This window comes from Aethalodelphis obliquidens, unplaced genomic scaffold, assembly GCF_003676395.1.
Source record: "Aethalodelphis obliquidens isolate GAN/ISIS:26980383/991018 unplaced genomic scaffold, ASM367639v1 scaffold5, whole genome shotgun sequence".
Taxonomy (NCBI): Eukaryota; Metazoa; Chordata; class Mammalia; order Artiodactyla; family Delphinidae; genus Aethalodelphis; species Aethalodelphis obliquidens.
The window spans coordinates 64,101,666-64,245,844 of NW_020837949.1; the positions used below are offsets into that span (position 1 = coordinate 64,101,666).

The 144,179-nt window shown below is 36.4% G+C and overlaps 1 protein-coding gene and 1 pseudogene across 2 annotated transcripts; both read right to left on the reverse strand.

Annotated features, from left to right (window-relative positions):
- Nucleotides 1-6,056: 6,056 nt before the first annotated feature.
- On the reverse strand, nt 6,057-106,572 carry THSD7A (thrombospondin type 1 domain containing 7A). The gene is made up of 20 exons (XM_027102791.1): nt 106,365-106,572; nt 95,619-95,853; nt 90,795-90,910; nt 75,468-75,600; nt 73,615-73,718; nt 62,259-62,453; nt 60,526-60,789; nt 44,073-44,251; nt 41,448-41,453; nt 39,684-39,817; nt 35,329-35,482; nt 32,057-32,201; nt 30,576-30,691; nt 27,025-27,142; nt 26,403-26,548; nt 25,813-25,987; nt 18,419-18,592; nt 14,229-14,324; nt 7,993-8,080; nt 6,057-7,294 (listed from the first exon to the last, which is right to left on the reverse strand). The coding sequence occupies exons 1-20, from the start codon at nt 106,570-106,572 to the stop codon at nt 7,210-7,212; spliced, it is 2,871 nt and encodes a 956-aa protein (XP_026958592.1). The 3' UTR covers nt 6,057-7,209.
- On the reverse strand, nt 52,742-53,207 carry LOC113618421 (60S ribosomal protein L22 pseudogene; annotated as a pseudogene). Its single transcript, XR_003432011.1, has one exon. The product of XR_003432011.1 is annotated as a 60S ribosomal protein L22 pseudogene (transcript).
- Nucleotides 106,573-144,179: the final 37,607 nt, after the last annotated feature.

Consider the following 144,179-nt stretch of genomic DNA (forward strand, 5'->3'; position numbering starts at 1 on the left):
AAACACAACCACCATCCAAAAAGATACATAATATAAGGTGCCATAAAGGAAACTAAAGAAGAGCAGGAGGATAGAAAAGTGACAGAGGGAGTCAATGCCTGAGGCCTGGCAACTTCTCAGATGAGGTGGCATTTGAGCAGAGACCTGCATGAAGTAAGGGAGCTGCCAGGCCTATATCAATGGGAAGAGTGTTCCAGGTAGAGATAACAGTAAGACCAGTGCTCTAAGGAAAGTGTGTGGTTTTAATAGAAGATTGGGTTCCAACTTCATCACCTCCGTGTGACATTGGCCTCAAGGGTTAGCATGAGAGGGGAGGTGAGCATGCTCAGAAATAGCAGAGAGCTGGGGGCAGTGAAGTGGCAGGGGCCCTTGTAAGAGCATCTCTGCCTGGGATGACAAACTAGATTGTGGATAAATAAAATTCAGAAATTTTTCTTTACCAAAAAATTTAAATTTAATTGATGGCCTAAAATTAACCACTTTGTTATCACCAAAATTGCCATTTGAAAATGATATGTAATAGAGGACCAAATCCAATAGACAACACATACAGGAAAAGATAAAAGTTGCTCAAATTTGCTAGTCAGCAAGGAAATGAAAACAATGAGAGGGATTGATGTTTTGTTTTAGCCTGGACTGAGTGTTTTTCATAACTCAAATTGTGACCAAAGAGCTATGGGATTTGCAATAGGGTTGCCAAGGGGAGGACAAAGGACATTTTAGTGTGTTTGAAACAGTAATAGGAAAAGAAATGAAGCTGTTTTCTTATTGTATCTACCAAATTTAGCCCGTTTGTCTCTCTCTGTTCTCCTTTTCTACCCCTGTCCCCATCATATTCAGATTATATGATCAAGGAGAAAAATATGGCCGGATATATATCAGATTGTTGACTTGAGTTACCTTGGCAGGGAGATGCTATGGAGGAATGTGGAAAGGGGGAGGGGGAGTGATCTGAAGAAAAAAAAGAAAAAAGACTGCAACATCAGAAAGTCTGACTGCATGTAAGCATTTTTGTATGTACATACTGTTTTCAGAGTAATTGACACCGACAAGACCTGTAAATTGTAGTGTGTGTTGGCTTTTCTTTGGAGTATGTTCAGAGTTTAATGAAGGGAATCACTAGGGACTCAGACCAGCAAAATGTAGACCAGTTGTGTTTGTATTTGTGTTTGCAGGACATAAATTAGAGATGCAAAATAAAAAATGAAGTTAGTAATTGACTATGAATGTCCACATACATATAAAGAAATATGTGGGTTATTTAAAAAATTTTCATCTAGGTTGAGCTGTAATGAACAATACAGAAAATAAGGAGACTGCAGATCACAGGTTTTTCAACAAGCGTTTGAGGCTAGCTGTATATTTTGAGCGGTTCATACACTGTGTTTAACAGGTTCCTTGCTCATTAGTTATATTTTAGCAAACAGCGATTTCAGAAAATGTTTTAGTTGCAAGCTACCCTAGAAGTAATTTAATTTGTGCATCTCTTCCTGAATTTGTTAATGTGTGAATCTTAATTTTGGGAATGAAGGGGATCTTAATTTGTTAATGTGTGAGCTTCTGCCTTGTTTTTTAGGATTGGTCTTTTACTGGTAGACATAGGGAAAATGGACAGGGAGAGGCTCGCCTTCTGACTGAGGGGGAAAGAAGAGCTGCACCGTATTCTAGAGTATCTTATGATCCTCTGCTATTTAGTCTTTTTTAATTTACTGGAAACCAAGAGTTCCTTTGTCCAGGATGATTAATCTGTGGCCGCTGCAGACTTTTAAAGTAAAGGTTTGCATCTCTCAAACTTTCTCAATTGGAATTGCAAAAAAAAAAAAAAAAAAAGACCCAGGAAAGTGCAGTACAGTAGTAAAAAGATTTGGTTTTCCACTGAAAAAAAAATTTACCCACATTTGAGCAGCAAATGGTGCAAATTAAAACACAGATACACATGAGTAGAATGAAAATGATTTCCGTGTTTATGTTTATCACCAACATAGTTATTTACAAATAACCCATATGAAAATGTAAAAAAGCATATTACATCTTCACATGCCATCTATATTAACTGAATAAAGCTTAGTGACATTATTTGCAAATCTGTAGTTAATTGTACATAGACATTTTGTGTGTTAAAAAAGAAATGTACATAATTTAAAATAAATTACATTACACAATTTACAAAGTAATATTAACAAAAACTTCTTAGACAGCTGCCTCCTTACTTAAAATGTTAATAAATACTCAGGTAATTAACCAAAAAACATATTTAGGGGATTATAATTTATAGAAAGACATTGCAAATTTAATAAAGTTATATTTTACAATGACAGATACTGATCGCTTCAAATCTTTGTACTAGAAATAGGCAGGAAAAAGCATCAGGAAGGAAATCTTAATGTTTCCTTTGAAAAAATAAACATAGAGTCCTGAAAAATAGTTGGGAAAAGCTCACTGAGGGTTCAAGGTAGGTAATCTAGAAACTATTGTTTAAAAAAAAAAATCTACAAAACACAAGACTGACACCCAGTGATAGTTTAAATAGACTAGAGGTTTTTGATCACTGGAAACATGACTCTCACAAGCTAAATGTCTTCATATAACTGCCATTTTAAGATCTGCCTTGGTAGAAGCACGAAAACATAAAACTACAAAATTAACTCTATCCATTTAGCATTTGTTTTACTCATTTCATAATGTAGACATAACCATTTCTCAGTTTCCCTGCTAGATACAGAATTATATCACACTGGAAAACATCCTTTTTATAAAGAGTCATGTCTGCTGGGCCCACACTCCAGTTTCAGACACCTGAAATCCTGCTCTGCACTCTCAGCCACCTGAGGGCAGGACCAGAAGGGACAGGCAGAAGTTTCAGTTCTCACATCTTAATTAGACCCAGGAAAGATCACTGCCTGACGTGATTCCTCACAGATTTGTTCATGGACTGCTCTCCTTTCAATACCCTCAAGCTTAGAGTGGAAATAGAACAAGAAACATATTTGAATTTGGTAATATTTTTACAATTAGTGAGACCCTGGATCATTTGGGAAGCCTGATCCTTGCAAATCTGTTCAAACCTGGATTCAGCCTAAGAATAGGCTCTTCTTTCTGTAAGTTTTGAAAGGTGCAGGCTTCCCTCGCTGTCTTGTAGACTAGCACGTGAACAAAGGCACGAGGGGAAGATTGGTGGAGGGGGATAGTACTGGGTAGGACTAAATCTAAGGTAGGAATTGACATTTTTACAGAAAACGTCTATTTTTTTTTTTTGGCATGTCCTCCACAGCTTTTCTTTTTTACTCATGTCTTTGACCAGTACATTCTGTTTACATCAACCTGTTCACACTCTAAATGACACTTTGACTCCAATAGGAAAGACATACAGGTATTCACTGCTTTTTTTTTCTTATTAAAAATGTAGGCATGTTTAGCAGAAGGTGGTTCTGAGGGAAGCAGACAAGATTAGTTGTAGATAAGAGAGCAGAGTAGACAGAGACCAGGCACTGAACATCATCATAAAGGAGAAGGATATACAGGGAGTTAGAGGAGGTTAAAATAAAAATTGAGAGGTGTTACTTGCCACTATGACCACTGCCACCTGCCTGAGGGTAGAGGAGCCATATAGCCAAAGCTGCCAGCATGGCCCGAGACATGGACATTACATAAGGAAAAATACTAACCGTGTTGAACACTACATCTGGAGTGAAGGGTGATGTGTGTGTCATTTTCACTCATTAAGCATTTTTCCTTGTTTTGAATGTCTTAGATATATATGTAAACAAAAGCCATTACTAATATTTTACAGTGCCTAGTAGAGTGTCTTACATGTGATAATTCAATAAATATTTGTCTTGTTATAGGTACTTGTGCTTTGTTATAATTAAAAACATGCTTTTATGCACTCCTTTTTAAATTAGCTTTAAGCTACACCAGAGTCCTCAAAAAGGCTTTGAAATAAGGATTGTGGTCAATTTCCTAGATTAGATATTGATGAATGAGCAAACCACCCTCTTTCAAGAGAGATCAGTTATGCCACTTCTGTGTCATTTAAGTGGAAACAGGCCAACAAAATAGCATAATACTGTGTCAGTATTTTTCATTTCTTTTTTTAAAACCAAGCAAACCTTCGTACTTACAGAACAGTAATTCTTAATCTTTGTGGGCTCACAGACCATTTTGGTAAGTCAAAAGTGTCAATAGACAAGTTACTACTACATTGCCCTCCTGAATTCTTCAAATGAACAGGAGGAATAAGGTTTTGATGAAATTCCAGTAAAGTACTTAACTCATTATTGACTCATGCCAGGAACAAAAATAAGGCCATTTTCATGTTATAAACATGAATATAGTAACCTTCATTTGTCCAAAATAGTCAGCTATCTACATTCTCCTCTTTGTACCTTTCTAACAAGAGGCCATCCAGTATTTATTTATCCTAATGAGGAACTTCCAGTATGCTCCCTAGTGTTAGATCACATTGAACCTAGCGTCCTTCATATCTGTAAAAGGTAATCAATTTATGAATAAAATCATCTTGTATTTTCATGACATTTTATAATGTTGATCTATTCATTTAATTTTAACAATATAGGTAGGATGATACTGATCTACTTTCTGAATTAATGACTTTTAAATGATCGTAAGTATAGCATTAGTAGCAACAATATTTTATTCTAGTCAACAATTTCAAGGGTATTGGGTATGGCATGCATTTCATAAGACTGTCAGCGAAACTCTTTAAGTAACTGCAACGGACTATTTCTCAACCATTGTGGACAAATGGAGTTCATTTTATTCAAAGAGATCAACTTGAGGATTATCTGGAAGACCCCTGAGTACATATATTGACAATCACAGTTTTAGGGTGACAATATTATTTTTGTCTTCCTCTTTAATAAGACAGATGAAATGGAATTGTTTTTATGCTTTTCCTTGTTCAAATCCTTGGTTTAAGGTAAAATTCTCATTTTCCTGACATCATGTTTGCTTAGAAATGATTTACATGTTGCTTAATACAGTGAATGTTGAATAAGGAATTAGTGCTTACCACATTTAATGCTTATCGAAATATGTAGAAATCTGTTTATTTGAGGGACAACGACATTCCAATCTGTCTTTTGTAATCTTTGCAAATACTCTAGCAAACAGTAGGGGGAGTTCAAACTCTAGTATGAAGGTAAGATACCTTCTAGTCCAAACCACTTGTATAGCAACACAGCTATGTTTAAGACAGAATAGCTTGTGATGCTATTTTTTAAAGACCTGAAAACGTAACGTCCTTCCGTCTCCCAAAGGTTGTCACAATAAATGTTGCCTGAAAAATGGTATCGCTTTTTAATGGCACCTTTTGAATTTTCCTTTCATACGAAAGAAACCAGCCGAGTTAGATATCATTTTACTGTGCCATTCCCAGGGCTATATCTGTGAAAAATATAGCTACTTCCAATACAGTGATAAGTTGAATGACCGTTTTTCATTTCTGAAATTAAACACTGACCGCAGTCTGAGGGTAAATGAATGAAAGCTCAGGATGACACAATGGAGAGTGAGTTAGCACTGAAAAAACTTCTAGACCAGGGACCAGCCAAACCACAACAAATGTGGTCTGCTCACTTCTTTTAAAGGAAGTTTTACTGGAAAACATCCATGCTCATTCTTTTATGTACTGTACTGTGTATTGTCTATGGCTGCGTTCTCACAACGGCAGAATGGAGAAGTTGCAACATAGACCTGGCTGAAAATCTTTACCATCTGACCTTTTACAGAAAAAGTGTGCCACCCTTGGTCTAGATATTTAATGAAGCCCTGGACAAAATATTTATTCTTCTCTTTTAAAAATTCTAGTTTTTGATATCATACATTAAAAAGACTCGCTTCAAATTTTACTGGTGAGAAAGACAAAACAATGGATTTTGAAATACATTCCATCTGAAACTAGGAAAACAAATCAGGGAGAAAGAAAAAATCAACACACAATTTTGATTTCCTTTAGTTACAAAAATCACAAACACATTTTTTTCCATCTGCTCAAAATTAAAAAGACAACCAGCTCCTTTTTTTCTTTTCTTTTCTTTTTTTAACAAAGATAACAAGTATAAAAATCTAGTCATAAACAGCCTTCAAAGTACAATTAAAAACCAACTAGAGGGATCCATCTTTTGGAGGGTTAGTGAGTTCGGGATTTAAACACTTAAATTACCGCCATGTTGTTGATTTCACAATGGCTGCAGTGATGAGGAAGTGTGCAGCAGATGTAATAGCTAATTCCATTCTGTCGCCATCCCAACTGAACTTTACTCTCTTTAGGACACAAGAACTTGTAAATGTCTCCTTGACACTCTGAGCACAGATGTCTTCATCCCATATGAAAAGAGGCAGTTTCTATGGCAATACTGGTTAAGTGCCTATCATGCTGCACTAATATAGTGCAAAAATGTGCCTTCCATATAGCAAAAAAGATGCAGGCAACCAGTTTGAAAATTAGAGAAAGTAGAAACATACTGTATTAACACAAGCAAATTAGTTTTCCAGACAATAACCACTATAAAATACTGAACTTGAGGACTCTTCTAAGGTACTAGTACCTGTCCAGCATTTGTAGTTTGGAGAGAGACAAGAATTAAGTCTTATAAAAGGGTCTTTGCCTCTGAAATGCAGGTCAATGAAACTATCATCAATCACCAGGATGCTGAATTTATTCAGTGGGTTTTCTGCTCAGTTTAGAGTTTATCTTTATTCACCGTTAAAATTGCTTATTAACAAGTACATAATCTGACATAATGTGTATCATCAATTGAGTATACATGTTGTTATGTTTGACTATAGTAGTGTAGAGATCTTGGTATAAACTCTTCATGCGAAAATGTTACTATGGTTAACTGCAGACAGAGGCTTGCATCAGGCATCCTAACTGGCCAATCCCACCACCGTATTTTTAGAGATGAAAGTGAATTATCAGTTGGTAGATTTCAGAAAGATCACATGAAACTCTCAGAATGCAGCATGTATTCAACTATATCTCCTAGAATTCTCAAGGCTGATGGTTTCTATGTAAGTGGTACTGTCTTGATATCTCCAGTGACACTGTGATTTTTCACTCTTAATGATGATCTTTTAAGAAGTTACAATGTATTTTAATCCATACAGTTTGAATAGCTTTGTGACCTCTGGATATCTACAGCAAAGGTAGAAAGCTGAGACTGGTTGTTGCAGGATAAGTTACGTTTACATGTCTGCATCTCCATCGTAGGCTAAGGTTAAAGGTTTCAGTCGGTTGTTTTGCCTTCTTTGGGGTTTCTTTGGCTTTTTGCTGTAAAGAAAAAAAAATCATTAAAATTGGGAGAAAGAAAATATTCAATTGCAATTTTTATTGTTTTAAATGAAAAAACTGGAAACACTGGTAAACCTAAATTGCTTAATTGCCTACACTGCCTAAATTCAACCTTAAAATTTGATTTTCTGGTTTTTTAATTTCTGTTTTATGCTCTGAATAAACTTGAAACAGAACCCTTCAAATATTTTATTATCCTGTAAAAGATGAATTGTTTAAATGGAATTCCTCTAGTACTAACAATGGAAATAATGTTATAGTATAATCATTTATATTTGTCCATAAACTTTTATAAATAACACAATTTATAATTAATAAATGTTTTAAGAGATAGTTGAATTGGGTATTACCATAATATCTTCCTCAGTAGTAATTCAATATAAAAATCTACAGTTCATCATAAGTATACAAAGTAATGTTTGCTTATAGAACCAAGGAGAACACACTTGAGAAGATGACCTGGGGCAGCTCTGGCTCATCTTCAGAAATTAAACGTATCACATTTGGTAGTTTTTAGATTATCTAAGACTAAAGCCATGCTTATTCAGAAATTCAGATGAACACTAATGTGGAATACTTATTTGAGACATTAGATTGCTGTTCTTGGTTATGGCCAGTTGAAAGTGTTTGCTCTGAAATAGAGATCCCCTTAGATTTTGAAATATTTAAACACTCACCAAGCTAGATATATCATGGAGACAATGAAGATGAGTAACACAAATGCCCCAGCTGCTACACCATAAACCCAGGTCTTTAGTCTCCCATCTAAGAAGAATGGATATTAGTCATTAATTTACATTAGTCTGGTATATATATGACAGTCTTTAACCACAACCAATGACCAGTCACATATGACCAAGTCCTTTCAAAACTCAAAATGAATTATTGCTTAGGCATAATTAATGATTAATGCAAAGCTGCTATAGTGAGTTAGATGGTCCTTCATTAAAGATAAATTATCAATGAAAATTGAATTGAAAAGCAATGAAGTTTGAATTCAAGTTCAGATTTCAAGGTAACAGGTCTACATTTCTGCTGCTTATCTGAATTTTCTTTTAAACCCAATATATGTGTAATGCTAATATAAACATTTTCTTCTGATTTTCATTCTATCTTTAGAATGGCAATTGTGAGAAAAGAAGAAAAAATAATGCAATTTCAAGAAAGTCCTACAACTTTGAGTTGATGCTGACAGGTATCTCAATGTAAACTTTGTCATTTAAATATTTTTTCCAGATGAATTGATAGTAAATATATTTAACATTTTTGGAATTAATAATCCTTTATCTAGTTTATTCTTAGAGTGTGCTTTAAAACTGATTTGACAATATCCTTTGTAAAAACAGCCAAGTTTGATTAACATATAAAAGGATCTCTAAATGAATTTTTTCTACCTTTTCTATTGTATGGAATCAGGACAGGAATTTTTCTTTTTTTCCAGTTTTATGATAGGAACTTTTAAAATTTGGTTTTCTGGTCTCATTCACTTTGAACTTCTCTGTTTTATATTCTGAATAAACTTCAAATGAGTGATACTATTAATGACTTTGCCTAACCTAACTTGATCCTCACACCAACATATATTTTCTGTTGCACACATACAGCTAAACATATGATTTTAGAATTAAAATTATAGATTGGGCAAACTGACTCCACAGAGACTCTGGTTTATGCAATATTTGGAAGGCATCAAAAGCAAATTAGTACTATGAATTTTTTTTTTTTTTTTTTTTTTGCCTAGAGCTGGATCAATTAGGGGTTCACTTGCTGGAAATAAACTAAGTTTATATTCTAAATACCCCCTTTTTTTTTTTTCTCAATTCTAAAGATTTATAAAATTTGAGTCTGGGTTCAAAATCGAAAGAGCTCTATTGGGTTTATTTGCCCTGAGAGAAATTCAACAAATATTTTTGGGTTTTTCATAAACCAAGAGCAAGGTCTAACTGTATGTTCTTAAAACATATATTAAACATATATTTCCTATATATAGGAAAACTATATATTAAATGAAAAATGACAATAATAATATTCTCTCTTTAAAAATCAGTTTTGATGTGCGGAGATCTGCTTGGATTTTTGGTCAGGGTCGAGACTGCAAATGGCCATTTGCTGGTCCGCTGTCCTGGACACTGAGAGGAAGAGTTTCCCATGCTTACAGAAACAGGTCAGCTTCATATTTAACCACATCATCACAGGGATGATGTGGTTAAATATGAATCACCCAAATATTGAACATACTTAAAAAAAAAAATTCTCAATAGTGATTCACCAGTAAGGGAAAGTGTTTTGACTAAATGCATTAAAAATGTGCTGGCTATGCAAATCGCTTCCTTCCTTTCTCATGTTTCTAACGGAGTCAGGAAGTAGTTTATGCCTGGCTTTGCCTGGAGATTTCCTTCGGTCATGAACTAGTCATCCCTCTAGGGTGTGAGAAATGATCTTAGTTACCATATAGCTCTTGCAGCACATTTTTAAGCACCAGCTTAGTTCTAGGGCTAAGCATATGGTTGAATCAACGGCAGAGAGAAAATGTACAGAGTAAGGATAGCATCTGATGAGGCTTCAAGCTTTTGTCTGTATGGGCTTCAAGTCCATTACTAGATACATTACGAGCTGTCTGTTGAATATGACAGGTGTCTGGTCAGTCTCCAAGTTTAGACTGTCCCATCTAGACAGGAAGGCTCCATCCCTGCCCCCGTTTATCTGGTGCTAGTATAGATTCTGAGTGTTTGAGTGTGCCAGCTCTAAGGGCTGGTAGAAATTGGTCTGGCTGCCAAGTATCTCCTGCATTGCTGATCTTCCTGTTTAAGGTTCAAATATTTAACACTCTGTGGCGAAATGGAAAATTCTTTAATGTCTTTATAGTTTTATTTGTTCGAGTTCTGAATGACAACACCTTTCTCCTAATATTTTCATTGTTAGATTTCTTTGTTCAATGTGAAAATAATTACACTTCTAAATTTAGGACTGAAATTAAAATAAATAATATCAATCCTAAAATTTTTCTCAGAAGTACTCATTTTTCTGAATTTTCAGCATGAGTGCTTTTTTCATAATAGTAGAAAATTATAATAATTTATGGCAGTATCAACATAAATGACTATACATAAAATAATTAACTCATATGAAAATGCTTGCTCGTTTTTTTAATCCTTTGGCATTGGTTAAATATATAGCTAAAGAATTCTACATCAACACTGTCTAGTCACTTCACCTGGCCCAAATGGCTGTAGAAACCAGGTCCTTCCCCGTCCTGCTGGGTTACTGGAGGGTTGGGTTGGATGTACTGCCCGACTGGTTTTCACATCTCCTCTTTTGTCCTCCACAGTGGGTATCACCACCACGGGGATAAGTGTGCATTGCTCAAGTGTACCATTGGAAGACATGACTTCAGTGTACCCTTCTTCACAACTGCACATCCTCGTCTGCAGGAGAACAAGACTTATACTGCACATGCAAGGTGATCTTTATAAGCATAACAGACCTGACTTGAAGAGCAGGCTTTAAAGAAATATTGTTCTGGGAATTTACTTCATGTAATTTCTGTCATAACTACGTAAAAAAGAACACACTTTTTGTCCCTTTACAGACTTATTGTAACAGTAGAGGCAAGTGCATTCAGAATTGTTTATAGTGATAAAAGGAGAGGTCCCAAAATAGAATTTTTATGCCTCAAGACATGCTTTTCTGGGGTTGGGGAATGGACTGTACCAGAGGCAGTGGGGTGACAAATGATGAAGCTGGCTTGCCTACTCTAATGAATTCACACATACCTCGCTACAGTACGAGTGGGGTTGACTACACGGTGGATTACAAGACCTGTCAGCATCAGGCTGGCGCACCACCAAGCAGCCCCCTGCAGAACAGAAAATCATATTTTGACAAGTAGCATCTCTTGCAATGATTAAAAATACATCATTGTTGTAGACTTGTCTTTGAATCCTGAACCACCTTGGGAATCCCACAGACTTTTCTGAGGGCAGCTGACTGAAATATTTGGTTGACCTTGACCACTGTATTTAGGATCTCGAGGCTCTTCTTATTCAGAGGAGACAGCATAGTACCTGCCACTCAGCAGGTGCTCGATAAGCACCTGTTGAATGGATGATTTTATAGTTGCTACTCTGAAAACACTAATTGCCTGCAAGCTATTTATCATAGTTTCTGAGACCAAGTCCAGCACTAAAAAGCAGATTTAATATTCTTTTAAAATTCTTTCTTGGTTATTCAGATAAATAGTTTTCATGTTAAGATGTCCCTTTAATTCATGTGACTATCTTGTATATGTATTTTTCTTTCTTTTTTTTTTTTTTTTTTTTGCGGTACGCGGGCCTCTCACTGTTGTGGCCTCTCCCGCTGCGGAGCACACACAAGCTCCGGACGCGCAGGCTCAGTGGCCATGGCTTACGGGCCCAGCCGTTCTGCGGCATGTGGGATCCTCCCGGACCAGGGCACGAACCCACGTCCCCCGCACCGGCAGGCGGGCTCTCAACCACTGCGCCATCAGGGAAGCCCTGTACATGTATTTTTTATAATACGTATTTCTTTTTGAGAAAATCACTAATTCAGGATATTTTTAGGGTATAAGAAAACAAAGGCAGCTATAAGTGTATGTCTGCACTGTTGTTTTAACTTGTCATTGCAGCTCTCTGTTTAGTCCTCTTCTTTCTTCCTTCAAGTACAGTACCAGGTGTGCTGAAGTTGTTATAATGAAGTTTCAAGACAAGAACAGATGTCATACAGAAACAGTATTGGTGGCATGGAAAGAACTGATAGTTTCAAACCATACTTGTTCAACTTAGAATTTTAGCAAAGCAAGATTTTTCCTTTATTTGTGGAATTGATGATCCTCTTGGAATCTAATCAAAGGTACCTATTAATTCCTTGCCTTATCTCTCTATATTATAAACAAAATATTCACAGAAAAATTGTTATGGAAAAGCAGTTAGTCATTGCAAGGCAGTTGCAGTTACATGGCCATATTGAAGTTATCATCATTAAACATATGAAGACAAAGTAAAGCAGCATCTTGAGTTTCTTATAAGGACAACTATTCATAAAATTAAAGCAATCAATCAAGCCAGATAATATACTTTACATGCTTGTCTATTTCTCATAAAGAATCTCATCTCTCCTAAAAGATGGAAGAAGAATGCATACAGAGTTTATCACAAATCAATCATTTACACATTTTTTTTGGGGGGGTATAAAACAGCATTAGAAGGGAATAAATACATGGGATACTTATATAGAAAAGAAATTGAAAATATGATTTCTACAGGTAAGTCTTTTAAAATTTGACTTACCTTTGCATTGGGGAATAGCCCTAATTTCAGTCTGAAAAGAGCTTTTAACATGTAGAAGAAAAGGCAGACAACTATTATTTGCATCCATATTTGGGGGAAAAAAAAACACTGAAAACTGATAGGGTCCTCTGGGGAAGCTGTAAAATACCCTCTGAAGAGTTTAAAGAAGAATGTAGACATTCATTTTCAACAGCTGAGTTGAGTGGACACCTCTATAATGCCTTTGGGTTCAAAGCCTATGCTTCTCTTCCCAGAACTCTGTCTCCCCCTGTTGCCTCAGAGAGTGGTGTGCTTGGAACAGATTTTTCTTCCAGAAAATAACAGTGTGAGAGAGCAAAGCGTTTCTTGGTAGGTGTCTTTTCTTTGTTATAGATGTATCCACTGGGAGTTGCTATTATCAAGTGTTTCTTAACACAGATTTCTCACGTCTAAAATCTTTTCTTCACAAGAATACAATCTGACATCCTGCTCTAGCTTTCATAAGGAAGAAATTAGTAATTAGGTTTCAATAAATCCAGGTAATTTAAAATTCAATATAAAAATTTATGCTTTCCAAAAAGCATATCGACCCCTGCTATCTTACTGTAGATATTACAGTTAAATTTATAAATGGACATTACTCAGAGGCAACAAAATGCACATTACTTTTTCTCCCTGCCAGAGGGTCAAAACAATGGCAGCAAGTCAGCAGGTCCCCCTGAACAGTTAACTGTCAATACTCAGGCTGCTGCTATGCCATGGATATTCCTCGATTAGATCTCTACAAATACATTGTTTAAGAAGAGACATTAGATCTTTGGGTACATGGGCCTGAGGCTGAGGTTCTGTTCTGACCCTGGTTTCTTTGTAGAAAATTTGCAGGGTGGTTCACTCCATCTCTGGAGCCAGTTTTCTTCCCTCTTCAAAGGGTCTTTGGGATCCCTTGCATTTACTGGAGTCAGATAAGGAAACTTCAGTAACTGTAGATTAGAGTAGATCTTGGGGGTATACTTGGGTCAAAGGAGATTCAAAAAAAGTTTTCATTTGGATTTCTTCTTTCAATGTACAATGATTTTTGACTTGGGACAGAGTAGGTAGATTGGCTACTCATATGCTCTGGGCTTGAGTTTTACCAATAGGTCTTCTATATTAATTAATAAAAAACTATAAATCATAGATTCCTGAATTTAAGCAAAATATTTGGATTTGTGTCATCATATTCTCTTGGCAATATTTTTGGACTGCATGTATATTGCCTTTAAGGCACAGAAACAGAGTCAACAAAATATTGACTTTCTTAGCATGTAAGAAGTAAGTTATTAATATATAAGATTTCTAGGAAAAACAATCTGAGAATTATTTACTTATAATCATTTATTAGAATTAGACAGTATTTTAAGTAAATTATAGCAGCAATGTCTAAAATGGCTGGGTGAGGGAGAATTTAATTGAAACATTAAACAGTAAAATAATTTGTCATTGGTCATTAGGTGCACAGCTCAGGTGTCGTGAACCCAACCACGTGTGGAATACTCAAAGAATATCTTTGTTTTCTTAAGTATTTTCTTTAACCAATTACATGTGTGTTACAGTAAGACTTTCAAAGAACAAAGAAATGGGAGGTTTACCTGTTACATTTATACCATCTGATCTCTGACACCAGACTGTTCGGGAAGAGCCCTTCCAAGCACTAGCCATCCATTTATACTCGTAACACTGTCCATCTGCAGGAACACAATAAACATTAACAGAGGCATTCTATAGGCCAGTGGAACAATCATGGAGATAGGGTATTAATAAAATATTTATAAACAATTGGAAAGGGATGAGAAGTCCATCCTGAATGATTCAAATGTCAAGTTATTATCCAGAAGTTGCCATATAGATGTTACAAAATTCCAGATACATACCTAAATTCCAACTAATTTTCTATGTCTGCTGTCATACTATCTAATGTGAACCTGGATTTTCAATTTAATTTTATGTTTATTTGAAGTATTATAAAATATCCAACATACAGACAAGGACAGAGAATAATTTAAAAAATATTCAATTACCCATCATCCAATTTTAACTAATATTACCATTTAGTCATATTTGCTTTATTTTTGGTTGTTGATGAGTAAAAAAAGTAACAAACTTGAAGTTCTATTATATTGCTTCCTGATCTGATCTCCCTCTTTGTTTCTCCAGCAATACCCAGTCTTCTGAAGTAGATACATGCATTTCTGTGGCACGTTTTTAATTCTTTTAATATAAATAGAATGTAAGTATAAATACATACAACCTATAAATTATTTATAGAATTATTTTTAGGTTTTTTTTTTTTGGTCTGTGTTGGGTCTTCGTTGCTGCACGTGGGCTTTCTCTAGTTGTGGTAAACAGGGGCTACTCTTCATTGCAGTGCGCAGGCTTCTCTTGTTGCAGAGCACAGGCTCTAGGCATGTGGGCTTCAGTAGTTGCAGAGCGTGGGCTCAGTAGTTGTGGCGCACGGGCTTAGCTGCTCTGCAGCATGTGGGATCTTCCCGAACCCCAGGGGTCGAACCCATATCCCCTGCATTGACAGGCGGATTCTTAACCACCGTGCCACCAGGGAAGTCCTTTAGGCAGTCTTAAAATTTAAAAAGTATCATACTGATACCTATGATACATACATCTTTTTGAAACTTAATAGTCAATGTTATATGTAACATAAAATGTTATAAATCAAATATTTCTATGTGATTTTTTTAATGCAGACATAGTCAATTTATTTTAACTGCTACATAGAATTCCATGGTACTATCTACTACAATTTATTTAGCTATTTCCTCTATGGGTGGACTTTTAGGTTGTTTTCAACTTATGCTATTATAACAGTGCCTCAGTGGTCAGTCTTGTGCAAGTCTCCTGGTGCTTCTTCAAGGTAAATATTTAGAAGGGAAATTTCTGGGTATCATTGTAGGGATAGCTGAAACTTTACTAAATACAGCTTATTCTTTTCTTTAAAAGGTGACAGTTTATATACCCACCAGCACTGAATAAGAGTTACTATTACTCTAAACCTCACAAACATTTATAAATTCCAGATTTAAATTTCTTGTCAGTCTTGTGGGTGTGGAAAGCTATCCTGTCATTTTTAACTTGTAGTTGATTACCAAAGCTATTAAACAGTGAGAAAAATGTTTTGGGGCATTTAGATTTCCTCTTGTGAATTGCTTATGTATATCTTCTGGCTCCCCCCACCCCTTTTTTTCTACTGAAATCTATGCCTTTTCATATTGGGTTATGGGAATTTTTTATTCTAGAATAACAATTCTCAAATTATGGTCCAGGGACCAGGGAAGACTTTGACATTCTTTCAGAGTATGTGTGTGATGATTTTCCCCTTTAACTACACACCTGGGTAAGTAAGGCTGGATTTTCTTCATATACATAAACTAAACTAAGATGGCAATAGACTGAATGCAGAAGCACAGAAGAGAAGCCAGCTGTCTTCTGTTAAGCCAGATGTTAAGCCAGAGATTTGAAAAAGTGTAAAACGAGACAATGACTGTCATTAAAGTTATTTTCTTTTTGTTTTGGAAAACAGTTATTTTTCAGGAAATATTTATGGTAACAAATTGATTTATGATTGTTTTAAATAAATTATCAAATATTTTAAAACATCAGTTGTCATTTTTTAATATGAAAAATTTTGATATATATAACTCACAGAGAAAAGCAGTTTGGGGTGCTCAGCAATTTTACAAGTATGAAATTGTCTTGGAATGCTGAAAAGATTTAGGATAGTTGTTCTAGACACTAATTCCTTAAAGTTGACTTCACAAATATCTTTTCTAAGCCTGTGGCTTGTCTGGTAACTTTGTTTATGATCTATTTTACAGTGTAGAAGATTCAAATTTTGATTTAAAAGAATTTTTGTTTTTCATTTTTGTTTGTGATTTTGGTGTTGTATTGGGGAGATTTTCGTCATCTTTTTTTTCTACCCAACTTTGTTTTATTTCTTAAAATTTCACAATAAATGGGAGTTGTCTGTTTCTTTAAATTTTAATGAAACTCATAATTAAAGCCATTTAGGTTTTAGTGTTTGTGCATGTGTGAGAATATTTGATAGACCTGTGTTTTTAATAGTTGCAGAATCTATGGTTTAGCTTCTCTATTACTCTTGCTAGATAACATTCTAAATTGTTGTCAAGTTTTTACATTTATTAGCAAAATTTTTTCATAGAATTATATTTTTAAACACTATCTTATTAGTAGTAGTAATTTTGTCCTTGTTTTTTCTTCATTGATTTTGCATGAGGTGGTCTATTTTGTTAGTTTGGTCAAAAAAACAAGCTATTGGCTTTGTTGATTATCTTGTTTATTTGTTTTCTATCTCATTGAATTTGTATTTATCAGGACTGTATACACTCTATTAGGACTGTATACACTCTATTTCCCTTTTTTTTTTTTAAATTGGGTTGAAAGTCTAGCTCTTTTTATTTATTTATTTTAATTTAATTTTATTTTATTTTTTTGCGGTACGCGGGCCTCTCAGTGTTGTGGCCTCTCCTGTTGCGGAGCACAGGCTCGGGACGCGCAGGCTCAGCGGCCATGGCTCACGGGCCCAGCTGCTCCGCGGCATGTGGGATCTTCCCGGACCGGGGCACGAACCTGTGTCCCCTGCATCAGCAGGCAGACTCTCAACCACTGTGCCACCAGGGAAGCCTGAAAGTCTAGCTCTTATTAAACTTTTCTCCCTCCTATATAAGAATGTAAAGCATCCTGCATTAACATTTGATATGTAATGCTCTAGAAATGTAGCTTTCGGTTTTCACTTCTGTGTGGGCATGGGGAGAATTTCTTGGCAATTTTTACTGATTCCTAATTTTATTTCATTGTCATTTCAGGGTAAACAATTATTTTTCTTTTCTTGGGAATTATTTCATTTACTGTAACCTCTGACCTTTCTCTCCTTTACCTACCCAGGAATATGAAATGTTTTATCTGGTTGGTAAATTTGGGAAGACTTAACTAAGAAGGTAGATAATTCTATAATTCTTGGGTTAAGGCATCTAGCTCAATTGGCTTTCATTCTAAGCATTGTTCTCCAACATTCTAAGCTTTCTTCAACTTTTCAGCAATATAGATGTTATTTTGGCTCTTATTTGCTAATATATGTCATACTCAGTTGCTTCAGAACACAAGCAGGAATGAGAGGGTTGTTTGTTGAGCAAGACATTCTCCACTAGATAACAATTCTTTTTTTTTTCATTTAGATTTCTTCTGTGTTCCCAAACTAGAACATTTTAATGCTCTGTGGTTCTTGTGAATGTCATCTATTGCTTATATTGGGTGCATGGCTCTATGTGTATGTACACATATACACACAGACATATAAAGATGTATTTTTATATATGCTGTATGTCAAATTTAGACTAATCCTTACCAATACTTAGATTTATCAATTTATCAATTTCTGAGAATATAGTAAAATATCTCATTTTGCTGTTGCTTTGTAATTTTTCTTTCTCTCTTTTGATTTAAATAAATTGAGGATATTCTTACATTCACACATCATCAGGGTTGCTACAGGTGTACAAATAACTTGCTCCTAATCATCTCAGCCTTCTTTAGCTCATAAAACTTGGAAATATTTTTACAATATTTCATTTATGAAGGGTGGCAAGACTTTTAGTCTCTAAATATTTAGAATTCAGAGTCATACCCTGAATTCTCACCTTTAAGTGATATCTTAGCAAATTTGCTTATTCAACAGAAAATTTTATATCTTATACTTTTGCTTATCAACACAAAACTAAAATAAATAGATTTTATGAATGGTAGCACTCACCATCACATGATTTTGTTTCTAACGTCTGCTCTGGGCACAGATGTTGATTCTCTAGCTCTTGTATAATCACTGCTCTGGAACGGACCTGTATTCCACCAAAACCTAGGTCCTCACCATTCACACAGGTCAGCTGACACATGCTCCAGGAAGACCACTCCTTCAAATAACAGTCACCTGCAAAACACAAGTTTGTAGTTTATACCCATAAAGAATAGCCAGCCAGATTATCATTTTATGTTTAACCCGACTGAGCAGTGTTTTTAGGTATGCCAGTCATTCATGATATTTGTAAGATTTGTATAAGTATTTAATATTTGCAAGTTTGTATGTGGTTTTGTAAGTTTGTATTAATAGTAAGATTTGTATAAGTATTTAATATTTGCAAGTTTGTATGTGGTTTTGTAAGTTTGTATTAATAGTGTTATTTTCTGAGTGGATGTTACTGAGTATAGCATATGTGCTGCTTAATGATATCAAAGGTAAACTATGGTTTGAAGGAACTTGTCCATCATGATTTCCCTTAAGTGACAACAATACTTGATTAAAACCTGCTACTATCACCCTTGTCATTATCATCATAAAACGGTTTATTAAGCACTTGGTACTATTAAAAGAAAATCGAAATATACACAGGACTTGTCTTCTAGGCGTTCAAAATTTCCAAGAGCTTGAAGTCCAAGGCTGAGAAAGCTGGTATTTATGCTTGGTTTCTGTTTCTTACCAAAGTTGTGGAGGTGGGACAGCTAACCAAGCAGCTGCAGTAGTGGCAATAATGCACACAGTGTCCTCTGATCTACACCTTCAGTCAGCTTCCTCCCTTTTTTTCAATTATGTATTGAAGAGTAATATACATGCGAAATGATGACACATTATAGATGCACAGATAGCTGAATGTTCACAGTCTGATTAAATACCCATGTAGCCAACCTCCAAATCAAGCAACAGAGCATTCTCAGAATCTCAGAAACCCTCCTCATGCTCTACATGGAATAGAACCGTATGTCCTTTTTTAATGTCTGCTTTCTTTCACTCATTTATGTCTTGAGAACCATCACATATTTATGTTGCTCTAACTTGCTCATTTTTACTGCTGTGCTTTATTTATAAACATACCACTATTTACATTTCGATTCTACTGTGGGTGGGCATGTGGAGAGTTGTAAATTTTTCCTATTATGAATACCGCTGCTGTGAACATTTTAGTATGCATCTTTTGGTGAACTTATATATGCATTTATTTTGAGTATATAACTAGAAAATAGTTACAGTTATATAGGAATTGTTGGGCCGTAGTATATCACGTGTTCATCTTCAACCATTTTCAGAACAGGGAAGATTTAATGAAATACACCTTTCTCGTATACTCATTCATTCTTCAGGACTGACTGCTTGGTGATACTGTTCAGAGGATGCAGTACATTTTCATAAACACAAATCCATAAGGGATTCTTATCACTTTAATTATTCCAGCCATATCACATGAATAATTTATATTGCCTTATATTATACTGAAGATATCTAACGTTAGCACAAAGTTACCTGGAGATCTGATTAATGAAAAAACTTCTTGTGCCAGGATTAAGAAATCCTGGAAAGACATGAATTACTGACTAACAGATACATGTATAATACTCAAGTGGAGTGATCTTTGTACACCTTTACTATAGTGTGTCATTATTACTCTGTCTAATGTCATCCTAAAATGAAGAAAATTCTAGTAAATTTTGGAAGTGCTAAGGAAAAAAGAAACTAAGAATTTTTAAGTAGTTAAAGAAAATTTTATAAATATTTATATCCCCTAGGAAATGCTACTTTAGGCTTACTCAGTTTTTAATTATGCAAGATAGAGAAACTGTCAATATGAATGTAGTGTAACGTCACCTCAGTGACTGCAAACTACATGGAAGTAAAATATACCTTTTTACTAATAGGCTTTATCTCTGTGCTTGTATCACTTGACAGTGTATTTTGACACAAAACTCAATAAATCTTTTAATGGTAGTCTGTGGATTATATAATTATCACTCCAGAATAATCCATGTCAAGCTTCAAAGATTTAATAACAGCAAATAAGTGTGAAGCACTGACTTGTACTAAATATATTTTTATATTTTGACCATATAAAACATTGTAATAATAAAACTACACTCTGCCTACCAAAGATATTAAGTGTCTGAAATGCATTTCCTACTTCAGTATTCTACTCTTTAAAGCTTATAAGCTCACATGCTACTAGCTTTCAAAAGCCATCATTGGAGAAAACTAGCAAGAGAGGAATGAAAATGAATAGATTGTAATTTACAAGAGAAGACCAGCCTCCTCCTGGATTTGTAATTGCTTTAATTAAAATGGTGAATTGCCTGTTCTATGCTACTATGGGATCTTGCAGTTTTTCTTCACATCGTTTACCACAGATTTCTTTTTTTTAATCTTATTTTATATTGGAGTATGGTTGATAAACAATGATGTGTTAGTTATAGGAATACAGCAAAGTGATTCAGTTGTACCCATACAAGTATCCATTCTTTTGCAAATTTTCTCATTTAGGTTATTACAGAATATTGAGCGAAGTTCCCTATGCTATACAGTAGGTCCTTGTTGGTTATCTATAGCAGTGTGTACATGTCAATCCCAAACTCCCAATCTGTCCCTCCCTGCCTTTCTCCCTGGTAGCCATAAGTTTGTTCTCTAAGTCTGTGTTTCTGTCTTGTAAATAAGTTCATTATTATTTTTTTTAGATTCTGCATATAAGTGATATCATATGATATTTCTCTTTCTCTGTCTGACTTACTTCACTTAGTATGATAATCTCTAGGTCCATCCATGTTGCTGCAAATGGCATTATTTCATTCTTTTTAATGGCTGAGTAATATTCCATTGTATATATGTACCACATTTTCTTTATCTGTTCCTCTGTCAATGGACATTTAGTTTGCTTCCATGTCTTGGCTATTGTCAACAGCACTGCAATGAACATCAGGTGCATGTATCCTTTTGAACCACAGTTTACTCTGGATATATACCCAAGAGTGGGATTGCTGGGTCATATGGTAGCTCTATTCTTAGTTTTTTAAGGAACCTCCATACTGTTCTCCATAGTGGTTGTATCAATTTACAATCCCACCAACAGGAAGGTAGGAGGGTTCCCTTTTCTCCACACCCTCTCCAGCATTTATTGTTCGTAGATTTTTTGATGATGGCCATTCTGACTGGTGTGAGGTGACATCTCACTGTAGTTTTGATTTGCATTTCTGTAATACTTAACAATGTTCAGCATCTTTTCATGTGCCTTCTGCCCATCTGTAGGTCTTCTTTGGAGAAATGTCTATTTAGGTCTTCCACCCATTTTTTGATTCTGTTGCGTGTTTTTTTGATTTTGAGCTCCACGAGCTGTTTGTAAGTTTTGGAGATTAATCCCTTGTCAGTCACATTGTTTGCAAATATTTTCTCCCATTCTGTGGGTTGTCTTTTCATTTTGTTCATGGGTTCCTTTGCTGTGCAAAAGCCTCTAAGTTTAATTAGGTCCCATTTGTTTATTTTTGTTTTTATTTCCATTACTCTAGGAGATAGATCAAAAGAGATTTTGCTGTGATTCATGTTAGAGTGTTCTGCTTATGTTTTCCTCTAAGTTTTTAGTATTCTGTCTTACATTTAATTTTCTTAATTTTATTACAGAATTAAGAAAATTCTTAATTTTCTTTTTTTGCAATATCTTTGTCTTGTTTTGGTAACAGGCTGATGGTGGCCTTGTAGAATGAGCTTGGGAGTGTTCCTTCCTCTACAAGATTTTGGAAGAGTTTCAGAAGTGTAGGTTTAACTCTTCTCTACATGTTTGATAGAATTGGCCTGTGAAGTCATCTGGTCCTGGATTTTTGTTTGTTGGAAGTTTTTTCATCACAGTTTCAATTTCAGTGCTTGTGATTAGTCTGTTCATATTTTCTATTTCTTCCTGGTTCAGTCTTGGGAGATTGTACCTTTCTAAGAATTTGTCCATTTCTTCCAGGTTGTCCATTTTATTGACATAGAGTTGCTTGTAGTAGTCTCTTACGATCCTGTATATTTCTGTGGTGTCCATTTAACTTCTTTTTCATTTCTAATTTTATTGATCAGATTCTTTTCCCTTTTTTTCTTGATGACTCTGGCTAACGGTTTATCAATTTTGTTTATCTTCTCAAAGAACTGGCTTTTAGTTTTATTGATCTTTGCTATTGTTTTCTTTGTTTCTATTTCATTTATTTCTGCTCTGATCTTTGTGATTTCTTCTACTAACTTTGGGTTTGTTCTTCTTTCTTTAGTTGCTTTAGGTATAAGGTTAGGTTGTTCATTTGAGATTTTTCTTGTTTCCTGAGGTAAGACTGTATTGCTATAAACTTTCCTCTTAGAACTGCTTTTGCTGTGTCCCATAGGTTTTGGATCATTGTGTTTTTATTGTCATTTGTCTGTAGGTATTTCTTGATTTCTTCAGTAATTCATTGGTTATTTAGTAACATACTGTTTAGCCTCCACATGTTTCTGTTTTTTACAGTTTTTTTTACTGTAACTGATTTCTAATCTCATAGCGTGTGGTCGGAAAAATTTCAATTTTCTTAAATTTACTAAGGCTTGATTTGTGACCCAAGATGTGGTCTATCCTGGAGAATGTTTCATGTTCACTTGAGAAGGAAGTGTATTCTGCTGCTTTCGGATGGAATATCCTATAAATACCAATTAAGTCTATCTGGTCTAATGTGTCATTTAAGGCTTGTGTTTCCTTATTAATTTTCTGTCTGGATGATCTGTCCATTGGTGTAACTGGGGTGTTAAAGTCCTCCACTATTATTTTGTTACCGTTGATTTCCCCTTTTATGGCTGTTAGCATTTGCCTTATATATTGAGGTGCTCCTATGTTGGGTGCATAAATATTTACAATTGTTACATCTTCTTCTTGGATTGATCCCTCGATCATTATGTAGTGTCCTTCTTTGTCTCTTTTAATAGTCTTTATTTTAAAGTCTATTTTTTCTGATATGAGTATTGCTACTCCAGCTTTCTTTTGATTTCCATTTGCATGGAATATCTTTTTCCATCCCTTCACTTTCAGTCTGTATGTGTCCCTCGGTCTGAAGTGGTTTGGATTAAATGCTGTGACCAGAAGACATAGACGGACCGAATGGATATAAAAACAAGACCCAAATATATGCTGTCTGTAGAGACCCAGCCATAAAAAGAACAAAATAATGCGATTTGCAGTGACATGGACAGACCTAGAGATTCGTCATACTGAGTGAAGTAAGTCAGAAAAAGACGAATATATGATATTGCTTATATGTGGAATCTAAAAAAATGGTACAAATGAACCTATTTACAAAACAGAAATAGTCACAGATAACACACTACTATATATAAAATAGATAAGTAATACGAACTTACTGTGTAGCACAGTAACTCTACTCAATGCTCTGTACTGACCTATATGGGAATAGAATCTAAAAAAGAGTGGATATATGTATATGTTTAACTGACTCAGTTTGCTGTACAGCAGAAACTAGCAAAACATTGTAAATCAACTATACTCTAATAAAAATTAAAAAAAAAAAGAGAAAAAAAGCCAGTATGGCACTGGCACAAAAACAAAACTATTGATCAACGGAATAGGATAGAAACCCCAGAAATAAACCACCTATGGTCAACTAAGGTATGACAAAGGAGTCAAGGATATACAATGGAGAAAAGACAGCCTCTTCAATAAGTGGTGCTGGGTAAACCAGACAGCTATGTGTAAATGAATAAAATTAGAACATTCTCAAATACCATACACAAAAATAAACTCAAAATGGATTAAATGTAAGACCAGACACTATAAAACGCTTAGAGGAAAACATAGGCAGAACACTCTACGACATAAATCACAGCAAGATCCTTTCTGACCCACCTCCTAGAGTAATGGAAATAAAAACAAAAATAAACAAATGGTACCTAATGAAACTTCAAAGCTTTTGCACAGCAAAGGAAGCCATCGACAAAACGAAAAGACAACCCACAGAATGGGAGAAAATAATTTGCAAACAATGCAACTGACAAGGTCATCTCCAAAATATACAAACAGCTCATGCAGCTCAATATCAAACAAACAAACGAACACCCCCACCCAAAACAACAACAACAGAATTAAAGAATGGGCAGAAGATTTAAATAAGACATTTCTCCAAAGAAGACATAAAGGTGACCAAGAAGCACACGAAAAGATGCTCCACATTGCTAATTATTAGAGAAATGAACTTCAAAACCATTCCTGGGCATATATCCAGAGAAAACCATAATCCGTAAAGATACATGCACCCAAATGTTCATTGCAGCACAAATATCATAATAATATCACTTATATGTGGAATCTAAAAAAATGATACAAATGAAGTTATCTACAAAACAGACTCACAGATGTCAAAAATTTATGGTTATCAAAGGAAAAAGGTGAGGGGGGGAGGGATAAATTAGAAGTTTGGGATTAACATATACATAGTACCATATATAAAATAGATAACAAAGACCTACTGTACAGCACAGGGAACTCTACTTATATTTTGTAATAATCTATATGGGAAAAGAATCTGAAAAAGACCATATATACACACACACACACACACACACATCTGAATCACTATGCCGTACACCTGAAACACAATATTGCCAATCAACTACACTCCAATATAAAATGAAAATTTAAAAAGATAGGCAATTCACTTCCAACCTTGTTCTTTTCTAGCCCACCAATACACTGTTGCCCCTATATCTTTCTTAAGGCCACAGGGTCATGCTTGACACTGAGGTTATTTTGACCTTCTATCTACCCTAAAGTCCTCTGCATCAAGCCCAAATTCCTAATCATTAACTTATCACTTCCTGCTATTTATTTCTAAACTGCTTGATATACGTTTGCTTTCTACATTTTCCTGCTTGTACCTCTGTGTCCAACACTGAATCAGAATTTCTTTCATTCAAAATTTTCTTCCATAATACTATTTTTTCTCACTCTTGAATGGTAATTTATCTAGGGGTAGAATTTTAGCTATTATATCTAATAGCTAATATATTTTAGCTAATATATCTAGGGGTAGAATTTTCATACTCTCCCTGTCAAGCATGAGCCTAAGGCCTTAATTTTCATTCTTTGCAGAAGTTAAAACTCGAGGGGGGTGAGTGTCAACAGAGGCCACGTAGGAGAACTGGACTTCACCCCCACCTGGCAGTAAGGAGCAGTGCCCCCCTTCATCCACGCTACAGTGTCTAGCTGTTGGCACAGATATTACTGAAAGAGAAGACTGTTGACATCTCTTAAACTTATACACGCAACCCCTTCTCCACCCTGGTCCTGGTAAGGAATGGCCAAAGTACGAATTCTGTTTTGCTGTTGTTACCTGGGCAAGGCTGGGTGCAGGTTTCCTCAAGAACCACTTTTTTATTACCATCTATAATGGGTTCGATATCAGTACAGAATTCTTCATCCACTACCTTGCTGAAATCATCAGCTGACCCATCACTCACTACACAAGAAATATTCCTTGTTCTGGTCCCTTCGCCACACTGGGCATCCTGAAATGGAGGAAAAAATAATTAGGAAAAAAAAATAATTCATTGGTTAGCTTATCGCTTACAGTCATCTCTGCACCATTGATTTTGATTTATGAGCAGTTAAAGGAACATTTGAAACCCTAGGGAAGAGGTCCTTTAGGGCAGTAGCTATAAAGCATAGCATGAACAATTTATTTGTTTTCTAGCCAAAGACAGGCAAATAAATTTTCATTAAAATGAATCAGTCTCCAAATGGTTTTAAAATACAGGACAGGGAGTGCTTGTTATCGAAACTAATTAAACAGTTATGAAATGGCAAGGTACCTAAAATCTTTAACAGAAAACATGCTATCTGTAAGCTCTGCAAATATTTCTGAAACCAAGTCTCTCCAGATAAAGAATACACACTTCCGTACAACTTTTTGAGATTGGTTACCTGCACTTGGCATGCAGACCACTGGCTGTATTGCCACCGATAACAGGGCTTCACTGGGCAAGGCTTAGACTGTTCCATCAGGGCAGGGCATGGTCTTCCATCACCCTGAAAGGGCTGGGTTACTGTTCTTCTTCGGATCATTTTTCCTTTAAGAGATACAAAGTGGTGCAACCTCAGTGATACACTACAATTGTGCAAGCATATATCTTTTTTTTTTTTTTTTTTTTTTGGTGGTATGCGGGCCTCTCACTGCTGTGGCCTCTCCCGCTGCAGAGCACAGGCTCCAGACGTGCAGGCTCAGCGGCCATGGCTCACAGGCCCAGCCGCTCCACGGCATGCGGGATCCTCCCGGACCGGAGCACGAACCCGCATCCCCTGCATCGGCAGGCGGACTCCCAACTACCGCGCCACCAGGGAAGCCCAAGCACATATCTTACTGGGAGAAGGCGTCAAAGACATTTCTTCCGAAATTAGAGGAACAAGTAAGGCTTAGATGTTTTGGAAAGAAAGATACCCTGATTCAACCTTTCTGCAGATTATTTGATATGACTTAAAGCAAGAGGGACATTTTATTTCATATTCCTTGATCATCAGTCTAATGCCAAATAAAGCACAAACAAACCTGTGAGGCCACATGTTTGAGAACATTCTGACCAAGGAGACCAGTCAGAAAGCTGACAGTTCACAGGACATTCCACCATGCAGGACGTGTTCATCTGCCAGTTCTTCTCCAGGCCGAGCTGAAAGGATAGAGGTAGATCTATTTGTACTGACAGGAAGGCATGACCACAGTGCAGTGTTGATGGAAGGAAGAAGGAAGGGCAAGATTGGAGCGGGGATGAGAGGAGAGGAGAGGAGAGGAAGAATAAGCAATATGCATAATAAAATAAAAAGATGTCTGCAGGACAAAGACCCAAACTGTTAAAAATATAAAGTGGCTCAATCCAGGAGAGTGGGAGCAAAAAGAACAGGATGAACAGAGGAGCCCATTTACTCAATATACTTATATATATATATATAGTTGAATTTTTTATATAAAAAGTGAAAAAAGGAAGATTTAATCTCCAAATTAGTTGAATTTCCCTAAAGGAGGAATAAATAGGTGGAAGCACAAATATTTTCTATTAGTTAAAAAGCAAGAATATCATCACTATACAAATATATAATTGTATTTGGGGGATATTTATTTTTACATGTGCATGTCAAACTGAAAAAAGAGCGAGGTTAAAGACCAATTGCCACTCAAAACCAAAAATATAATGTACTAAAATAATATAAAATAGTTTTAAAGTAAGCTACCTCTCTCAAAAGGAGGGGTGGGTCACTAGAATTTTTATTATGAATATTTTATATACATTTATTATTTTTTAAAAAAGATTTTCTCTTCCAGAACTGATCTCAGGAGCTAACTGTGGTGTAATTGTTATTTTGGCATTAGTCTCTCATCAGATAATAATGTTGTGCATTTTACTGCATTAAGTAGCATTACTTAAGTATTCTACGTTTAAAATGAAGGATGAGATTTCAAACTCATCCACTGTATATTCAAACATTTAAAAAGTCAAAGGTACAAAGTGGCACTGAAATAGAAAAAATAAGGCTTCTTAGGAAAGTGCAATTTTTTAAATTAGTCATCCTTGGGGATTTTCAAGACCTTTTTTATTTCTGCATGAAAGTAAGTTTATAGTGTCTAATTTATAGAGCAGAAAATGGCAAAAGAAAGTTTTTCTGAAATGTTATGTTGCGGTTCAAGTAGAACTCTTGGCTCTAAGTTATGCACTGAGAGAGGATCAGATCGACGATTTATGTACCAGATCCCTCTGTAAACACTCTCATTATATTCTCCATCAGTAGTACTTGACAAAGCTGAGTATTTGGTATGAAAACTTTTACCATATCACTTAATTTAAAATTAAATTAAATCACTTATAATCACTGGAGATTAGAAGTTTTAAGGTGATACGATAAAAATGATGTGTTAAATTTAAGGTACCTAATAGTTTCATGGAGAAAGGTTTTGAATCACAGAATTCAACTACTACTGGTTTATTTATTTTGCTAGAGGGTTAAAAAGGATGTCTGTTTACAGATACTTTGGGTACCCAGTAGTAAGACATTTCAATTCTGTACTATTTTTTCTCTTAAATTTGTTGTAGCTTCTTTTTCTCCTCTCTCTGTATCTATCTATCTATCTATCTATCTATCTACCCTATCATCTATCTAATCTATCATTTATCTAAACATATGTTCAGGGATAAAAGAATAGGAAAGGAGAAACCAGTTATTAGGTATCTGGTGAATTAATGTCTGAAAAACATCAAAGACAAAAGTGCTATATAAATGCTGGATGGATTTAACCCTAATTTTCCTCTTTGTTGGACAGTAATGCCATTTTTCTTTTGGGCTGTTAGAGAAACAGCAAGAGTTAGCTACTGCTATTACACTCAATTCAGGGTTTGCACATGTATTAGTAGGTAGGCAATCTCCTGTTAAAAAAGATAGCCAGCTTTTCTCAGGGCTGTTATTTAAGTCTACTGCTTTTTTAGGGTGGATAAAATGGGATATGAGTTGTTTAATCCAATTCCTGCAGAGAGTAGCACTGCTCTCCCTGAACACAGGGTTTACTAAAATGTTATGATTTGAACCCCTGTCATCACAGTATTCAAACATTATAATATTTGTACATAAAAGTAAATTTATCTAGGCTCCTGGATACTTAAAATTATTTCTCAGGTTTTTATCCACTTTATTTCACTTAAGAAATAAAAGGCCCTATTTATATCTTTGTCCTGTAGTCATGAGATATTTAAAAACTGGTCTTGTATGATTTGGGTTTAGCCTTCTAAAAGCTCTCAGAGCTATTAATAGTTATCTCATTCTGACCCAGGAGGACACTTACATGTGCATTTGCAAAAAAAGAGACATATTAAGCAAGTAGAGGTAGACCACAGAAAGCTCTCCAGCCTGTATATAACTATAATAACATTCATTAATAATAATGTTATTTTTATAATGGTCACATCACTTCAATGTTATTAGTTTCAAAGCCAGACTGATTCAGGTATAAAATTTCTGATGAAATCTAAAGCAGTAATTGACTAAGTTATGTTATAAGATGACAGAGCAATTTATTAACTAAACAATTTGTTTTCAGCACACTTGGGAGCTCTGTTCCCATGGACAGAGATACAGATAGTTAAATTAGGTCCACATGATAATATCAAAGATATCAAATGGATTAAAATACTTCCATCTTGAGTTTTCCCTTAGGAGTTTGAATAATTTACCACGAGCTTATAATATCCCCTAGAATGTGTAGACAGACGTCATGGTCCCAAGTCTACTGAACCCTAATGAGGTTATAAGTTCCTCCCGGGTGTTGCAGGTCTGTGGAGGCTGTTGCTTATCTTGGTTCATGTTTAACCCAGTGGCCTCGGATGCAGGAGGAGTCAAAATCTGTCAGGAATGTGAGTGCCCTTTTGGTCTGGAAACCAGACAAAATAATCAAAACCCAAAGCGTAGCTTCATGAATACTACCGAAGGACAACAACTATGTTTTCTCGCGTTTCCTAAGGTCATATTAGAAATGATAACATTACTTTTGTAAATTGGAGAATTAACAGTTACAATTCTCTGTACCTAAAAGACACTGATGGCAGACTCTATTCCTTTGTTTGAACTTCAAGCTCTCTCTTATCCAGACCTGAGTCTTAGACTCTCACAGCTGGGTATTAGGTCCTAATATCAAAATCTGCTACCAAACCACATGTGATCAGTGTTTTGCAACAGAGAGAATAAATGATGGCTCTTGGCAGGTGTCCCAGGCAACACAAAATTCATATGAAATTACAAAAGATGATGAGTAGTCTGATTAAGATTTATTGCCTTTATTCACCTTGATTACTTATTGTTCCCCGAGCATTTCTTTCACAATAGGCTAATTAGCATACCTTTGGGCTCCAAGCAGAACAAAATACAGGAAATTATGTGTAGAAATCAGTAGTGTTGGACAGTGTCTCTTTTCAAGAGAGTGTTTAGCAGCCTCTGAATAGTGCCGAAAACATCTGCTGGCAACGAGCTGCATAAAGCGCTGGTCAGGTCACTTGGCTCAGCATGAATTGAAATTATTAGGGAAGAATTTACTCGCAAAGACATAACAAAGCATCCCCTCACCTCTTCACAATATTTCAGGTTAACCGACTTGCCATCACTTCGAACACAATCCAGCATCCTCGTTTTCATGCCATTTCCACAAACTGCCTTCTCACTCAGCTGGCACGTACTCCAGTCTGGAAGGAAGGGAGCATATCAGAACAGAAGGCTATGCATGAACCGGATTTCAAATGAAACTCGGATGACCTGAATCCCATATTTAATTCACAACTGCTTCCTAAGCCCCGCAATCAATCATCCCACACGCAGAGCGTATGGGCCCAGGCTTTGAACATATCTGGAGTCAAATGGAAATGCTGGCGTTGCACATCGCTACAGGGACTATTCCTGAGGCAGATGTCTCCCTGACAATCTTGCTAGCTAGCTGTTTGGTGATACTGTAGAAATGGCTGTGGCCTGCAGATCAAATGTCATTTAAAAACTTTTCTCCTAACGAAAGTAGAAATTTACATTTCAACATTTTTGTTTAAGCAAAATAATCATAATTTTAATGGCTCGTACTTTAGGTAGTTATATCCAAATAAACCTGTCTTTCACTTACTGTCCGTACTGTAGAATACTGTAAAATGTACGCTTATTTATTTCAAAATCACTTTGGCCATATTTATTTAATTCCCTTTATTATACGTCTTTTGCAAAATAATTCTTTCTTTCCAGGGTAACGTAGCATGCCCCAGAGAACTGTGATTTCATTGTGTCATGAAAGGAAACTGAAAAGAAAAACCAAAAGAAGCAAAAAGTCAATCTGACTGCTGTGTGTCACTGTACAGTCTCTGGGGTTTATTTTGGTGTGAAAATTACTTGGGAAAAATTCCAGAGTAAGCTTCAGTGTTGCCCTAAGTCATACAAACCATGAAAGTCTTCTTTCCTAGAGTATACGCCTTGATGGTGTGAGATGAGGGTTTGGGAAAGAAATGGAATTTAGATTAAGCCTTTTTTTTCTAAAAAAACCCTCATCTATCTTTTTTCTCCTATACCTTTGATAATATTTATATCTCTGAAATGTTTATATTCTCTTCACGCACTTCTTGGCAAGCTTAAGATTGCTGATGTCTTTACAGCAGACTAATCATGCCTATGAACTGCCCCCACGGAAAGAACTGTTGTCCCAGTATTCACAGTGATTAAACACATTCTGAAGAAGAAAGACATCTTTCAATAAACTGATACCCATGGGAAGATATACCTTTTATGTGCACCTTCTGAAAGTGGGAGGGTGGCTTAAATAGGAACCCTTAGACTATTCTCCGTCTGCCTTAAGAGCTAATGTTTGCGTGATCATTTCATTCTCTATTTTGATGTTTATGAAAAATAAGGCAGATAAATATTTCTTTCAGTTAATACGGAATTATTTCTGGGAGAGGAAGCAGCATGTCCAAAAGGCACGCAGATGGAGTTGACCAACACTTCCGGAAATGCTGCTGAGCTGACAGACGTGGGATTTGGCCTTTAACTCTATAAGGAGATGACTATTCACATACCTGTTACATTATAATCATAGTGGAAGCAGTTTTTGTTCAGGTTACAGGGTTCCTTCTCAACAGCATCAGGGCAGGCTCTTCCTTCATCAGCAGGTTGTCTGATGGGATCAGCTGACCTTTGCCGGAAACTGTTTTGATTGCAAGGCTGACAAAGAATAATATAACTCCTCAGAAAGGTGAATACTCAGCCACACAAGAGCTAATGTATTAGGGAGAGCACTGGAGCAAGAGCTAGAACCTTTGGGACACTGGCTAACTTAAACAATCTCATAGCACCTCACTTTCTTCATTTATAAAATCAAGGTGCTGGATGAGTTTCTGATGTTCCAGCTAGCTCTAAGATGCTGGGAACAGGGAATGTTGTCTGCCATTCCAGTACACAAAGAATGTTGCCTGCTGTCTCAGTTCTACAATGATCAAGGCACCAGCCACTGCAGCTGCTGCAGGTGATGTGCCCTAAGCCAAACAGGATGGAAGAAAAGAGGTAGCATTCTGTGCTTTGGATACTGACCCAAGACAGTTAAGATACATGTCTAAGGAATGATTTCAATGAGCCCAGATTCTTGCATCTTCCTATACACAGGAAAGCACTAAAGTCATTAACTAGAGATGTCTGTTTTAGTGATTAGCAGTAATCTTTTGATGTCTGACTGTATGTTCTTTCCCAGCAAAAAACTCCTGTTTATCCTGGCTCCTCCTTTACCTTTTCAGAGCAGTTCCTCAGAGCTATCTAAAAGGTTGTCTCCCAGGCTATAATCCTCAGTAAGATCCCCGAATAAAGCTTAACTTGCAACTTTTAAGCTGTGTGTGTTTCTTCAGTCGACAGTGCTTAAGGGATGTGTCTAACCTGAAAAGGTGTCTGCACCCCCTTGTTTATTGCAGCACTAGTTACAATAGCCAGGATATGGAAAAAACCGAAGTGTCCGTCAATGGATGAATGGATAAATAAGTTGTAGTATAGTTATACAGTGGAATATTATTCAGCCATAAAAAATGAGGATTTCTGCAATTTGTGACAACATGGATAGACCCTGAAGGCATTACGCTAAGTGAAATGTCAGACAGAGATAAACAAATACTGTATGATCTCACTTATATGTGCAATCTAAAAAACAAAAGAAAAAACAAAACTCATAGAAAAAGAGATCTGACTTACAGTTACCAGAAGTGGGGGTAGGAGAGAAGGGAGAATTGGAGGAAAGTGGTCAAAAGGTACACATTTCCAGTTATAAGATAATAAGTAGTAGGGATGTAATGTACAACACGATGACTGTAGCTAACACTGCTGTATGTTATACAGGAAAGTTGTTAAGAGACTAAATCTTAACAGTTCTCATCACAAGCAGAAAATTCTTTTCCTTTATTCTTCTTTCTTTTCATCATACCTATTTGAGAAGATGGATGCTACTGAACCTATTGCGGTAATCATTTCACAATATATGTAGATCAAACCATCATGCTATATGCCTTAAACATACAATGATGTCTGTCAATTATTTCTCAGTAAAACTGGGAGAAGAAGAGCCTATGTGTCGAATATTAATAGATACATCACATCATCCATACACAAACACATACATATGGTCATATTAATTACTGTAGAATACTAATAACTAACAATACTAATAATACTAATACTAATAACTACTAATAACTAATACAGAAATTATAATCTATCTGTTTATCTAATAGAGTTGACAGGACCTGAAAAATGGTTTTAAGGGTGAACTTTAAATAACTAGTTATATACAACCTTTATTTTCCTAATGTGTACACATATATGCACACAAACACAACTTAGCATGAATTAAAAAGACTGGTTGCCATTCTCCTACTGGTACAGTGTTGTTTTGAAAACATTTGGTTACTAAGATCAGAAACAGTAACTTCAAATCTGATGCTATGGAATTAAATAGAATAGAAAATCATTTGCATATGCTTGTGAAACAGCTGATTTTTTTTTTTTTTTCCTTCGGTTCGCGGGCCCCTCACTGTTGTGGCCTCTCCCGTTGCAGAGCACAGGCTCCGGACGCGCAGGCTCAGCGGCCATGGCTCACCGGACCAGCCGCTCCGCGGCATGTGGGATTCTCCCGGACCGGGGCACGAACCCTTGTTCCCTGCATCAGCAGGTGGACTCTCAACCACAGCGCCACCAGGGAAGCCCGAAACAGATGATGCTTAATTGCAATTTAACCTGTATCCAAGTCAACTGCCAGCCCTGTTTTGTTCCTGCTCTATCAGTTGGCTGCTAATCAGCATCTTTAATAATGTTAACACTGAAATAGAAAATTAATTTCTCCTTGAAAACATGTATCTGTCCCATATTATATTTCAGCAAATTAATTCCACATTAGATGTATCTTTTCCATGATTCGATGCCATTCTGAAGTGTGCAGCTTTACAAAGGTACACAAGGGTAAGCCAAATTTCCCACATCATCAGCCAGTTCTGTTTCAAGTGACTCTCCTCCCAGGGTCCCATGGAAGAGGCCCTATGGGCTGCTGAAATCTAGAAGCTTTGTGTGATTGGAAACTCTCAGCTGGCTTTCCAGGCCCAAAGAGGCTCAAGAGTCAGTGTGTGGAAAGAGATTCACTGATGCACAGCTCTCTTCTTTCTATTCCCTTTCTTACCAGGATCTTCTGCGTTTTAGTGTCAATACTCCTGCTGCCATACCCCTACCGTGTGAAAGACTATTCCTACAATTTTAAATGGATTGGGCAAAAAGCAAGGGATGATAATAACCTGACACCATTAAAGTATTTTTACTAGATTTTCATTCTTTTTCCCTTTACCTGGAGGGAATCATTATCACCACTGCAGTTTTTAACATGCTGTGAATTCATAAGCAAATGTAAAGGCATTTTGGGACTTCCCTGGTGGTGCAGTGGTTAAGAATCCACCTGCCAATGCAGGGGACACGGGTTCAATCCCTGGTCTGGGAAGATCCCACATGCCGCGGAGCGTCTAAGCCCTTGTGCCACAACTATTGAGCCTGCGCTGTAGATCCCACGAGCCACAACTATTGAAGCCTGTGCTGGGTTTAGGAGGACGGTGGAGGAGCATAAAGCTTGCAAGAGGTTGAGCTGTTTCAGTGTGAGTCCAAACATTGCTGATTTTAAATGGCACAGTCATAAGAATGAAGTAGCCAAAAATACGCCTTGCTTTGGTAACTAATTTAGTAACCAAGCTATTATTTTCTTAATAATATTTTTAAAGCTTTAGTGGTAAGGAATTAAGCAAATTCTACATTAATAAATGGTTAATTGTCTCACCAAAGTGCATCGGGTCCACGGACCCCATTCAGTTATCACACAATCCTCGGGACATGGTAATTTGCACTCTCTAGAGCCCAGAGGCATCTCTTCTGGGTCACAGAGGTAATCCTCTACATGGTCAGAAGGGCCATCCGCCGTGTTCTGCATGCATCTAGAAGAAAACATACCTATCAGTGAAGGAACTGGGACAACTGAACAATGGCCAACCCGTAAGGTACAAGGTTTTTCATAAGACATCACCATGGAGATGGGGGATGGGAAGCTTTGCATTTAATGAATAAAATTCTCCAAACATAAAGACGTAAAAGGATCTCTGCCTCCCATACCTAGTTGTATAGCTAATGATTTAAAAATCTATGCTTGCATGTATCATAATCTTTTAAAGTTATAGCCACTGTGTATACACTCTGTGTACATAAACTATGTGTCTTCCTCTTAAAGGAGAGGGTCATTTACACCCATATGTGATGCAGAAACTAATGAGTTCACCGAAGATATTCATAGATGGGTTACAATTTTGGAATATAATGCATGTTTTTCTTCTGAGGAAAATGGTGAATTCCATGGAGAAGGCAGATTCATATATGACGGAAGACAAGGCACACTGAAATCTCCTAGGGAGAGATTTCAGTAAGTGGTTTTGAGAAAGTAACTGATGGCATTTATCAAGTTGTTTTGTCATTTCAAAAGTAATTTTCGCTTCCCATCTGCTGATAACCTTAAAAGAAAGGCAGAAGTGAAGAGACAGTCATAAGAATAATAGCACAAATTCTCTAAACGTGGTTGCTGGGATCTTCCTATATCTTGACCTTTTTTATTCTTAGTTTTCCTTTTAACAGAACAAATTCAAACATTTTATTACATTTCATTCTATTGTAAGCAGTCATAAAGGGCTCCTTAGTCATCTCTTGGGAATCTAATTAATGTGGCTAGTACCAGACTTAACTTTTACTGTAGTTAATAATCTCTCAAGGCACTTTTCGAATAGAAGAGAAAAACTTTATCCCTCATTTGTAACTCAGAGAAGGTCAACCAAATTAATAGGTTTGGGAAGAGAACTGCATTGCAGGAGATGAAAAGGAAGGCTTGAGCTCTTAAGCCTCTCAAACCCACTGCAATGTTTTAAACTGTTGGTTGCATTACATTACCAATTATATCTGGAATGTCAACTTTTCTCAGGGATTTACGATCAGTAGGGACATTGCATCTTCACAAATCTCCTCTGCAGAATCACGTTTCTATACAGCGCTGCTAATTTTAAGAGAAATGTGGTTTTCCTGTGGAACGCATTCAAAGACTGGAAAACTAAGCTGTTGGTTATGTCTTAACTGGGTTTGTAAGCTGGAAAAATAGCCACACAAATACCCACCTCTGCATTTTTTTTGATACTGAATAAATACATAAAAGGTAATCACAAAAATATGCAAATGTAGACAGACATTTACATAGTTTCATTGTTGAAGGAAAAAAATAAATTATAAATTTCTCTGGGAGAATTTTAGTTTCCCAGGAAAAAAGTTCTAGCTTCAGTGGCATTTTAAAAATGTTCTGTTGACGGCAGCTAGGAGAGGACAGAGCAGACGGGACAGTTCAGTCTCCAAAGTTGGATTTGCTAAGAAAAGATTACATTAATGTGAGGCCCTGACATGATGTACAAGGATTAACTTGCAAAATTACCTATTGATTCAAAGTTAAGGACAGATGTTCAATACTCTATTAAGTAGTTATGTGCATAAAACTTTGTTTTCAAAGGTATTTCTTTTCCTTCGATTTTTACTATACAGGTAATAGATTCATTTTAGGAAAATCACAAGAAATAATACAAATTCACTACATTCTATCAGAGATAACCACTCTTAACAGACTACTATATTTAAACATATATTTTCATTTCATTAAACAGGAGCAAACTTCACCTACTATCTGTACCATTTAGGAAAAACATCAACAATACATTATAAAAATCTTTTTGTGTTATTAACTGTGTTTCTAAGACATAATTTTTAATGATTACATTTGAATTCCATCTTTTGAATGTGCCACAATTGCTAAAAAACCCTTCTTGTTGACATTCAGATTATGTTTTATTTATTTGAGTTACTATTAATGATACTTTTATCACTGCAGAATAGAATAAATATTTGGATCAAGTCTTGAGCCCAAAGGGAAGCACTTTAAGTTCATTTGCTTTCTTCAAATTCCTGGCCTTTTCTCCTTTCCATAGGAGAAGGGATTATGCTGTGAGAATACTGAACTATTTTAGAAAACCACCACCAAGTTGGAGGCCAAGGGTGGGCCCAGATGCCCACCACAGTTGTAGCAATAAGGGGGTGCATTGCCTGCAGAAAATTCAAAAGCAACAATAGAAATAACCAAATCTGTTTGGTTTTTATTATCATCATGTGCTGGCAATTCTACAAAAATGTTAGTGAAAAAATATTCCTTCCCAGCAGGAATTACACAGTCTTTACTATTTACTATTTACTACTATTACACAGTCTTTGATGTCACACCATCCTAAAAGAGAAAGAATGAGATATTTTGAAACCTGCCCTCTTATAGACTCTTCTGTCCTGAAATGTCACCCAATGCTTGCATCTAACAGGACATTTGACCTTAATTAGCAGAGGGTAAGGTTTGGGAGGTATACTACTGAATCAAGAAAGAAACATTATTACACAATCAGAAATTCCAATCAATACTGATCTTCTATTTTCTCTGTTTGCATTAAAAATGTTTACTGGAAAAATAAGTTGCCTAGAAAAGTCACTGTGTTTAAGATGTGTTTGGAAATGTTGAGAATACCTATTCACAAAGCAAAAAGAAGCAACATATACACAGCCGAAGGGAAAGCCGAAAGAAGTTCATTATTATAATTTTTTTAATAACAAAAAACACAACCTGATCAAATTTTTAATATAAGAAAAATATTTTTATATTTAAAAGAGAAATTTTAAATTTGGCAGAAGATTGGTAGAAAACAGAATCTCTGTCTTTTTCTTCCCTGTTTCCCTATTAACTCATTACCTCCACCCCACCTCATCCACCTTTAAAAGTTACTCCGTAAAATAACTTGAGAGTTCAGATGGGCTTTTGAAAAAAGAGAGAGAGACTATTTTTACTGGAAGAAATGTTTTACATAGTGTGCCAAGGTTTTATGATATAAACGTTAACTTGTTCTACTTTCCTATTGAAACAGATTAAGAAATAGGAATCTTAAATTCATGAAAAATTATGTCATGAGTGAGAATGGGATTCTTCACAACAGTTGTTGTCAGGTTTGGGATGTTTTTATGTTTTTCTTTACTGTGTGTCACTCAGCAGAGTTAGAAGAAACTGGTTGTAGTTAAAGAGTGACAAGAGACTTGAGTTTGAATGCCACTGTCACTTTACTAGGTGTGTGCTCTCAGCACACTACTTAGTAAGTACTTCTGAATCTACTCTGTAAAGTGGAGATAATAAAGCCTCATATACTTGTTTCCCAGGTTTGAGACCCTTAAGGATCATATGTAGATGGTGTAGGGATAAGTTAATGAGTTAATTTAATTGTATTACAATTATTACAATAATTTAATTGTATTAGGTTTTAGGGAAGTTCTGTGAATACGACAGGGTCTCAGTTTGGAGAAACAGGATTTAATAAAGGGGACAGACATGTAGATGGATCTTTCAAAACAGTGAGGGGTATGTGGGGTATTACAGAACAAGGCTGCTCAGTAGAGCTTTCTATGACAATGTAAATACTGTGCTGTCTCACAGAATTGCCACTAGCCACCTCTGGCTATCGAGCACTTAGAATGTGTCTAGTGTGACTGAGGAAATGCATTTTATTTAATTTTAATAGATTTAAAGTGAAATAGTCACACGTGGCTAGTGGCTGCCCTACCGGACAGTGTGGTTCAGAAAACAAATGAGAGGCACTAGCCAGCGGGGAGGTTTAGGGAAGGCTTCCTAGAGCAGATGAGAGTATTCAAAAGATAGCCAGTTTGATACAAAGGATAAAGAGTTTACAAAAGATTATCACTAAGATACAGTTAGAAATGTATTTGACCTTTAAGGAAGAAGTTACTGGGGTTGGAAAATCTGCATTCATTCACCTCGCATTCAATATGCAGCCCTTTCCCTGCAAGAGTACCTTGAAGCAAAGCTTCCTAAAATCAGAAGGCAGAGGATGAAACACTGCTGCTGGAAGCAGATCCCCTTAGAGCTTTCTATGAACACAGACTCCATAAAAATAAAACTGAAGACAATTTCATTCAGGAGATTGGGAGGAGGGCAAGCTCATGTTGGCACATGAGAAATCGGGAGGTGGCTGTGCCTTTGCTTCTCTGTGTAACTAGGCTTGGCCTTACCTCACTTTTCGGGTTTGCACGCCCTCTCCACAGTTGTCCCGCATGTTCACAAAGGTCACCTTGCAGATGCTCCATGGCTCTGTAACCCATACGTACTGGCTGCAGTCACTGTGGCAAGGGACGACCTCATACACCTGAAACACACACGGTTCTCAATGACCTCACCTCACGGAACCCCATGAGGTAAGTGGGAACACTTCATATCACAGTTATCATGATATTCTTGTTTAGCTACTCTGAAGCCTTTCCTTTACTGTTCATTATTCTAAAACAGGAATATAGAGGATCTCTTGAGAGTTCTAGCAGTGAAGGGTACGGCTGTGTTGTATTGTGCTGCTCCTCTATCACATTGCAGCTGGAGATTGGACCTCATGGACCACATCAGACACATTCCATACTTTCCTAGACTGACCCTTACCACATAGCATTGTAATTTCCTGGGCCATATGTCCTGTTCACAGTTTCATTTGTCTTCAGTACTTAGCCCAGGATGCTTGCTCATATATCAGGCATTCTATAGAGATTTGTTGAGTAAGATGAATAAATGAATAAAAGAATTAATGAATTAAGTAAGCATATAAAAGTAGCTGTTTTCAAATAAGTTTAATTTGGCCTGTTTTCCAAATAAGTATGTATACCAATAAGAATTTTGTGTGTGTGTTCCATATATGAAACTAAATTAGAAGATAAATAATATGAAATAAAGCTATCTTAAAACTAACTAAACCTTGGAAGCAAGGTCTGAAATTGGTCTCATATTACACAGGTACAAAGCGGTGAGGGCCACATAAAACAAAGCAAATTGTCTCTGCTCTGGTGCCCAGAAAGGCTTGCAGCCCCAGGTCTGGGGTGGTGTGCTTGGCTGTTTCAGGATTTTTAGCACAATGAACCAATTATGCTCTTTTCTCAATGAGAAAGAAGAATGACTAAATAAATGAAAAAAAGGACCATAATCCACTGCAACAGAGCTGACTCAACCATTAAAGAAAAATGTCTCTCTTAAAATCATTTCAAAGTCTATGATAACTCTTATTTCCTATTTTACATACACACACACACAAACTACATGAATATTTCATATAACTATTTAATTCCAGAAAATATAAATAGTCCTCTGGAGCCATTCTTTTGTGCAAATTTTAGTTTTACTAAACATCCAAGTAAAGTGAATAAAGTGGACCTATTCCACATAGGAATAAAAAGTGTGTACTGTTGGAGTGAGAATCTGTAATTACTGTCATAAGTTATCACCTTCACGTTGGGTGCTGTATTAAAATAGGACTAAATACTATTTTAGTATTTAGTAAAATATTACCCTACAAGTTGTGGAGAAGGGAACAACTGAAGGGAAAATGCCACCTTTCCTAATCCTTTGATGGCTTTCATTTTAATCTCCTACACTGGAGTGAATACAAATCAGTTCAGAGCCACCTCCTGCTACCGCTTTGAGCCCACCTGCACCTCTGCCTCTCCGAGAAGCATGCGACCATTAACAGGAGGGGTCATTGCCTTTTCAAGGGTGGTGAATTATGCTTGCTCTCCACTATCCCTGTACCTTAGGCCCTGATAGTGAAATGAGAAAACACATGTAATATGCTAGGAAAACAAAGGGAATAGCTGCAGAAGAAAAATTTTATGGAAAACATGTTTTCCCCTATAAAAGATAAGAGAAATAGCAGGAAAAGAAATACATTCTCTGATGTCAGGAGTAAAATGAAAACAAACAGCACTCTATTATGAACGATGAGGTTTAAAAGTTCTTACCTGGGCCTGGAGTAGTGTTCACCAGGAATGAAGAAAAGAGAGAGAAACAAAGATAAATTAAACAAAGATAAGTATATTTGATGAGAAGAACTCATGTTCTAAGTTTCAAATATTACCCATATATAAAAGGTGGGGGTTTTTTTGGTAAATGATTAGAACATCTTTCTTAGACCTTAAAAGAGAAAATCCAATTCCTTATTACTGTTTAAAATTAAGATACACAAATGAGTACTGCAAACAGCAAGTTAAGGAAAGGATTTGATGGGCAGGATGAAGAAATCAAACTGAGTAGACATCAAAATACGTATCATGGGGAATCAATATATGACTGCAAATATCTTGTGGTTCAAATTGTGAGTGGACTATCTATAGATTGATTGACTGACTGATATATTGATTTTAATCCATCCATCCACCCATATTTCTGAGGAAATGGGGATTTGCTTTCTCAACTGGAAAATGGAACCTCAGAGATCATTTCCAAGGCAAAGTACGACTTAATTACTGAGGAACGTATAACTGCAGTAAAAATCTATATGATTTACAGTTTTCAACACTTACACAAACCTTTGCATATTCTTTACTTTCCTAACATTTTACTAACAAATAAATCCCTAGAAGTTTCTATTTTTTAATGTAGAACATTTGTGCTCAAAGTCAAAGATTCAGGAATCTGTTATTTCTTGTTTTAGCTTTGATTTTTCCATTGTTGATGTCTCAATATACCACCAGTAGGCTGATAACAAATACTCAGATGTCCTTATCATACTCTGCATTAGATTATATCAGAGTGACAGAGAAATGGCTTAGGTTGAAGAGTTTTTAAGCAAGGACAACTTGGTACAACCAATTTGAACTTCTTCAAATTCACTATTTAAAAAATGCTAAGGCAAACATAGCTCATTTTAATTTTAAAATCTGGCTGTTCACATACACACTAAAGGTATGAAAATGTGTAGAATTTATTTGAATCATGGATAAAAATTTATTAAAATTTAAATTTACTATTGGAAATTCAAGATTTCAAAACTTGCAGAATAATATTCTTTTGTATTATAAACATTACATTTCCGTTATTCTGTTTAATCGGGGTCATGCATTTTCTTCTTTGGAAATATTCATTAGGACAGAGAAACTCGATTACCAGTAGATGGCAGCAGTGCAGTATATTATTCACCTTCAGTTGTATTTAAGGGCAAGTTCAGCAATTTTTCTTTGGGGGGAAAAAATCAACATTCTTTTGGCGTCCTTTCTATGCAATTTAATTCTCCACTTTCTTGGCCCTTAATCGATTTATTCAAAAGTTATTTTTATTTTCTCTATAATTTACTTTTATTGTGATGAACAAATTTAGATTAATTTGGGAAGGCAAACGTATGGGTAATTTGGGGATTAGAAAATCTGTGTGTGTATGAGACATACCTACATATTTCAGGTTAGTTCATACATATGAATTGGTTCATTTGTGACTTAAATTTAAACATACCTCTTAATACCTACACATATTGTGTGAAATTCACTCTTTGTTAATTCACATGTAGGCCAAACATGGCAATAACTGTCTGATGAATCTTATATTACATTAAACTAGTCACAATTCTCCCCATTGGACATTTTATTTCCAATGGAACATGAGTAACAGCTATGAACTGCCGCTAACAAGGTGTGTATCCGAAGTCAAAGATCCACATAAGACTGAAAAGGCCAATCACCAAACTGATAGATTAACATACGGTTACTTTGATGCCATTTTTATATTTCTTTTTTCTTTTTTTAAAATTTATTTATTTTATTTATATATGTTTATTTTTGGTTGCGTTGGGTCTTTGTTGCTGTGCGTGGGCTTTCTCTAGCCGCAGTGAGCGGGGGCTACTCTTCGTGGCGGCGCAAGGGCTTCTCATTGCGGTGACTTCTCTTGTTGCAGAGCGTGGAATCTAGGTGCACTGGCTTCAGTAGTTGTGGCATGCGGGCTCAGTAGTTGTGGCTTGCGGACTCTAGAGCATAGGCTCAGTAGTTGTGGCGCATGGGCTTAGTTGCTCCACGGCATGTGGGATCTTCCTGGACCAGGGCTCGAACCCGTGTCCCCTGCATTGGCAGGCGGATTCTTAAGCACTGCGCCACCAGGAAGTCCAGTATATTTCTTTTTTCTTAACATATTTCATATTGATCAAACTTAAGTAAATGTACAGAATATATTTCCCAATTTTAGACCCAAACCCATACACTTTCTTTGATTTTAATTTATGTACTTGGTAACTGAGATGTCTTTTCTGAGAGTCTAGCGGATCTATCAGAAAAAGACAATCTTGATCTCAGTGCACAAATTATTGTATAATAACAGATTAAATACCTTAACAGTATTTCAAAAGTAGATTTCATTTTTATTTCCATTGAATTATATTAATATGCATATACATATAATACAATGCACTAAATAAATCTCTTGAGAATACAGAGATCATCTATCTGATTTGGGATTTTAATAATTTACTCAGGCATTCTAAAGATAAAGTGGGTCAAATTTCTTATTCAGGGTCTATTATTTATTCTTCTCTATTTTGGATTAAAAAAAGATTATCGTGCACCTAGAAAATATTTTACAATATTCCCAATGGTAGAAAATACCTGGTTGACATGGTCCAGTTTCGGGCATGGTCTTCCTCCATTATAGGGTTTTTCACGCAGCCATTTAGACCGAACCTTCACGCCACTCCCACAGGACTTGCTGCAGCGTGACCAATTGGACCACTCACTGAGCTTGCAGTCTGAGGGGCAGGGGATGATGCAGGCCTCTTCAATGTAACCTGAGTGGAGGAAAATGAGACAAGAGCCATCTCGTCCACATGTCACTTGCCTATTACTACCCACCATTCTAGCTCATTTAGAAGGTCCAAGTTTGACTTGACAGCAACATGCAAATGCAGAGATGTCTCTGTCGTTAGGGACTCAAATTAAATTCTGCAGGAAAATAACACATACATACAGTCACTCTGTTAAAATAACAGCTGAGCAGCTGTCATATGATCTGCTTAGGATTCACGCTCACCATATTTCAACATTTCTGACTTCCTGACAGCTCGTGTTTAATTGACAATAACCTGTCTGCTGCCATATCATTCTCATGTGGCCAGACTGATACATTAAAAAAATTTTAACAGTTTTCTGTAAAATCCTATCTGTTAATGTCACACAAGTTCAAGTGGCTGAGTCCATGCAACATTCTTCCTCAAGAAGAAAGCCAGACCCTCTCAACCAATATTCAGAAGGAACCATTTAACTTAGCACCTTATGGTTCCCCTTCATTGAAAATCAAGTCTGAGGAAGAAAAATGAAGGATGTTAAATAAACAATGCCTCATATTTTTATAGTGCTGTCAATTTCAAAGCACCTTCATACCTTGTATTCATTTGATTCTCTTGCAGATATTATAAACGTATTGGGCATGTACTGATGCTCTACTGGACAGATAAGAAAACAAATACAGAGAGATAACTGACAAGTGCAAGGTCACACAGTAAGAGATAGGGATAGGATTTCTGAGGTCTAGTCTAGTACTCATTCCATCAAATCTCACAATTAACTTAAGAGTCTACAGATTTAGAGAAATGGGAGCATTTTCCTTGACATTTCCTTGACATTGGCATTCCTTGACATTCCTTGACATTGGCATTTCACAGTATCAGTTTATCACTGTTGTTCTCAAGGTAAGTAAGTGGAAAGAGCAAAATTCCTCTGGTCAAGAGTCGAATGTTGTCGTCTGTCATACTATGGGGAGTGGTTGTTCTTGAAACAAGAAAACACTCTGCTCTTACCATTTTACATCAACATCAAAGATTCGATTTTGAAAATCATTATAATGTAAACAACTTATACTAGGAACTCTAGGTAGATTTTTTAAAATTTTATTGAGACACAATTTATACACTATAAAAATCAGCTCACGTTCTGGTCTTTAATAGAGTCTGAGTTATGCAACCATGACCACCATCTAGTTTCAGAACATTTTCATTACCACAGAAAGAAACCCTATACCTATTAGCAGTCATTTCCCATTTTCCCCTCCCTGGCAACCACTAATCTACTTTATATCTCTAAGAATTCACCTATTGTTAACAATTTATAAAATGAAATCAAATATTATGTTTTATGATTGGCTTCTTTCATTTAATGTAATGTTTTCTGGATTTTTCTATGGTATAGCATGTGTTAGTACTTCATTCCTTTTTATTGACCAAATAGCATTCCATTGTATAGATATATCATATTTTTTTATCCTTTCATCAGCTGATGGACATTTTAGTTGTTTCCACATTTTGTATATTATGAATAATGCTGTGAATATTTGTGTACAAGTCTCTGTATGGACAAGCTTTCAATTCTCTTGGGTATATATCTTGGAGTGTATTTAACTTTTTGTAGAAGTACCAAACCGTTTTCCAAAGTGACTGTGCCATTTTACGATTACACTAGCAAGGTATGAGTGTTCCAATTCCTACGCTTGTCAAAACTTATTATGTCTTTTTTATTTTAGTGTCCTTTGAAGAAAAAAAGTTTTAAATGTTAATGAATTCCAATTTATCTATTTTTACTTCGGTTGCTTGTGCTTTGATGTCCTATCTAGGAAACCATTATCTAATCCAAGGACGTAAAGATTTACACCCATTTTTTTCTTCTAAGAGTTTTATAGTTTTAGTTCTTATATTTAAGTATATGCTTCATTCTGAGTTATTTTTGTATATGTTAAAACATAGGCAGTCCAATTTCATTCCTTTGTATGTGATTCCCAAGTTACCCCAGGCCCATTTGTGGAAAATACTATTTTTTCTACAGTGAATTGTTTTTGTACCCTTGTTGATAATCAGTTGACTATAAATGTAAGGGTTTATATCTGGTTTCTAACTATCACTCCACTGATCTCTATACCAGCACCACACAGTCTTGATTACTGTCACTTTGTAGTACGTTTTGAAATCAGGAAGTCTGAGTCCTCCTTTGTTCTTTTTCTTCCAAGAAAGTTTTGGGTCCCTTACATTTCCACATATATCTTTGAATCAGCTTGTCAATTTTTGCCCCAAATGGCAGATTTTGATAGGAATTGTGTTGAATAGTTTGATCAATTTGGGAGTATTGCTATCTTAACAATCCAGGTACATGGAATTTCTTTCCATTTATTTAGGTATTCTTTATTATTAGGTATTCTATATATTAGGTATTCATTATTTAGGTATTCTCTGTTTTGTAGTGTTTAGTGTATGTCTTGCACTTCTTTTCTTAAACTTATTCCTAAGTATTTTATTCTTTTTATTCTAGACAGATTTAAAAGAGAGCCAACAAATACTGATTTCTTTTATTACAGTGAAATAAGACCACCTAAAAACCAGTATGACAGATCTAATCTATAAGCTTGTGCCCAAAGTGTCCTGACTTGATACAGTGTTAAAAAGCTAGCCAACTTACTACATAGTATATCCTAGCCTTGCTTTATAAATTACCTGGAACACATGTTAAAAGTACAGGTTTCTGGCAACCCCAGACATTACAATACAGTTCCTTTGGGATAGTGCCTGATTTTTGGAAATTAATATATTTTCTTGTGTTTATTCATCACTCCCTCTCTTTTTAATTGAAAATTTTCTTATTAAGTTAATTGTAGACACATATATTTGTAAGACATAATATAGAGAGGTCCCCTGCATACTTTCCCCAGTTTCCTACAATGGTAACTAAAGTATAATTTCAACCCAGATACTGAGATTGATACAATCCATTGAGTTTATTCAAGTTTCACCAGTTTTACTTGTACTTATTCGTGTGTGTGTGTGTGTGTGTGTGTGTGTATGTGTGTGTACAGGACTGAAATTAAGGAACTCTGTTGTAAGACACAGGAAGAATCAGCAAAATCTGGGTGAGAAGTAGTTTTCTGGTATATTTCTCTCTATATTATCTTCTATATTTTTGTCAAATATACACATCACCTGTTTTAAACTTATTGTAGTCTCGATACACAAAAGTGTATCTTTCAAAAGTATAAAGTTCACTGAACACATGCATGAAACCCACACTACTCCAGAACCCTCTTTTGTGTTGCCTTCCAATCACTACCTCTTCTCACATGGGCAACTACTACCCTGATTTCTTACAATCTAGAACTGTTTTACTTTAAAAAAATTTATGTAAATGGAATCATACAGCACATACCCATGTGTGCTAGCCTTCTTTCACCCTACGTTGTGATGTGAGATTCATCCATAATGTTGCATGCTGTTGAAGATTATTCATTCTAATTAATGTATATAGTACTCTACTGTGTGACTATATTATGGTTTTTTAATTCATTCTATTGTTTGTGAGCATTTGAGTATTTTTCAATGGCAAGCTATTATCAACTGTACTGCTATGAACATTCTAGAACATGTCTCTTGGTGAACATACATATGCATTTCTGTTAGGCATATTCCTAGGAGTGAATTTGATGCCTCAGGGGATACGCATATTATATCAGCAAATTGTAAGTATAAAAGAAAACTTTTTAAAAGATGGGATCATGAATTTGGTATGAAGAGCAGGATGCAATGAAAGAATGCTCAAAAGTGGGAATTAGTCTCAGAGAATCTTCAAGGGGGCAGATGTGTCAGCCGGGGCTTTGCCAGCTGTGAGATACTGAAGACAGAAAGAAGATGTTAATGTTGAGTTTTGAATGTACTTCTGATATTGAAGAAGACTTTTGGAGTATTGATAATAATCAGAGGGAAGTCCAACAGAGAACTGAAAAAGTACTTTACAATAGTGTTTACCAAAATTTTGAAAAGCATAACTGTTCTTCAAACAGATTACCATGACCTACTTAAAGCTCATACTTTGACTTTAAGTATGGTTTGAGGTGGGAAAACAAGCCCAGCTCACTATTTTGAGTTAAAATATGGAGAAAAACATTCTCCTTTTCAATCAACACAGCCAGTAAATAAATCTATAAAGTGTGCGACACTTAAAAATGTAACTCCTGATAGGGCCAGTAATAATTTGTGTTTCATAGGAATAGTTTAAGAAATGGAATCAAACTGTACAAATGTCTAAAGTCACTTCCCAATGAATGCCATCTGTAACCAGATTATTTAATGTTTGTAAAAGACAATGAATTAAGAAGAAATCCCAACTATTTCCAAATATTATCAATAGCTTAGTTAAAGGACACTAGTATTTCAAAGGTAATAAATTATTGAAATATTTCTAGAATTGCATTTTCCACCTTGCTAAAGATCAAAATGACTGCAAAAGTAAACCTCTAACCTTTTTGTTATTCAGTAATTATAGTTGAAAATAGAATCACATGAGTTTTCATGTCACTACTTCAGAGTAACAGATAAATGGAAATTCTTTCTTTCCATCTTATCTGTTGAAGTATTACGGCATTGGTGAAATATGTCATGTCTGACTTTAGTCTGATTCACACTGTATTTTCAAGTAAGCAGATATAAAATTTATATGTTGGATCTTCCAATAGAGTATTCCAGAGGACGTCTCTCAAATAAAACTCAATCTATTAAATTGTTGAAAGATACAAATTAGGCACTGAGATAAAGACAAAACTGCAAAAGAGTATAATGCTTAGCATTCCATTTTAATCTTCTAGTGTGTAACAACATTCAATAATTGCCTGTCATGTTTATCTAGTACAATTAAAACCCTTAATGCTACTAGTGAACTGCTAGATAAGCATTCCCCTGTCTTCTCTGCTAAGATCATTTGTGAGGGCAATTAACACCAAACAATCATGGGGGATAGAAGACAGAAGCATTTGAAGCGTTTTAAGGCTAAATAAACTGCTGGCATCTTGTAGCAATTTATGGCTCCTGAGGAATGCTGGAATAAAATAAACGACTTCACAATTAGGGTGTTAAAACTTTAGTAGCAGGCTTCCCTGGTGGCGCAGTGGTTGAGAGTCCGCCTGCCGATGCAGGGGATACGGGTTCGTGCCCCTGTCCGGGAGGATCCCACATGCCGCGGAGCGGCTGGGCCCGTGAGCCATGGCCGCTGAGCCTGCGCATCCGGAGCCTGTGCTCCGCAACAGGAGAGGCCACAACAGTGAGAGGACCGCGTACCGCAAAAAAAAAAAAAAAAAAAAAAAACCTTTAGTAGCTCAATACTGAACCTGACACATGGAAAAATCAAACTCGTGGCTTCTGATTGTATTTTTTGTATCTATATCTATTCTGATGGCTGCTTTCAGGTTGAAATGAATACAGAACACTAGCAGGCTTTATGTGGCAACCAGAGGACTTACTGCCTTTGACATATATCCAGTCAGCTCATTCATTTGAATTATAAATGTGCAGATAAAGTAGCTTTCAGCAACCCTGACGATTACTATATTGTGCTGTAGAAAGGTGCACTGTTGATAGATTAAAGAATTCATTTTGAAAGCACGTGGAAAATATTGGTTGGTTCTGATTTACAGCTGTGTGAATGAGCAACGCTGGCACTCTATCTGAAACATCTAGATTAATCTCAAAAGAGACCTGAAAAATCTCTCCTACTTAAATGTGTGTTATATGCACATGACTGCAATCGTGAATGAGAACACTTAGCTAGAACTTTATCTACTGTGGTCCCTGTGGATTTGAAAATACTGAAAAATATCATTTAAAAATATTTTCAAAATGAACAGAATATTCTTTTGTATATATATTAAGAACTGATAACTTGAAAAGCTACTGAAACTAAACTACTCTGTATATATCCAAACTCCTATAATTGACTGTTCTACCCAGATTCTTATATTCAATGTATGAAAAGTTATGAATCAACACTGGGCAATCAAAATTTTCATAGTGAAGTGTTCAGGTAAATTTATGTAACCGCAATGAAATGCTATTTCATTTATATTTATTTGTTTTATATATATATGAAGGCATATCTCTTCATATCTGCGAAATACAGATTTTCTCAGAACATTTCAACATTGTTTTTTTTTTAATAATTTTATTTATTTTTTTACTTTTGGCTGCATTGGGTCTTCATTGCTGCATGCAGGCTTTCTCCAGTTGTGGTGAGCGGGGGCTGTTCTTCAATGTCGTGCATGGGCTTCTCATTGTGGTGGCTTCTCCCATTGCAGAGCACAGGCTCTAGGTGCACAGGCTTCAGTAGTTGTGGCATGAGAGATCGGTAGTTGTGGCTCACGGGCTCTAGAGCGTAGGCTCAGTAGTTGTGGCACATGGGCTTAGTTGCTCCGTCGCATGTGTGATCTTCTCGGACCAGGGCTCGAACCTGCGTCCCCTGCATTGTCAGGTGGATTCTTAACCACTGCGCCACCAGGGAAGCCCTCAACGTTAGTTTTAATTGCTGTGGGATTTTGTAGCTGTTGCTATTCCAATACTGGGAGATTACCCAATGACTAGGCACCTTCAGATTCAGGTAGCATACCTATGTACGAGTTCACCATCAAGGCCATTTCTTATAGCAAACTCTAAAACTCTCTGCTGTATAACAAAGACTTTGGCTGGTCTGTTTCCCTGATTCCTGGGAGGCAGCCTCGAAGCCCTGAAATTTCCTGAGTGAGAGGAGTATCTTTGTTATTCTTGTTGGGCCTCTTGGACTACATGTGAAATTATGATAAGAAGATGTCTAAGGAAGGGGTATGATTATACCACCAAACCAAAGACCAACCATGTGTTTAAAAGGTTGGGACTTTAAGCCACTTGATATCCTCCCGAACTCTGGGGAGAGGGGATTGAGTTCAACTGTGTGGTCAATGATTCAACTGATGCCTACATAATATGACCCCCCAGAAAGCTCTGGATACAAAAGCTCAGCCTGGTAAAGCACAACCATGGGCCAAGAGGGTGATGCCTCCTAGCTCCATGGGGAGACAACATGGACGCCTTGTGTTTGGGACCTTCCCAGCCCTCGTCTATGTGTCTCTTCTATCAGCTGGTTCTGATTTTTATCCTTTTGCTATAATAAAACTGCAATTGTAATGGTGCTTTCCTGAGTTCTCTGAATCGTCCCAGTGAATTGTTGAACCTGAGGGGGTAGTGGGAATCCCCAAATCTGTAGCCAGCTGGTCAGAAGTGAGGTTGACGTGGGGACCCTGAAAGTGCACAGCTAGTGTCTGAAGTGAGAGCAGTCTTGTAGAGGACTGAGCCCCCTAACCTGTGAAGTTTGGCCCAAATCCAGGTGGTTAGTGTCAGAATTGCATTCTACTTTCAGATGTATATTTTATTAAAAAAGGAAGTAAACTTATTTATGAAAGAGCCCGTATCTATAGTTTACTTATTCAACCAAATTAAAACTTTGGGAATAATTACATACATTAAGGCATTTATGGACGTTTCACCCCAAATTTAACATTTATAACTTTAACTAATATTAAAATATTAACTAATATTAAAAATCAGAAAAACGTTCTAAGAACCCACTTTGGAAGTAGGGCTTTGTCAGCAATATAAACATCATATTTGATGGAGTGTTCAGATTATGGAATAACGGGAAATAAATTAACTTTGAAATTTAGTAGAGTGATTTTTTTTTAACTTGATCCAATGCAGGGCACTGTTCTTTCAGTCAACAAGAATCATATACTGACACTGAAGTATTTCCAAAGGATAATCTTTAAACACTAGTTTGCTGGATTCTAGTAAGTGTTAAACATAATTTTTATAAAAAGCATTCTGTGGTCAAATAAGTTGGAAAATTGTTGAGTTAAGCAGGTCTCTTCACCCCGAGCTTTCCTTCTTTTTTTTTTTTTTTCTGATATGAACTGTGAATCTCTAGGAGACTGACTCAGACACTGCAGTCTATGCTTATTAACTTTTTCCTATAGCATCTCACTGGACCAGTGAGAAAAAGATCAACAGATCATCATGATATGTTGTAATTATAATGCATTAAAACTGGATTCATGTTTTGAGCTGTACAGAGTTTTAATGTTTAATCGGGCCTTTTATGTCCATTTCCAGATATGGAAAAAAATGCAAAAGTCAACAAAACCCCCAAACTTAAGAAAGTTTCTTTTTAAATTATTTTATACCTTAAAGTTTTAAAGCATTAAAGGTCAAACCTATGGCAAACGGAGAGGAAACTTATGCCGATAAACTTCCTGACATTTTTTTAATGACTATTTTAAAAGACCATTTTGTTTTCTGTAAATTAACTAAAATCTCCTGTAAGGGCTAAATTGGCCTTCAATGCGACTACGAAGAAATGGGATAAACATGAAGAGTAACTACAAGTACAGATCTTCCTTTCAAATTTAACTTTAAAATGTCCACAGATGTGTTGGTGTGCTCTCAGGTTACTTTTGTTTGTTTGTTTCCTAAATTTTATTTAAGAATTCATACAAAATACTCCAGATAACTGAGTTTAAATCCTCATCGTCCTCCTCTTCTTCATCTTGATTAATCTGGAAGTAACGTAATTCGTAACTTTCTTTGCTGTTAGCAACTACGCGTAACCAATCACGGAGATTCTTCTTCAAATATTTTTTGGTGAGATATTTCAAATACCTTTTGGAAAAAGGCACCTCGGAAGTTACAGTGATCTTGCTTTTGCTTCTTTCGATTGTTACAATACCTCCTCCGAGATTCCCAGCTTTTCCATTCACTTTGATTCTTTCCTGAAGAAACTGCTCAAAATTGGCCGCATCCACGATTCCATCTTCTACAGGATGGGTACAGTCAAGAGTAAACTTCAGGACCTGCTTCTTTTTTTTGCCCCCCTTCACCACAAGCTTTTTCACTGGCGCCATCGCCGCAGCGGAGGCAGAAAAGGGTCAGGTTACTTTTTGAGCCCATTGATATGGCTTATGTCTAATATATAGTGCCTTCTTCATGCATTTACCAAAGAAAATTCCTTATGCATAAGCTTTACTCACTACATGACCATTCTGATGATGCTTTGAAGTAGAAAAAGACCTATGTTTTAAGACCTATGTTTTAAGAATGAGACTAAACTCAACTAATGGGACAGAGAGCTTTACAATTATTTTGGATTGCAGGACATTAATGTAACAGGAATCTATATGAGGGTCAGTATCTTTATGAATTATGAAACCTTGTAACACAAGTAATGAACAACTCTGTGATTATATCAATAACATTATCATAGATATCAGCAAGATTACCACTCCTAGCCATTTCACTAAAATTATTGTTATCCTTCCTTTAAGGCATTAAGGGGAAAACGGGGTCAGAGACCAACAGAAAGGATGTGGAGTAAAACATAATAGCAGAACTTGTTGATAAAGGCAAAGATAAACAAATTTTTTTGTTGCTGTTGCAAATAATGAATTGTTCTTGGCAGTTAAATTTATTTTAAGCAGTGAAACACTTTCTTCCTAAAAAGCTGGAAACCCAGTAGGTGTATGGGATATTCTGGAGGCTATGTTTGACAGCCTGGCCTGAGGGGCTCCATGGAGCCCAGTTTGAAAACCTTGTAAGTAAGTAACAGATGAGTTGAGGTCTCGGTGACATGGAGCACACAGAATCAAATGATAACACCAGATGTTTTTCCATCACACACGACACGATGGTAGCTGCAGGAAAATTTCCAAGGAAAGTCTCCCTCATCACCTCTATAGTCCCCCTTCAGGGATCCTGTCAGAAAATAATGCTGGTATCCACACCTTATTTAAATTCGACCCTAGACACCTGCTTTCTTTTTGTACCCACATATCCACAGTAGCCCCTTCTTTATTTCCCTGGTTCTTTAAACTTGCAACTGCTACTTCAGGAAAAGTCTGTTCCTCACTCCCTGCCTGTCTTTTACATTTGAAAGGAAAAAGATCTCAATTGTGAATGATGACTGCAAAAGCAACACTAGCTTCATCTGTACTATCAAATGAAAGATTTAAATTCTGAAATGAATTAGACATTAAAAAAAAAAACCACCAACTGAAAAAGCTTTTCAGAGAAATCAGAAGTCCATTTCAGCTTATTTACAAAACTCTATTGCCTTTTCTCCCTGGTTTAATCAAACATGCTCTTCCTCAAATACAAGCATCCACTACGATAGGGCACAATTTCTCACTCAATTTTGTTTCTAATTAACCTCTAATATTAAACTTATATCATCTTCTATAAAATCCCATTACAAAAAGGAATACATTCCAGGTATATTATGGTTGAGTGGTCATGTAGGTTATCCTCAGAATCTACTCTCCTCATATTCATAATTATTTTTATCAGATGTACCCTGAGTTCCACAATGTCTTAAAAGTACATGCTCTTGAACTAAAATCTACTTGTAGACTGAGTACTCTCTGAATTTTAAAAAATTCAGTTGGGCACTTGTACCACAAATACACCCAGGATGTATTCCTTTTCTAAGTTTTGTTGATGGTCTTTTTTTGTTCCTGTAAATTCTAATAGAAAAAAAACCCCACACCTGTGGCATGTATACTAGAATTTATGACCGAATAAGGCAGCATCTGGTATTTACAGTTCCTTACAACATCAAGGGATATCATTTAAACATGATACCTGCTTTAAAATCATCCACATCATAACTTTGGGAGGCTGGTGAAATAGGATGTAGATCGCTTAGGCTATTAGGCAGTAATGTTAAATGCTGCCATATAAGGGTCAGCTATAGTTATAATATGAAAATATTTTATTAAAAAGCTTTTGTTTCACTTGTAAAATTTGTAGAGCTTTCTTTTTATCGTAATACTTAGTGCTGTAGTGCAAACTACCTATGAAACAACCTGTAAGAAAGACTTTGAGTGCCAGCAAGGGTTTTACAAAATATCAAGTTTTAACGGGCATACTTTGAATCCTACAGATGCTTAGAAAACCAACTGATAAAGCCATTCATTAATGTTCAGATGGTTCTCTGTAATATCATTCATAAACATACTAGGCAAAGAGAGAAAGCTTGGAAGAATTAATATAAATCATTATATTTAAAACTTAATGTCAAAGGGAAATTAATCTTACACTAATAAGGCATTAGACAAACTATGCTGAACAATTCAATAGTGACTACAGTTAAAAGACAAACTAAAATAATTAAAAGGGTGTAATGTGACCTACAATAAGTAGTACAGCTGCTTAAATGCCGGCATGATGGTCAAATGGCAGTACAAAGTACTGAGAATTGTAGAGTCGTTGGATCATGAATACTGAGTGCACAAAGTCAAATGCACACAACACTTCAATATAATGTTGTATTCTGCTTATGAACAGAGCAGTAAATAACCCAGAGCTCTCTCTTATTTCTCTATCTGAACCAAAAAACTTTCCTCAGGGCAATCATTAACTTGCCAATATCCTTTCCACAGAAGATCCTATAGACTCATTCTGTTTTCAAAATCATACCTACACAGGCATTCACTTTATAAAGACACATCTTTGCAAATTTCAAAAGTTCCCTTATGTTCTCTTGCCCACAGCGGGTAAGCAAGTGAACTATCTCCTGTGAGATATTTTGCCTAAGACAGCATCACATTGTGATCCTCTAGGAAATGATCTTCACAGGTCTTTCACACCAAGGTTAATAAAGCTTATGATCCCTACCAAACCCTGTGAGTGTCTGCATGACCCAGAGAAGTAGTCTTAAACTTTAAATGTGTTATAGAACCCCCTGGGGATCTTGTCAGAATGCAGAAGGTCTGCAGTGTAGGTTGAATTTTGCATTTCCAATGGTTTTTCTGTGATGCCTATGCTGCTCTTCTGTAGATGGCTTTCTGAGTAAGAAGGGTTTAAATCCTAGCTGGCAAATGACAGCACAGGCTGACAGCCTGTTTTTGTAAATAAAGTTTTACTGGAACATAATTGTGTAATTCACTCATATATTGTCTATGGCTGCTTTCATTCTATAACTGCAGAATTGGGTAGTTGTTACAGAGACTTTTTAGCCTGCAGAGCCTGAAATATTTGCTATCTGGCCCTTTAGGAAAACATTTGGTAACAAGTCATCTAACCAAATAGCTGATTCTTGAGTTTCCTCATGGATTCTCTAAATTGGTATTTGATAGGTATCAAAGCAACATATTACTTTTAGGCGATAGGAGACCTATGTATATTAAACAGCAGGGGCTCAGGAAGAACAGTCATATCAGATAGGCCTTTCTGCTTACTTGATGTTAACAGATGATAAAATATCACAAATAAAATTAAGTTCAATTTTAGAATATCTATTGATAGTACATTATGGCTTAAACTCCCTATAAGGAAGAGCAAAGACAAATTTGCTGAGAGTAAAGACTGAAGAGAAGTGTCTGGAAGGAATTATGTAACTCAAAGAGCTCAAGACTTCAGCATCTGACATTTTTACACTTTATCCAATTTGCCTTCAAAGTGTGCCTTTGAGATAAATCTAATAGAAATGTTATTCCTTATTTTCTCAAGGAAAGATGAGTGGACACAAAGAGAATTAAATGAACATTCCATACTCCCAATTAAAGTTGTAAACACAGGCTGGGAAAAAGCAAGTTGTCACAATTACTAATATAAACCAAGAGATTAAGCTGTTGTCCAAATCTGGTGTTGTACAAAGCAGGCAATTCTGAACAATAAGCTTTAAACTGGAATAAAGAGACTTACCAATATCGATATTACTGGACTAATTCAGTGGAATGGGTGTGTGACTATTATTTCTTCTACCTACCAATTAGTAGGAGGAGAGAAGCATAAATATTTGATGAATATCATATAGAAAGTTTGTGGCATGTATATAGTTTATTCCAAAGATCTTAGTTGTTCTCAATGATCTGTTTGATTATATTCCAGAACTGTGACACAGAGGGAAGGACACCGTCCGGAAAAAAGGAAGTGTCCAAGCCTGATTGTGGATAAAATACAGCTACAAAAATTCTCTCCACCTCTTCACTCATTCATTCATTCTACAAATATTTACCGAGCACCTACTACTGTTCTAGGTGTTTGGGATACATGAGTGAATAAAGTAGTCCAAGATACCCTCATCAATCTACATTTTTGTACAGGATAAAACATAAATAATAAATACAATAAATGAGTAAATTATATGGTATGTTATAGAGTGATACATGCTTTTGAAATACAAAAAGTAGAGCAGAATAAGGGCTTTTGGGAGATCTGGGTAGGATTGAGGGGCAGCATAATAAAATTCTATCACTTATGTTTAAATGAAAGTCTTGTATATGTGCACCTTGCATAAGCTAGGTTACCTCTAACATTCTTTAAAATATCAAGATTAAATGATATAATAAAAAAAGTTCCAGAAATTCTACCTCTTGTTCTGTGAAATTTTAGAAGTGATTAACTTGAGAAGTACCTAGTACTATGTGCCAAGGCAATCAATTTCTAGTGAACCAATTAATTAAGATCTCAGAGTATTCTAGCAGTAAGTAGAAAATGTGTAATTTGGTTTTTTAATGATTTATAATCTGTTGCTAATAGTGACACCATTCAAGATTTCATACCAAAAGTAAATATACATAATTTGTATTATGATATCAGGATAAATGCCAAAAATGTATTTATATATCAACATTTATGCAGGAACTACATTTAATACCATATATCAGGATGGATGAACACTTATGTGGCTCCCAAGGTATACTTTAAGATCTGATTTTTGTTGTATCGATATATTGCTTTTCAGTACAGAGTCTATTCTTATGAAAAATTCCAGACATAATAGAATTGTGCCTCGAGTTTCAGACATTAAAAAAAAAAAAAAGTGACCACATGGGAAATGACCTAAAATAATATACTTAAGCTGATGAAAGTCAAACTGTTTTATCAGTATAATAACTGATAATATGATCCACAGATGGATAACATAGATTAAGTAGAAATGCCATAAGGCCACTATTGAATAGGGTAGGGGATTAGTGTCTTTGTACTGCATGCACGTGGGGATCAATTTTATGTTTAAACTGAAAGCCGTAAGAGACTTTCTTGAAAGCCACTTTAAACCCCATTCCCACCATTCATCTGGAAGCTGCTTTGGCTGAGCAAAGGCAGTGCTCACAGAAACTGCAAGTTAGCGCATGCCTAGGATAGAGCATCAAAGTGACAGCACTCCACTATCACTATCGGCATTGACAGAACAGCAGCAGTAATTCCAAACAAATCAGGCAAGAGACACTCAATTTCCTCAGACTTTGAGTAAAAATGTTAGTAGACGCTAAAATATCCCATTAGACATCCATCTTAGATCAGATTTAAGGAGAAAGGAGTGATGTTGGATAGACACAAAGAACTAAACTGGAACAGTTCACTTAAACATCTTAGATCCTTTCACAAGCTCCGTGAAGTTCAGTGCTGCCAGGGACCCATCTTTTTTTCTACATGTGCTTTTCTTCTAGAATACACTACTGAATTCTTCATGCTTTGAACTGACAGTGCTAAGGCAGAAAGTCTACTGCCTTTGGCCAATTTCAGTTTTTCTGTACTTTTATTTTCTTCAAGGGATCAAACATTTTCGTGAGAGTCACAGGATATTTTTAAAGTTTTTTTTTTTTTTCTAAAAATAAGATTGACTCTTAAGTGTCTTACTGAAGCTCTCATGCATCTAATTAACAGGTCAAGGTAAAAGCGACAATATATGAGTCATTTTGAAAGCTCAAAGGTTATGTTAAAAACAAACGATTATCTTGGCGATTCACCAAGCATAACAATTTAAAATGCGAGCAAACACTTACATGCTACATTTCAGGAGAAACATTTTTAAAGTGATCTTCACTTTTACATTTTAATGACTAACTATGACCTTCTACGTTATTGTATCAGCTCAGAATGCGAAGTGCATTTACATTTTTCCTGGTATCTAATTAATAGCACCTATGTTATTTGATATAGAGAATAAAAAACTCAATTACTCTTACAGAAGTTTTTCAAGGCTTACTAAACTCTTTTTAGTTATTGTTCTAAATGCATGGAATAATCTTAAACATAGCAATGCATGCATGCTAAATACTTATATCTAGAGCTTCAACATAATGGACTCTTATAATGGGGGCTTATATCACTAGACTTTGATAAAACAGTAATTATGAGATAAGGTAAAAAATAAAAGTCAGGGTTTCTGAAAACTGTTTTGGGGACAGATTTAAGAGATTCCATAAATGTGTCACCATGATACCCCATAATGGCTTATATATGTGAGATGGTCCTCTTAGTTCATCTTGTTTTCTGAACCATATAATAAAACTGGAGGAGCACTGTTCCAACAGCAGAATTTACTTCAGCAAGGTGGTAACTACCATATCCCTCTCTCCCAGTAATTTAACTTATCTTTGTTAGGTCTCCTCCATGAAGAGAGGAGAATCACTGTCCAGTGTTTGCAAATATGTGACATCCATGATTCAGGCTGACCCACTGTAAACTGATCTCATTCCATAATAAAAGGACAGATACATTAACATAAAAGAATGAAGAAATATTGCTTAAGGCTGACTATATTATGATGTAGAACGAAAGAGTTCACTGCATACTCTGGTCAAAACCACTCTTTATAAACTTTGGGCAATTCAATTATTGTCACAGTATTTTAGCTTCTTTTTGATTTTTTGTTTGTTTGGAAATCAAAAGTTTCCAAAGTGTATGTCCCTTTCTCTATTTCTGTTTGTTTGGGCCAATCTCAGCTTAATGAGGAATAAATGAGATGTTTGAGTTTTCACCAACTGCAGCTTTCAGTCTTTCTCCTCTGCCACTTGATATCTTAGGCACATCACAAATCTTGCCAGTTCGGTTATTAAAAGTCTGTCTAGTTTAACACTTTATTCTCAAATTAAATTCAATCTTCTCTTCTCCTCCCTCCTTTTCTGTACACGGACTTGTGGGGATTGCTGAGCCTACTCAGTAGACTCTGCATCTGCCCCAAGGGAAGTTTCTGGCACCATTTTTGCCTACATGTAAGGCTTCCTTATCACCAACTTTGGGACTTAGTTGCCAACTTCTAGACAACAAGACAAGTGCCACCGAATGTCCTGTTACATATAAATGATATAGTAATACATACATAGCGGTGCCCCTAAGGTTCAATTTAGAACACACTCCTGTAAACTTTCATTTCTCTCCATTCTGATACACTTGCATTTCACCTCCGCCCCCAAAGACAGCAAATGTATAACAGTGAAGAAAAGTTGGATTACCGTGGCTGTTACATCTGGATGTCTCCACGAGCCTGCCATTTTGATCGTAGCATGCCATTGCTTGGTAACGATATCCTTGACCACATTCCTTGATGTCTCCTTGTACCTTCATTCCCAGCAACACTTCCACTTTCCCCTCTGGCAAAATGCAGTCTGACCAGTTCCCCACAGGCTGTGCATTATACTTGTCACAGGGACAATACTGCGTCTCAATCAGGGGGTACAAATGAGAATTTTTACATTTTTCCTTCTTTTTACTTTTTCCTGTGGAGAAAATTAAGTTGGAAAATATCATCATTAATATCAAGCATCCCTAAGTTTTCTCCTTTCCTAAACATCCTTTATTTTTAACTGTATTCAACAGTAGCCTATAAATAAATGCTATTTTCCCCCTCTGTAGTGCTTTCTATGTAGGCTTTTGTTAGCTCTGGGTGCTTTGCATAGTGAAATTTCTCTTATTTTCTCACTTAAAAATAGCCCATTTTGAATAAGACACTAACTGTTGTGCTGAATTTTACACTCCTCAAAATGATTAAAATCCTCTCAAATGATCATGTGCTTTCACTGACCAGGGAGTTTGAGGTAACTGCACAATTCTCTCCTTCATAACATGTGCAAAAATATGAAATGGAGAGAGAGAGTCACTGCACTGACCTGTACAGTTAAGTAACTCTTTTGTTAAGTCCAAATAGATGGTTTAGTTATACAGGATTACGATTCAGAAAGTGAGGTTTTTGCATTTACTTTTCTGATTGTGATTTTGCATCTTTCAGTATTTCTGAAAAATAATCACTTTGACATACTTGGTGATTAATGTAGGAAATAATAATAATCAAAATTAAGATATTTAATATCACAATAAAAATATTAGAAATGGTTTGTGAATAAATTGAAATAAATTCCCTTTTAAAATAAAAAGACCTTGAGTATAACAGTAATATGTGCCTGAAAAATATCATTATTTTAATTAGATCATAATTTATATTATGTCATATATGTTATATACTTTTAATTATACTGCATGTAACTAATTACATATGTTTTACATATATTTATCTCTAACTTTCATAAGCTGCCTTATATAATTTTCAACAGTTTTCATTATGACAGCTGGATCATTTTACAACTTTAAATTCTGAATACTCTACTAGCACCAATATTTTTAGGTTTCTTTTGCCACTGACAATATTTTTGAGTGCATCAGAGTTTAGTTCAATATGATGGATCCTGTTCCTGCTCGTTATATTACAGCTTTCTGTCATTGTGACTACCTTTTAAAATGTGTTTTCAGGTACAGAATTAATGTCATATTTCTCGTCTAGGATATGAAGGATAATCTGAGGCTGACAGTGAGAATGGCTTAAGAAAGTGAAGTGGCAACCTTTCCCCATGTTCCTAAAAAACTTTTCTCCAAGTACTTCACTGTCTGTAGGTAATCCACCAAAGGTACATGTTTAAACCAAAAATTAATCTACCGCGTATTGTATAGGGAGACAGAGTTCAGTTTTCAAGGCTGCTTTTTCTTTCTACTAAAGGTACATAATGCATCTGTCACTGCCAACTTACATCAAAATACGGCTCTGAATCCATTGCCGTATTCATGTGTTAGTATAACAATAATAATGCATATCTGTGCATTTTCCAAATACCTTGTCAGAACTATCTTGGCCTGACTTTTTACTGTGTTTTTCTGCCTTGACAAGTGTTGGCTTTGGCATCCCAATTATTCTTACCAACAATGGTGCGCTTTCTGGTCCTAACTGCACCACAGTCTCCACTGCAAGAAGAAAACTTGGACCAGCTGGTAAACTGACAGTCATCTTGGCAAGGAATCTGGCAGGCTTGGGTGAGGGCTGGCACGGGGCCTGCATACCGGAGACACTCATGGATACCAGCCTGTCCACCATCTTGCTTTCGACAAGTAATGGCTAAAGGAAAAGCAAAAAGCTGTTTATCATGAATCTGAATGTCTGTAATTACTCTGTAATTTAGGAATTAACCTAACATTTCTTACTCAGTCAAAGGAGTCCTCTTTTAATTCTTTATTTGCAGCAGAAATCTGGTAGGAGTGTTTTTAGTGATCACAGTAGTCATTAAATTGATCCTATAGGATTTTTAAAATAGCAGATAACCCTCAGACACACACACACACACACACACACACACACACACACACACAGAAGTTTTTATTAGATGCTGTTAAGGATTTCAAGTCACATGTGGAATATACTTAGAAATGAGTTAAGAGACAAATAAATAATACATGGGTTCTGCTAATAGCTTATGTTGAACTAAACATATTCATGGTGGTGCTGGGAGACACCCCATACCTTTAATAGTTGTTTTCATACCGTTGTCCACTCTGGGATTTCTATACAGAAAGGTCTTAATGGCAGCAAATTGGTTGGAGGGTTTGGGTGGAGAGAGAACACTTATGAAACTTGTGAAGCTCCATTTGCATAGAAAGCATGTTTTTGTTTTTTAAATTATGCTCAAAGTTTGTTGTGATGGCTTTGAAGTGGTTAGTAGTTAATGGGAGGAGGCGGTGTCAAAGTTCCCCACTTCCCTGTACAAATTCTTCACACGCACAAAGAACAACCACAAATTTAAAATGAAGACAAAAACTTTTAGCAATCTTAATCTATCACATCATAATTGACATTTCCAACAATTACATATGACCTCTCCAAAAATAGTCAAGTAATTTTGGTTTATATATATTATTTTCCCCAAGACATTGTTCTACTGAAGTTTTTAAACCAAGTCATAGTTTTATTATGTATTGAACATAAATGTAGAATTGCTTAAAGGTAACAGGTCTTAATGAAAAAGAGCAAGTGATGTTTAAGTTCTGTTTCTCCCTCAGCCATTTCCCACTGTTGGTTTTAGAAATACTTCATTTTTTTATTGAGGAAGCAGATGAAACATTTAGACCTCGGTCCTGAAGTTAAGTCTTCATTGGACTAGCTTAAATGGCCCAGTCAGACTGACTCACATGGGCACTTTCAGGTTTGTGCTCTAGGCTGACACTACAGCTGGTCTCTGCCCTGCTCAGAATTCTATCATCATGAAACTAAGATGAAGGAGCCTGGCATTTTGATCCTAAATTACAGTTAGTGCACACAGGGCCCCAGGTTGGACAAGACTCTCTGGATCTGTACACTAAAATTTAACACCCAGTAGTATAGGACTGTGTGATGGGGTGTGTACAAAGATTTAACAATTTTAGCAAAGGAAGCCTTTCTCTGTGTAGGTGAACACAACTTGTCGCAACTGCTGTAGGAAAAGTTACATAATTGTGCAAATGTAGGTGAAAACTCACCTATTTCTTAGCTACAGATATCTCTTCATTTAATATGCACAACACTGGAAGAGCCAATTTGTATGACTAGACAGGGGTCCCTGAATTTTACAGATATGAAAACCTGGTTGAGTGGACTGTGGGAGCCTTTAGGAAGCTTATGTGACAGGAAAAATTATTAAGTGCTCCAAAGAGACTCTCACCACTTGGGAGAGGAGTTGTCTGGTGCACTGTGGTTATCAGACCAGTGTAAGGTAGAGGCTCTCAAATCGAGCTGCAGATGAAAATCACCTGGATAGCTTTTGGAAGAATGTCTATGCCCTTGCTAGACTCCAACCTTCTGATTTAATTGGTTGAGGACAGGGTCCCAGGCATTAACATCTTTTTAAAGTTCCCTGATGATTCAAACACGCAGCAGCAGGTAGTGTGTTTCCACTGGCAACTGAAACACCTGGAATGCTGTTAAAGTTGAAGATTCTTAGATTCACTCCAGAGCTCCTGAATGATATCTCTGTGTGTGAGGTCAAGGAAAATGCATTTATTTTCAAGTTGCTCAGATGATCCTTATGCGCATTCAAGCTTAAGGCTTATGAGCCTGAGTATTCGAGTCACTAGGATATGTTTACCTGAGACTTGATACTAAAACTGAAGGTCCTTTGGTACCCCAATCTCCCTGGCACTGTGCCAAGCTTTGGGAAACAAAGGCTGAGCGTGTAGGAATGAACTAAGGGGAGCTTAAACTTGGAGTACAAGGAGTGGGCCAAAAACAGCATCCATGTAGCTTGGAAGAATGTTATCTGTGGATTGGCATAGGAGGAATCCATAAAATGCAGTATATTAATAAGCTGACGGGATTCTGCAATTCTCTCTACACTTGCTTAAACAGTTTATACATAGTAAGCTCTGATAGTTTGTGGGCAAAGTTGCCCAAGGAAGGATGGATAAAGAGGAAAATATGAGGCTTTTACTGATCAGAATATGTAGGAACCTCAAGAATGATTAATTTGGAAAATAAGAAATTTGGCCATCAGAACTCTAAGCTATGAAGAGGGTCACACTGTTTATAACTGAAAGAAAACTACAAAATTAAATTTATGTTCTTTGAAATAAGCCTACTTTTATCTAAGCATTCCAATTTGGTTCTCTGAAATAGAGACTTGACTATAAATCTTTTAAACTAATGAAATTGCCTTAAGTTCTCCATTAAGGTTTTCTCTCTAAGGTTCTCTTTTATAAATTTCATTTCATAATTGCTCCAACCATCGTCACATTAAGGGACACCAAAAAACCAAAATAAAATAAAGTAAAACCACTATCAATACAATTCCAGAAACTAATTTCTTCTGTGCAAATCTATACCATTTACATAAATCTAAAGCCTATATACCTGCCGTATGTAAAAATCTCAAAAAGTATCTCAAGTAGGTGAAAAGAAACGATGTGTAAAATTCCCAGATCTGTACTCAGAAACCCACTCAGCACGTCACTCCCCTTATCTGAGCATTTAGACAGAGTACCTGGAGTGAATTACTCATGCAGTGTGATCCAAACAAGTAGCAACGGTACCATTTGTACAATATATTGACGTTTATCACACATCTCAACTTGTTTCTATTCTGACTTGGAGGAAATACAACAATTCAAACACAGGAATGTAATCTGAAATGAACTTCCTGCTATTAGGGTGAAGAAAACATAAATGTTTGGAAAGGAAACCATCTGGTCTCTCAACTTTATAAATCTTAAAAATCATTTTTAAGACACTGAAACCAGGGTGGTTTTAACTGTAGAAAAGATGCGTCATCCTAAGCATGGTTTCCTTGCACACCAGAAAGCTACACATACCCAGACAATTGTAGTTGTATTTACAGGTGCAGGATGCATATCTTGTGTATAATGATTATGCAACTTTTTTTTGGGCTGAGGCCTTGTTAGGAAGAAGGGCCAAAACCCATGTTGCCCTATGGATGAATTACCATGAAAGCTTCTTAGTGAGGTCGGCATATATCAAAATAATTATTTTAAATTAAAATTCCATCTTTAATACTATGCTGATTATATCCATCTGTTTTATTTAAATTTTATTTTATTTATATGAAGCACAGAAGTTAAGGGTCACGGACAGGCTACTTCCAGCAGGCTGAAAACCTAGGAGACATTCATATGACTACTTTGTGGCTTACTTATAAATTAAGCTAGGCAAGCTCAACCCATCAATACTGAGGGAATGTTGGAAAGATGAGCAAGAAAGGCAGTTTCTTCAACAAATAAATGCTCTGAAAAAGGGAGCTCAAATTGTTAGATTAAAAGTGACTGAAGAAATATTCTAGCCAAATGCAATGTGGAGACGTTTATGAACCCTGATTTGAACAAACTGATTGTAAACAGGCATTTTTGAGACAATGGGGGAAAATTAAATGTGGTATGAATATTAGACATGGTATGAATTATTCAATTTTGTTTAGTGTTATAATAGTACTCTTGCTATGTTTAAAAATATTAGGTATTTATGGATGATGTATGCCTTACCTGGGAGTTGCTTTACAATACTCCAGCAAAATCTCTTTAAGGGTATGAGGAGTGGCAGATGACCAAGAGTGACAATATGTTAAAATCTGTTGAAGCTGTGTGAGTGATGACTACACGACTAGTATTCATTACCACAGTCTCTCTACTTTTGTGTATCTTTGAAACTTCCCATGAATTTAAATAAAAATGATTAATAAGTAGAATAAGTAGAGTCAATTCCAGAATGTTTTCATGTAAGTTGAATTTTGAGCTATGTTTTAAAGAGACTAATAAAGGTTCCTGAAATGAAAGGGAATAGATAACATTGGTTTGAGCTAAAAGAACATGGATATTTGCGTTATGCATATGTGAGTATGTAAATGGAAGGCTACCAATGCACCTCTGAAGTAAAATCTAATAGAATTCAGAATGGACTTGCTCGTCTTCATTTTCTTGAAGAGGAATGAAACACCCTTATTATTCAGGATGCACAAAAAGAAGGAGTTCTATTGGTCTGTGGACTGTCCTTCGGCATGCAAGACCATGTTGTCCTTTCGTTTGAATAATCAGAGTGAAATAAATGACGAGATCTAAAATGTGCACACGGAAGTTCATTACAGGAAACAGAATAAGATCAATGCCCGAGTGCAGTGAAAACTGTTGGATTATTTGTAACAAAGAGTTCAAGGAGCTCTGAGACCTTATTTATTAAACTGAGCCATATTAACACGGTTTATCCCACAGCAACAGCATCTGGGTAGCACTGCAGACTGAGTATGTTCACCAGACTGAGTAATTAGAGGAGTGATTTTTTTCCTATGGTGTTACAAAAAAAAATGACAATAGTGAGAATGAATCATGTGGAAATAAAAAAGAAAAAGCTTAATGTGAGTGGGAGCTAGTTACCAAGAGACCTAATTGTGCTTAGAAATAAGACCAAACCTATAAATAATGCAAGAGGGCTCCAGTTGTTTACTAGGTGGATTTAATGATCCTGGTCTTTCTCTGTGTGGAAGAGATTTTCACTGACAAGTTTGCCAAATTACACTTCCTAATTACAATTTGTGAATGTAACTCTGGCAGAAGGGAAGGAAATGTACTTTTCTTTCTTATTAATCCTAAATAGTTACCAATGATCTCTAGTCTTATTGATGCTTATAATATATGCAAAAGTCCTTCTCTAGGGACTTACTAGGAAATAATAATCAGCTCCCTGTGGAGTAGCTTAGACCAAGGTCAGCTAGATCCTTGATTGGGATCTGGAAAGGGTTAACTGCATCACAACGAACCAACTAACTGGGCATTGAGGAACCATCACAAAGACAGACATCCCAGTGTCAAGCTTATTTTATCAACTATTTAAAAACTAGCAAATGCTAATCATCATTTTAGGACAGGACTCTTACAGAGAGATAAAACAAAACCAAAATCCCCAAATCAACTAGAATGCTAATAGTCACAGAAAATTAGAGGAAGCCATTTAAAAGTAGAAATAATTCTAGAAGATTTAAATAATAGCTTATATAAATGAAGAGTACAGAAATATTACACGGTAATTAATAAGTATATTAGTCCAAAGAAAAGTTTAAAAATCACGGCTGTGCAAAATTTCTTTAAAGCAAGCTCTTTGACTCTTTTTTACCTAGTTCTTTTTCTACTTCCATTATTTTCATTCCTATTATATAACAATCTCTGAAAATTAACAGATTAATGTGAGTTACTGAGATAAACTGGCCCAGATATTCTGGGCCTAACTTCAAAAATGCCTCTAAGGTATAATCTTTTAAAAAGAACAAAGTGGACCAGAATTTAAGCAAAAGAGTGATGCGAAAGGTGTCAATATAGTTTAAGCTACTTAATTTAAGCACAAGATTTAAGCATATTTGCTCACAAAAAATAACGGCATAAATTGTAGTTAAATACTTATATCTCATATTCTACAAATTCACGTGGATTTAATTTTGGTGGAGGGAAAATTAGAACTTTCTTTTTTATTCCTAGACTTTCCTTGAATAACCTTTTTAACGAATAAGTGATGTCAGGTGAGGACTCCCAGGACCAGGAGGGTCCCTGCCGTGTGAGGCATATAATTAAATTTTTTTTCTTTTTTCTGTGGTCTGGATTTGAGAATACATCTGAATCATGCTGGCTTCCACATAAAGAGATTGATGTCAAATCTTAGTGACAGGTTAACATTACAGTGGACATTCCTTGGCAGGCAAGGATACAGAGCGGGTGGGGGATTACGATAGGTAGGGTTGGCCCTGGGGTTATTAACTCTAGCTCCATCTAATTTATAGAAAGTACACTTGGCAGGAAATAGCATTAAGATCAACACAGAGATTGAGCAAGAGTAAATTTGAAATTATTTTTATAACATCCCAGCATCTAATCGATGATATTTTTTCATCATATTCCTGGTATAAATATGTCACAAAGTAATAAACAGTGGAATTAGTTTTATATATACACACACACACACACACACACACATTTTAAGTAGTAGTGACATTGTCCTTTAGGGCAGTCATAGAGAAAAAAATAAGTAAATTGTCCAAAATTGTCATTAATATGGGCCACCTCTTTTATTTTGAATGCAAATGTAATGATAACTCTAGCTACGGCTAGTGTGGCTATGTTTCAGTCACTGGCCAATCAATAACTTAGCCCCCTAAATGCCATCTGAATTGTAGAAATGTGAGCAGAGAGAAGAGACAGCAGAGGTTACAGTTCCATTAAAAGTTTATACACAAGTGACTTGAATAGCATGAAGCAAATAGAACCTGTTTATACACTTAAAAATTAAATAGATTGCGGACATAACTTCACGTTATTTTCATTTCTTTTATTGACAATATTATAGGAAAGATGCCTATTTCAAAAGCCCTCTAAAATTTCCCTGTGAGATTCAAGAATGATTTAAGTTTTAAAATTGCAAAATCCTGTTAATTCCATCTTTAAAATACCTCTTTCTCCTCTCTCTTTTTCATTCTTATACCATTAGATAAAATTTCCTGGAATACACCATCCTCGATATTCAAAGCCTTGCTAAAATTCTTTACTACTTCTAACTTCCTATTGTGTTCTAATGTAAAGTATTTCCACAGAAAGCACTTTCACATAGTTTTGAAATACACAGAATGTAGACTTGGTCAAGACTGCATTTACTTGACTGTAGTAGAATCTTCCTATCTTCTTATGCCTGGGTCATTCTAACTCAGTTGTGGGTAAGGCTGATTCTCAATGATTTGCTTTACACCGAGTGCCAATGCTGAGATGGTAAGCAGTTACCATTAGTGACTCATTAAACAGACTCTGGGAACATAACTGCCTCCCAGCTCCTTTGAAATGCATCAGGGATAGTTCCTACACTTGGAGCAATCATGCTATTAATAGTACTAAGAGTAAAAATGAAAGTCTGTCTATAATGACCACTTTTTAACAGGTGGCTAAAAGTAGGTGCAGGTGACTCAAAAGGGAACAACAAGGATGGCTTGCTAGAAGCTGGTAGGTAAGTTTAGAGTTATATATTTTTCTACTAACAGGGAAGGTTCAAGTCATTTTAGAGAAAACAAATCATAAAAGGTGACCTTGTAAGTGTTCTGCTGAGTGAGGCATAGTACATGAGACATACATTGTTTCTTTTCTATGCATACTTAGTAAATTAACTCCTTTTTTGGTTCATATGATATTTTTATTTAATTGAAGAAATCTAAATTATCATTTCAAAATGTAGTCCACATCAGAATGAAAGCCAAGATAAATCCTGTTCTTTCTGAGCCTTGAAATGCAGTGTTTTACAATTACAGCCCACCTCAATTCAAAAGCTAAATTTGATCTGTTTCAAGATTTCATAAGATTTCCAGTTATGAGAAGATTCATACAGAGTATTTGTTAACCTTCTTTAAAACAGTAATTCCCTGTGCTATACAAGCTGAAAATACTGGAGTTAAAAATCATATGATCATCTTTGACTTACTTAGGTCTACCTCTGCTGCTATTGTCTGCTACTGAGTCCTGAAGTTACTTTCCTCTATTGTATGTGGAAAATCCATCTATTTTTACCCATTCCGACTACAGTGGTTCCAATCTGAGCCCTTATTACTTCAACCTTGCATTGCTACAGCAGCGTCCCGGCTGGCATCCAGACCCATGTGTCTTATCTTTCTAACTTATTCTGTACACGCTGACAGATAAAACACTGCTTTCATCAGGTCCTTGCTCCTACCACTTATTGAACAAGGTCTAAAATACCGATCCTGACATTTATAGTCCTCTACAAAATTACCCCAGGCTCCAGCTCACATCTTCAGAGGTTCAATCTACCCACTTTTCTGTGAACACATGTAATGTTTTTGTTTTTCTTACCTCAAATGCTTAACTTACAGAATTGCTCTCATTTTGTATTCTTTTCTCTTTTCTACTTATTCTAACATTACGGTACAAGTCAAGTCCCAGCTCATCCTTTAGATCTTTCTTAAGCTCTTTAGCGTCAAATGACTGCTTTTGCAACGGACTGGTTTCAGTTTTTAACTCATACTTGTTGGGTGATGTTACCAGTGATCTCATTTCCCTAAACAAATTAAATTCCCTGGGTTGAACATCTTCATCCCTTCCTGACACTCATGGCTCTTTCTACACAGTCTTCTGAATGCAGTCATAGTTATGTGAGTGCCTGAAATCAGAAAGTCTGAAGCATTAGAGAGGAAGGGGGTAGCTCCTCCACAGTATTTGCTGACTGATATTAATCCTTACTACACAATTATTTTAGTTATTAAAAAAATCGCACAAGTCGGCATTTTTAAAGTCTCTGACTGGATAAGGGCAAAGATGGGAATAGCAAGAGTCTGACAGGTCAATTATGCAGAGTTCTGAAAACAGCCATGACCATCAAAAAAAAGAATCTTTTGCCTTTTTGCCATTAGTAAAGATATCTCTACTCTCTTAATTCTCTCCTTTTCATGTTTCCATAGAAATATAGGCTCTAAGAAAAAAATATTTATCAAGGCAACAAAGAAAGATTATCTTCATATAGAAGTTAAAGGAGTTCTTCTGAGTATATTTATGCACATATTACTTGTTATAATGAAACTTTCTCTTCCCAGATATCCCATAAGATTGCTGATAGAAAAAGTAGTCTGACAAATATGGCAAGATGAGGAAGCATTACTTAGGTACAGGCAGAGGAAGAGGCACCAGTAATAGGAAACCAAGAATGGGAACCATCAAAAAGGCAGGAGAAAGTGGCACTGAGTGAGCCGAAGATCCCTGTCACAGTGGAGGTGGGTAGATATTACAAAGTAGTCACCTAGGATGAGGAATAAGCAGAGCTTTTCAGATTTGGAAATGAAAAGATCACTGGTAATCACAGAAAGAAACGTTTTTATACAGATTGTGTCAAAAAACAAAAGACCCGTGTTAATATTGTTGCTTTTATGCCTACAGTGATCTATGCACACATTCACTGAGGCCATGATCTAACAGGAAGGGGAAAGGAATTAACATTTAATGAAGATTTAATATGTGCAAAGCGCTGAGAGGATCATTATGTTCTCAGCCTCAGAGGGAGGAAAGAAATAAACCAAGGTTGTGCAGTTAAGTAACAGAGTTTGAAACTAAAGCTGTTTTCACACTTGCGCAGCTTCCACCACATCTTAGATTTCCTCCAGTGGTATTCTACAAAAATATGCTTTTCATCTTTTTACCTAACTTCATGTCACACTTTGCTCCCTGGATATCATCTGTGCATAGACTGTAGAATATGAAAATTGGAATAATCCTGAAAGATCATTTGGTCCAGCCCTCTTTTCTTTTTTTCTCCATCTAAATAAACTGATACCCAAAAAGGTAAAGGGATGAATAAAACTCACATTGTATTAGTGAAAGAACTGGGACTAAAACTTACGTTTTTTGATTCCCAAACTCACGCCTGTTTTCATCATAAACTCTGTGTAGGGTCCACACTGTATGCAAATGTATGCTTGATTCAAGGAGGAATTAGCAAGGCATGACAAGAAAGTCTGATATCCCTCAATTTCTCCATGAATGGTTTCAGATGGGGAGAATGACTTTCAATTCTAAATACCTAAGTCTCTATAACTGTAAAGGGAGAGTTATTTTTTAGCAGATGCTGATGGTGGAGGATACATAATGAAAAATAAGCATATAAAATAAAATCCTAAAAATCACTGGACAGTTAATATTAATTGTAAACTAAATGTTATGTTTCAAATGAAGATTCCTAAAATGACTATCATAATGGAAGATTTTTTACAAAAAAGAAGCTATTCTTCGCAAATTTAAAAAAAGCAATCTTTTCACTATAAAGAAAAGGGGTCCCGGATCAAATCAGCAAAAACTGGAATCTAATTCTGTGTGTTCAGAGTTCTACAACATCATCCAATACATAACTACAAATGAGGGTGCAAAGCATGTTTTTATGAATTAAAAAAGGTGGTTGTGTATTCAATTACATATTCAGCTACATTTTAGATATGTAGCAAGAATTACATTCTAAAACTCAACATGAGTAAAAAGAATCATGTACTCTTTACAGATTGAATTTGCTGCATGTATAAATAACATGTTCCAAAGCTTGGAATGTAAGTATTATCCATAATATCTAGTAAATAATCATGGCAAGTTGGAAACATTTCCATCACTCATTTCTGCAAGAAACCATGTTATCTAGTAGCGTCGACAGATTGCAATCCACATATGGGCGGTTTAGAGTACATAAATCTGCCATTTAAAAATCAGTACTAAATATGAACAGAATTGGGGGTCGCCATGACAATGACAAGGATGTCGTTACTGAGAATTTCTGGGAAAGTTAACCAATTATATTACATTTTATGCATCACGTATATAATGCATATGGGCAATGATGTAAGGATCTTATTGATTGTTAAGGTGACAAGCAAAGTGTTATGGAATCCCATGAGCCAAAAGCTAACTACAAGAACAACAACAACAAAAAGCTGCAGTGTACAATCTATGTCATAACGCTTTCAAGAGCTTGGTCTGATCATCTTCTAGGTATGAATGAGGGGAAAGTTTAACCAGAGGAGTTAGGAACTAATGTCAAAGAATTAAGGACACAATTTAAAAAGTCAGGTTTCCGTGTTCTGGTATAAGGTAGAATGGGTGGTAGCAGATTCTTAACTGCTTTGCTCTGTTTGCCTAGCATAGCATCAAAATGACAAACTCTTCAAGCTAGTGGTTAAGTTAGTGCTGTTGGAGAAACGCAAAGCAAATCAACGTGGAATGGGGCCTCCCACCTCTTGCCTGCCGTCCGGGCCCACAGCCCTCCTGTGCTCCAGGGCTGTCCTGTTGCACGCTCCAAGGGACTAACTGGCACCTGCGCCATTTGTGAGTCTTCCACCTACAGGGAAAGAACAGAAGCCTCATAGAGAAGAAGCAAACATACTAGTAAATCACAGATACACAATGCCAAGGAAGCATGACTTTGACCACTGCAAACAGGAATTTATTTGACAGTGCTGATGAAATTAGTTGCAGGGCAGGAATAAAGATGTAGACATAGAGAATGGACTTGAGGACATGGCGTGGGAGGGAGAAGCTGGGGTGAAGTGAGAGGAGCATCGACATATATATACTACCAAATATAAAAGTTAGCTACTGGGAAGCAGCAGCATAGCACAGGGAGATCAGCTGGGTGCTTTGTGACCACCTAGAGGGGTAGGATAGGGAGGATGGAAGGGAGGCTCAAGAGGGAGGGGATATGGGGACATGTGTATGCATACGGCTGATTCACTTTGGTATACAACAGAAACTAACACAGTATTGTGAAGCAATTATACTCCAATAAAGATCTATTTAAAAAAGTCCTATCTAAATTTAATTTAGATCTTCATCAAGGAATTATAAAAAGCAGCACTAAAAATAAAAGTACTTCCTACTGCAGTGGAGACAAGAGTCCATCACTGTCAAGTTCTAAAGGAACGGACTCTACTGATAGCATTTAGCCTTTTTATTTATTTTTATTTCTTTTTTGTTAAGGCTGCACCATGAGGCATGCGGGATCTTAACTCCCCAACCAGGGATTGAACCCATGCCCCCTGCAGTGGAAGCGCAGAGTCTTAACCACTGGACCGCCAGGGAAGTCCCATATTTAGCCTTTTTAATGATTAGGACTGCCAGCAGATGTATCCAGATAGTACCAGAAGTGATGTGTTCCACTTTAGAAAGGTATATTTATTTTACATTCAAGTTATAAAATTGCATTCAATGCATGAGCCTTTTGTATATATAGTGGTCTTTTGATTAGCATTGTAGGGGTAACTCAGAAGCTGCAATTTATAATACACTTCACAAAAACAAATCCCCCAAATAAATAAGTTTGGGCTAACAGTTAATGTTCATCATGAAAGCATGCAATTATACTGTTTGTCATCTCAGAATTAAACACAGATAAATTAAGATGACAAATTTGCCATCAATTTCATCTTAAGTTATTATTTTGGGGTCACACATTCCATCAATTGATGCCATAATATTTCATTTGTTGTCAGGACTGCAATTATTCACCACATCAAGTTTCAATTAGGTACTTTTTTCAATAGTTATGGAAAAATTTTTTTCTAATAATCAAGATGATGACATATAGCTTCAATAACCTTAATTTTCCTTGAGGTGGCCACAAATGTTCAACAAAACAGACATCTTACTAACATCACTGAGACAAAGATGTCATTCCATGACCCAGAATGCCAGCATTTATGAGGAATAGGTGCTCTATGGAGCCGGGGGAGGAAGGCTTAGGCTATTCCTGTAAGCGAAAAAGAACTGCTTCCAAAAGCATATGTTTCATAATTATTAATCACTTTTCTGCATTTTCTATAGATTATATCAACATAAGAAACTCTTCAAGCTCCTAAAGCTTATAAGACAGCTTGGAAGTTTACGCAAGTATTTGTGTCCCTGGAGATGATTTCAGTAGCAAAGCAGCTCTTTAAAACAGGCAAGAGATGGGACCCACAGTCATAAACATCCTCAACTCCCCTGAGTCTGCAGGCAGTGTTGGCTTCCTTTTCTCATTGTCAGAAAAACCATGAACCTGAAGTATTTTGCTTAGTGCATCGCTCAGAAGGCTTTTCCTTCACTCCATTACCTGTAGCTTTGGCACACCTGAGGGGCCTCGCAGGCCTTCTCTTCATAGAGAGGATCCGTGCAGTCCTTGCCTCCATTGGCTGGCAGCTGAATGATGACCCGGTGCCGAGTCTGCTTCCTGATTCCGGAGTCCCCTGGAATGAGGCAGCTTTTTAACCTCTGTTCTCTGCACTGATGAAAGAATCTCCAAATACCAGCCTGTGTGAAGAAATTACATTGCTTCCAGCTCCATGTGCTTTGACATCCCTGACTGAGAGGCCTCGTCTAGTCATTTCCTAAATTCTCCCTAAGACCGCTTATATTGAAAGCCAATCAATGTATATTTAAAAATGTGAAGAATGGAGAAAATAGTTCCATAGTCAGCTAGTCTTCCTAATGCTCACTTACAACGTAATTGCTCTTTTGTATGCTTCTTCCCCCTTGAGAAATATGACAGATCTAATTAATCTGTTTTACTCTGCCTTAAGTTTATTTTCATGCCGTTTCATATAGCCCTGTTTACCACATGGGACTCATACACATCTAATGAATCTTTCTTAGGAGAATATATTCAATGTTTTAATGTGAAATTCTATTTCTTTGTTATTCACTTAATTTGAAATGTATAACTCGTAAATTATTCTAGTCATTTATTATTCATGTTAAACACTTTAAGATCTTTAATTCAGGTCACATCCTAAACATCCGAGCTGTAAGTAGTGAAATGAAAGTCGTTTCCTTGAGGCAGAATTTATAGAGAAGCATTCAAAATAGCGATAATTACTATAAGTAAGTTACTCCAAATTATGTTACAAAAACAATGGAAATAATTAAGATTTACCTTCGATGAAGATATCAAATTGACAGTACTGCTGATATAAAGATGCTCAGAATTTTTTTAGTATGAGAAACAGATGATATATAAGACTTGACAACTTTAATAAAATACATACTTGACAACTTACAATATATACACTTTGAAGATGAGTAGCCATATGTCATGAATTTGCTTACAAAAGAATTCCCTAAAGAATTACCTTACTAGAGTTCCCCTGATGCATTTACATGTTTTCTCAAGATCATTAAATATCTGATATGTAGACTACAGAAACAGAGAAATTTAGAAGGGTTAGCAGCCCCTAACAGTGAAAGTTTAATCAGAACTGAAATGAAATATCCTTAAAGTCATTGTGTTCGTAGAAAAATATGATTTGACAAATAGAAGTTTCCAGTAATGGAACATCCTCTGACATGAAGTCAGGGTATCCCTCAACACAGTCTGGCCACTGACTCCTAGCAGCGTGACTTGAAGATTCCTGTATTAAATGGGAGAATGGATCAGATTAGTGATTCCTAAATGTCTGACTACATAGGAGAATTTCTTTGAAAAAATAAAAACCAAAAACCAAAAGCAGATTTCTCGGCATGTACCCAGAACTACTAAATAAGGATCTCTTGGGAGCTGGATGTGGGAATCTGTGGATGTGGGAATCTGATTTTTACAAAGCTTGCCAGGAAACGGTGATAAACAGCTAGGCTGAGATCTACTGGAATGACTGACCATGGATGTCCCAATTTAAGATTCTAGAATTTGCATGTAACTTTTTAGGATTATTCCTATAGTGCGGGAAACCTGTACTGTTAATGACTGCATTAACTATTTTAGTGAATAGCTGGAATACTACAGGTAATGAAGTATGGAACTAGGGGGTGGAGGTAGTGGGTAGCAGAGAGTTAAAGTATTTGGAAATATTGTCCTAGACTTTTAAAAACTGTAGCAGTAATAGTTTGAATGCCAGCTGCAGCTTTTACATATTAAGAATAATTTATCTAAGATCGAAGAAGTGACAATAGGACTTTTAATAAAATTGGTAATGCTATCTCCATCCATTATATTGTTCAATGACCCTTATTTTAAGGCCCACGTGATCAATTCCTCTAATAATTTAGAGCTAGGAAAAATCTTGTTTCCCTTGACAATCTGTTAAGAATGCACTGTGCTTCTGTTTTTTGCTTTGTTCACCAGAATCTCAGAGCTAATTTTCTTCTCAACTGCAGGAGCTTACCTTAACTTTGATTTTATATTGTAATTTTTCTCTTCTTCTCCCCTCCCTCTACCCTATTTACTAACTGACTCCATGCTTTTTTTTTTACACTATTATCTATTATTTTTCCTTTTGTTTTATATTTATGCTCTGTCTTTCATCTTTTTAAAAGACTATACAAACTAAATGAGCATTCTTATCATTTGTTTAGCACTGGGGGAAGGCAGGAGGCGTGTGTTTGTTTTTTAACAGGGAAAAGAGGGAAAGACCAAAGAGGAGCAGGTCTTTGTTTCCCAGGTGGTCGAAATTCTTAAGAGTCAATAACTCTCCAACCCTTTTTAACCTGCAGATAAAAAATAGACATAGAATTGAGGCCAAGGGATCCACAGACTAGAGGGGACAATGAGAGCAGCATCAGTGGCACCATATAGACTGAAGCTCCTGGTCATTAACTACCTAAATATCACCTGGTATATACCCAGGGCTGTTCAGATTTGGGAAGCAGCAAGCAAATGTTAGTGTTTCAATTCTACTTTGTTTATTGACTTGAAAGCAAAAAAGTCACCTAATATAAAACTCTGAAACATTCTAGTGCCTTCTCATCACAATCTCCACAAGTTTGTACTCGATATATAACACCATGATAACTCTTTTCACTTCCATAATAGATTCCACAATGGGAATCCATTCATTCTTATAAAAAAGTTCAAATACCTTAACCTTGCACAGCCCACAGGAGAGAGACTGTGACCTGATTAAAGTGGAACATTCCAAAGCCATAACACCTAGAGAGGAAGTTTAATGGGGTTACACAGGAAGTGTCATGACAACCATGCTTCTACCCACTGGGAGGTTCGTTTCTTCTCAGATCGCAGTTAGCAAATTACGCGTACACTCAAAGAAACAGCACTTTAGAGCTCTACCAGTTACAGAGCCCTCAAATCAGTGTGCAGACAAAGGGAAAGCTACAGTACATGTTAAAAAATAAATTAATAAAAGTGGAAGGCTCCTAACTAATAACTTGAGTTGGCAAGTGTGGAATTTTACAATCTTCAGAGTTTCCCACCTATATTTACACCCAATTTATTGTATGAGGTGGGGATACGTACATAATTTCCATTTATCTTTGTGTTTTAGCACCTAGAACAGTGGTCACACAGCGTAAAGTCTTAATAAATGTCTGCTGAATGAGCAAACACATTTATTTCACTTCTTCTCAACTGGATTATAAATTAGCATTTTCTTTTCCTTTATATCCATTTCCTTAGAGTATTATGCACATGGGTACTAAGTCTGTTCTTTAGTATTAATAAAAAATAAGGTATCATTTTGTTCATTGGAAATAATAAGCATGGGAAAAATAAAGGAATAATCCTATAGTGTTTATACTTGAAAATACCTACCTAGGATAGGTAGAGAAAAAAGGGATTATACATTCAGAAAACATTTATGTGGTAATGGGCCATAGAGACTCAGAGGATATGTAGTCTCTCACTCAGCTACAGCACTTTTCAGATATCTTAAGACATTCAAGATAAATTTCACTGGAGAAGTTCCTTGATGGAAGGATTTAAAGGACAGGCAAAACTAAGATGGGTTAAGCTGGAAGCGAGGCGGATGGCAGGCTGCAGCAGCACAGTGAGGAAATTGAAAGGGAAACGTTTCATGCAAGAAGTCAAATGTAAAGGCAGTTATTGGACCTTTGAGGGGTAATTCTAGCATAGTGCTGTTTGAGGGCATCAAGGTAGAAAAGATGCCTCTGCAATATCCCTGCTAGCCCTCAAGTCAATAAATTTAGCAAGAAAAAAAGGAGCAAACACAATTTGAGCAGCCAAGTGTATTATTTGATCAAAAGTATTGATTTTTTAAAGATTAGAGTTACAAATAATTTATATGCATAAATATTTTCCATCTTTAATAAAGCCCTTTGTAAAGATTTATGAAAATTTGGAAACATTAACAAGTACACTGGTTTGAGGATTAAATTACTTTCTGTTCAATACTGATGTTTACCAGCATTGATTTTTCAAGGCACATCATGAGAGAGGGCTGAATAATATTTCAAATTACTCTGCTTGTTCTTCCTGGAATCCTAAGCTACTCTGTCCCATTTTCTGCAATACTATACTGTAATTTTACCTATTTCAAGTGACTTAAAAAGGAGGGTAGCTCTACATTTTCGTAAGTTCAAACTCTTACAAAATGTAGATTTTACCTACAGAATTAAGTTTAAAAGAACCACCTCATTCCTGAATTAATTTTCATTTGCTATCATCTATCCTTGAACATTCAAAATTTTAAGCATTTTTTAATTGCACACAGAAGTCAGTGTAATTTCAATGAAGCTTGCCTTATTTCCATTTCATACCAAATAATGAAAAGCTAACTACATGTCATTGCTTTATTTTCCCTACAACAAAAGGCTAATCTTCTATAACACCACTGTATCCTTATTCTCAGTTACAGCAGTCTACAGGTGAAACAGAAAAGGTTTCTTCCAGCACACAAAGCATCTTGACACTGTGTCCAACAGCAAGCCCCTCTGCCAACCCCCTAGTCTTTCTTTTTTTCCTCAATACGCAACTATAGTTATTCTTTTTAAGTCTGAGTGCCTAGGTTTAAGATTTCTGAAAGCCTTTTGTTCTAGGAGACTCGACACAGAGCTGCCAAATACAACAGGTAGGGCTGATCTGCTGGTGGTGAGATGTGACCTCAGCTTGGCCAAACACAGCTCCTCATCTCAGAACCTCTTGCTCATAGGACAGCAGATTCCTGAGCTGGCATTCTTGCACTCCTTGGCCACTACCACCCAGGAGCTTCAGAGAAGACTAGTATTCTAGTGGCAGCACGCATTTTAATTCACAGCAGTTACCTACCTTTCACCAAGAGACTATCCCAACTGAACCCATTACATCTAACATGCCTGTCGCACCACAAGAAACTAGCACCCTCAATCCCCGCTGCGTGTCTTCCATCATACCTGGACCACAGCATACAAGCTGTGCATAACCTTATTCAATTTCTCTTTCTTTTCTATCCTCTAATCTTTCCACCACTGTACCTAAAGGAACACACTGTCTCTCATCTCCAATCTCTTCTTAGAAAGTTTCCTTCACATTCTTTGCCAGTGGAGGCTGGCTCCACCTAGCCATTTCCCAGTCTTTTCTCCTCTCTTTACCTTTAAAAATATCTAACTCCTCTGAAGCTCCTGTCATCAATTTTACCATCAGCTATCTACTTTGTAGCACTCATCCACCAACATTTCATTATTGAATGACCATAGAACATCCCGCACTGTAATCCTTTCTCTTCCTACCCCTGCAACCCCTTTGGTGGTTTGGGCATCCACATGGTTATTCCATCCAAGGCATTGGACTCTGAATTACTGTACCTCCTCACCTCCGATGACCTTTTCCTGCATCTTGTATCAATTACTAGCTCTTCCGTTCATGCCCCTGATGATATCATCATCAATACCTGCACATTCTCATCTTCGAACATATTAATTGCTGGTCACCCCTCCTAACCTTCTAGTTCACCTACTTTACTAAAAGTGAAAGTTCATCTTACTAAAAATTATTCAAACTCAATCAAGAGTGCCAATCCACTTTCCCAATCACTTTTTCACTATATCATCCCTTTTATGACCTTCACTTCCATCCCAACCCACCTTAGATTCCACACTTCGTTATTACATAAGCACTCTACTGAAAACACCCTTGACTCTCTGTTTTTCTCTCCCTTTCTTGTACTCTTCTGGAAAAGCCCTGACCTTAACCAATGCTAATTATTTTCCTACAGCTTTCCTTCACTCAGGCAGCTAAACATGGCTGAAGAAACACTGGCAACTGTGTTGAGCAATTCCTTTTTAAAATGCATGACTAAATGGGTACTCCATGTTGCCTATTACAAATTCTCTTACATATTACTAACTTGCCCACTTTTGTAGTCTCCAAAATGATGTCACATCTTCTTCTCTCTCACCCACCCTGCATTGCTCACTTGATCCTTCACATGCATTGAGACATTAGAACAATCATTAAATGCCTTTTCTGTCTCATACCACCAGAAAGTAAGCTTCCTAAACGCAGGAAAATTGTTTTCCTTGTTTACTGCTATATCCTTTATATTTAAAATTGTGCCTGGTAAATCGCAGTTACTTGAAAAATCTGTGTAGAATGAAAAAAGTGAATGTTTACTTAAAAAACTATGTATGATGTTTAATGACATAGTGAAGCATCTAAAAACAATTAAAAGCTTTTTAGAAGTTCTTCTCTGCGGGGCCATCAATGTGCTAGTTAAGTACAGTAATCAATAAATTAGAAATGCAATAAGTATTTATGCATATTACAGATGAGTATTAATTTAATAAACACATGTACAGTATTCAAAATCTATTTGTTCCCTCATCTATCTGCTAAAATTTTTTCTTTTTTTCTTTTTTTGCGGTACGTGGGCCTCTCACTGTTGTGGCCTCTCCCGTTGCGGAGCACAGGCTCCGGACGCACAGGCTCAGTGGCCATGGCTCATGGGCCCAGCCGCTCCATGGCATGTGGGATCTTCCCGGACCGGGGCACGAACCCGTGTCCCCTGCATTGGCAGGCGGACTCCCAACCACTGCGCCACCAGGGAAGCCCTGCTAAAAAAATTTTTAAGTGCCTTGTATAAGTTATCACAGTTTGTCACATAAAATTTTCTGTATTTTATAAATGGTCAGAGAAGAGTAAATCAGTCTCTTAGAACTGTAAAAATCATCAGCAGAGATCAAATTAAAAATCATGTTATTTGATGAAATTTCACCCCTATTCATTAACTCATGATCCTCCTTCCCCTTATTTATCTTTCTTCTAGCATTCATCATTGTCTGATTTATGCCCTGGCTTATAGTATCATTGAATCTAGAACTCTTCAAACCTGATATTTTTCATGCCATGCACAGCAACCCAATGGAATGACTTGCTCAAGATCCTACTGTAAGTGAAATCACTGAGACCAGACCCTGGGGTCCCTCATCTGCACCATGGATTCCCCTGCCTCAAGACTTTGACCACTGTGGCTGTCAGTGCTCACTGGTCATTTGGAGAGTGGATCACTGTTGGGGCCCAGATCCCTATATTAGCCCCTAGCAAGTAATTGATGTCCTTTGAGAGAATCAGGAGAAGAAAGCTAAGGAGAGATTGGTTCAAGATGGTGAAGTAGAAGGATGTGCTCTCACTCCCTCTTGCGAGAACACCAGAAACACAGCTAACTGCTGAACAATCATCAAAAGGAAGACACTGGAACTCACCAAAAACAGATACCCCACATCCAAAGACAAAGGAGAAGTCACAATTAGACAGTAGGAGCAGTGCAATCACAATAAAATCAAATCCCGTAATTGCTGGGTGGATGAGTCACAAACTGGAGAACACTTATACCACAGAAGTCCACGCACTGGAGTGAAGGTTCTGAGCCCCACAGCAGGCTTCCCAACCTGGGGGTCCAGCAACGGGAGGAAAAATTCCTAGAGAATCAGAGTTTGAAGGCTAGCGGGATTTGACTGCAGTACTTCTACAGGACTGGGGGAAACAGAGACTCCACTCTTGGAGGGCACACACAAAGTAGTGTGCCCTTCGGGACCCAGGAGAAGGAGCAGTGATCCCATAGGAGACTGAACCAGACCTACCTGCTACTGTTGGAGGGTCTCCTGCACGGGTGGGGGGTGGCTGTGTCTAACCGTGAGGACAAGGACACTGGCAGCAGAAGTTCTGGGAAGTACTCTTTGGCATGAGCCCTCCCAGAGCCCGCCATTAGCCCCACCAGAGAGCCTGGGTAGGCGCCAGTGTTGGGTCACCTCACGGCAAACAACCAACAGGGAGGGATCCCAGCACCACCCATCAGCAGACAAGTGGATTAAAGTTTTACTGAGCTCTGCCCACCAGAGCAACAGCCAGCTCTATCCACCACCAGTCCCTCCCATCAGGAAACTTGCACAAGCCTCTTAGACAGCCTCATCCACCAGAGGGCAGAGAGCAGAAGCAAAAAGAACTACAGTCCTGCAGCCTATGGAACAAAAACCACATTCACAGAAAGATAGACAAGATGAAAAGGTAGAGGACTATGTACCAGATGAAGGAACAAGATAAAACCCCAGAAAAACAACTAAATGAAGTGGAAATATGCAACCTTCCAGAAAAAGATTTCAGAATAATGATAGTGAAGAATGATCCAGGACCTTGGAAAAAGAATGGAGGCAAAGATCGAGAAGATGCAAGAAATGCTTAACAAAGACTTGGAAGAATTAAAGAACAAACAAACAGAAATGAACAATATAATAACTGAAATGAAAACTACACTAGGAGGAATCAATAGCAGAATAACTGAGGCAGAAGAACGGATAAGTGACCGGGAAGACAGAATGGTGGAACTCACTGCTGCGGAACAGACTGAAGAAATAAGAATGAAAAGAAATGAAGACAGCCTAAGAGACCTCTGGAACAACACTAAACGTAACAACATCCACATTATAGGGGTCCCAGAAGGAGAAGGGAGAGAGAAAGGTCTCGAGAAAATATGTGAAGAGATTATACTCAAAAACTTCCCTAACATGGGAAAGGAAATAGCCACCCAAGTCCAGGAAGTGCAGAGAGTCCCATACAGGATAAACCCAAGGAGAAACATGCCGAGACACAAAGTAATCAAATTGACAAAAATTAAAGACAAAGAAAAATTATTGAAAGCAGCAAGGGAAAAATGACAGATAACATACAAGGGAACTCCCATAAGGTTAACAGCTGATTTCTCAGTAGAAACTCTACAAGCCAGAAAGGAGTGGCATGACATATTTAAAGTTATGAAAGGAAAGAACCTACAACTAAGATTACTCTACCTGGCAAGAATCTCATTCAGATTTGATGGAGAAATCAAAAACTTTATAGACAAGAAAAAGCTAAGAGAATTCAGCACCACCAAACCAGCTCTACAACAAATGCTAAAGGAACTTCTCTAAGTGGGAAACACAAGAGAAGAAAAGGACCTACAAAAACACCCAAAACAATTAAGAAAATGGTAATAGGAACATACATATCAATAATTACCTTAAACGTGAATGGATTAAGTGCTCCAACCAAAACACACAGGCTTGCTGAATAGATACAAAAACAAGATCCATATATATGCTGTCTACAAGAGACTCACTTCAGACCTAGGGACACATACAAAGTGAAAGTGAGGGGATGGAAAAAGATATTCCATGCAAATGGATATCAAAAGAAAGCTGGAGTAGTAATACTCATATCAGATAAAATAGACCTTAAGTAAAGAATGTTACAAGAGACAAGGAAGGACACTGCATAATGATCAAGGGATCAACCCAAGAAGAAGATATAGCAATTATAAATATATATGCTCCCAACACAGAGCACCTCAATGCATAAGGCAACTGCTAACAGCTATAAAATTGACAGTAACACAATAATAGTGGGGGACTTGAACACCTCACTTGCACCAATGGTCAGATCATCCAAAAAGAAAATTAATAAAAAAATACAAGCTTTAAATGACACAATAGAGCAGATAGATTTAATTGATATCTATAGGTCATTCCAACCAAAAACAGCAGATTACATTTTCTTCTCAAGTGCACATGGAACATTCTCCAGGATAGATCACATCTTGGGTCACAAATCAAACCTCAGTAAATTTAAGAAAATTGAAATCATATCAAGCACCTTTTCTGACCACAATGCTATGAGATTAGAAATCAATTACAGGGAAAAAAACATAAAAAACACAAACACATGGAGGCTAAACAATACATTACTAAATAACCAAGAGATCACTGAAGAAATCAAAGAGGAAATCAAAAAATACGTAGAGACAAATGACAATGAAAACATGATGATCCCAAATCTATGGGATGCAGCAAAAGCAGTTCTAAGAGAATCTTATAGCAATACAAGCCTACCTCAAGAAATAAAAAATATGTCAAATAAACAATCTAACCTTACACCTAAAGGAACTAGAGAAAGAAGAGCAAACAAAACCCAAAGTTAGTAGAAGTAAAGAAATCATAAAGGTCAGAGTAGAAATAAATGAAATAGAAAAAAGAAAACAATAGCAAAGATCAATAAAACTAAAAGCTGATTCTTGGAGAAGAGAAAGAAAATTGATAAACCATTAGCCAGACTCACCAAGAAAAAGGGGGAGAGAACTCAAAACAAAAAAATTAGGAATGAAAAAGAAGTTACAACGACACCGCAGAAGTATAAAGCATCCTAAGAGACTACAACAAGCAACTCTATGCCAATAAAATGGACAACCTGGAAAAAATGGACAAATTCTTAGAAAGGTATAACCTTCCAAGACTGAACCAGGAAGAAACAGAAAATATAAACGGAGCAATCACAAGTAATGAAGTTTTAACTGTGATTAAAAATCTTCCAACAAACAAAAGTCCAGGACCAGATGGCTTCACAGGTGAATTCTATCAAACATTTAGAGAAGAGCTAACACCCATCCTTCTCAAACTCTTCCAAAAAATTGCAGAGGAAGGAACACTCCCAAACTCATTCTATGAGGCCACCATCACCCTGATACAAAAAACAGACAAAGATACTACAAAAAAAGAAAATTACAGACCAATATCACTGATGAATATAGATGCAAAAATCCTCAACAAAATACTAGGAAACAGAATCCAACAGCACATTAAAAGGATCATACACCATGATCAAGTGGAATTTATCCCAGGGATGCAAGGATTCTTCAATATATGCAAATCAATCAATGTGATACACCATATTAACAAATTGAAGAATAAAAACCATATGACCATCTTAGTAGATGCAGAAAAAGCTTTTGACAAAATTCAACACCCATTTATGATAAAAACTCTCCAGAAAGTGGGCATAGAGGGAACCTACCTCAATACAATAAGGGCCATATACAATAAACCCACAGCAAACATCATTCTCAATGGTGAAAAACTGAAAGCATTTCCTCTAAGATCAGGAAAAAGACAAGGATATCCACTCTCACCACTATTATTCAATATAGTTTTGGAAGTCCTAGCCAAGGCAATCAGAGAAGAAAAAGAAATAAAAGGAATACAAATTGGAAAAGAAGTAAAACTGTTACTGTTTGCAGATGACATGATACTATACATAGAGAATCCTAAAGATGCCACCAATAAACTACTAGAGCTAATCAATGAATTTGGTAAAGTTGCAGGATACAAAATTAATGCACAGAAATCTTTTGCATTCCTATACACTAATGATGAAAAATGTAAAAGAGAAATTAAGGAAACACTCCCATTTATCACTGCAACAAAAAGAATAAAATACCTAGGAATAAACCTACCTAGGGAGACAAAAGACCTGTATGCAGAAAACTATAAGACACTGATGGAAGAAATTAAAGATGATACAGATGGAGACATATACTATATTCTTAGATTGGAAGAATCAATATTGTGAAAATGAGTATACTACCCAAAGCAATCTACAGATTCAATGCTATCCCTATCAAATTACCAATGGCATTTTTTACATAACTAGAACAAAAAATCTTAAAATTTGTATGGAGACACAAAAGACCCCGAATAGCCAAGCAGTCTTGAGGGAAAAAAAACAGAGCTGGAGGAATCAGACTGCCTGACCTCAGACTATACTACAAAGCTACCGTAATCAAGAGAGTATGGTACTGGCACAAAAAACAGAGATATAGATCAATGGAACACGATAGAAAGTCCAGAGATAAACCCCCGCACCTGTGGTCAACTAATCTATGACAAAAGAGGCAAGTATATGCAATGGAGAAAAGACAGCCTCTTTAATAATTGGTGCTTGGAAAACTGAACAGCTACATGTAAAAGAATGAAATTAGAACACTCCCTAACACCACACAGAAAAATAAACTCAAACTGGATTAGAGACCGAAATGTAAGACTGGACACTATAAAACTCTTAGAGGAAAACATAGGAAGAACACTCTTTGACATAAATCACAGCAAGATCTTTTTTGATCCACCTCCTAGAGTAATGGAAATAAATAACAAAAATAAACAAATGGGACCTACTGAAACTTAAAAGCTTTTGCAAAGCACAGGAAACTACAAACAAGACAAAAAGACAACCCTCAGAATGGGAAAAAATATTTGTAAATGAATCAACAGATAAAGGATTAATCTCCAAAATATATAAACAGCTCATGCAGCTCATTATTAAAAAAACAAACAACCCAATCCAAAAATGGGCAGAAGACCTAAATAGACATTTCTCCAAAGATGCACAGATGGCCAAGAAGCTCATGAAAAGCTGTTCAACATCACTAATATTAGAGAAATGCAAATCAAAACTACAAGGAGGTATCACCTCACACCAATTAGAATGGGCATCATCAGAAAACCTACACATAACAAATGCTGGAGTGGGTGTGGAGAAAAGGGAACCCTCTTGCTCTCTTGGTGGGAATATAAATTGGTACAGCCACTATGGAGAACAGTATGGAGGTTCCTTAAAACACTAAAAATAGAATTACCATATGACCCAGCAATGCCACTACTGGGCATATACCCAGAGAAAACCATAATCCAAAAAGACACATGCAGCCCAATGTTCATTGCAGCACTATTTACAATAGCCAGGTCATGGAAGCAACCTAAATGCCCACTGACAGACGAATGAATAAAGAAGTTGTGGTACATATATACAGTGGAATATTACTTGGCCATAAAAAGGAACGAAATTGGATCATTTGTAGAGACGTGGATGAATCTAGAGACTGTCATACAGAGTGAAATAAGGCAGAAAGAGAAAAACAAATATATATTAACGCATATATGTGGAACCTAGAAAAATGGTACAGATGAACCAGTTTGCAGGGCAGAAACTGAGACACAGATGTAGAGAACAAATGTACAGACACCAAGCGGGGAAAGCGGTGGGGGTGGTGGTGGTGGTGGTGGTGTGATGAATTGGGAGATTGGGGTTGACATATATACACTAATATTTATAAAATGCATAACTAATAAGAACCTGTTGTATAAAAAAATAAAACAAAATTTAAAAAAAATTAATTTTCAATGATAGGTTTTTTTTAAATGAGTAAGTTATATCTATTATTCTTCCCTTTCCAGACATATATAATACATAATAAGATAAATTCTTAGACTACTAAATTGGTTCTTAATTCCTGGACATATTCCAATATCTCAAATTAGTTTCAAATTAGTTTGGGATATTCCAATATTCCAAAATATCTTATTTCTAATGAAATGAGACAATTTTACCTGATTTCTCATTTTGAGGAGTGTCTATCCTAGAATCAATTTAATGAAACCTTTTCTAGTTTATTATTTTATTTTATTTTATTTTCTTGAAATGCTTTAGACCAAAACAACAGTTATTTTGAAATATTTTACTCAAAATAAGGAAATGCCCAATATAAAAAAAAGGCAAATTTTTTTCTACTTTCAAAAATTTTACTTACAAATGTTAAATTTGTGTGAGATTATTAATCATGTCATTATAAATGTAACTGCCTATGTTTTGGAATTATTAGTAAATGGGCTGTCTCATACCAATAGAAAACATCAAGTATAAAACATCCAGCATAAAATTTTCAAGCACATAAATTCCATGTAATAAATAAGCTTTTTCATTGTAGCAATGAATAGACAACAATTATCACAGAAATACTACCCTATGAGAAATACTAACCTACAGTCCTACTGCTGATTATGACCAAACTAAAGGATATCAGATATTATTTAGTTTTTAAGAAAGTAAGGGGATAAAAGAAGAAAATCTGGATAAAATTGTCAATGACATTGCTTTATCAATAAGATTAATGCCATTAACATTTTTAAAGAGTTAATGCTAACTCTTTTTGTCCCAAAAGCTTTTAAAATGCCTTAAAAGACTTTTCAAATCAACATTTTCTATTCTTGCGCACTATGTGGTTTAATTTATTTGCTATTTCAAGGGTATTTAAAACAGAAAAAGCATGAAAAGGAACTCATGTTTCAACTATATAAAATAATCACACTGTAAAAACTATCCATTATTAAGTTTATAATCTCATGTAATATCTTCAGGATTTAAAAAAATTCTGGTGATTTAAAACAGTGGTTAAACTAGAAGTTGATTCTTTTTTTTAAACTTTTATTTATTTATTTATATTTTGGGGGGCTGCGTTGGGTTTTCGTTGCTGCGCACTGGCTTTCTCTAGTTGCGGTGAGCGGGCGCTGCTCTTTGTTACCATGCATAGGCTTCTCATTGTGGTGGCTTCTCCTGTTGCGGAGCACGGGCTTCAGTAGTTGTGGCACTCGGGCTCAGTAGTTGTGGCTCACGGGCTCTAGAGCACAGGCTCAGTAGTTTTGGCACACGGGCTTAGTTGCTCCGCGGCATGTGGGATCTTCTTGGACCAGGGATCAAACCCATGTCCCCTGCATTGGCAGGCAGATTCTTAACCACTGCGCCACCAGGGAAGCCCTAGAAGTTGATTCTTAAATTGAGTCTCTCTAGTGAGAATCAAGAAGCATAAGTAAAAGCATAAAAGGAACTGAAGAAAAACTGTCTCTATTTGTCGGGAGAGTAAAATAAAAAATAGGAAACAGTGTCATTTGTGACACTGAGAGACAATGTGATCACTTACTGCATAAGTCACCTGGAGAATGCTCACATCTTTCTCAGCAGCAATGAGAAAGGACCCTATCCTGGAGGGTAAAGAATTAACAAAGTATCTGCCATGATATTAAAGGGTCTTTGTCTGTGAGTAATGAAAGCAAAAACAAACCAAACTGGGAACAAATCCTCGTCTTGTAGATGCCTCATGTCATGTTAAGTGTTGGCAGAGGTACAATATGATCATTTTTCTCTTTCCTTTATTCCCATCCTTTGGGTCATATAATTGAAACTGTACTGAATCTGGTCCCATGGCTATTTCTTGCCACTAAGTAGGTTGAGAGCCATGAGTACTGAGAAGATCACTCTATATTCTTTTTGAAATACATAAGGCCACTATACATTCTTCTAGAATCAATGTTAAAGGAAACATTATTAATAAAGTTTAGAATCCTTTCACCTTGATCTATAGTATAAAGTTATTTAAGTCAGTTTTGGCATAAAACTTATTTGTTTGGTACTCTAAAAGCTGTATTATTTTCTAGAAGGAAGCCAAAATTTTATGGCATTCATGCCAAACCAGGATTACACAGCCAGCCCCATGTAAGAATAAAAACATTGCTCAACCAAAGGAATTTGGAGGTCCCAGTGAGAGGGTTCCTAGGTGAACCTCCTTCAAAACTCTGCAGATAATACCTTCTTTACATGAGGAAGGGCATGATGTCCAGTCACTGTATGGCGTCACGATACAGTCCTTCCTACAAGGAAGCAGACAGGGCTTCACTGTTTCAGGTCGAAGGCTTTCAGGACACCTGGGAAAAGCAAAGGGAAACTACTAGACCTCTACAGTAATCCAGAAAACCAGGTAATTTAGTATCTTTAGAATTTTTATTGCTGAAATTGCTAAACAGGCATCAATCTGTATTATTTAACTTAACCTCTAGGATCCTTTCTGCTTTTGACAAGGGCTATAAAACCAAAATAATTATTCCAAACTGAAACTCAATAAAGTTTCTCAAGACAGGACGTGTAAATTTAATTATAGTAATTGTGCTATGTAAAAGAAAATATAATAGTTCTATTTTATCCATTTATAACAATCTCTCCATTAATAAATCTGTATTTTGCAACATGCTTTATAAGAAATTTATGGAAGTTCAAATTACCAATTTAAGGACCCAAGGCTACATCTTTGTATAACTAAATAAGCTTATTGCCAATTATAATCTTCCAGGTTATTCTGCACTTTATTTTTACAAAATATGTTTAGCACCAAATAAATTTATAATGGAGTATATTCTATACATAGTATATGCTCAAAAACCAATATTGTATTTACAGCTAAGTATTTCATAATAAATAAGTAAAAAAAATAATAAAAGTGTATAGCTCATTAAGATAAACAATTTTTGCTTTATTCCTGGTTTCATTCACTGTCTCTACTCTTATCTTTTCTTCCATTTTATTCCTAGTTTTAAATTATTGGATTTTAAATATTTTTATAAATTACAATATTTTTAGAACAAAAAGAGTGAATATAAATAAAACAAAAATAGCCAATAAGTAATTTAAAGAAAAATAAAACACTGTTCTTGACATAGAGTAAAATTATTTAAAAAAAATACACCAAAAATATATTATTAGGAAAACAAGAGAAAAATAATGACAAAACACTGAAATGTCTTACACTATATAAGGTTTTCACTTCCTAAAAGATAATTTTAGGAAGCTGATATATGAGTTTTAAATATACTGTTTTGTTTATTGTATACTTATTACATGGTTTTCAAATTTTCCAATTCTTCTCTGCATCTTCACAATCTGATTCTACTATCATTAGTGGTCAAATGTTGGTCAGGAACACTAGAAGAAGATGTACATTATGACAACAAAATATAATAACATAATTCATGTAACTAAAAGTACTTAATGTTCTGATTCCTAAGAAATTCTCTTTTGAGGTCATATCAATCTCTGACAAGTAAGCTAAGAGGCAGTGAAGAAATAAACCAAACAATCAGTATAACTGTTGCTGGAATAATTTGGCAAATTAGTGAAAAATGGGATTTAAAAATACTCCCCATAGAAGAAGCCAAATTTTTTGTTAAGTCAAGATAAACTCTTTCAACAAGTAAGTTAATCAGGTTTTCAGAACTGAACTATGAGTGAAAAAACCAACATCATTCATTTCCTTCTCATAATTTCTTTACAGTGCTTTGCTGACACTTCATTTTTGATATATCTATAATTTTTTTATCTACATATCCTATCTCATCCAGAAGTATTATGTTCTATTCAGCTATACAGATACATGCCTTTCTCTCTCATTCTGTAACATCAGGGTTTATTTGAAAGTGGATTTTTAAAAAATATATTAGATTCAACATTTCAAAAAGAAATTATCTCCCTGGTTTATGTTGAGTATAGGCTTGGATTTTCCTAATTGCTATGCCTACTCAAGGTCATGGACAGCAAAGAAATTTAGATGAGAATCATAGAAGGCAACGTTTTTTTACAATTGAGTTTATAAATCACTACAATTATAACTTAACCTACATGCTTAACCAGGAAATATTATATGGCAAAACCCACATATAATCCTGTTAATTCTTTTGAAACTATGGAATTATTGATTAGTAATTATTATTGGAAGCACTCCTCCTCAATGAGGCAGTTTTATAACTTTAACAGTGGGAGAGCATTACTCAATTACATGCTCTTCAAATTTTAGCCCTCAATAAATCAACGGAATTTACGTTATCATTGACAACCTCTAAAATTCTGTTTTATATGGTTTAGAAATTTCCTTAGCAAGATACTTGGTTAACTGTGGAGAAAAAAATTACTAAAAACAAAGCCATTAAATGAACACACAAAGATAAATTATACAGCCTAGATTACATCCAGTAAAATGAATTCAGACTTCCTTTGGTGAGGCAATTGGTTCAGTCAACATGCTTCTTTTCTCCTTTGTACTGTTTGTATTTAGTGTCTGTGGTTTAAATCAAGGAATTGATTTTCCCCCAAATCTTATTCAAGGTCAAATTAAACAGATGTGATAGGAGTTGAAGTTTGTTACTCGGAGGATAGATAAGATCAATAACATTGATTTTACCATCGCACAGTAATCTGTTTTATTAAGAAGAGTTTAAAACAAGGTTTCTATTTGCATTTTTGTTTCAAATGCCTAGTACTGAAAAGCAGTCATTGAATTTAACCTAGTATTTAGGCATAAGGGTAGTAACATTTTCTTTTGAATTCACAGTATTTGCTTAATTTTTTAGAACTTTAAGGGCAAAGTAAACCCATTTGATCTAACAAATCTATACTTGTATCCAGGTCATTGAATAAAGGCTGCAAGGGTAAAGCACATTTTTAATGGATTATTGTGGTGGTCTGACATGGGGCTTCAGGATACCCTTTCTACTCAATGATTTAATAACATTAATCCACCAGGCTTTTCCACACATAGGCTTATGCATATGTACATCCACTGCTCAGAAATATATTTTGTAGTTTGCATAAGTGAGGAAAATACCAACAGCAACATCTAAAAAGTGATTAACTGCAAAACAGGAACAGAGTGAGCTTACCCATAGAAGCTCAGCACAACAACCCTCCAATCTGTACCAGGACAAGTTGGTCAGGTTATAACCCTCTACAGTGAATATTTCTACCTCTCTGCTTGTCCCAGAAAGACCCACAATTCTCCAGCACTTGGGACTTCCGCTTCTGTTGTTGCTGCTATTGAATTTTAATACACTGTACGTTAACATCCTTTGTTAGATTCATTACAACTTTAGCATTATTTCTATTAAAATATTGGTTTGGGGCTACCTATTAAGCATGTGGAATTGTTTTTCAGTGTATTCAAGTCTTTTTGCATGTATTTTCTAATATATTTCTTAATTTCAAAGTACATAAACAAATAAAGTATGGGACAAAATACTGCTAATGTCCAGAACCCTGGCCATTAGTAAAAAAACAACTCATAATGGGATTCTTATTTATCCCCTGGAGTTTGTCATATGTCAGTTACATTATTATCCTTTCCCTGAAACACTAAGAACTATCTCAAATTTTTAAGAGAAAATACAATTTCTAAGGTTTATTGAGTGCTTACATTACTACAATTTCTTTTCATTAAATCCTTTCAAAAATTTTTGAAAACTGAAGCCAGAATCTGTTAAGTAGTATGCTTAAGATCACACATGATACCTAAGCACTTAGCCAAGTATTTGGAAATTATGAGGCCATTTTTATATCAATGCAAACTGATGGGTTTTACTTTCCATGTTTCACATGGCTAAGATGATTTGAATTTTAAAAGATTTATGCTGTCTATATCTCAAAAGGTAAAGAGTTCCTTTTTCCTCTTGGCATATATATATATATATATATATTTTTTTTTTTTTTTAAATAAGTTTATTTATTTATTTATTTTTGGCTGTGTTGGGTCTTCCTTGCTGCATGCGGGCTTTCTCTAGTTGCGGAGAGTGGGGACTACTCTTCGCTGGGGTGCGTGGGCTTCTCACTGCGGTGGCTTCTCTTGTTGCAGAGCACGGGCTCTAGGCTTGTGGGCTTTAGTAGCTGCAGCATGCGGGCTCAGTAGTTTTGGCTCGCGGGCTCTAGAGCGCAGGCTCAGTAGTTGCGGTGCACAGACTTAGTTGCTCCGCGGCATGTGGGATCTTCCTGGGCCAGGGCTCGAACCCGTGTCCCCGGCAGTAGCAGGAGGATACTTAACCACTGTACCACCAGGGAAGTCCTTGGCATATATTTTTATAACTGATTAACTTTGTCTAAGAAAGAATTAGCCCAGTTATGCTATGACATGTTTTTGTTTATATTTCTCACAAGGCACATACAATATGCCAATTCTCTAGTTCTTTGCCCTCCCCTCTAGCAAATTGTTTGCCTTGTTGTTACGCTACTGGTAACTACAGTAAGAAACTGATGGTTTTTCTGCTTATTATAACACTCATCCTATCCTAAGGCTCTCTCTTGGGAATAAATGGCTTATTCATTTAACCATTAAAAGATGTAATAATTTGGCCTCAGTATTTTTGATATAGTACTTTCTAGGGGAAATGAAAGGCAGAGCATAGAAGGCTATTGCCCAATTAAACTAGATCGGCAGCCTCCATAGCCTACGGATATAAAGGAGGTCATGGATGACCTCCACTGCTAGGACTTCATATACTGTCATTATTGATCAGCCAGACCAAAAGCAAGCAGTTCTTTCATTGCTTCACTAGCTCAATAAAAGCAGAAACTGCTATTGTAACACTGAAAGTAGATACCACATAGAAAGATTTCTAGAGAATTTATGGATCCCAGGTACAAGGCTCTCAAGCTGTTACAACTTTATCAGTGGCTGCATTCAAAACCAAGAAGTCTTACTCTTGAGGCCAGGTATGTATGATAAGAATCAAATGCTTCCTTTCATGAAGCAAGTAAAGCCTAAGCCAATCCCTGCATGGCTGGCCACAGAATTTACTGTTGTCATTCTAAAGCCCTTACTTTTTGGGTCCCACTTGGCCAACATTGACCCGCACACAGATGACTTTTCTTGTCTGCATGCCAACAGAGCAAGAGGCCTCCCCGTTCCAAGTTGTAGTTGTGTTGAAGGATGAAACTGAGGTGTCCTCGATGCACTGGCCCCAGGGACCAGTTTGCCAGTGGTACACAGTACAGGGATGCTCGTTACAGCTGCGCACCTCTTGCAAAGCACTGCTATTTGGACACTGAGCTCCACCTATAAAAATGGACAACATTAGCAGATTAGATATGGTGGCAACAGGAACCTTACCATTCTCTGTTCCTTGTAATTAACAATAACAATGATACCTGCCACTTAGCACATGTGACCAGCGTACTGCTAGGAAGGCAAATTGCATAGTAAACTTATCTCATTTGGCATGGTCTGGCTTAAAATTTAAACTATGTGGTATATATGATATTTGGTTTGGGGCACTCAGGAGGACCTCAAAGAGAGAGGCCATTATTCACTAGAGAAGATAAAACTGAGGAACAAATAAAGCCTATGTAATTGCTAACCAGGGGAAACATGGGCATTGAGACTCTGTGGATGGAGAAAACCCAGTGTGTTTTCAAATGCTATCCCTCAAAATGAAAGCCTTAATTACAGGTTTCAAAGTGCTGATTATTTCAATGAATTAGGATTTAGGGTGATTAGAAACAGGGGTTTTAAAATCAACTGATGCCTTCTGACTTTCCATAGCATTATTGGAGAAGCCATGTAGTAATGATAATATCATATTTCTTCAAATCTAAGATGTGACTGACTGTGGGATAGACCATCATTTTAGGTGTCCCAAAGAAAGAGAAATGGCTCCAAATTAAACTACAATACTTTTTATCAACTCTAATTTTTACTGTATGCTTACTGAAATTGCTTTGTATGACCTACTGACATAATTTAAAAAAATATAACCCTTTTACATACTTTAAAAGGGACAGTATTCCTAAAACTTCTTTACATTCAGAATCCAAATATTTCAAGTAGCTTTTAGACTCACACTCATCAAAGTTTGTGTTCTCCTACACTATCATCTCCGTGGCATCAAACGTGTTCATGATGCAGGATTTCTTCAAGAGTGTTCCCCTGTTGTCTCCAGCGTTTTCTTCCAGGATACTGGTACCTATTTCTAAGTTCTGATGCTGTTGCATTTTTTTTTTTTATTTTTATTTTTTTTTTTGCGGTACGTGGGCCTCTCACTGTTGTGGCCTCTCCCGTTGCGGAGCACAGGCTCCAGACGCGCAGGCTCAGCGGCCATGGCTCACGGGCCCAGCCGCTCCGCGGCATGTGGGATCTTCCCGGACCAGGGCACGAGCCCGCGTCCCCTGCATCGGCAGGCGGACTCTCAACCACTGCGCCACCAGGGAAGCCCTTGCTGTTGCATTTTTAATCATACCAGAAGATGTCTATGAATGAGAGGTTTAAGCAAGCAACTGAGGAACGGTTTACTTTCCTTCCTCAAATGGCCCTTAGCTGTTTTTGTTTCTTTGTTTTTGGCAGAAATATCATGAGGTTGCTATTGCTCCCAGGAATAACAATGAAATTCACATGTACTAGCAATGAAAACTGTGTTATAACTGCTGCTTGGCCACAGTGATTTTAAAATGCATCCATTGTGGATAAAGAAGATGTGGTACATATATACAATGGAATATTACTCAGTCACAAAAAGAACAAAATAATGCCATTTGCGGCAACATGGATGGACCTAAAGATTATCATACGTGTGAAGTAAGTCAGACATAGAAAGACAAATATCATATGATATTGCTTACATGTGGAATCTAAAAAAAAAGCATACAAATGAACTTATTTACAAAACAGAAATAGAGTTATGGATGTAGGAAATAAACATGGTTAGCAGGGGGTAAGGGGGGGAGGGATAAATTGGGAGATTGGGATTGACATATACACACTACTATATATAAAATACATAATAAGAACCTGTTGTATAGCACAGGGAACTCTACTCAATACTCTTTAATGGCCTATATGGGAAAAGCATGTATAAAAAAATAAGAATGGATATATGTATATGTATAACTGATTCACTTTGCTGTACACCTGAAACCCAACACTGTAAATCAACTATACTCCAAAAAAAATTTAAAAAAGATACATCCATTGTAAGATGTAGTAATTACAGAGATGATGAAGGGTAAAACAGATGTGTCCTTTAATCAACAGAATATGGTGTGGAGTTGTCAATATGGAACTTTTTTATGTGCTAGCCCCATTATAAGTACTTTGTAGATGGGACCTCATTTAATATCCACAGCTGCTGTACAAGGTAAAAACTATAAAGTGGATGAGCCCATACAGATTAAAGGACGCGGCCACAGTAACAGGAATTTAGGAAGTTTCTTAACACTATGCTATTTATAATGTCAACTATGAAAATAAAAAGCTTTATATTGTTAAAAGCAGAGTATTGGAGGAATTTATTGCTTACTTTATTAACAATTTGATCTAGTCAAACTTATGTAGTCTCTGGATTTCATCTTAAGAACAGAAAATAACTGGTTGTTCATGTGGAATGGCAGAAACCTTGGGTGTTCATCACACATATTTGTAATAGTAAGTGGAGGAAATATTGAACATAATTAAGAGGTGGGTTTTAGATATTAGGAAAGCAAGTCTAAAGAAGTTAAAAAAAATAAGAAAAAGTGATTCAATAGCTAGTGACCCTATTATGGAAGATGGCCTCTAAAGCTTGAGATTTGGGTAAAAGTCATAAAAAAAACACACCCTGAGCTGATCTTTAGGTGTCATTTCATTTGTGAGTAAGGACATCCCGCTATTCAGCATATAAATCAGTAGGCAGTTTACGTGAGAATTTAACTGCAATTTCTAATCACTTATGCAGTGTTGAACATGGGATCAACGTGCGAATAACCTGCATTAAACAGCATTTCATTGCTGTCCCCTGCTTCATGAAGGTGAAAACATCTGTCACAGTTCATATCCTATCTTCCATCACTGGAAGCAATAAGTTTAGGATTTGAATAGGAACGACTCCTAAACCTGCTAATTGGATTGGGGAGAAATAAATGAGCACTCTTTATTACCCATTTCCCTGAGGCTCTAGATTTGTCCAGCCTTATTTCTCAGGAAAACACAGGCTAATTGTAGACATTTTACATAACCATTTTAACCATACCTTCATATTAATGGTGAAATTATCCTTCTTCAACAAAATAATGTGTGTCTTTACTTAGCCCATTTTCACTTTGAGTATACGTATGCTATTTAAATTGTGATTTTAAAACTCTGAATTCTTTTTGACATTGGAATTCACTGCTTGGCTTTGAAAAAAATAAGAACTTCTACAACATCAGCATAAGGTGTCCAGGAGCTACAAGATAACTGTTTAAGTTTACAGACATAAAGACTATCTATTTTCTTGCCCCAATCCACGTTAAAGCCACATCAGCAGTTTGGGGCTGATGTTAAGATACTTGCACAGATAAGCCCCAATGTGGTCTTAATTATAATAACAATGTGGCAATCTGGAAAGCATGGCTTGGAGTAATCAGTCACTGCAGCACGGTCGTGTTGTTTGGGGAATCATTTTATGGTTGAAAAATTGATAGATACAATACTGAATTTACTTATTATTTATAGGAAGATCTAATTCCAGACATCTGGGAATATTCCCATTTCTGTAGTACTGGGGAGATTATAAAATGTCACCTGTGACAAAATTAGTGATAAGCATATTTTTTAAAAAATCCTTATACATAAAAACATACGCTTCATACTAATGTGACTATTTAGATTTTCTATCATTCCAGTAAAAAGAAAGACTTTATAATACTTTGATGAAATCCTGCTATATAAATAAACTTTCATGTCCATAGAAAAATACCAACTATTATGTGAAACTTCTCTCTTAGGAATTAAAAAGTGACTTTTCCTCCCCACATCAAGATCATTAAAAGCTTGATTAGGAAACATTTAACAGAACTATGGTGTTACTGGGTCTGGCATTGAAGTCCTTACAATTTAGACGGCCAATTGAAAAAAAAAATAACCTTTTCAAAACATTAATTAGAAACCTATGTACTGACTGCAATATGCAATGGTTACCTGCGCTTCAAGGGATAACTAGAGGGGCTGGAAATAATTCTTGCGTAATAGGGGGATAAGTTGAGCAAAAAAATGAGTATAATTCTAGGTAGAATATAATAATTATGTTAAAAGAGGTATTTTGTATAATTGGGATTCAAAAGTGTAAGATTACATTAGTTTGGGGGTAGTAAAAATGACTCAGGTTATTGAGATAAGGCATTGATATGAGTTTTGAAGGAGTAGTAGTTTAATAAGCAGAGTTCTGGGCAGGGAGAGAAGGAAGGGAGGATTTTATTTAAGCAGAAGAAAAAATAAATAAAAGCAAAGGTACTCAGGCAGGCATGACCCTGGGAATTAGTAACACTGATGCAGTCGATTGGAGTAGACAGTCCACACAGGGAAGTAACTGGCAATAAGGAAGTGGACGGGGCTCAGGCTAAGAAGAGGCAGTTACAGTGTACAATGAATTACAGTTTTAAGATACTTGTAACTTTGCCTGCTACTGCAGCCCTAATTACATTGATAGCAGAACACTGTGGATGAAAAGAACATTGGCAATGGCATGATTTCAGGGAATGTAATTGGAAGAGTGTTAGCCATAGAGAACCTCAAGAGACTCTGCTGCAGCCCCTACCCCTTCCACTTGTTTCCCCTTGTAGTAAAAGGTAGAAGACGTCCCAGGGTGGAGTCTGCATAAATCCTGCCTGGTGGTCCTGTAGGAACAGACTGAAGCAGAACTCCTTTTTCAAAGTCAGTAGTAGGAAGATGAGGAAGTGGCAGTATTTGCTTAGAAGTCAGAGTTATGTGTGTATAGACACATAAAATAGATCCTGGGTTCTTCAAATTCCTCTAGGAAATATAAATACTCCCTGATTCTTAGAATTAATATCATTTAACTATAAAAACTAAGCAAGATAAAATAGAAATATTCCTCTCCCCAATGTTTTATACTGCAAAATATAATTTTTGAAGATACTAATTATTTGAGAAAAATTTTGGTCTAATTTTATTCAATTGTCTCCATTCTCTGCATGTACAAAGCAGGTGTAAAGACACACTAACATTTTGCTGAAGTTATAATATCAGTTCATTCTGAACTTTACAAAAATAAATATTCTCTCATTTCTTGCTTTGTAAGGGTAATTGAATCTATAATGAGAACTAACAGAAGTTACTGCTATACTCAGTGGGAAACATTTTGAAAATCATTTTTCCTTTTTAAACCAAGTGTGTTAAGAATCTGTAACACAAGTTAAAAAATGGAGAAGGCCATAAACCTAACATCAGTTTAAAATTTTTCATTAAAATTCAACTTACTACTATTTATATTAAAAACATGCCAGACTTAAATGTTAAAAGACGGCATCCTTTTAGAACTCCTGAAATAATTCTGAAGTAGCTCTTGGAATCCATCCTGTAGTTTTACAAAATACAGGGAAGATTTTTACCTCAAAGTATCAAACAAATCAAAAAGCAAATTACTAATCTTATTTAACTAAAAGTCAACGCTTTGGAAGTAAGATACAAACACATACACACACAATTTTATTTTTTAAGTTGAAAAGAAATATTTTTACTTTCTCCAGTATATTATCTATCTCCAGTTGCTATCATTTGTGATTTGGTTTCCAAATGACAATATTTCAATAAGAGGCATTTTATGACATTTTTGTGTACTGCCGGTACACAAAATAATAGGTTACATAAAGTTACTCAAGATGCTATGAAAAGCAATTGTATTCAAATTGTTTTCATTCTATTATTTTTTGTTTAACTTTGAACCAACCTCAATACTATAGGAAAATTAAAAGTATTATCAATAGTTCTTCCCTTGGATCACTTGGAAGAAGTTATTGAAATGATACCCTATTACCCTAAAAACTTCAATGTGTATTTCCTGCAGTCAAGGGCATTTTCCTACACATAAGCACATTCAATATTTAAGATCAGGAAATTAACACTGATACATTATTTCCATCTAATCCTCAGACCCATTCAAGCTTGCCAACTATCCCAAAATATTCTTTATAGCAAAAGGACCTAGTTCAGAATCAAGTGTTGCATTTAGATGTTACGACTTGTTAGTCTCCTTTGATCTTCCTCAGTCTTTCCTTAATTTTCATAATTTAGACACTTCTGAAGTTTAAGGGCCAGTTATTTTGTACAATGTCTTTCAGCTAGGGTTTGTCAGATCTTTCCTCATGATTAGATTCTACAATATGTATCTGTGACAGAGATGTTACAGATGTGATGTCATGTTCTCATTGCACCACACCAGGAACACAGGCTTTGCATGTTCCCCATTACTGACGATGTAAACTTTGATCACTGGATTAAGGTGGTGTCTGTCAAACTTCTTCATTTAGGAGGATACTTAAGATTGTAAATATAATGTTCTTCATCAGACTTTCAATTAATACATTTATTTATATCAAATATGGTTTCATGGTTTCCTCTCTTATTTAAAGAGTTATAACCAGCTGTTACCATTATTTTGGCATTCACATTGTTCCTGTATGTGGCCAGTGGGAGACCCTTCAAGCTAGCTTCTGTGACCTTTTGACATATTCTCCTCTTCCTTCCTTTCTGGCACAAGATCCTCCAGGCACATCTTGTACTTTTCCTATCTCAGCCTTAGAATCAGCTATTTCTCCAAAAAGCCCTGGTTCCTTTCATTGGAGAACGGCATTACACACCAAGATCTGAGTGCTGAATGCACATATTCTATTGTGGTCCTGCTGCTCTCATGTCATTTCAGTGGACAGAGCTAATACATGTATACATCCATAATATGAATATATATCATACTTATGTTTGTATTTTATTTCTATGCCTAGATTTATAAATTGGACACCATGAATTCACACTGATAACTTCAAGTTCCAATATAATACAATAGGGTTTATCCTAGTTTTCTTTTTTTTTTTTGGGTACGCGGGCCTCTCACTGCTGTGGCCTCTCCCGTTGCGGAGCACAGGCTCCGGACACGCGCAGGCTCAGCGGCCATGGATCACGGGCCCAGCCGCTCCGCGGCATGTGGGATCTTCCCAGACCGGGGCACGAACCCATGACCCCTGCATCGGCAGGCGGACTCTCAACCACTGCACCACCAGGGGAGCCCTAGTTCTCTTTCTTAACATACTTATAACTCCCTTCTCTAGCAATAAGAAACCCAACTCCTATTATGTTTAATACATGTACCTATTTGGTCACTGCCCCACCCCAGATTATTCCAATCTCTCACTGCCATCTTCATTGCTGTACCCATAGGATATCTTCATCACTGTGCCCATATTCTGACACCCTGCATTCGGCCACCCCACATTACTGAAACCCTCCTCATCCCTGCTTGGCTCCAACACCCCACACTGGGCTGGCCGCTTCAACGCTGGGATTCTCTCTTCACCCTGCTCGTGCTCTGGCATCCTGTCTTGGGTAGCTGCTTTCACCCTCTTATATAATCCATGGTCCTCCCCACCCCGACCCCTTTAGACTTCTCAGTGTCTCTGACACTTCATGCCAGGCCATCCTTTTCCTACTGGGGATGCTCATCTCACTCAGCCTGGGCTCTGACAACCCACCCTGGACCACTGCAGACCCCCCACCTGCTGGCACAGATGCTCAACTGCTTGGTTCCACTTAATGATTTTGCATATACAATTGTTCAGGAAGAGAGATACAGAGCCTAGAAAGGAAGGGAAGGAAAGCAAAAAGAAAGTATAACATGAGGAAAAGGAAGTGCTATTCTACTATTCTATCATTCTTTTAATAGGAACAAAGAAATAATAAGTCATAACATTTTAACAGTGGAGAGCTTATCTACTGCACTGGGGCCACATGGAATAATCCTCTATCTCACTCACACACACACACACATATATATGGAAATAGATATACATATAGACATAGAGGTAGACACACACATGCATACAGACATACAAAAAAAAAGACAGGTAAACCAGGGGTAAGACCAGTAGCCAGCACTCCTCTCTTTCTAGCACACAGTAGGACTATATTTCCCCTGCCCCGCTTAAAATTAGGTTCAACTTCAAGTCATGATTATATGATTTGCTTTGATAGTGAAATGTCAGTGGAAATGACACAAATCACTTCTGGATGAAAGAATTTAATTGCTGATGCTTTTAAATCAGCAGATAGACTCCCCAGCTAACTTCTTCCTCCAGCATGAGGATTGTGAGGTAGGCCTTCATATGCAGGTGCAATGCTGAGACATTTCATGTAGGACAGACTGCCTTGGAGAGTCACCTGTCACTGCAGCAAAATTCCCAAGAGGGAAAAATAATTGTTTTTTTTTAAAGTTACTGAACTTATGGGCTGTTACTGCAGTACAACTTAATGTTTCCTTATTAATACAAAGACGTTATATTACTGAGATAAATAAAAGTACAAATGTATAGGTTGCAGCATTTATTTTGTAAATCCAGATAAATACATTTTTCCTGTAAGTTATTTCATGAGAAAGTTGTATAATTTCATGTCTTACGTTTACTCAATATATAATTTTATTAAGGTGATCTTTTCCCTTAAGGTTATCACATTAATTTTTCTGATCCACAGATAATCCACAGATAATTAAGAACATTTATGACATGTACAAAATACTAATTCTTGGGGAATAATAGAAATACCTGCTTTTGTGTAGAATTATAAAGGGTTAGCTAATTGGCAGGGAAACATATTTTAAAACTTCCTGCAAATGCAGTTCCTAAATCATTTAGAAAATAGCTCAGAATTAAAAAAGGCTTAGTTTGAAGAAAAGAAAATGTGTTTCAGTGTCCAGCAAATAATAGGTATTATATCGTTTTTGAAAGATAAATTCTTCATTAAATATTTCACATAATTATACCAGTTTTTGTAGCTGTTATTAACAGAGACAAATAGCAGCAGATTCCTCATTGCCAGAGTTTCCTCTACAGTTTCCATTTAAAAGTATGTTTTGAATTCATGCCTTTATGATTAACTATATACACATCTGTAATTTTCCAGCACGGGCTGCTTATGATGCAGCTATTAGCCTTCATTAAAAATTATCGAAGTCCCACACTTTCAAACTAAGTGGATGATACATACCAAACAACAATCATAAATTTTTGCCTTTAAAGCATTCTATGACCTTTCAGTGTGAAGCATCATGTCTATAGAAATAATGATCTGGTGAGTTCTGCAAACATGGCAAAATCTCAGCCATGTGACTCATAGGGCGAAAAGTCACTTATTACTAGTCACACAGCAAGTGTCTGCAGAGTATAATGGATTTATAGGAAGCAGGGTGACCACAGATCTAATTTTAATGAAGCCCAAGACATGATCTGAGCTGATAGAGTGTGAAGTCTGAATATAATCTATACAAGGTTAGAGTTATTGTTTGACAACATAAGGAATATAATTTTGTCTCTAAAAGGTTCTATTTTTCTATTAGGTTCCACAGATACATTTTTCTCTTGGTAGCAAATGATTAAAATTATATTGAGGTGACAAGAAAAAGTTTTTGGACACTTTAAAGAAAATTCTAAATTTTCTCATAGGTTGACTATTTTAAATATGTTAAATTTTCTCCTATGTCTTAAGTCCAAGGTAGTTGTATTTTTGCATAGAATCACATACACAGATAGCAAGTTTGATTAAGTAAGAATACTAGCAGATTTCTATCACTAAAATGCTTCATAAACAGAAAAATGAAATAGGCAATATGAAAACTCCTCCAAAATTGATTACTTGGAGGTATACATAAAGAAACATGTGCTTACTACAAATAGAAATCATTATTTACTAGTGTTAAATGTGAATGGAGAAGTGTCATTCAGCCTGATAACATTTAAATAACGTACGCCTATATTCTTGAGACAGAACATGCCTTAATGTGACAGAACTTGACTTATTTCTACGTTTTCCTTACTCCTGTGTTATTTTCCAGAATGACAAGATTAAATATGACATTATATCACCCAGTCACACAGAGGCCAAATTAGCATCTGGATACAAGCTTGAAAGACAATTACCAAGAGCCTTGTATTACTCGACAATAAAGCTTGAACAACTGAACTATGAATATATGAAAAACCTGTGCTTTATTCACCCAATAGGGTGAAATGATTTAGGAGCAAAGTATTTTAAAAATGAACACAGTCTACATTCTGGATCTCAGAGCCTATGCTCAGGAACCTGAATGCTAGAAAATCCATGTAATTTTTAGTCAAGCAACAGTCATGCTGGTGATTATTTAAAATAAAGCTTACTATTTATGAGAAGGTAGAATACGATTTCATGGGGAAAACTGACTACTGAAATAGAGAAAAAACAATGAAACCTGACATTTGCAATGTGGAGAGTCATTTTCAAATTTTTTTCACAGGTTTAACACTTTGAAGTAGAAAGAACTTGAATTATTAGGAGGGAGAAAAGGCAAAGTGAGTTCACTTTCCAAAGTCTTTTTTTATTAAAGATCTATCTTGAAGGTTAATTTGGGGGAACAGGAGCAAGCTGCCCAATATGTCAACAGATATTAAATCTCCTTGGATTGCTGGATTTCTGGAAGTTGATTTTTGTAGAACATCCATCGTATCCAGGCTACACAAAGAAAATGCACACCAACTTCTGGAAGAAACCTAAGTCCCTTCTGAACCTGGTGACCTTACCTTCCTCTCCTGCATAGGCCAGGATGGACCGTGCTCGTATCTGTTTCCCTTCTGTGGTTTTCCCCGAGCAGGTGTGGGAGCAGGACGACCATGCAGACCACGTGCTGAGCACACAGTCCTTGGGGCACGGGGCATCGCAGGCAACAGGGATGGGGAAGATGGCGTCTCTGCACAGCTGTCTGTCAACTTCTTCTCCTGGGAAAGACATCATCACCAATAGTCTATCATTTTTAAATAATGTAAAATGAGCAACTGAAACCAGGTGGGCACCAACATAAACTAGGTTACTTCCCTCTTGTTCTTGGTTAAAAGCAAAACCAAAAGAGTCACGGCATACTATAGCCAAATGTTAAAAAATTACCAGGAATGAATAGATAGACACATAGATAAGACAGATAGATCGATCAATTGATTCCTAAATGAGGCTTCTTTATTATCAGTGTTTGGGTGTGTAGATCAAGCACATTGTTACAAGTTTTTTATGCTGTGATACCTGCCCAGGAAGTGATTTTTATACTTATATTATTAATCTTTGCAATAAAGAGCATCAAAGAAATATGTCCATCCCCCTTTATTTCATTATTGCAGATGAGCCATCATTCACAAATAATGAGTCCATCCATAGCATGTACCATTGGTTTTCCTGAACCAACTCATATTCTCTTATTTGCAAACTCTCTTGTGTCTCCCAGAGAATTTATTTTTGTACAGTTGGCAACCTTTTTCTTTCATTAAAAAACTAGTCCGGGGCTTCCCTGGTGGTGCAGTGGTTGAGAGTCCGCCTGCCGATGCAGGGGACACGGGTTCGTGCCCCGGTCCGGGAAGATCCCACATGCCATGGAGCAGCTGTGCCCGTGAGCCATGGCCGCTGAGCCTGGGCGTCCGGAGCCTGTGCTCCACAATGGGAGAGGCCACAACAGTGAGAGACCCGTGTACCACAAAAAAACAAAAAAACAAAAACAAAAAAAACTAGTCCGTTAGTTGGAAATAGCCAGGAAACATAAATAATAGGATGGTAGTATAAAACCACTGGCTACAGTGATCCCATTGGGAAAGGGGCAAAAAACAACAAGGTAAGCTAATGGCAGAAGTAAGACTGTGTCACTCCAGTGCTTAAAACTCTTCAGTACTTTCCTACTGCTCTTAAGATGAAGGCCAGATTTCTCAAAAGTTTATGAGACCTCAAATGATGTGGCTCTTGTTTTCTTTTCTAGCTTCATCTCAGTCCACTCTTTCTGTTACTCACAGAGATCTAGAGACCGGCACTCATCTAGCGTTTGAGTAAATGAAAGGATATATACAAAAGGTCAGTGAGGAAGAAAATATTGTTGCTGTTAATAAATGCCAAAGAAAACTAGAAGAATTACAAATAAATGACCACAATACAGTATGAAAACGTCTGAACTCTGTGGCTTAGCTGTTAAGTACAGGTGCTAATGAGGTCAATGGAACAGAGTAAAACAATATACAAACAGGCAAAATTAATCTGCTGTTTTGCCACAGAATATATCCATAATTCAGAACGGGTGTGTCAGAAATGTGTGACTTGAGGCATTAGGCATTCAGATGAGAAAGGGTGACGAATCATGCCCTTCTTCATTGCTATAAGCCAACAACTCAAAGCTGTTTGTCACTGATGGAGGGTTAGGAGCATCTTTTGAATGGACAGTCCTTTATTCATGTATTTGAAAAACAAAGACAGAAAATCAGAAGTCAATTGGAAATGCTCTAACATTAATCGCTACTAGTTTGTAGGGCCTTAAATCATTAGGCAAAATCAGAAGTCAATTGGAATGCGTGTTAGTAGCCACTATTTTGCAAGCCTTTAAATTGTTAGGCTTGCTCACTAGTAAGTAAGACTCACTAAAATGACTGTTGGGTCATCATTATATTATTCATTCTTCTTTAGTTACTCTGATCTGTAAGAAGATCTCCTTTAATTCTGCTTTTACTGGCTTTAGAGTTTGGCTTACATCCCAATAAATGGTATGATATAGATTGTATGGTAGATACAATATAAAAATCATTATACTCCAAAACATGTAATATTCTACAATTTACATAATGACTCTTGTGTGTACTAGACTTTTTTCTTAGTGCAAAGAGGGGCTTGCATATGTCTTATTTCCTTTGTTGCTATCTTTTATTGTTCTATCTACTCTCGTTCACTTTCATTTCCAATATTCTGTGAAAAGTAAGGCAAGTTTGGGGCATATAGTCAACCAGGAATTATAGTTTTCTGTTTTCTATAATAGTTACTTAATCATTTCTATTCAGAAAAATTTAACTCATCCTGCAACATTAGAGGAGAGTGTGCTACCTGTGTGCAATTACATTAATTTGCATGACATAAATAATACATTCCTGTTTCTTGTAGTGTAAACCTAAGGGATGTACAATTTTAACCTTTCTTGCTTTTTGAGTTAGTCTTTTTTTTTTCCCCCAACCTGTGTCTCACACCTTATGTTAGATCTTTTTCACTTACCTTTTTCTGCTTAATCAGGTGTACTTTCCTGTAAGTTAATTCCTTCTAGAGTCTACCTTAACCCTCTGTGGAGCTGTTAAGAACCACTTTGGATCCAACCTCCAAGGTTTCAGCATTTACTTCACTTTCCTCCCTGGCAGTCCCCCCCTCTACACACATCCCCCCCACCACGGTCCCACAACTTGGTCAGGTGTGACCTTGCCCCTGTTTGCCCCTCTAATCGCTCCTGATTGCCCATCACGGTCTTGCATCTAAATAATGGCATTATGCCCTAGACACAGTGACTTTTTTTCCTTTCCTCCTACAGACCAATCTCACTGTTGCCTTTGCATTCTCTCTTCCTTTTTCATGAAACTTTCATATCTTCACACAGCAGACTGCTTCTCAACATTCAGGTTTCAGTTCAATTGTCTCCTTGCTAGAGGAGCCTTAACTGACCATACACAATCTCACAGTAAATTCATTTTATTTTCGTGATAGTTTTAACCACCACTAGAAACTATTTTAATTAATTGTTTACATGTTTATTATCTGATCCTACTACTAGAGTACAAGCTCAATAAGGGCATGTTTCTTATCTGTCTTGTTCATTATTTTATACTTAGAACCTAAAACACTGCCTGGCACCTAGTAGACACTAGATAATCTACTATGTGAATAAATGAATTAAGTTTAAGCTGTCGTTCTTGGAAACAGAATGTTGGACTAGACAAATATGGATTTAAGTACAGTATTTCTTAAAATACCATGCATTCAAGTGGTCTAGGACTTTGCTAAAGTGTATTCAGTGGACAGGCAGCACATGCATCATCTGGAGTTTGCTAGAAATACAGTCTCTCAGATCCCACCCATAAATCATAACTTGTATTTTAAAAAGATCCCTGGGTGATCTGTATACAGGTAAAATTTGAAAAGCATTGCTCTAAGATTTTTTTGCCTTTATTCTCTTGTGGTTTGATTAGAACTGAATTGCCTCTTGAAAGCGCAGCTATATAAAATGAATTCATCTGGATTTCCTACCTAACATCATTCACTTCTCTGTGGGACTTCCCTTTATACTTCTCTTTATACCTGGGTGAAAACATTCATTTAATGAATAGTTACTGATTGCTCATCTTTGGTCAGGCACCATGCTATGAATATTATATACATCATCTCAGCTAATTGTGCCAACAGCCTTCTTTTTTTTGAGGTATAATTGACATATAACATTAGTTTTAGGTGTACGACATAATGATTCAATATTTGTAAATGATCACCACAATAAGTCTAATTAACATTTGTCCCTGTACATAGTTACCATTTTTCCTTGTGATGAAGATTTTTAAGATGTATTCTCTTATCAACTTTTAAATATGCAATATAGTATTATTAACTATAGTCACCATGCTATACATTACATCTTCATGACTTATTTATTTTATAACTGAAAGCTTATATCTTTCACAGCATATTTCTGACATGGATATTAATATGTATTTTTCACTTTAAAGGAAATTCAAGCTCAATAAGTTTAATTTTACTGTCTCAAATTAGCAGAAGTTTGACTAAAGAAGCAGAGATTTGTACTGAGTTCTAACCAACTCTCCAGTCTACCTTTTTAACTGTTATGGTGGTAGGGAGAACTTGAGATGCCAAAGGAGATAAGAATGGATGAGCCTTTGTCTGCAAAGAAGTCAAGGAACCAGCAGATTTTTTTCTTTAATCTTTCTGAGGTTAATTTCTTGCTATTCTGAATGTGATGCCAACACTTAGAATCCTTCTCATGCTTGACTTTGTGTATTAAATATACTATATTTTTTGGCACGCATTTCCAACATGAAAAGTTTCGAAGGACTGCTTTGCTTTTACGTAACATGCTCACCCCTGACCCCACATCAGGCTCTAGGCATTTTAACCAAATCTTAAAAAAATGCATATTTTACATGAAATATATAACACAGAAGTAAATGAATGAATCACTGTCCACATATTACAATTTACATCTTACTTTGAAGCCTTAACTGAAGCATATCTTATTCAAACTTGTTTGTGAAACACTTTAACAAGAGGTTGAGAAATAAAATGAAAATGCTTGGGTTTATTTATTTTTATGAACTCAAAAACATTTAAATATTTAAGTTGGTGACACCCATTCAACATTTTTCTCCATAAATATAATCTTAAGAATGTTTTTAATAATTTATCATTTTAATCAACTTAAACATGTATTTTGGCACTTTAACTCCCAAATTTCCCCTTTTTGAATCTATTTTTAGGGATACCACCAAACTCTCATGAACTCTTCTAAAATATCTCCTCTCATTCTTTTGCGTTTCCTACTATAGGATAAGAGAATTAAACATCAGCTTGAAGTAATTACACCAACAATTCGTGAAGATTTCCAGAGAAGTAAAACAAAATGAGAACTGGGGTCAGAGGATAGACATTTTCTTTTCTTGGTAAAAGTATATACTGAAAGTTTATTGCATTCATTGTGGTGAAGCTTAAATGTAATATAAAAGATAAACCTTGGTTTATGAAGGTTTTTATAGTTTGAGTTAAGAATATTGATACATTAAAAATATAATGAACTGTATTTTAACGTAAGGTATATGTACCTTTAGTCCTACTCCATAAATGTCCCTGGCATCATCCTGATTTTTTTAAATCATAGAAATGTGGAGACTGCTATGGTTGACTTTTAAAAAAAAATTTATTTTATATTGGAGTATAGTTGATTAACAATGTTGTGTTAGTTTCAGCTGTACAGCAAGGTGATTCAGTTATACTATGGTTAACTTTTTAACAGTCTCAGTAGCACTATATGCAATGTACCTCCAGAAGCCATTGCAAAATCAAAACTCATCAGTGTAATGAAATTGAGAGGAGGGTAAGCAGAAAGGAGAAATCAAAGTAGAGAGAAACCAGATAAAGAGTCAAGATTTTTTTAAAAAAAGCATACTATTTAGAAAGTCTCTAGTATTCTAACCTTGGGATCAGATTCCTCTTGCCAGACCTGTACAAACTCTACAGTAACCCTAAGAATTATTATTAAGTTGACAATGTCTTTTGTATTCTTCAGAAATTGTCTTAAAAATTCATATTGACTTTTGATAGTGAAAGTCATTATTCATATACTTACTTATATATTGATAACCAATATAAATTCAATAAACAATTGAGATGGGAAAAGAATGGAGGTTCATATTTGCCTAGATCTCCTAGAAAACATTTTCATATAACCACCTTATCTGAACTTTAAAACAACTGTAAGACATGTAAGTCCAGAATCACTCTCAGCTTACTGAAGTAAAAGACTCATGAATTGAATCTTATAACTCTTTCTTCATTCCCTATCTTGAAGAGAAGCTACACATCTCTTCAACTTAAATGGGAAGTTTCCAAATCATTTTTAATGCCTGCACTCCCTCTCCAATCACATCCAGGTGGTGAGTCTGATTTATTCAACGCACTAAGTATTGCCTCACCCCATGTTCTCTTCCACACCATTTCACACTTTCCTCTGGCCTCCTGCTGTGTCCCATTTCCCCTGCAGCCAATCACCCACCCTGAACACAAGGGTGTATTTTTAAAATGCAAATATGAGCATCACAGTCTCCCTGATACCTATCAGCTGAAGGCCAAATTCTTACTAGAGCAGAGAACATTCTCATCCTCCACCATTGCCTCATGTTTTCCCTAAATTCTATCCACTGAAAGCCATTTGCTTTTCCATGAACTGACATGCTGCTTTCTCACTCCTCTATCATTTCCTGTACACTGTTCTCCATGCCTCATTGCCCCATCATCTTGCTAAGTCATCCTTTAGGACTGGATTTCCTTCCTCTGTGAACCTTATCTTTCTCAAACCGCCCAGATGGGGCTGTGCTCTACCCTCTGTGTTCCACAGTGTTGTAGACATAACACTCTTTAAGACTTTTTTTCTACCTCCATTAGCCTATGAGAACCTTCTGACCAGAGGTATTGTCTTATTCAACATCTTTATATCTGGAGTCCTTGGTTCAGTTATTGTTAAAACTTAAGAGTTTTGCAGTATATATTTGCTGGATGAGGGGTAAAAAATGAATTGGAAATCCAGAACATAAGTTGCTTTCCTGAAAAAGCTACTGTTTATATTGGGTTGGGTTGGCCAAAAAGTTCATTCGGGTTTTCTGTACAATGTTATAGAAACCCGAAGGAACTTTTTGGCCAGCCCAATATATTTCCAATTGATGGTTTACGAGAACCTGACCAAGATGGCCTTACCATTACCCACAGTTTGACTAAACTATAGACAGGTTTCTTCCTGATTCTAGGTCCCTGACCTCCCTTTATTAGAAAATTTATTTTAGAAAAATGCAACTGTAAATTTTCTTTCTGACCCTTTGAAATTTGTGTAAATCTTCTACTAGCCTCTTGCCAGTTTTACAAACCAGGAAATATCTTTCTCAAGAGTTGGGAACCATCTCTATCATGGACACATCAAAGAAGACAATGTCCTAATCTCCCAGTATGGTAGGTACCTATTTTCTTCATTGGGCACTAATTAGCAAGCACAGATTGCCTAATCACAGAGAAAACATTTGCAAACTCAGGAGTAACTCAGTATGCTCAACACATCCCACTGATCAATCTCTTCTCTTACATCTTCCAGTGTTATTCCACTAGCTCACCTCAGGGCTTAAAAAATATCTTTCGTTTCTGCAGAGTTGATTTTAGTTTCTCTCCAGTGTAACAGTCTAAATTCCTCCTTACTTGTGTAATTTCAGTGCAGTTTTTATTTTGACCAACCAATTTATATCCAATTTATAATATGAATGTTATCTTTAGCTTCACTTTCTCTTTCTTTATATATAGAGAGGAAGAGAATACATTAAAAAATTAAAGATATTATTTATCTCTATAGAAAATATAAATATTTTTTACCTATTGACTTTTAAATATCTTTAAACAATTTAGGGTCTTCATATTATAATTTTTTTTCAGAATTTTCCTACTTTTTCATCATCTTCAAACTATTTCCATCCTCAGTAAGTTTATCTCTTATGTCCCTACTCTGTTCTTTTCCTTGCCACCTTTCTTTGTTTTGTTATCTCAAGTCTCTGTCTGTGTTTTCATTCTCCACAATCTTGGCAAAATTGAAACAGGTGACCCTGAGATAAAAACTTACCTTCCTTCCTTGTCAGCAGCCACTTTCCAACTCCAGGCCCTAATGTAGTCAATAATACAAGCTTTAACCAGAAAACTACTAGAGCTCATCAATGAATTTGGTAAAGTAGCAGGACACAAAATTAATACACAGAAATCTCTAACATTTCTGTACACTAACAATGAAAGATCAGAAAGAGAAATTACGGAAACAATCCCATTTACTTCAAATCAAAAAGAATAAAATACTTAGGAATAAACCTACCTAAGGAGGCAAAAAACCTGTACTCTGAAAACTATAAGATGCTGATGAAAGAAATTGAAGATGACACAGATGGAAAGACATACCACGCTCTTGGATTAGAAGCATCAATACTGTCAAAATGACTATACTACCCAAAGCAATCTACAGATTCAATGCAATCCCTATCAAATTACCAATGGCATTTTTCACAGAACTAGAACAAAAAATGTTTAAGTTTGTATGGAAACACAAAAGACCCCAAATAGCCAAAGCAATCCTAAGAAAGAAAAACGGAACTGAAGAAATCAGGCTCCCTGACTTCAGACTATACTACAAAGCTACAGTCATCAAAATACTATGGTACTGGCACAAAGACAAAGATATAGATCAATGGAACAGGACAGAAAGCCCAGAAATAAACCCATGCACCTATGGTCAATTAATCTATGACAAAGAAAGCAAGAATACACAATCGAGAAAACACAGTCTCATCAATAAGTGGTGCTGGGAAAAGTGGACTGCTACATGTAAAAGAATGAAACTAAAACACTCTCTAACACCATACACAAAAAATAAACTCAAAATGGATTAAAGACTTAAATGTAAGACTGGATACTATAAAACTCTTAGAGGAAAACACAGATAGAACACTCTCTGACATAAACTGCAGCAAGATCTTTTTGGATCCACCTCCTAGAGTAATGAAAATAAAACAAAAATAAACAAATGGGACCTACTGAAACTTAAAAGCTTTGCACAGCAAAGGAAACCATAAACAAAATGAAAAGACAACCCACAGAAAGGGAGAAAATATTTGCAAATGATGTAACTGACAGAGGACTGATCTCCAAAATATACAAACAGCTCATGCAGCTCAATATCAAAAAAAACAAACAACCCAATCAAAAATGGGCAGAAGATTTAAATAGACATTTCTCCAAAGAAGACATACAGATGGCCAAAAAGAACATGAAAAGAGACTCAATATTGCTAATTATTAGAGAAATGCAAATCAAACCTACAATGAGGTATCACCTCACACCAGTTAGAATGGACATCATCAAAAAGTCTACAAACAATAAATGCTGGAGAGGATGTGGAGAAAAGGGAATCTTCTACACTGTTGGTGGGAATGTAAGCTGATACAACCACTATAAAGAACAGTATGAAGTTCCTTAAAAATTAAAAATAGAACTACCATATGATCCAGCAATCCCACTCCTGGGCATATATTCAGAACCCGTATTTCAAAAACCCATAATTTGGAAAGATACATGTACCCCAGTATTCACTGCAGCACTGTTTACAATAGCCAAGACATGGAAGCAACCTAAGTGTCCTTCAACAGAGGAAACGATAAAGAAGTTGTGGCACATATATACAATGGAATATTACTCAGCAATAAAAAAGAATGAAATAATGACATTTGCAGCAACATGGATGGACCTAGAGATTACCATACTAAATGAAGCAAGCCAGACAGAGAAAGACACATATCACATCACTTACATATGGAATCTTAAAAATTGACACAAATGAACTTATTTACAAAATAGAAACAAGAGTCACAGACTTCAAAAACAATGGTTACCAAAGGGAAAAGGTGGGGGGGAGGGATAAATTAGGAGTTTGGGATTAACATATATACACTAGTATATATAAAATAGATAATTAACGAAGACCTACTGTATAGCACAGGGAACTCTACTCAATATTCTGTAATAACCTATATGAGAAAATATTCTGAAAAAGAATGGATACATGTATATGTATAACTGAATCAATCTGCTGTACACCTGAAACTAACACAACTGTGTAAATCAACTATACTCCAATATAAAATAAAAATTAAATTTAAAAAGTAATACAAGCTTTAACTTCATTTTTGAGATGAAACTCAGTCTAACAAAGCCTAGTAAATACAATGACTTGTTATAAAGAAATGATGAAAATTTTGTGCTAAATCCTTCAATTAAGGCACTTATGGTATAAACTGCCCACTTAGTGAACAGAGCATTAGGCGAACAACTTGTTATTACTACATTAATGACTTCCTCTCCTAATAACTCTAGTTAAGGATTTCACTTGTGGTTAGGCAGAAAAAAAGGGTAAACTGTAAAGACTGACATCAGCCCCATGACTTCTGCCTCTGTTTAACATCAACTATCATGGCACATTGTTATTTTAATTAATTAATTAATTAAATTTATTTATGGCTGCGTTAGGTCTTTGTTGCTGCACTCAGGGTTTCTCTAGTTGCAGCGAGTGGGGGGCTACACTTTTTTTTTTTTTTTTGCGGTACGTGGGCCTCTCACTGTTGTGGCCTCTCCCGTTGCGGAGCACAGGCTCTGGACGCGCAGGCTCAGTGGCCATGGCTCACGGGCCTAGCCGCTCCGCGGTATGTGGGATCCTCCCGGACCGGGGCACGAACCCGTGTCCCCTGCATCGGCAGGCGGACTGTCAACCACTGCGCCACCAGGGAAGCCCGGGGGGGCTACTCTTCATTGTAGTGCGCGGGCTTCTTATTGTGGTGGCTTCTCTTGTTGGGGATGAACAAGTGGTGGCTTCTCTTGTTCTCTTGTGCACGGGCTTCAGTAGTTGTGGCTCACGGGCTGTAGAGCACAGGCTCAGTAGTTGTGGCGCACGGGCTTAGTTGCTCTACAGCATGTGGGATCTTCCGGGGCCAGGGCTCGAACCCGTGTCCCCTGCATTGGCAGGGGGATTCTTAACCACCGCACCACCAGGGAAGTCCATGGCACATTTTTAAATGCATGTCCTCTATGTGTACAATATGATAGTGGTAAAACTGAAAGTACATGTGTTTTGCAATAAAGGTGTGAGATGTGTTTTCTTAACTGAAATTAATATTTCATTTTTATGCCTTTTCCTATTATCATTTTGTTCATCTTCCTGAACCCAAGATTACCCTGCTTTGTTTAATTTCAACGACTAAAAGGTGAATGACTCATCTTTATAAAAGCACTCTGGAAACTCTAGAAAAATCAAACAATAATTTTACCTCTGGCATTATTTAGGATTAAACAAAGCTTTATTCATTCTTAGTTCCACAGATTTTTTTATTTCATATTTTCATTCTTGATTAGTTCTTTCTTCTGACTTCATTCTTCTTAATTGTTTTTGAGTTTGAAATTATCTACACTGTTAATTTCATCTCTTCCAAATGTACTGTTTTAGTTAACTAGAAGTTAAACTGTCCTGGTTCCAATACTGGCTCTACCACTTACCAACTATGTGTTCTTGAGCAAATTATTTAGCCGCTGTGAGATTCAGTTTCCTAACCTGCAAAATGGAAGCTAAATAGTAGTAATATTTATTTATGGTACTGTTGTGCATATTAAATAAGAAAAATGATTTAATGAGGTCCCTAGCTCAATGTCTAGCACATAGTTTAAAAAGGTTACATATTATAACAGTGCCATGCCTACTTTAATCTCCTTCTGTCAGTGGAGGAGTTGAACATCTCTCCCATACCACTGTGGAAGGATCCGCTCCATTCTAAACACCACTGTGTTTCAATCAAGTTGAGTTAATGTGATTAATAATTTTTTCCTTAGTTCTGCTTATAAGAGGGCTTGTAGAAAGATATTAGCAAATACCATTGCACTAAACTCACAGCATAACCTTCATATTCAGTAATTTTGGGTTTTTCTTTTTGTTAAAGTGTGGGAAATCCTTGGAAAAGCCAATTTATGTAATTATGACTATCAAATTTTACAGTTCATATTCTGAAAATTATTTAGAGTTGTGTTGTAAATATATTTTGGGTCTCAATCTAAAAGTTAAATTTAAGAGTTATACTAGAGAATATTTAGCTCACAGTAATAAGCAGAAGTACCGAGATACGTGGCATCCTATAATGTTCCTTTACTGCTCTATGCAGTAAATAATTGCCACCGACCTTTTTTTTTTTTACCATCTTGAAATTCTTAATAATTCTGTCATTGAACTTGTGATTTGCAAGTTATGTCTGATGTAACAGAAGAGCCTGTATGTGAGCAGATTGGATATGCACAATCTGTGTGCCCTCCTAGTCTTGCTTTTCCATTTCCATAGTGTGGTAATGCCCCATGACAACAGAATTCTGGCAGACCCATGAAGCTTGAGAATTCAGTGAGACTCACAGTGAGTACTATCATGTTACACTTATGACTAGGTAAGCAGAGTCCTTGAAGGGCCACACTTTCCAACTTAACCAGAACTTGTTCAGAAAGAATTGAACTCACAAAGAAGGCAGTTACATTCCAAGAAACACAAATGACCTGGGAATCTTATCAGATCCTTTCTTACTCCTGCTACTTGCCTGTATTAGCCAACCACTAATGCTGAAAATGACTTAGAAAGTCAGAGCAATCTATGTTCCTTTTTCTTCAGTCTTTCCTTACTCATCAGTAACTTGAAGATAGAGTATTGGTAGAATGTATGCATATAAAGTGAAAAAAAAAAGTTAAATTAGTTTTATGGAGCATTTCTGCAATGTTGGTAAGAATAAAATATATATGCATGTATGAGTTATAAAATGTGAATTATGTCATTTTGATGATTCTGCATATGAGTAAATGCCCTTATATTCACTTTTATTTATTTTTAAATTTTGTTTTATTTATTTTTTTACACAGCAGGTTCTTATTAGTTATCCATTTTATACACATCAGTGTATACATGTCAATCTCAATCGCCCAATTCATCACACCACCACCCCCACCTGCCGCCGCTTACCACCTTGGTGTCCATACGTTTGTTCTCTACATCTGTGTCTCAATTTCTGCCCTGCAAACCAGTTCATCTGTATCATTTTTCTAGGTTCCACATATATTCGTTAATATATCTGTTTTTCTCTTTCTGCCTTATTTCACTCTGTATGACAGTCTCTAGATTCATCCATGTCTCTACAAATGACCCAATTGCATTCCTTTTTTTATGGTTGAGTAATATTCCATTGTATATATGTACCACATCTTCTTTATCCATTCATCTGTCGATGGGCATTTAGTTTGCTTCCATGACCTGGCTATTGTAAATAGTGCTGCAGTGAACATTGGGGTGCATGTGTATATTTGGATTATGCTTTTCGCAGGGTATATGTCCAGTAGTGGGATTGCTGGATCATATGGTAGTTCTATTTTTACTTTTTTGAGGAACCTCCACACTGTTCTCCATAGTGGCTGTATCAATTTACATTGCCACCAACAGTGCAAGAGGGTTCTCTTTTCTCCACACCCTCTCCAGCATTTATTGTTTGCAGATTTTCTGATAATGCCCATTCTAACTGGTGTGAAGTGATACCTCATTGTAGTTATGATTTGCACTTCCCTAATAATTAGTGATGTTGAGCACCTTTTCATGTGCTCCTTGGCCATCTGTATGTCCTCTCTGGAGAAATGTCTATTTAGGTCTTTGGCCCATTTTTGGATTGGGTTGTTTGTTTTTTTAACATTGAGCTGCATGAGCTGTTTATATATTTTGGAGATTAATAATTTGTCCATTGATTCATTTGCAAATATTTTCTCCCATTCTGAGGGTTGTCTTTTTGTCTTGTTTGTAGTTTCCTTTGCTTTGCAAAAGCTTTTAAGTTTCATTAGGTCCCATTTGTTTCTTTTTGTTTTTATTTCCATTACTCTAGGAGGTGGATCAAAAAGGATCCTACTATGATTTATGTCAAAGAGTGTTCTTCCTATGTTTTCCTCTAAGAGTTTTATAGTGTCCAGTCTTACATCTAGGTCTCTAATCCATTTTGAGTTTATTTTTGCGTACGGTGTTAGGGAGTGTTCTAAATTCATTCATTTACATGTAGCTGTCCAGTTTTCCCAGCACCACTTATTGAAGAGACTGTTTTCTCTCCATTGTATATCCTTGTCTCCTTTGTCATAGATTAGTTGACCACAGGTGCATGGGTTTATCTCTGAGCTTTCTATCTTGTTCCATTGATCTATATTTGTTTTTGTGCCAGTACCACACTGTCTTGATTACTGTAGCTTTGTAGTATAATCTGAAGTCAGGGAGACTGATTCCTCCAGCTCTGCTTTTTTCCCTCAAGACTGCTTTGGCTATTCAGGGTCTTTTGTGTCTCCATACAAATTTTAAGATTTTTTGTTCTAGTTCTGCAAAAAATGCCATCGGTAATTTGATAGGGATAGCATTGAATCTGTAGATTGCTTTGGGTAGTATAGTCATTTTCACAATATTGATTCTTCCAATGCAAGAACATGGTATATCTCTCCATCTGTATCATCTTTAATTTCTTTTATCAGTGTCTTATAGTTTTCTGCATACAGGTCTTTTGTCTCCCTAGGTAGGTTTATTCCTAGGTATTTTATTCTTTTTGTTGCAATGGTAAATGGGAGTATTTCCTTAATTTCTCTTTCAGATTTTTCATCATTAGTGTATAGGAATGCAAGAGATTTCTGTGCATTAATTTTGTACCCTGCAACTTTACCAAATTCATTGATTAGCTCTAGTAGTTTTCTGGTGGCATCTTTAGCATTCTCTACGTATAGTATCATGTCATCTGCAAACAGTGACAGTTTACTTCTTCTTTTCCAATTTGTATTCCTTTTAATTTTTTTTCTTCTCTGATTGCCATGGCTAGGACATCCAAAACTATGTTGAATAGTAGTGGCAAGAGTGGACATCCTTGTCTTGTTCCTGATCTTAGAGGAAACACTCTCAGTTTTTCACCATTGAGAATGATGTTTGCTGTGGGTTAGTCATATATGGCCTTTATTGTGTTGAGGTAGGTTCCCTCTCTGCCCACTTTCTGGAGAGTTTTTATCATAAATGGGTGTTGAATTTTGTCAAAAGCTTTATCTGCATCTACTGAGATGATCTCATGGTTCTATTCTTCAATTTGTTAATATGGTGTATCACATTTATTGATTTGTGTATACTGAAGAATCCTTGCATCCCTGGGATAAATCCCACTTGATCATGGTGTATGATCCTTTTCATGTGTTGTTGGATTCTGTGTGCTAGTATTTTGTTGAGGATTTTTGCATTTATGGTCATCAGTGATACTGGCCTGTAGTTTTCTTTCTTTGTAGTATCTTTGTCTGATTTTGATATCAGGGTGATGGTGGCCTCATAGAATGAATTTGGGAGTGTTCCTTCCTCTGCAATTTTTGGGAAGAGTTTGATAAGCTCTTCTCTAAAGTTTGATAGAATTCACCTGTGAAGCCATCTGGTCCTGGACTTTTTTTTGTTGGAAGATTTTAAATCACAGTTTCAATTTCATTACTTGTGATTGGTCTGTTCATATGTTCTATTTCTTCCTGGTTCAGTCTTGGAAGGTTATACCTTTCTAAGAATATGTCCATTTCTTCCAGGTTGTCCATTTTATTGGCATAGAGTTGCTTGTAGTAGTCTCTCAGGATGCTTTGTATTTCTGTGGTGTCTTTTGTAACTTCTCCTTTTTCATTTCTAATTTTATTGATTTGAATCCTCTCCCTGTTTTTCTTGATGAGTCTGGCTAATGGTTTATCAATTTTGTTTCTCTTCTTAAAGAACCAACTTTTAGTTTTATTAATCTTTGCTATTGTTTTCTCTGTTTCTATTTCATTTACTTCTCCTCTGATCTTTATAATTGCTTTCCTTCTGGTAATATAGGGGTTTTGTTTGTTCTTCTTTCTCTAGTTTCTTTAGGTGTAAGGTTAGATTGTTTATTTGAGATTTTTCTTGTTTCTTGAGGTAGTCTTGTATAGCTATAAATTTCCCTCTTAGAACTGCTTTTGCTGCATCCCATAGGTTTTGGATTGTCGTGTTTTCATTGTCATTTGTCTCTAGGTACTTTTTGATTTCCTCTTTGGTTTCTTCAGTGATCTCTTGGTTATTTAGTAACGTATTGTTTAGCCTCCATTTGTTTGTGTTTTTTACGTTTTTTTCCCTGTAAGTGATTTCTAATCTCATAGCATTGTGGTCAGGAAAGATGCCTGATATGATTTCAATTTTCTTAAATTTACTGAGGCTTGATCTGTGACCTAAGATATGATCTATCCTGGAGAATGTTCCATGTGCACTTGAGAAGAATGTGTGATCTGCTGTTTTTCGATGGAATGTCCTATAAATATCAATGAAATCTGTTTGGTCTACTGTGTCATTTAAAGCTTGTGTTTCCTTATTAATTTTCTGTTTGGATGATCTGTTCATTGGTGTGAGGTGTTAATGTCCCCCACTATTACTATGTTACTGTCGATGTCCTCTTTTATAGCTGTTAGCAGTTGCCTTATATATTGAGGTGTTCCTATGTTGGGTGCATATAAAATTATAATTGTTTTATCTTCTTGGATTGATCCCCTGATCATTATGTAGTGTCCTTCCTTGTCTCTTGTAACATTCTTTATTTTAAAGTCTACTTTATCTGATATTGCTACTCCAGCTTTCTTCTGATTTCTATTTGCATGGAATATCTTTTTTCATCCCCTCACTTTCAGTTTGCGTGTGTCCCTAGGTCTCAAGTGGGTCTCTGGTAGACAGCGTAAAAATGTGTCTTGTTTTTGTATCCATTCAGCAAGCCTGTGTCTTTTGGTTGGAGCATTTAATCCATTCACGTTTAAGGTAATTATTGATATGTATGTTCCTATTACCATTTTCTTAATTGTTTTGGGTTTGTTTTTGTAGGTCCTTTTCTTCTCTTGTGATTCCCTCTTAGAGAAGTTCCTTTAGCATTTACTGTAGAGCTGGTTTGGTGGTGCTGAATTCTCTTAGCTTTTGTTTGTCTGTAAAGCTTTTGATTTCTCCATCGAATCTGAATGAGATCCTTGCTGGGTAGAGTAATCTTGGTTGTAGGTTCTTCCCTTTCATCACTTTAAGTATATCATGCCACTCCCTTCTGGCTTGTAGAGTTTCTGCTGAGAAATCAGCTGTTAACCTTATGGGAGTTCCCTTATATGTTATTTGTCTTTTTTCCCTTGCTGCTTTCAGTAATTTTTCTTTGTCTTTAATTTTTGCCAATTTGATTACTATGTGTCTCGGTGTGTTTCTCCTTGGGTTTATCCTGTATGGGACTCTCTGCACTTCCTGGACTTGGGTGGCTATTTCCTTTCCCATGTTAGGGAAGTTTTCGAGTATAATCTCTTCAAATATTTTCTCAGGGCCTTTCTCTCTCTCCTCTTCTTCTGGGACCCCTATAATGTGGATGTTGTTGCGTTTAATGTTGTCCCAGAGGTCTCTTAGGCTGTCTTCATTTCTTTTCATTCTTTTTTCTTTATTCTGTTCTGGGCAGTGAATTCCACCATTCTGTCTTCTAAGTCACTTATACATTTTTCTGCCACAATTATTCTGGTATTGATTCCTTCTAGTGTATTGTTCATTTCCGTTATTGTATTGCTCATCTCTGTTTGTTCTATAATTCTTCTAGATCTTTGTTAAACATTTCTTGTATCTTCTTGATCTTTGAATCCATTCTTTTCTCGAGGTCCCGGATCATCTTCACTATCATTATTCTGAATTGTTTTTCTGGAAGGTTTTCCATCTCCATTTCAATTAGTTGTTTTTTCTGGGGTTTTATCTTGTTCCTTCATCTGGTACATAGCCCTCTGCCTTTTCATCTTGTCTACCTTTCTGTGAATGTGGTTTTTGTTCCTAATTGACACCAACTTTTAAAAACTATAAGTTAAATAGCTGTACACAACTACTTTCAGTCATCAAGCCTCTCAGGCATCTTCTGGATGAGAAGAAAAAAAGGTTCTTTTGGAAGTGTTGTGATGCAGTTACACTGAACTGTAGTACAGTACTAAATGAGAGAAATTATGTTACAAAATGGAAAAAAGTTATATCTCAGGAACATTTTGAAGTTATCAATACAATCAACAAAATAGTCATATTTATTTTAATCTACTGTTTAATTATTTTAACTTTAAAAGCTTATGTTTCATGTATTCATCTATGATGAAATACAACTCTTGTGTTGATCTCTCCAGCCTCACTCTCTATCCCATTAAGGCATCTTACAGGCTGTATCCCAGTCAGCTCCTCTTGCAACCTTGTAAGGATCTTTGTGGATGAGGGCCCTGGAAGTGGTTTTTCCTTTTGTTTTATTCATTTTTTTTCCTTCTTTCAGGTCTTGGTTACCTCACATTCTTTCTCTGAGTGAGTCTCACATTTCCAATCTGTCCTGCAAGTTACCAATCAAATAGTCTGCCAGCCACACTGCTGTGACTGCATTACACCCTCTAAGGACTCCCTGTAGTTCTCCAGATCAAGCATTCATACATGTCTGTTGTGTTTTAAGACATTCAACCATCTGTCCCCACTAGACATACCTTGTCTAGCAAATCCATTTCCCCTGCTCTGGGTATAGTTGCAACAAGATTAGGCTCAGGGGACCACATTGCTTGGAAAAGGATGACTCCAAGCCTTTATCAACCATTTAGGATTAGGTTAAAAACCAAAATCAATTTGTAAATCTTCTTGTTTAAAGCAATTTTTACCATCTCTCTTTCTGCACTCCTGCATTTTGGGATCTCTTTCATATTCAGAAAAATAGAAAGAAAGTATAGTTATTCTACAGATAGCTATTACAAGATCACAATGTAGAAACAAGTCTATGGAGTAATGGGAAAATTACAAAAAAAATTTTAAGTAGACCTATATTTGACTTTGGAATCTTGCCAGGATTAAGAAGACCAAATGACTTAGAGATATTATATTTATCACATAAAACATTAATAAACAGTGTAAAATTTGGCTCACTGATAGAGACTGTGCATTAGATGATTAGGTGATTAGAGATGACACATTTTTTGAAGGGAGACATTTTGAAGGCAGTGGAATTTGAACAGAGTTTTGAGGGAATGAAAGTTAAGTGATTAGAAATGAGGATGAGAGAACAGTAAAATAAAGGAGACTTTCTACATGGAAGGCTCTGAAGCAGAAACTAATCCAAATAATTAATCATCACAATTACTCTTTTCCAAGATCTTCCATTTTGTCCTCTGATGACCCTCATGTAGAAACACAGAAAGTTTGGACCATGAAGACTGTACGCTGAGAGCTAAGTTGCAGTCTGTCCCTTTAATTTGCATCACTGTAGTGCAATGTCTGCTAGCAAATCACAGGAAAAGAGTCCTAGGGAAAATAAAGTTTCACTGATGGGAGAAATGTTATTCTATTAATTGGTCCAGAAGCTGTTCACTTCCATACTAAAAATCACAAATGTGTTAGGAAATACCAGCCCATTTCATCAAGAGTTAACATTTATAAAAAGTTGTTCAGGACCATCTCAGACTTAATAACAATTGCAAGAGTTTGTAATAAAAAAAAAAAGGGTAGCTACAGCTGATAGAGAAAGAGCATCATACGCTCAGCAACTGAAATAGAAAGTCTCTGTTAAGATCAAACAAAGCCAAACCATGATTAATGAATATTTCCAGAAAGTAAACCTGAGAGTTCTATAAAACATTAATATCTGCACTGATAAAGAAGGAGTTGATTAGACGGAGATGGGCCAAAATGGAACTCATGAACCAGTCAACATAAGTGAAAATTAAAGGTCAATGAGAACAAAGATCTGGGAAAAGATAGAAAAATTACCCTAGTTCACTGTTTTCCAAACCTGGCAAAAGGTGGGGAGTGGTGGTGGTTCTAAATAGTCCTACTTTCAGGTCCCATTAGAAGATTACTCAATTGGATCTACAAAGCAAGATCTTAGAAATATTTATTTTAAAAAGATCCCTGACACCTCCATCACATCACATCATTATCATTTCTGTTTTGTGGTGAGAACATTCAGGATCTACTCTCTTAGCAGTTTTCACATATATAGCACAGTGCTGTTATCTATAATCACAATGTTGTGTATTAGATCCACAGAACTTACGCATCTTCTAACTGGAAGTTTGTGCTTTTTGTCCAACACCTCCTCATTACACCCCCACTACCAGTCCCTGGAAATCACAGCTTTTTCAGATTCCACATATAAGTGAGATCATATATAGTATGTGTATTTCTCTGACAGTTCACTTAGCATGATGCTAACACTAAGATGGTAATCATACTGCAATATATGTGTATCAAATAAACACCTTGTACACCTCAAAGTTACACAATGTTATGTGTCAATTACATTTCAATACAGCTGGGGGAGAAAAAGATCCCTAAATGATTCTGATGCATCAGTGTTTGGGAGCTATTCTGTCTACTCATTTCTGAGGGAGGAAGGAAGGAAGGAAGGATTGACGGTTCAAGTAAATTCTCAGTCATATTTGGGACTAGAAATTATATATACTTATTTAATTAAAAGTAAATAACATTGTCCCACTGCATCATCTTAATTTACCTCAAATAACTCTTTTGTTGTTGTTCATCTCAAGCCCAGAGTTGAAGCAATAATTTAGGTATTTTAAGGAGACATAACTAAATCAGAGTGGGCTCTTTTTTACTTCATCTTCTATAAAGAGACTAAGTAATGAAGTTTTATAGTAGTCATTTCCTAATAAAGACATTTGGGGGTAATAACATTTTGTTTATAAGGTACTTTGATGAGTGCTAGGTGGGCTATTTAATCATAAATCAATAAAATACAATTGCTGCTCTGAAGGAACATACACATTTATATCAATACATACATAATATAATTTGACACCGAATCTAAAAGCAAGTATAGGTATACATTAGTGGGAACTTTGCTCTTACAGGAAAGAGTAAATATTTTATAAAACTGAAATGTAACTAGATTAGGCTAAAGATATTATACAATTTTCTCAGGTAAATACGGTGCTAATATTCAGTTGGTGTGTGCTGGCTTATACAGAAAAAAGCACACTGATTTTTAAAAACAGACCAATAGATTAAGGCATCTTTTCTGATTGGTCAGTGTTTGTGTCTTGATCAGTGAATATTTTGTTAAATATTACAAATAACACCCTGAGTGTAATCAACAATTTATTTATAAGTCCTGTTCTCTTAATTCCCAGAGTTCCCATTATAATTTCAAAGGAAAACAAAGTAAAACAAAAAAAAATCACGCAGTTGAGCTCAAGAATCTTACACGTCTCTCCGATCTAAATCTACCTACCACAGCAATTCAAGGTAAGTGATCTCTCATGTTTCTTTTCTGCTTAAAAACCTATAATAGCTTCGCACTGATTATTATATCCTGAATGAAGGGAAAGGAAATAACACTTTTGAGTACCTACTATGTGCCCAGCAAATGATCATCATGGCAATTCAATAGGTAAATATTTTTCTTAGTCACATTTTACAACATTTGAAATAGAGAATCAAACAGTTTTTTTTTTTTTTTTTCCTTTGCCCCAAGTCATCAGCTACTTAGTGCAGAGGCAGGATTTCAAGCCCACATTCCTAGACTCCAAAGCTCATGTTCTCTCTATCATAACGTGCTAAATTCCAGGCATAAGCATTTTGTAGACACTTGATTAAAAACTGGTAATAAATATGAGTTTATATTTTACCCAAATCTATATACTAGTGCATTTTTCAAAATACACTTTTCTTTTTTTTTCAGAGTATAATCTACCCTTAAATTAGACCAATTCTATGTAGCATATTACAACCTGGAAATAATCAACAGTATAACCTTGAGAAATGGAATCACAGTAAAGTCACAACTTTTAATAAATGGATGCTTAATATCTTTGGAGATTTATTCTTCTATTCAGTGTAATTGTTTCTGACATTTCAGTAATGCTTTTATAAGCAACTTGACCTTTGATGCATTTCTTTTTTCAAGCTTGGAGCTTGACAAAATGCCAGAAATAGAGCATTCAGGAGGAGAGTTATGAAAGCAAAACAAAGCAAAACAACTAAAATAACTGGGTTACAAAGCAATGCTTTTTCAGGTAAAATTTTATCTGATTTATAATCTCATCTTTTGATTTATTTTTAATACGCTGCATGTAAATATATGCTATTTTACATTGTACTTTCATAATCTGAAGTTCAGAACATATGCAGTAACTAGGTAAGTAAGCTTTAGGGAGCATTGACCCTACATGCTTATGAGGATAAATGTTCAAAGTAATAACTGAGTAAACAAATAAAGAAAGAAGAGACATAAACAACAGTTACACTTGAACTCTTTTACTAAAAATCAGCCTGAATACTAAGGAAACCATGATCACATTCACTTGCAAACTGGCAGCGCTTTTATTCCCCAATTCTTTAAGTAGCTGCTGAACAGTATCAATGAAGATAAAATAAAATCAACGTTAACTACTTTCTATTGTAAAACTGTATCTTCTAGCATTGTGTGCCAAGACAATGTTCTCCAGAAGGCATTAAAAAAATCAAAACCACTACTGAACTAGAGAAATCTTAAAAAGTGCTTGGCTTATGTGTACATCTGAAAGATGGAATAAAGGCTGCCTATTTGATCAAACAAGGAGAGAAGATGCAGGCAGAATGAGTTCCATAGCTAATGTGCTAAGACTTTTGAAATCTTTACCCTGGGGGTAGGAACAGTAAGCTACTCTGCTTGGGTTTGGATGGACTTGCAAAGCCGGGGTGGGGGGGAATGGATGAGATGAAATACACAGAATCAAAATAAGAGGGGATTTGGGGAGTTAAGATTTTTAGACAAGTTAAGTTACTGGAAAGTCAATGCTAAGAATAACAGTAGATACCCAAATAGGAAAATCTTGTTAGTAATATTCTAAGATCATAAATTTTTCAAGTGATAAATTTTATAATGAGTCAGAAGTATAAGTAAATACTATGATCATATGTGAACACTATGCTTCTATTTCCACTCTAAAGGACATGAACATACAATCACAATCTGGAACTGATAACTGTTGACATTTATAAGCATTGCTATGTGTTAGACACGAAGTGTTTTACAGGTTTTAGCTAATGTAATTCTCCAACAATCTTATGAGGTACACATGGTTATTATACCCATATTATAGAGAAGGAAACTAAGGCATGCAAGTTGAATAATATGCGATTAACCTCTTATGATTCTCCAGTAAAAGACTGCTGTGCACACAGAATCAGAAAAGTGTGGAAAGAAAAGATATGGAAGTGATTCAGCTTAAGGATTGGGGGCCCACAGAAAAGGAAAGACTTGCCCAAGGTCACACCACAGGTTAATGATATAGCTGGGTTTCTACTATTCATTCAATGATCATATGAAGCTAGGATTTAGGGATGAAACAGTTGTTATTTTCTTATGTATGAGGCCATTACAGAGATTACAGATACTATTTCACAACACTTTGCTCAATTACCTGATGCACCAACAAACACAAATTACACTTCTCCCAAGGGTCAGACACCTGTGCTATATAAACTGCTTACAATAATCTTCAAAAGCAGAAAATATCTTGCTTTTACATGTGAGGAAACTGTATGAATCAAATGCAAAAGCAGTAAATCTCACTCAAGGATGCATGGGATTAAAAACATACAATGCGATTTTCTTGAAACAAAACAAAAGAAACAATGAAGAAATTCAGCCAACCAAGAGTAGAACCAAAGTCCACAACTTAGGAGTAGGAAAGACAAGAGGTTATAGGCCTGATAACAAAAACTGAATATATGTCAGCAAAGGAACTGAGGCTAAATAATTGTGAGAATTCATTACAGAAGACCACATAGATGCCATGAATCCAGAAATCAAACTATCCAACATAAATCAATAGGTAATTTTAATGGACATATATCTGCTGACATAAGCAAGATGTTTTGGTACATCTTCCAATAAATGGTACTGACAGAAATTCACCCCATTCCATTTCTTCAGGACACTATAGAAATGAAGTAGTTCCTGAGAAAGCAATTCAAACAAAGCCAATCCCCAATCCAGCATTGTTTCAAAGATAGCATGGAAATCACTGATTATCCTGTTGGTAAACACATGTTGCAGTATAATGCACCGTTGATAATCTTTATTACTTAATATCACCTTCCACTCAGAAAAAAGTTACCTTAAGGATAACTGTTCAGGTACATTATTATCTTCATTGTACGTACGAGGCAGAGACTGCAGAGACGCAGGTATGTTTTGGAATTCCTGACTGTCAAACTGTGGCCATCACATTCTCTTTCGATTCAGTGTGCACTTAAATGGATTTGATAGGGTATCAATGCTTAGGAAGAGTTTTCAACTTATTAAGTATCAGAGGATGACAAAATTCAATTCTGCTTTAGTAGAACTGAGTATCCTCAATATCAGATTAAAATACTTTGATAAAAGGAAATAATAATCAAAATTTTGTAGTGCATTTCATCGGTTGTCCTAATTCTTCTCTCTAAAATGCCTTACAAATAAATGGTCACTAATTCCAAACATTCATTTCCAATATTTGATGTGAGAGTCTAATTCCTTTTGCCTTTTCAACTTCAAGTAGAAATGATTAAGAATTAATATTTAAAAGAACTCAGCTATAACCTATGCTTCAAAAAATATTACATTGTAAAAGAACTATTTTTTATTTGATAAAGTTGACATGTTACAACTTGTAAATTTAGGGGGTACAGTACGTTACTTTGATACAGTTATATATTGTAATATGATTGCCACTGAAGCAATATTATCACATTACATCATAATAGTACAGTACTATTCGCTATATTCATCATACTGTGCATTAGATCTCCACGGCTTATTTAGTACTCATTACAAGTTTGTACCCTTAAATGCTATCAATCATATCCTGCCTCACTCCCTGGTAACCACCACTCCATTCTGTTTTTTTTTTTAACAAGTCTGACCTTCTTTTAGATTCTTCATATAAGTGACATCACACAGTACCTGTCTCTCTCTGTCTGACCCATCCTACCTAGCACAATGTGCTCAAGGTCCAATGTAAATGGCAGAATATCTTCTCTTTTCATGACAGAATAATACTTCATTATGTATATATACCATGTCCTTTTTTATCCATTCATCTGTGGGAATCTTTTTTCTTTTTCTCTTTTTTCTTTTTTTAATTCAAATGATTAGAGTAGAAGACTTAAAAGATAGAAGGCCAAGTATTGGGTGGGCCAAAAAGTGCCTTCGGGTTTTAAGTAAAAATAAAAGACACATTTTTCATTTTCACCAAGAACTTTATTGAACAACATATTCACCTTTCTGTTCCACTACCTTCTGCCATTTTTCAGGCAACTTTGTAATTCCATTTTCCCAAAACTTTTAATCTTTTTGAGCAAAGAACTGTTCCAGGTACCTTTTACAGTCTTCCAGGGAATTGAAATTTTTTCCATTAAGAGAATTTTGTAAAGACCTAAATGAATGGAAATCCGAAGGTGTAACGTCTGGTGAATATGGTGGATGATCAGAACTTCCCAGCCAAGCTGTAACAGTTTTTGCCTGAACATCAAAGAAACATGCGGTCTTGCGTTATCTGGATGGAAGATTATGCATTTTCTTTTGACTAATTCTGGATGCTTTTCATCAAGTGCTGCTTTCAGTTGGTCTAACTGGGAGCAGTACTTGTTGGAATTAATCCTTTGGTTTTCTAGAAGGAACTCAAAATAGAGGACTCCCTTCCAATCCCACCAGATAACACAACATCACCTTCTTAGATTGAAGACTGGCCTTTGGTGTGGCTGGTGGTGGTGCATTTCGCTTGCCCCACGATCTCTTCCATTCCACATTATTGTACAGTATCCACTTTTCATCACCCGTCACAATATGTGTTAAAAACGGGACATTTTCATTACGTTTAAGTAGAGAATTGCATGCAGAAATATGGTCAAGAAGGTTTTTTTCGCTTAACTTACGTGGAACCCAAACATCAAAGCAATGAACATAACCAAGCTGGTGCAAATGATTTTCAACACTTGATTTGGGTATTTTGAGTATGTTGGCTATCTCCAGCGTGGTATAACATTGATTGTTCTCACTTAGTGCCTCGATTTGATGGCTAACAACTTCAACTGGTCTACCCGAACTTGGAGCATCGTGCAGCGAGAAATCTCCAGCACGAAACTTGGCAAACCACTTTTTTTTTTTTTTTTTTTTTTTTTTTGCGGTACGTGGGCCTCTCACCGCTGTGGCCTCTCCCGTTGCGGAGCACAGGCTCCGGACGCGCAGGCTCAGCGGCCATGGCTCACGGGCCCAGCCGCTCCGCAGCATGTGGGATCTTCCCGGACTGGGGCACGAACCCGTGTCCCCTGCATCGACAGGAGGACTCTCAACCACTGCGCCACCAGGGAAGCCCGGCAAACCACTTTTGACACGTTCGATCAGTCACAGCACCTTTTCCGTACACTGCACAAATCTTTTCTTTTTGCATCTCAGTTGCGTTTTTACCTTTCTTGAAATAATAAAGCATAATAAGCCAAAAATGTTGCTTTTTTCTTCCATCTTCAATATTAAAATGGCTACACAAAAATTGACCAGTTTTGTTAAGTCTTTTTTTAAATGCACGCTGATATGGCAGCTGTCACATACAACCTAACAAAATTGTTTCAAATGAAGTTAAAGACAACTATGTGCTACTAGAGTCATCTTACGGAAAAAACTGAACAAATCTTCTGGCCAACCCAATAGTTTTTATAGTAGAATTGGAAATAAAAGTGCTGCCACAGACAGGAACGTCAAAATTAAAAGTAGGTACTTGGAACATACATTTAAGGCAAAAAATTAAGTACACGAGAGAATTTAAGTAATAAAAACGCTTAGATGGATTCAGGGAGAGAACTTTCCATTAGAGTGAAAAATAGCAATTCATATAGCATTGGCATGGTTAGTGAATAAGGTTATGGGAAATTGTACATGGATAAAAGTAAAGGAAGGATTCAGAATAATGAGGAAATGAAGCATACTAGCGGAATGTCATTTGGGCAGTTATTGCATTACTGGGTCATATATTATGGCATGAGATTTACATATCTGTGGGGCTCATTACCTAGTTTCTTCTCCTGCTGGTAGTGACTTGGCATGATAAGAATCTGGAATTAAGGGATGGAGAATCTAAGAGTGCTTTACAAAGCGTACCTGTTTTTAAAAGTACTTCTGGAACAAACGAAAGTTTTATGAGAACAATACAGGGATAAAGAGATCCTGGAGCAGCAGCAGGACTCCTAAGGCAGGACTAAAGCAGAGGTGCCAGCATGTACAGATAATTTCACCAAGGGACACTGCAAAATACACGTTTTAATGTTTTTAAGTTTTTCTGTCAATTAAGTATTTTCTTAGCAAAGAAAACGCATTTTGCTACTAAATATAAGGACTGTCCTTGACGTATATGGCTCTTATTGTCCTTGGTTCATTTGTATCCTGATCATTCTCTTACTGATTCGACCACTTTCTAGGTTCCAGCTTCCACTCTTGCTCCTCTCCACTCAGCAGCCAGACAGTCCTTTTAAAAACAATTCTGATCACACCATTCCTCTCCCGAAATCTTCCAGTAGCTTCCCATTAATGTGGAATTATCTCCCAAGTCCTAAAAGGCCCTCTATGATTTGGTCCTTGGTCACATCTACGCTTTTCCAGCCACACTGGCCTCTGTGACACTCTGGGAACACTTGAAGCATTCTCCTGTCTGGACTCTTCCTTCTGGCTGTAGTACTTTTCTCTCTGATATTCACTTTATTGGTCCCTCACATCCCATCTCTGTTTGACTTTCTTTTCCTAAGAGAGGCATTGCCCGTCCATTCTGTCTAAGTTACTCTTCTCCCCACTCATAGCTCTCCATCACAACACCTTTCTTTGTTTCCAGGTATTTTTTCCAATGGTTATTGTAAAATATATACATTAATGTATATATAATATATACATGAATGATGCCTTGTATCTCTCTGTGAGTTTGTTCCGTCTCCTCTCCCTAGAATACAAGTTCTACAAAGTCAGGGATATTGTCTGTTGTTCGTCTCTCACTGCTGTATCCCTATAATGGTTAAAAAAGTACCTGGCACATAATACAAACCTATTAAACATTTTCTGAGTAAATAAATGAATGACACCTAGCGACTTTAGGCAGTCATAATAAGGAATACTTATAACTCAACTGAAAGACAGCCCAATTAAAAATAGTCAAAGGATTGAATAAACATTTCTCCAAAAAAGATACACCAATAACCAGCAAGCACATGAAAAGATGCTCAACAGCATTAATCATTAGGAAAATGAAAACAAAACCACAATGAGATACCATTTCACTCTCACTAAAATGGTTATAATAAAAAGAAAAGAAGAACCGGCGTTGTTGAGGACATGGAAAAACTGAAACCGTTACATGTTGCTGGTGGGAATGCAAAATTGTGCAGCCACAGTGGAAAGGTTTGGCAGTTCCTCAAAACATTAAACCAGAACTATCATAAGACCCAGCAATTCTAGTCCTTGGCATATATTCAAGAAAATTGAAAAGATATGCCCACACAAACACTTTCCCACAAATGTTCATAGCAGCACTATTCACAACAGTCCCATGGAAACATCCCAAATGTCCATCAACAGGTGAATGGAAAAACAAAATGAGGGCTACGGAACATTACTCAGACATTAAAAAAGAAGGAAGTACTGATACACACCACAATGTGGATAAACCTTGAAAACATCATGCTAAGTGAAAGAAGCCAGGTACAAAAGGTCATATATCATGTGATTCCATTTATAGAAATATCCAGAACAGACAAATCCATAGAGACATAAAGTAGACTGGTGGTTGCCATATATTGGGGGATAAGAAAACAGGGAGTGACTGCTTAGTGGGTACTGGGTATTCTTTTGGGGTGATGAAAAATGTTTTAGAACTAAATAGCAGTGGTGGTTGCACAACACTGTGAAAATACTAAATGCCAGTGAATTGTACGCTTTAAAACACAGTTACTTTCACGTTATATGAATGTCACCTCAATTAAAAAAAGAGAACAAAAAACTGTGATGTGTTTATAACAGTCTATAAAGGCCCTCAGGATCTGGTCCCAGCTACATTCTACTACCCACCTCATCTATCTCTCCTACACACACACACACACACACACACACACACACACACACAGTCACACTCAGCTCACACTCCTGGCCTCATGCTCAGCCTCAAACCAGCCAGGTGTGCTCCACCTCAGTCTTTACACTTGTTCTTCCCCTCATCTGGGCACAGATTTCCCACACCTGCCTAAGAGCTTATTCCCTCTTTCCTTTCCGGTTCTGCTTAAACGTTGCACCCCAGAGAGGTCTTCCTTGACCACCTAAAATAAACTAATATACTCTCCAATATCTCTCACCCTGTGTATTTTTCTCCACAGTACTTATCATCATCTGACTCATGATATTTTACTTATTTACTTTTTAATTGTCTGTTCCCTCCCTAGAATGTGAGGTCCATGAAGACAGGTACATTATTTTAATCCTGTTATAACCATTACATGTAAACAGGGCCTGGCACAAAGTAGGCAATCAGTTAGTATTTACTAAGTAACTTAAAATCATTTATATGAAGTTCCAGAATAAGTAAACATAAAATGCTTAGGGACACCTTCATATGTTGAAAAACCATGTAATATTCAAGAACAAAACGATGAACAAAAAATTCACTTAGAAAATCACTCTGGAGAAGGGGTGAATAGGAACCAGAGGGATGAGGTCATGAGGGTCCAGGGAGTTCCAATTCTATTAGTAAAGTTCTATTTATTTAATTGGATAATATTTTAATGGATGTTTATCTTTATGCTTTATGACATGTAATATTGTAAGATCTTTTGTATGCGTCAAATATTTCACAACATTTTAAATAGGTTAGCAGTATAATTATTTGGTAACATTTAAAAAATACTAAACATATTTAAACAAATTACTTGCTTCTTTTTTTTCAAGAATATTATTTTACTCTTTAGAAGAACATAGGGACGTTTGGCTAAAACTGCATGGAGGCTCCAAAACTAAGAAGGATCAACACTGGGTGGGAACTCAGCCTCAGAAACAGTGACTTCTGTTACTCCATCCCTAACTCATCGGGAAGGAGGTTTTCATCCAGTCCTGAACAGATCACCAGCTGCTTTGTATTTATACTCATTTAAAACTGTTTTCTTTTTGCTTTGAATGGTAAAATAAGTGACAAATGAATTCACAAAAACAGTAGCTACAGAGAAAAAACGTTTACATATAATCAGGAATCACATTAGAAAGCCCTGCTGACATATTTAAGATCATTTATAAATCAAAATGGAATAACTATGGCTCAAGAGCCGGGTGGCCATTGTGCATGTGGTTTCAGACACATTCCTGCATCACTGAGAACTTTTCTCTAAACTGTATCAAACACAAGGACAGCACCAGCAGTTTTCAAAATACTGTCTGTAAGCAGCTACTAGCTGCAACCTTGTAATTTCAAAGTCTGCCTCCCCACCCCCTTTGCAACTAGGTAATCATTTCAAACCCCAACCAATCCTTGCTTACCAAGCACCCTTACTTCTTGCCATCTCCAATCCTGAATCTTGACAATTTATATAACCTTAGGGTTTTTTGCCTTTATAAGCTTCCCCCATTTTGTAGTCCGGCAGAACACAATTCAAGTGCTTCTTGGATCTGTGTCTCCTGGGCTGCAGTCTTAATAAATCCTCCCAAAACACATTTCTGTTGCCTCAACCAGGTTCTTGGAATTCTTGATTAACATTACATTAGAAAATATTAAAATACATGTCTTCAACTGAAAATGGAAAAAAATTGCTATGATTCTGGTTTCTGTTCTAACAATGAAATTTATTTATTGGACTCTGTATTGGCCCTATTGCCCTCAGAACAATACAATCAGTTGCTGGGTATGTAATATTTTAACTTAATACTCACAACTCCAACAAGATTGGCATCAAACAATCATAGGAGATGATGATGGAAAATTGATCCTATTTTTCTATTTGTTGATATACTGGGTTGGCCAGAAAGTTCGTTCAGGTTCTTCCATAAGATCTTATGGAAAAACCCGAATGAACTTTCTGGCCAACCCAATATCTCTGGCTGCCCTCTAACAGTTGTCAACTTGACTTCAACCCATGCACTTCTACCTTTTAGCTGAGAGAAGAGAATTCCTCTCTGATCCTGTAAATATTCAAGACAGGCAATTTAATAATCCAGAGTGCCTTAAATCAGCACAAGTATCAATAATCAAATATAATGTATTTACTTAATATGGAAATTTCACTTACCATCTACTGATCACGAAAACAACTTAATGTCATTGTATTTAGCTGGATTCACTGCCAGATACTGAGTTATCATCATAGAGAATTAAAGCTTCAGAGATTTTGTCCATTTTTTTTAAGAGATGAATAAACTGAGCTGGTGATAGTAGAAAAGATTTGTCCAATGTTTTACAATTAGTGACAGAACTAGGATTAGAATTCATGTCTCTTTATTCATATTTCAGTAGTCTTTCCAGTATACCTCTGGTGATATTTACATACATAATATCTTGGTTGTACTCTCCAGGTATGTAATCTCAAAAGTTGCTGAGAAGAGCAGAGTACTGCTCTGGCTAAATGAGTTGGGATTTCGTAACTGTGACTGGCCAAACCACAGTAAGAGCCTGTCAAAATATTTCAAGTAGCGGGCTTCCCTAGTGGCGCAGTGGTTGAGAGTCCGCCTGCCGATGCAGGGGACGCGGGTTTGTGCCCCGGTCCGGGAGAATCCCACATGCCGCGGAGCGGCTGGGCCCGTGAGCTCCGTGGCATCCGGAGCCTGTGCTCCACAACGGGAGAGGCCACAACAGTGAGAGGCCCGCGTACCGCCAAAAAAAAAAAAAAAATTTCAAGTAGCAGTATCAATCACAATTTAGAATGTACTGTGACTAAGTAGTGAATGAACGTTGTTTATATATAGATAAGAACTTCTGACTGTGGTCATCCAATTCCCCTTCCTATTAATTAGAGAGTTCTAAGAGCTACTATTTGTATGCAGTTTTATTTTAAGCTGTATTCTAGCTATAAGGAGGTATAATACCTAACTAGTAATTTAATGAACTTACTGAAAATAAATTCTACGCAAAAGATTACATGCATACATGGAATACACTCATAAAATCAGAGACTTTAATACATAGATCCATTTTTTGAAACAGGAAAGGCAGAACGGAAGATAAGTAGGGCTGCTGATTAAGCCTAGCTAATGTCTTTGTACCCTAGGAATGACTCTGAGAACTGATTCATGACTCCAGGTGACCTACTACAGATTTGTTAGCTCTTCCAGAGTAGAAATTATGAAACTGCACGTCACTGATGCAATATAGCCATCCACCTCCACCTTCCTATAAAACAAGGCTTTCAGGGCTTCCCTGGTGGCGCAGTGGTTGAGAGTCCGCCTGCCGATGCAGGGGACACGGGTTTGTGCCCCAGTCCAGGAAGGTCCCACGTGCCGCGGAGCGGCTGGGCCCGTGAGCCATGGCCACTGAGCCTGCGCGTCCGGAGCCTGTGCTCCGCAATGGGAGAGGCCACAACAGTGAGAGGCCCGTGTAACGCAAAAAAAAAAAAAAAAAAAAAAAGAAAAAAAAACAAGGCTTTCACAAGCCAGTCGACCTTGCCTGTGTGCAGAGATGACCTTGTTTGTATACGTACTAAGGTCACTGTCTGGCTTTGGTGTAAAAATGTCATAAATAACATTTTGGTTATAAATTCTTAATTATCTGCAGAACTCTTAATTCTCTTTTTCTGAAGAAAAATGTAATCTATTTACTGATAATAGAAAATTCCACACAACTTCTTTACAGAAGAAATAAGCAAGCAGAATTTAAATTGTACTTTTGAAAGATTAAATATTAATTTTAATTGAAAATCTGGATATACTTAAGTAATTCCTTAGGAGACACCATGTGAGTTTAATAATGAACTTGAATGTGGGGATACGGTGCCAATTATTCTGTAATTTCATTAGGACCTCTATTTGGTAATAGGAGGACATACATATCTTTATTTATATTGCTGTTATCTTTCAGAATTACAGTAGTGGTCATGTAGATAAAGTCTTTACAGGATGCAAGGGGATAAAAGAGAGAAAGCAACAGTATTATTCCCATACCAATAATTGTTTTTAGACGTAAAATGCATTGCCATCTGTCACATTCACAGAGTCAACAGCTCAAACAAAGGAAGGTAGAAATATTTCCACATAATTTTAAAAATCAGAAAACTACATTTCAAAACCTACTACAGATTGAGATAGTAGAAAAAGAAATGCTATGTCATTAAAATGCATTGAGTATAACAAAGTACAAGCTATAAAGTAAAGAATAAGCACAAGGGAGTCAGATAAGAGAAAAGAAGAAAATTCCAACACACAATGTAATATTTTGGTGTGTGCTTTTGATTGCCATTTTACCTCAAGTCCTTTTTTAGGGCCTTCTATTGATCTGAGCTCTCAGAAGACAGCTACACTACTTTAAACACAACTTCATTAAATGTCTTGTATAGAAAGCACATTTTAAAGATGCATATAATGAGATACATGGAAGAGGATTTTGTAGTAGGCTTATTTTTCTGATATTTTATGAAAACCAACAGACACAGCATCTCTATATGCTAATGTGCTTTCTTCCAATCTAGAAGCAGGTGCTCTTCAGGGAAATTCAACATTTGTAAGTGAAGAACCAACAAACTATTCAGATTTACAACTCTTTCTGGACCACCCCCCATGGAGGACACTAGCTCAAAGAGCCACAGAGAGATAAGGCAGACGCATTGTTATGGAGGCAGCATGGAAAGGTGAAAAAGGAACTGATTTCAGAGCCACAGGGACCTGAGTACGAAGAAGACGTTGCCCCCTTGCTAGATGTGTCACCTTGGTCACGTTTTCTAACTTAGAGCTGAAGTGGCACTCTGCTCAGGGTCTGGAATGCAGAACTTTAGAAAATGTTAGCGTCTGTTTGTTCTCCCCATGCTTTCCTCGCATAATCTACTATCTTACAGCTTAACTCAGAGAGACAGACATGCTCGAATAAGAGTAATACAAGGAGAGCATCATATAAGCCATGATAGGGATACAAAGAAATTGCTACTATCAATAGAATGCAAGGCGAAAGCATTTGGTTCTGAGGGGAAGAGTGAGGGAGACTTTGTGAAAAAGACCTTTCAATTTGGCTCTTAAGGAATAAGTAGCATTTCAATAGAAATATATGGGTAGGAGAGTGTATATTAAGTGGGTGAAAAAGCAGAAATATGGCATATATAACTGAATGGTCTGAGAAGTATCAAGCTTCATCCACGTGTGTGCTGGCACCATTCTAGGTACAGCGCATACATCAGTGAACAAAATATAACAAGCATTGTTTTCCTGACAAAGTGCATCACCTGACTAACCTAGTAGAAGGAAGAGAAAGTAGGAAAAAAAGATGCACAAGTATGTATCAGATTATTTTTCGCTTGATATTGTATTACACAAGAGATACTTACCATGTACGTGCTATGTGCCTAGAAACAGGTGCTGTGGGTAATTAAAACCCAACTAAATATGACTTGCGGTTTCCAGAATTTTATAATCTAGTCCAGTGGACAAAATGAACTCATGTGAAATAATAAACAATCACATTTTGTGGCACTGACTATAAAAGACATCAGTTAAGAAGAGGAGATAGCCCTCCCTCCTCACCGGGTCTATGGGTCTGTCCGGCAGCCGGGCTGTCTTTGCGGACCCTGCCCTGTGACTGGGAAGGACCCGGCAAGCACAGCGTGTGGTGCAGACGAGGACGCAGCGGGGCAGCTGCCCGCTGGCATCCTCTGCACTGCCCTCTGTTCCCCACTGGGTGTGGGAAGTAATGATCAAACTGAAAGGGAGGGAGGCACGGAGGCAGGAGCTGGCAGAGTGATGGGAAGTGCATGAACCAGGGCCGAGACCCGTGTGGCTGACAGGGTCTTGGTGCTCTGGGCAGGTGTCAGGCCTGAGCCTCTGAGGTGGGAGAGATGAGTTCAGGACACTGGACCACCAGAGACATCCCAGGCCCTAATACTATCAATCAGTGAGAGCTCTCCCAGAGATCTCCATCACAACACTAAGACCCAGCTCCACTCAGCGACTAGCAAGCTCCAGTGCTGGACACCCCATGCCACACAATTAGCAAGACAGGAACACAACCCCACCCATTAGCAGAGAGGCTGCCTAAAATCATAATAAGCTAACAGACACCCCAAAACACACCAACAGATGTGGTCTTGCCCACCAGAAAGACAAGATCCAGTCTCATCCACCACAACACAGGCACCAGTCCCCTCCACCAGGAAGCCTATGCAACCCACTGAACCAACCTTACCCACTGAGGGCAGACACCAAAAACAAAGGGAACTACGAACCTGTAGCCTGCAAAAAGGAGACCCCAAATACAGTAAGTTAAGCAAAATGAGAAGACAGTGAAACACACAGCAGATGAAGGAGCAAGGTAAAAACCCACCAGACCAAACAAATGAAGAGGAAATAGGCAGTCCACCTGAAAAAGAATTGAGAGTAATGATAGTAAAGACGATCTAAAATCTCATAAACGGAATGGAGAAAATACAAGAAATGTTTAAGAAGTACCTAGAAGAACTAAAGAGAAAACAATGATGAGCAACACAATAAATGAAATTAAAAATTCTCTGGAAGGAATCAACAGCAGAATAACTGAGGCAGAAGAACGGCTAAGTGACCTAGAATATAAAATAGTGGAAATAACTACCACAGAGCAGAATAAAGAAAAAAGAATGAAAAGAATTGAGGACAGTCTTAGAGACCTCTGGGACAACATTAAATGCACCAACATTCAAATTATAGGGGTCCACAGAAAAAGAAAGGGACTGAGAAAATATTTGAAGAGATTATAATTGAAAACTTCCCTAATATGGGGAAAAAAAAACAGTCAATAAAGTCCAGGAAGCACAGAGACTCCCATACAAGAAAAAGCCAATGAGAACACACCAAGACACATAATAATCAAAATATCAAAAATTAAATACAAAGAAAAAGTATTAAAAGCAGCAACGGAAAAGCAACAAATAATATACAAGGGAATCCCCATAATGTTAACAGCTGATCTGTCAGCAGAAACTCTGCAAGCCAGAAGGGACCGGCAGGACATATTTAAAGTGATGAAAGGGAAAAACCTACAACCAAGGTTACTCTACCCAGCAAGGACCTCATTCAGATAGGACAGAGAAATTAAAACCTTTACAAACAAGCAAAAGCTAAGAGGATTCAGCACCACCAAACCAGCTTTACAACAAATGCTAAAGGAACTTCTCTAGGCAGGAAACACAAGAGAAGGAAAAGACCTACAACAACAAACCCAAAACAATTAAGAAAATGGGAATAGGAGCAGACATATTGATAATTACCTTAAATGTAAATGGATTAAATGCTCCAACCAAAAGACACAGACTGGATGAATGGATACAGAAACAAGACCCATACATATGCTGTCTACAAGAGAACCACTTCACAACTAGGGACACATACAGACTGAAAGTGAGGGGGTGGAAAAAGATATTTCATGCAAATGGAAATCAAAAGAAAGCTGGAGTAGCAATTCTCAGACAAAATAGACTTTAAAATAAAGACTGTTACAAGAGACAAAAAAGGACACTACATAATGATCAAGGGATCAATCCAAGAAGAAGATATAACAGTTGTAAATATTTATGCACCCAACATAGGAGCATCTCAATACATAAGGCAAATACTAACAGCCATCAAAGGGGAAATTGACACTAACACAGTAAGAGTAGGGGACTTTAACACCTCATTTTCACCAAGGGACAGATCATCCAAAATGAAAATAAGTAAGGAAACACAAGCTTTAAATGATACATTAAACAAGATGGACTTCATTGATGTTTATAGGACATTCCATCCAAAAACAACAGAATACACTTTCTTCTCAAGTGCTCATGGAACATTCTCCAGGATAGATCATAACTTGGGTCACAAACCAAGCCTTGGTATATTTAAGAAAACTGAAATTGTGTCAAGTATCTTTTCTGACCATAGCACTATGAGACTAGCTATCAATTACAGGAAATAAAGTATAAAAAATACAAACACATGGAGGCTAAACAATACACTACTAAATAACCAAGGAGTCACTGAAGAAATCAAAGAGGAAATCAAAAAATACCTAGAAACAAATGACAGTAAAGACATGATGACCCAAAACCTATGGGATAAGGCAAAGGCAGTTCTAAGAGGGAAGTTTATAGCAATACAATCCTACCTTAAGAAACAGGAAACATCTAAAATAAAGAACCTAACCTTACACTGAAAGCAATTAGAGAAAGAAGAACAAAAAAACCCCAAAGATAGCAGAAGTAAAGAAGTCATAAAGATCAGGTCAGAAATAAATGAAAAAGAAATGAAGGAAACGACAGCAAAGATCAATAAAACTAAAAGCAGGTTCTTTGAGAACATAAACAAAATTGATAAACCATTAGCCAGACTCATCAAGAAAAAAGGGAAAACACTCAGATCAATAGAAATAGAAATGAAAACGGAGAAGTAACAACTGACACTGCAGAAATACAAAGGATCATGAGAGATTAGTACAAGTAACTACAGGCCAATAAAATGGACAACCTGGAAGAAATGGACAAATTCTTAGAAAAGCACAACTTTCTCAGACTGAACCAGGAAGAAATAGAAAATATAAAAAGACCAATCACAAGCACTGAAATAGAAACTGTGATTAAAAATCTTCCAACAAACAAAAGCCCAGGACCAGATGGCTTCACAGGCGAATTCTATCAAACTTTTACAAAAGAGCTAACACCTATCCTTCTCAAACTCTTCCAAAATATAGCAGAGGGAGGAACACTCCCAAACTTATTCTATGAGGCCATCACCCTGATACCAAAACCAGACAAAGACGTCACAAAGAAAGAAAACTATAGGCCAATATCACTGATGAACATAGATGCAAAAATCCTCAACAAAATTCTAGCAAACAGAATCCAACAGCACATTAAAAGGATCATACACATGATCAAGTGGGGTTTACCCCCAGGAATGCAAGGATTCTTAAATATATCAATCTGTGTGATAAACCATATTAACAAACTGAAGGAGAAAAACCATATGATCATCTCAATA

Excerpts from the sequence above, each read along its gene's own strand:
- THSD7A (XM_027102791.1), bottom strand. The coding sequence starts at position 106,572 with ATGTCTTTCCCAGGAGAAGAAGTTGACAGACAGCTGTGCAGAGACGCC. Across the intron at positions 44,252-60,525 it reads ATCCAGATGTAACAGCCACG|GTTACATTGAAGAGGCCTGC; the intron begins GTAATCCAACTT and ends TCCTCCACTCAG. Across the intron at positions 27,143-30,575 it reads ACCTGAAATATTGTGAAGAG|CTCGGCCTGGAGAAGAACTG; the intron begins GTGAGGGGATGC and ends CTATCCTTTCAG.